Raw genomic sequence first — 112406 nt, forward strand, 5'->3', positions numbered from 1 at the left:
ACCATTATGAAAGCATGAAAGTCATAAACCTTTAAACACAAAATTATTATTAAATTAGTAAAATTAGTATCTGCAGTAAAGATTTTTTCATACACTGTATACATTGTACCACAGGCAAAGTTGCCTCCATCTTAATAGTTTTTTATTAATATTTTGTAATAATTTATTCTGTTTTGGGAGTGTTTTTTATGTATCTGTATTATACTGTTTACTTTTTGCATTTCACCCCCATGTCATACTGTGTATGGTTGTGTGTGTGTGACAAATAAAATTTGAATTTGAATTTTTACTCACTATTGGTGTCATTCATTGTCCCCCCCACCCCCAGTAATTACGGTTAGGATATATATATATATATATATATTTTTTTTTTTTTATTCCAATACATTCTTCTTTTGCAGAATTTAAATAACCTTTATCAGATTTGATGGTTTTGTTCCAGACTTTTCAAAAAAGTGTTCTGGTTTTCTTTCATGAATGTGGGGATTCAATTGTGTTAAAATGTACAAAACAGTGATGTCATGTTTTGTGACGAGGATCCAGGCAGAGAGACTTGATGAATTTAAGAATCTTATGATTTAATAAAGAAATTTGCAGACTTGCACAGAGATGGTAAAATTTTGATGACTGATAACAGAGAGGAAGACAACAGATGACAAGGACAGGGAGGAACAGGTGTTTAAATGCACCAAGGAGACAGTCATAGTGAACTCGGGACAACTGGAGACATTTAAGGATGCAGGGACTGAAAGAGACAGGGAAGAAGTCTCATCGTGACATGTAAAGTTTATCTTGCTTGGCTGGGCAGCTCTCTGGGTGCTCAGCACCCCCAAAGCTCTGATCCTAGAATCGCCCCTGCTTGAAACTAATTTTATCAACGGAAGATTCTTATTTTTGAAGGCTGTAAATATTAAACTTTGTGAGACAGTGAATACCAGCTGGTAACAGTAAAGTACAAATGTACTGTTCACCAGCCGTAGATAAACATCATTACTACTAACGATGGCAGTCGCTTCCAGAGCGTTAAGGATGGATCAGCTCCCCAACTGCTCCACGTTTCATCCTACTTTGACTTCAGGAACTTTATGCAGTACGTATCCCACACCTCCCCAGTGCACCAAAGAAAGAAAGAAAGAGGGCAAACACGTGATTGATCTCTCCTTAAACATAGGACGACACATCATCTCATGGTTTTTTTTTTTGTTGTTGTTTTTTATTCTTACTAAAGAGATGTAGCAAAGGTGCTATCAGTGTTGTACTGCAAGTATTCACCAAAATGTAACTTCATTGGCAGCTGTCATGTAGTGGAGAGCCAACATTGTGATTTTAAAACGCTGCATAAACAAGATAAGGATCGCGTTTACAGTTAGCCGCATGCTATCAGCCGCCAACTGGTTGTTTGTGTCACGGCTGCACAGCAGTCGTGTGGTGAATTGAGTAAAGGATCCAAGATGCAGGCACTGACTGGGGTGCGAGTGAATATTTATTTGCAGAGGTGATAAGGGGACAAAAACAGGAGGAGCAGAGCGGGGAGTAAACCAACCTAAACTGGGGAAAACTAAAGAACTCAACTTAAACCAAACACGCACAGGGGGAGGAACAAAATACACAATGAAAGATGGCGGAGAGACGCAGACTAAACACCAGGTTACACAGAATGATGCAGACGGACACGGAGTTAAACAGACGACGCGACAGAGAGCACAGGAAAACACAGGGCTTAAATACACGGGGAGTAATCAGGGAATGGGCCACAGGAGGGAGACACAGCTGGGAGCAATAAGGCTAACGAGACAGGGGAGAGGTAAAACTGAACACACTGACATGAGACATGAACTTTCAGAATAAAACAGGAAACTAACAGACACAGAGAATCAGACAGGACACTGAACATGACAGGCAGACTCATGAGCAGACACAATAACACCATGGACAGACAGAGGGAACACAGAGAAGTGGGAGCAGGCAGGCAAAGAACAGAAACCTAACAAATGGCAAAATCACAACAGAATACACACTCGGAATGAACAAAAGCATAAGGAAACACAAAACACTGAGTCCTCAGACTCAGGACCATGACAGTACCCCCCCCCTCAAGGGCTGGCACCCGACAGCCCAACAGAAACACAAAAACGGACCAAAACCAAAAAAAAACCCCACGAACCAAAAAACAGAAAACGACCTGACCAGGGCGGGCGGTGGGGGTCCAGGACGGAGGGACACAGTCCGAAAAGGCCCAGACGGACAAGGTCAGGGGGCCGACCCGGAGGCCAAAACAGTTCAGTTCCGGGGGCCGACCGTGTGAAAGGCAGCGGCAGTGGGGCAGGTCCGGAGGCCGGCCACGTGGCGGCGTTCAGGAGGGCGTTCAGGAGGGCGTCCACGGTGGCGGAGATGCCCAACAAGCGGCTGGCAGATGACCGACGATGTGGAGGTGGTAGTAGGGGACCTGAAGGCTGCGTGGCCCCTGCAGCCCCAGGCGAAGCGGAGGCTGGACCAGACGAGGCGGAGGCGGAGGCGGAGGCTGGACCAGACGAAGCTGATGAGGACGCTGAAGCAGAAGCTGGACCAGGCGAGGATGATGAGGATGCTGGAGCCGGACCAGGCGATGCTGATGAGGATGCTGGAGCCGGACCAGGCGACGCTGATGAGTATGCTGGAGCCGGACCAGGCGACGAGGATGAAGACACGGAGGCTGGACCAGACGAGGATGAAGACACGGAGGCTGGACCAGACGAGGATGAAGACGCGGAGGCTGGACCAGACGAGGATGATGATGCAGAGGCTGGACCAGACGAGGATGCAGAGGCTGGACCAGACGAGGATGCAGAGGCTGGACCAGACGAGGATGCAGAGGCTGGACCAGACGAGGATGAAGACGCGGAGGCTGGACCAGACGAGGATGAAGCAGTGGCTGGACCAGACGAGGATGCAGAGGCTGGACCAGACGAGGATGAAGACACGGAGGCTGGACCAGACGAGGATGATGAAGCAGTGGCTGGACCAGACGAGGATGATGAAGCAGTGGCTGGACCAGACGAGGATGCAGAGGCTGGACCAGACGAGGATGCAGAGGCTGGACCAGACGAGGATGCAGAGGCTGGACCAGACGAGGATGAAGACACGGAGGCTGGACCAGACGAGGATGAAGACAAAGCAGATGCTGAAACCGGACCAGGCGAGGCCGAAGACTCTGAGGCCGCAGCAGGCGAGGGTGATGAGACTGCAGCTGGTGATGAGACTGCAGCTGATGGCTGGACGGGCTCCTCGGGCCCCCCAGCAAAAACAGTCTCAGACCCAGTGGGCACTGGAGCCCCTGGCACACACAGAACAGAACCAGCAGGCACACGGGCCTCTGGCAGGAACGCAACAGAACCAGCAGGCACACGGGCCTCTGGCAGAGACAGAACAGAACCAGCAGGCACACGGGCCTCTGGCAAACACATGGCAGACTGCAGCTGCACAGAGCATTGAGTCTGCTCAGGCAGCGACGGCTGGTAACATTTTAACAACAAAAGTATATTTACTTATATTTACCCCCCCCCCCCCCCCAAAAAAAAAAAAAAGAAGAATGGTTTGTTCCAGCTCTCCAGCACCCTTGCTGCCAGAGCGATGGTGGCTGAGACGCAGCGGAGCGGAGGTGTAAGTGCCTGGCTTAAAACAAGACATATTAACTGCATTTAACCTTCAGTTACTTTTTATATAGTTAGGTAGGCGTCAGGCCATGTTTCTTTTTAACTGAAAAACATTACACCAGGTAACCTGCAGTGTTGAAAACTTTTCCGACAATATTTGCTACCCTACAATCTATGGAACGCCAGGACTGCCATAATGAATTAATTAAATACACCATTAAATAATTAATTAAATGTGTCAATAATTAATTAAAATTGGAATTAATTAATTAAATAAATAGTTATGATATATGTAATTAATTAATTATTGACACATTTAATTAATTATTTATGTATTTCACGTTTTAATTAATTATTGACACATTTAATTAATTAATTATTGACATATTTAATTAATTATTTATGTATTTCACATTTTAATTAATTATTGACACATTTAATTAATTATTGACACATTTAATTAATTATTTAATGATTTATTTATTTATTTCATTTTGGCAGTCCTGACGCCTGGCTCTCATCATGAAATTATTTTATCTGTCAGCCTCACCCATCAAACTCAGGGGGCGGGGTTAACGCTGATCGAGTCAAAACCATTGCTTTGGCCTGGTGGCCATTGTTTCTAGCACACAACAACCGGCATGTGGAAGCTAACAGAACTGAGCTTTGAAAAACCCTGTTTGTGTGTTACCAAATACCGTTTTAATATTTTTTTAGCCGAGAATGTAGTGGTTTAATCTTCATGTGTCTGGTCGGTTTGTCAAGATACAGCCTCTTTGCAAAAGTGTTTCGATGATTTCGGAGATGTCTGCCCAGTCTCACGGCAAAGCGTGGGATAGACCCGCTCGCCTCGCAAGCAATCCCACCGACAAAGCGCAGGCCCCGGTACACAGCTGTAGTAACCCCCGCTGACTTCTTTTACTGAGGTTATATTTATCGGTGTTTTATTTCCTGATGTTCTTATGTGTCCTACGTGTTTCAGTCGCCAATTCTGAATTATAACTAACATTAAAAACATGTTTAAGGAGGAGAGAGAGCAAATAAATCTGTTTAACATCTGATCTTTGGGTTTTTGTTCAGTAATCAGCGTGACCTGTGTATAAACACATAAAAGAGATAACGTTGGTGTTTCCGTCATGTAGTAACTGCTGGCTTTAACTGTACAAAGGTTGTTCGACACTATGAAACACATACAGACTTCATGATGTTCGGCTAATATTTTTATTGTGAATATTAATCATGCTGACCTCGCTCTGTACACCACACAGCGAGGTCAGCATATCCACGATATCCTCAGCTCCATGAGTTAACACAAAGTTTCCCAGCTGACTATCTAACTGCCAACTATTCCAGAGACGTGAAAATATACAGCATAAAGAAAAGTGTAAGAGACTCAGCAGCAGATTAGAATAACAGTTATACATTTAATAAATCACCAAATGAATCCAAGAAACGAGCAAACCTGTTCCGACAATTTGAATTTGTATTCCCTCAGCTGCAGACTCGCTGCTGTTTAAATGTTTGAAAAGGAAGATTAGATATAAACAAACGTCAAACATAGACTCAGTCTGCCTTCACATTTGATATGAGGCCAGCACGTATAGTGGCCTCAGCAGGCTATTACTGAAATACACATGCTATATCATAAACTATGATATAAATAGGGAGGTCCTATTAACATGTTTAGTTTTAAAGGACACCTTCCTGCCTTTAGTCTCATTCATGAGCAGTATTCGTTTTCTTCTAACATCCAGAAGTCTGCACAATGTGTTTCATAGTTTGTAACAAGCCTTTGACAGGTAAACATAACATGACCGAAAAAGCAAAAAAAAAGCAAAACAAAAGAGAGAGAGTGTTGACATAAGAAGAGAAAATTCTCTCAATTATGGAGACAGACAAATGGTTCATTTATGTTTGATGTGTGTTTATTCCTCCCTAAATATCGTCGGTGAAGTTTGCCATGCACGTCAGATTTTCCTGCGCATTTTTATACCTCTGCCAACAGAGAGAGAAAAAAAATCACATTCTAACAGACAGCTGGTGCTTAGAATACAGTTGAATAACTATTAAAAAACAGATGATATTTAGATGATAGTTCAGTCTAACACATGTGCCAGTGAACCATTAAACGTCTGTGAAACTATGCAGTTATGAAACGTAACTTTAACCTCAGCCAAACCGATTTGCTCAGTTGTAAATAAAACAGCGAAGTAAACGTGACCCGACAGACAGAACCTGAGTGAATGAAGTCCAGCGTTTAACCACTGAGAGCTAAAACTCAGCTGAAGTTTGAAAGCTGTGTGCTGGTGATTGGACATCAGCCGCTGATAAAGCTGGCTCGCCTATAAAGTGCTCTGTAAGGAAACAAGCTCCAGCAGCTCTGCGCTCGGGGAAAACACTATATTTACTTATCTTGTGCAGAAAAATGCGCTGACATTGCGTTATATCGAGCACCGGCTGCCCGGTTAAACTGTGACTATCACCAGGTAACGTAGGCGTGTTTCTTGAATTAGCAGCAGGTGTTAAACAGCTGACAGATGAGGAGGAGGATGCATGCAGGTAAACTGAGGGTCTGCTGAGCTGATCGCTGGTTTCGTGAGAAAAATGTCAGCTCGTTCTTTATGTTACAGAAGCACAGAGACACAAGACCAGGCGGAAAGAGACGATCGTTCGGTGAAAATGAGAATCTGCGAATGCAACATGTGGAACACGGAGAGTGGAATATGTAAACAAACCGGTTAATGTACCCCCTCGGTGCACTCTGCATGCTAACTGTTAGCAGAGCTAGTGAAATCTCTGAAAACATCTGAGCACTTTTGCAAGCATGTTCTATGTTGACAACCTGACCAGACATACGGCGCGACATTCGTGGCTAAAACACTGTTAAAAGTGTAGCTGGTGACAGAAAAACGGGGTATTTTAAAAATACATAAATAATTAATTAAATGTGTCAATAATTAATTAATTACATGTGTCATAACTATTTATTTAATTAATTAATTCCAATTTTAATTAATTATTGACACATTTAATTAATTATTTAATGGTGTATTTAATTAATTCATTATGGCAGTCCTGGCGTTCCATAACAATCCGTCCTACTCTGTAGTAAAATCAGCGACATTTGACCGTCCTATTGCTCCCATTGAAATATATACAGCCTATTTAAAATCTAAAACTTTAAATTGTCCGTAGCCTACTGTTGTTACCACTGTCCTGTTGGAAATGGATACTAACTAGCTGACTGACTGAATGCCCATTAACCTGATAACTCCTATTGTGTGTGTGTGTGTGTGTGTGTGTGTGTGTGTGTGTGTGTGTGTGTACACAGAGACAGCCAGGTTCATAATGGATATAAGGAAGTTTTTGGTTTTTTTTTAAGAAAAGGAGCCACATTCAGGTAAAAGTGTAAAATCAAATGATCCATCAATCAAGAATAATGTTGGATCAGTGTTTCAATGTTTATATCTTTTATTAGATGTTCATGTGGTTTGGTTATTTGCCTTTTGGTTTAAAGTACACTGAGAGAGGACTTTTTGTTAGTGATCTTAATAGAATTTTTTTCATATTAATGTAATTTTTCATCTAATTGAATCTACTTGTGTATGATTGTCAGTCCAAAGAGGGGAGGTGTAAAGGTCCCGTTTTGTTTATTGATCTAAGCCTGAACAGCTACGCGTAGTGTCCAGTAGAGCAGCGGTCCCCAACCCCCGGGCCTCGGACCGGTACCGGTCCGTGAGTCGTTTGGTACCGGGCCGCGAGAGTTGAGGCTCAGGTGTGAAATGTATGGTTTTCAAGGTTTTTATCGGTTTTCAGCGTTATTTTGTTATCGTTTTTATCGTTAACTCGGTTTTCCTTGGTCTTTTCATGTGTGTTATGAATAAATCTTCTTTTTTTCGGTACCGGTACTCGTTTTATTTTGTTGTATTTATCCGCGACACCTTAAAGGCCGGTCCATGAAAATATTGTCGGGCATAAACCGGTCCGTGGCGCAATAAAGGTTGGGGGCCACTGCAGTAGAGGGCTCTGTTGCTTAGTTAGCGGCAAGCTGCACTTCCAGCTCAGACCGGTTTTGTGACGCACATGTCCCAGTAGGCAGCTCTCAATGAAGCGCAAAGCAGCGTGATACCGGACTCTAGCGAAATTAACAATTTGCAGCCCTTGGAATGCGGAGCGAGGTACATGTTTTAAGTTGTATTTGTTTGCTTAATTGATATTTTGTTGTATTTTCTGCTTTATTTGAGTTCATATTTGTAATAAGCGTCTAAGAAAATGTATTTTGTGTTTCTGTTTAGTTTTCACGGTGCATTGGCGCACCTCAGCACTGTTAGATTCTGAATGAATCTCAAAGTAAAAATTACTGCACCCGTCGAGGCTCTCTCTATTTCTTCCTTGGTCCGAGGGACTGCTACAGGAGGAGAAAGTACAAGGTCAGGAAGATCCAGGTAAGAAAACAGACAGGGAACAGTGACAGGCAAAACAGAAACTGTTAAACTGACAAAGAGAAAAAACTGATTTCACACAATCTGGAAGTTGTGTCCTCCCTATATTAAAGCTGCTACACAGAATCTGCAAAACAAACTGGGTTGAAACATTTTTGACCCTCTTTAACAACATTCCAACAAAACATTATCATTGATTGCGGAGATTAAAATTAATGATATATTTTTATGTGGTTCAGCCACAACTCTACTGAAACCTCAGCCAGTAATAGGTCGGCCAACTTTTGGACCGTCCAGTTGTCTGTATGACTGCCGCTGTACGTACATCACATTTGCACACTATCAGAAAGTGCCAAATGGTGCCCTGGTGGAGTGAGGAGCTGTAAAGAGAAGCAGATGCTCTGTTTATATTCTAAAAATGTTTTAAGCTTGTTTCAAAGATTCTGTACTGCAGCTTTAAATGTTTTTCAAAAGCACACAGACACTTATCAGTGTTTCTCAAACTTTTTACAGTGTGTACCACCTGATAAAAATGTCAAGCTCTCCTAAGTAGCCGGGTGTGTTCTGAGCCCTCTGCTATACACTCTCTTCACCCATGACTGTATTTCCTCCTGCGCGTCCAATCTCATTGTTAAGTTTGCAGATGACACTACAGTGCTCGGACTTATATCCAACAATGATGAGACAAACTATAGGACAGAGGTGCAACAACTAGAGTCATGGTGCCACGACAATAACTTGGTCTTAAACACCAAAAAGACCAAGGAGATCATTGTAGATTTCCGGAAGAGGGGTCATAACAACCATCTGCCTCTCTTCATTGGCAGTGAGGCGGTGGAGAGGGTGAGCAGTTTTAAATTCTTGGGGGTAACTGTGACCGAGGACCTGTCCTGGGGCAACCATATCACCTCAGTTGTACGGAAGGCCCAACAGCGCCTCTACTACCTGAGGAGACTGCGGAGCGCACACATTCCCAGATCTCTGATGTTGAACTTCTACAACTGTGCCATCAGCAGCGTTCTGACATATGGATTTCTAGTGTGGTTCCCCAGCTGCACCAAGGCCGATCAGCAAGCACTCCAGCGGGTGGTGAAAGAAGCTGGCAGAATTATTGGAACAAGTCTGCCAGAGATCAGTAATATCTTCCCCACTCGCTGTCTGAGGAGGGTGCACAGTATCCTGCGGGACCAACATCACCCTGCGCGCCACCTTTTCCATCTGCTGCCCTCAGGGAGAAGGTACAGGTCTATACAGGCCAGAACATCCAGACTGGCCAACAGCCTGTATCCACAGGCTGTGAGGCTCCTGAACTCTCTGCCCCCCTCTCACGGACAATAACCATATCCAACTTCTTAATAGCAATGAACTGGTCTGCATTGGTGCATCATATCTTTATTCTCTTCCCCCCCTCTTTCTTAAATAGATAACTATCATATCTGATATCATATCTCACAGTACAATAATATTGAATGGGTTGCATTGTTGTATTTTGTCATGTTCTCAGGTCTTTGTCTGAATTTCTACGAACATTATTGCTAAGGATTGTCTTATTGCATTGGAGTCACACTGGGTTAAATATGTACACTTGGGTTTTAAGGGGTATTTATTATTTTCTTCTTTTTTTTGGTTGTATGGAAGCCCCAAACGCAATTTCATTGTTCTTGACAATGACAATAAATAAATAAATACTAAGTACCATTATGAAAGCATGAAAGTCATAAACCTTTAAACACAAAATTATTATTAAATTAGTAAAATTAGTATCTGCAGTAAAGATTTTTTCATACACTGTATACATTGTACCACAGGCAAAGTTGCCTCCATCTTAATAGTTTTTTATTAATATTTTGTAATAATTTATTCTGTTTTGGGAGTGTTTTTTATGTATCTGTATTATACTGTTTACTTTTTGCATTTCACCCCCATGTCATACTGTGTATGGTTGTGTGTGTGTGACAAATAAAATTTGAATTTGAATTTTTACTCACTATTGGTGTCATTCATTGTCCCCCCCACCCCCAGTAATTACGGTTAGGATATATATATATATATATATATATTTTTTTTTTATTCCAATACATTCTTCTTTTGCAGAATTTAAATAACCTTTATCAGATTTGATGGTTTTGTTCCAGACTTTTCAAAAAAGTGTTCTGGTTATCTTTCATGAATGTGGGGATTCAATTGTGTTAAAATGTACAAAACAGTGATGTCATGTTTTGTGACGAGGATCCAGGCAGAGAGACTTGATGAATTTAAGAATCTTATGATTTAATAAAGAAATTTGCAGACTTGCACAGAGATGGTAAAATTTTGATGACTGATAACAGAGAGGAAGACAACAGATGACAAGGACAGGGAGGAACAGGTGTTTAAATGCACCAAGGAGACAGTCATAGTGAACTCGGGACAACTGGAGACATTTAAGGATGCAGGGACTGAAAGAGACAGGGAAGAAGTCTCATCGTGACATGTAAAGTTTATCTTGCTTGGCTGGGCAGCTCTCTGGGTGCTCAGCACCCCCAAAGCTCTGATCCTAGAATCGCCCCTGCTTGAAACTAATTTTATCAACGGAAGATTCTTATTTTTGAAGGCTGTAAATATTAAACTTTGTGAGACAGTGAATACCAGCTGGTAACAGTAAAGTACAAATGTACTGTTCACCAGCCGTAGATAAACATCATTACTACTAACGATGGCAGTCGCTTCCAGAGCGTTAAGGATGGATCAGCTCCCCAACTGCTCCACGTTTCATCCTACTTTGACTTCAGGAACTTTATGCAGTACGTATCCCACACCTCCCCAGTGCACCAAAGAAAGAAAGAAAGAGGGCAAACACGTGATTGATCTCTCCTTAAACATAGGACGACACATCATCTCATGGTTTTTTTTTTTGTTGTTGTTTTTTATTCTTACTAAAGAGATGTAGCAAAGGTGCTATCAGTGTTGTACTGCAAGTATTCACCAAAATGTAACTTCATTGGCAGCTGTCATGTAGTGGAGAGCCAACATTGTGATTTTAAAACGCTGCATAAACAAGATAAGGATCGCGTTTACAGTTAGCCGCATGCTATCAGCCGCCAACTGGTTGTTTGTGTCACGGCTGCACAGCAGTCGTGTGGTGAATTGAGTAAAGGATCCAAGATGCAGGCACTGACTGGGGTGCGAGTGAATATTTATTTGCAGAGGTGATAAGGGGACAAAAACAGGAGGAGCAGAGCGGGGAGTAAACCAACCTAAACTGGGGAAAACTAAAGAACTCAACTTAAACCAAACACGCACAGGGGGAGGAACAAAATACACAATGAAAGATGGCGGAGAGACGCAGACTAAACACCAGGTTACACAGAATGATGCAGACGGACACGGAGTTAAACAGACGACGCGACAGAGAGCACAGGAAAACACAGGGCTTAAATACACGGGGAGTAATCAGGGAATGGGCCACAGGAGGGAGACACAGCTGGGAGCAATAAGGCTAACGAGACAGGGGAGAGGTAAAACTGAACACACTGACATGAGACATGAACTTTCAGAATAAAACAGGAAACTAACAGACACAGAGAATCAGACAGGACACTGAACATGACAGGCAGACTCATGAGCAGACACAATAACACCATGGACAGACAGAGGGAACACAGAGAAGTGGGAGCAGGCAGGCAAAGAACAGAAACCTAACAAATGGCAAAATCACAACAGAATACACACTCGGAATGAACAAAAGCATAAGGAAACACAAAACACTGAGTCCTCAGACTCAGGACCATGACAGTACCCCCCCCCTCAAGGGCTGGCACCCGACAGCCCAACAGAAACACAAAAACGGACCAAAACCAAAAAAAAACCCCACGAACCAAAAAACAGAAAACGACCTGACCAGGGCGGGCGGTGGGGGTCCAGGACGGAGGGACACAGTCCGAAAAGGCCCAGACGGACAAGGTCAGGGGGCCGACCCGGAGGCCAAAACAGTTCAGTTCCGGGGGCCGACCGTGTGAAAGGCAGCGGCAGTGGGGCAGGTCCGGAGGCCGGCCACGTGGCGGCGTTCAGGAGGGCGTTCAGGAGGGCGTCCACGGTGGCGGAGATGCCCAACAAGCGGCTGGCAGATGACCGACGATGTGGAGGTGGTAGTAGGGGACCTGAAGGCTGCGTGGCCCCTGCAGCCCCAGGCGAAGCGGAGGCTGGACCAGACGAGGCGGAGGCGGAGGCGGAGGCTGGACCAGACGAAGCTGATGAGGACGCTGAAGCAGAAGCTGGACCAGGCGAGGATGATGAGGATGCTGGAGCCGGACCAGGCGATGCTGATGAGGATGCTGGAGCCGGACCAGGCGATGCTGATGAGTATGCTGGAGCCGGACCAGGCGACGCTGATGAGTATGCTGGAGCCGGACCAGGCGACGAGGATGAAGACACGGAGGCTGGACCAGACGAGGATGAAGACACGGAGGCTGGACCAGACGAGGATGAAGACGCGGAGGCTGGACCAGACGAGGATGATGATGCAGAGGCTGGACCAGACGAGGATGCAGAGGCTGGACCAGACGAGGATGCAGAGGCTGGACCAGACGAGGATGCAGAGGCTGGACCAGACGAGGATGAAGACGCGGAGGCTGGACCAGACGAGGATGAAGCAGTGGCTGGACCAGACGAGGATGCAGAGGCTGGACCAGACGAGGATGAAGACACGGAGGCTGGACCAGACGAGGATGATGAAGCAGTGGCTGGACCAGACGAGGATGATGAAGCAGTGGCTGGACCAGACGAGGATGCAGAGGCTGGACCAGACGAGGATGCAGAGGCTGGACCAGACGAGGATGAAGACACGGAGGCTGGACCAGACGAGGATGAAGACAAAGCAGATGCTGAAACCGGACCAGGCGAGGCCGAAGACTCTGAGGCCGCAGCAGGCGAGGGTGATGAGACTGCAGCTGGTGATGAGACTGCAGCTGATGGCTGGACGGGCTCCTCGGGCCCCCCAGCAAAAACAGTCTCAGACCCAGTGGGCACTGGAGCCCCTGGCACACACAGAACAGAACCAGCAGGCACACGGGCCTCTGGCAGGAACGCAACAGAACCAGCAGGCACACGGGCCTCTGGCAGAGACAGAACAGAACCAGCAGGCACACGGGCCTCTGGCAAACACATGGCAGACTGCAGCTGCACAGAGCATTGAGTCTGCTCAGGCAGCGACGGCTGGTAACATTTTAACAACAAAAGTATATTTACTTATATTTACCCCCCCCCCCCCCCCAAAAAAAAAAAAAAAGAAGAATGGTTTGTTCCAGCTCTCCAGCACCCTTGCTGCCAGAGCGATGGTGGCTGAGACGCAGCGGAGCGGAGGTGTAAGTGCCTGGCTTAAAACAAGACATATTAACTGCATTTAACCTTCAGTTACTTTTTATATAGTTAGGTAGGCGTCAGGCCATGTTTCTTTTTAACTGAAAAACATTACACCAGGTAACCTGCAGTGTTGAAAACTTTTCCGACAATATTTGCTACCCTACAATCTATGGAACGCCAGGACTGCCATAATGAATTAATTAAATACACCATTAAATAATTAATTAAATGTGTCAATAATTAATTAAAATTGGAATTAATTAATTAAATAAATAGTTATGATATATGTAATTAATTAATTATTGACACATTTAATTAATTATTTATGTATTTCACGTTTTAATTAATTATTGACACATTTAATTAATTAATTATTGACATATTTAATTAATTATTTATGTATTTCACATTTTAATTAATTATTGACACATTTAATTAATTATTGACACATTTAATTAATTATTTAATGATTTATTTATTTATTTCATTTTGGCAGTCCTGACGCCTGGCTCTCATCATGAAATTATTTTATCTGTCAGCCTCACCCATCAAACTCAGGGGGCGGGGTTAACGCTGATCGAGTCAAAACCATTGCTTTGGCCTGGTGGCCATTGTTTCTAGCACACAACAACCGGCATGTGGAAGCTAACAGAACTGAGCTTTGAAAAACCCTGTTTGTGTGTTACCAAATACCGTTTTAATATTTTTTTAGCCGAGAATGTAGTGGTTTAATCTTCATGTGTCTGGTCGGTTTGTCAAGATACAGCCTCTTTGCAAAAGTGTTTCGATGATTTCGGAGATGTCTGCCCAGTCTCACGGCAAAGCGTGGGATAGACCCGCTCGCCTCGCAAGCAATCCCACCGACAAAGCGCAGGCCCCGGTACACAGCTGTAGTAACCCCCGCTGACTTCTTTTACTGAGGTTATATTTATCGGTGTTTTATTTCCTGATGTTCTTATGTGTCCTACGTGTTTCAGTCGCCAATTCTGAATTATAACTAACATTAAAAACATGTTTAAGGAGGAGAGAGAGCAAATAAATCTGTTTAACATCTGATCTTTGGGTTTTTGTTCAGTAATCAGCGTGACCTGTGTATAAACACATAAAAGAGATAACGTTGGTGTTTCCGTCATGTAGTAACTGCTGGCTTTAACTGTACAAAGGTTGTTCGACACTATGAAACACATACAGACTTCATGATGTTCGGCTAATATTTTTATTGTGAATATTAATCATGCTGACCTCGCTCTGTACACCACACAGCGAGGTCAGCATATCCACGATATCCTCAGCTCCATGAGTTAACACAAAGTTTCCCAGCTGACTATCTAACTGCCAACTATTCCAGAGACGTGAAAATATACAGCATAAAGAAAAGTGTAAGAGACTCAGCAGCAGATTAGAATAACAGTTATACATTTAATAAATCACCAAATGAATCCAAGAAACGAGCAAACCTGTTCCGACAATTTGAATTTGTATTCCCTCAGCTGCAGACTCGCTGCTGTTTAAATGTTTGAAAAGGAAGATTAGATATAAACAAACGTCAAACATAGACTCAGTCTGCCTTCACATTTGATATGAGGCCAGCACGTATAGTGGCCTCAGCAGGCTATTACTGAAATACACATGCTATATCATAAACTATGATATAAATAGGGAGGTCCTATTAACATGTTTAGTTTTAAAGGACACCTTCCTGCCTTTAGTCTCATTCATGAGCAGTATTCGTTTTCTTCTAACATCCAGAAGTCTGCACAATGTGTTTCATAGTTTGTAACAAGCCTTTGACAGGTAAACATAACATGACCGAAAAAGCAAAAAAAAAGCAAAACAAAAGAGAGAGAGTGTTGACATAAGAAGAGAAAATTCTCTCAATTATGGAGACAGACAAATGGTTCATTTATGTTTGATGTGTGTTTATTCCTCCCTAAATATCGTCGGTGAAGTTTGCCATGCACGTCAGATTTTCCTGCGCATTTTTATACCTCTGCCAACAGAGAGAGAAAAAAAATCACATTCTAACAGACAGCTGGTGCTTAGAATACAGTTGAATAACTATTAAAAAACAGATGATATTTAGATGATAGTTCAGTCTAACACATGTGCCAGTGAACCATTAAACGTCTGTGAAACTATGCAGTTATGAAACGTAACTTTAACCTCAGCCAAACCGATTTGCTCAGTTGTAAATAAAACAGCGAAGTAAACGTGACCCGACAGACAGAACCTGAGTGAATGAAGTCCAGCGTTTAACCACTGAGAGCTAAAACTCAGCTGAAGTTTGAAAGCTGTGTGCTGGTGATTGGACATCAGCCGCTGATAAAGCTGGCTCGCCTATAAAGTGCTCTGTAAGGAAACAAGCTCCAGCAGCTCTGCGCTCGGGGAAAACACTATATTTACTTATCTTGTGCAGAAAAATGCGCTGACATTGCGTTATATCGAGCACCGGCTGCCCGGTTAAACTGTGACTATCACCAGGTAACGTAGGCGTGTTTCTTGAATTAGCAGCAGGTGTTAAACAGCTGACAGATGAGGAGGAGGATGCATGCAGGTAAACTGAGGGTCTGCTGAGCTGATCGCTGGTTTCGTGAGAAAAATGTCAGCTCGTTCTTTATGTTACAGAAGCACAGAGACACAAGACCAGGCGGAAAGAGACGATCGTTCGGTGAAAATGAGAATCTGCGAATGCAACATGTGGAACACGGAGAGTGGAATATGTAAACAAACCGGTTAATGTACCCCCTCGGTGCACTCTGCATGCTAACTGTTAGCAGAGCTAGTGAAATCTCTGAAAACATCTGAGCACTTTTGCAAGCATGTTCTATGTTGACAACCTGACCAGACATACGGCGCGACATTCGTGGCTAAAACACTGTTAAAAGTGTAGCTGGTGACAGAAAAACGGGGTATTTTAAAAATACATAAATAATTAATTAAATGTGTCAATAATTAATTAATTACATGTGTCATAACTATTTATTTAATTAATTAATTCCAATTTTAATTAATTATTGACACATTTAATTAATTATTTAATGGTGTATTTAATTAATTCATTATGGCAGTCCTGGCGTTCCATAACAATCCGTCCTACTCTGTAGTAAAATCAGCGACATTTGACCGTCCTATTGCTCCCATTGAAATATATACAGCCTATTTAAAATCTAAAACTTTAAATTGTCCGTAGCCTACTGTTGTTACCACTGTCCTGTTGGAAATGGATACTAACTAGCTGACTGACTGAATGCCCATTAACCTGATAACTCCTATTGTGTGTGTGTGTGTGTGTGTGTGTGTGTGTGTGTGTGTGTGTGTGTACACAGAGACAGCCAGGTTCATAATGGATATAAGGAAGTTTTTGTTTTTTTTTTAAGAAAAGGAGCCACATTCAGGTAAAAGTGTAAAATCAAATGATCCATCAATCAAGAATAATGTTGGATCAGTGTTTCAATGTTTATATCTTTTATTAGATGTTCATGTGGTTTGGTTATTTGCCTTTTGGTTTAAAGTACACTGAGAGAGGACTTTTTGTTAGTGATCTTAATAGAATTTTTTTCATATTAATGTAATTTTTCATCTAATTGAATCTACTTGTGTATGATTGTCAGTCCAAAGAGGGGAGGTGTAAAGGTCCCGTTTTGTTTATTGATCTAAGCCTGAACAGCTACGCGTAGTGTCCAGTAGAGCAGCGGTCCCCAACCCCCGGGCCTCGGACCGGTACCGGTCCGTGAGTCGTTTGGTACCGGGCCGCGAGAGTTGAGGCTCAGGTGTGAAATGTATGGTTTTCAAGGTTTTTATCGGTTTTCAGCGTTATTTTGTTATCGTTTTTATCGTTAACTCGGTTTTCCTTGGTCTTTTCATGTGTGTTATGAATAAATCTTCTTTTTTTCGGTACCGGTACTCGTTTTATTTTGTTGTATTTATCCGCGACACCTTAAAGGCCGGTCCATGAAAATATTGTCGGGCATAAACCGGTCCGTGGCGCAATAAAGGTTGGGGGCCACTGCAGTAGAGGGCTCTGTTGCTTAGTTAGCGGCAAGCTGCACTTCCAGCTCAGACCGGTTTTGTGACGCACATGTCCCAGTAGGCAGCTCTCAATGAAGCGCAAAGCAGCGTGATACCGGACTCTAGCGAAATTAACAATTTGCAGCCCTTGGAATGCGGAGCGAGGTACATGTTTTAAGTTGTATTTGTTTGCTTAATTGATATTTTGTTGTATTTTCTGCTTTATTTGAGTTCATATTTGTAATAAGCGTCTAAGAAAATGTATTTTGTGTTTCTGTTTAGTTTTCACGGTGCATTGGCGCACCTCAGCACTGTTAGATTCTGAATGAATCTCAAAGTAAAAATTACTGCACCCGTCGAGGCTCTCTCTATTTCTTCCTTGGTCCGAGGGACTGCTACAGGAGGAGAAAGTACAAGGTCAGGAAGATCCAGGTAAGAAAACAGACAGGGAACAGTGACAGGCAAAACAGAAACTGTTAAACTGACAAAGAGAAAAAACTGATTTCACACAATCTGGAAGTTGTGTCCTCCCTATATTAAAGCTGCTACACAGAATCTGCAAAACAAACTGGGTTGAAACATTTTTGACCCTCTTTAACAACATTCCAACAAAACATTATCATTGATTGCGGAGATTAAAATTAATGATATATTTTTATGTGGTTCAGCCACAACTCTACTGAAACCTCAGCCAGTAATAGGTCGGCCAACTTTTGGGCCGTCCAGTTGTCTGTATGACTGCCGCTGTACGTACATCACATTTGCACACTATCAGAAAGTGCCAAATGGTGCCCTGGTGGAGTGAGGAGCTGTAAAGAGAAGCAGATGCTCTGTTTATATTCTAAAAATGTTTTAAGCTTGTTTCAAAGATTCTGTACTGCAGCTTTAAATGTTTTTCAAAAGCACACAGACACTTATCAGTGTTTCTCAAACTTTTTACAGTGTGTACCACCTGATAAAAATGTCAAGCTCTCCTAAGTAGCCGGGTGTGTTCTGAGCCCTCTGCTATACACTCTCTTCACCCATGACTGTATTTCCTCCTGCGCGTCCAATCTCATTGTTAAGTTTGCAGATGACACTACAGTGCTCGGACTTATATCCAACAATGATGAGACAAACTATAGGACAGAGGTGCAACAACTAGAGTCATGGTGCCACGACAATAACTTGGTCTTAAACACCAAAAAGACCAAGGAGATCATTGTAGATTTCCGGAAGAGGGGTCATAACAACCATCTGCCTCTCTTCATTGGCAGTGAGGCGGTGGAGAGGGTGAGCAGTTTTAAATTCTTGGGGGTAACTGTGACCGAGGACCTGTCCTGGGGCAACCATATCACCTCAGTTGTACGGAAGGCCCAACAGCGCCTCTACTACCTGAGGAGACTGCGGAGCGCACACATTCCCAGATCTCTGATGTTGAACTTCTACAACTGTGCCATCAGCAGCGTTCTGACATATGGATTTCTAGTGTGGTTCCCCAGCTGCACCAAGGCCGATCAGCAAGCACTCCAGCGGGTGGTGAAAGAAGCTGGCAGAATTATTGGAACAAGTCTGCCAGAGATCAGTAATATCTTCCCCACTCGCTGTCTGAGGAGGGTGCACAGTATCCTGCGGGACCAACATCACCCTGCGCGCCACCTTTTCCATCTGCTGCCCTCAGGGAGAAGGTACAGGTCTATACAGGCCAGAACATCCAGACTGGCCAACAGCCTGTATCCACAGGCTGTGAGGCTCCTGAACTCTCTGCCCCCCTCTCACGGACAATAACCATATCCAACTTCTTAATAGCAATGAACTGGTCTGCATTGGTGCATCATATCTTTATTCTCTTCCCCCCCTCTTTCTTAAATAGATAACTATCATATCTGATATCATATCTCACAGTACAATAATATTGAATGGGTTGCATTGTTGTATTTTGTCATGTTCTCAGGTCTTTGTCTGAATTTCTACGAACATTATTGCTAAGGATTGTCTTATTGCATTGGAGTCACACTGGGTTAAATATGTACACTTGGGTTTTAAGGGGTATTTATTATTTTCTTCTTTTTTTTGGTTGTATGGAAGCCCCAAACGCAATTTCATTGTTCTTGACAATGACAATAAATAAATAAATACTAAGTACCATTATGAAAGCATGAAAGTCATAAACCTTTAAACACAAAATTATTATTAAATTAGTAAAATTAGTATCTGCAGTAAAGATTTTTTCATACACTGTATACATTGTACCACAGGCAAAGTTGCCTCCATCTTAATAGTTTTTTATTAATATTTTGTAATAATTTATTCTGTTTTGGGAGTGTTTTTTATGTATCTGTATTATACTGTTTACTTTTTGCATTTCACCCCCATGTCATACTGTGTATGGTTGTGTGTGTGTGACAAATAAAATTTGAATTTGAATTTTTACTCACTATTGGTGTCATTCATTGTCCCCCCCACCCCCAGTAATTACGGTTAGGATATATATATATATATATATATATTTTTTTTTTATTCCAATACATTCTTCTTTTGCAGAATTTAAATAACCTTTATCAGATTTGATGGTTTTGTTCCAGACTTTTCAAAAAAGTGTTCTGGTTTTCTTTCATGAATGTGGGGATTCAATTGTGTTAAAATGTACAAAACAGTGATGTCATGTTTTGTGACGAGGATCCAGGCAGAGAGACTTGATGAATTTAAGAATCTTATGATTTAATAAAGAAATTTGCAGACTTGCACAGAGATGGTAAAATTTTGATGACTGATAACAGAGAGGAAGACAACAGATGACAAGGACAGGGAGGAACAGGTGTTTAAATGCACCAAGGAGACAGTCATAGTGAACTCGGGACAACTGGAGACATTTAAGGATGCAGGGACTGAAAGAGACAGGGAAGAAGTCTCATCGTGACATGTAAAGTTTATCTTGCTTGGCTGGGCAGCTCTCTGGGTGCTCAGCACCCCCAAAGCTCTGATCCTAGAATCGCCCCTGCTTGAAACTAATTTTATCAACGGAAGATTCTTATTTTTGAAGGCTGTAAATATTAAACTTTGTGAGACAGTGAATACCAGCTGGTAACAGTAAAGTACAAATGTACTGTTCACCAGCCGTAGATAAACATCATTACTACTAACGATGGCAGTCGCTTCCAGAGCGTTAAGGATGGATCAGCTCCCCAACTGCTCCACGTTTCATCCTACTTTGACTTCAGGAACTTTATGCAGTACGTATCCCACACCTCCCCAGTGCACCAAAGAAAGAAAGAAAGAGGGCAAACACGTGATTGATCTCTCCTTAAACATAGGACGACACATCATCTCATGGTTTTTTTTTTGTTGTTGTTTTTTATTCTTACTAAAGAGATGTAGCAAAGGTGCTATCAGTGTTGTACTGCAAGTATTCACCAAAATGTAACTTCATTGGCAGCTGTCATGTAGTGGAGAGCCAACATTGTGATTTTAAAACGCTGCATAAACAAGATAAGGATCGCGTTTACAGTTAGCCGCATGCTATCAGCCGCCAACTGGTTGTTTGTGTCACGGCTGCACAGCAGTCGTGTGGTGAATTGAGTAAAGGATCCAAGATGCAGGCACTGACTGGGGTGCGAGTGAATATTTATTTGCAGAGGTGATAAGGGGACAAAAACAGGAGGAGCAGAGCGGGGAGTAAACCAACCTAAACTGGGGAAAACTAAAGAACTCAACTTAAACCAAACACGCACAGGGGGAGGAACAAAATACACAATGAAAGATGGCGGAGAGACGCAGACTAAACACCAGGTTACACAGAATGATGCAGACGGACACGGAGTTAAACAGACGACGCGACAGAGAGCACAGGAAAACACAGGGCTTAAATACACGGGGAGTAATCAGGGAATGGGCCACAGGAGGGAGACACAGCTGGGAGCAATAAGGCTAACGAGACAGGGGAGAGGTAAAACTGAACACACTGACATGAGACATGAACTTTCAGAATAAAACAGGAAACTAACAGACACAGAGAATCAGACAGGACACTGAACATGACAGGCAGACTCATGAGCAGACACAATAACACCATGGACAGACAGAGGGAACACAGAGAAGTGGGAGCAGGCAGGCAAAGAACAGAAACCTAACAAATGGCAAAATCACAACAGAATACACACTCGGAATGAACAAAAGCATAAGGAAACACAAAACACTGAGTCCTCAGACTCAGGACCATGACAGTACCCCCCCCCCCTCAAGGGCTGGCACCCGACAGCCCAACAGAAACACAAAAACGGACCAAAACCAAAAAAAAACCCCACGAACCAAAAAACAGAAAACGACCTGACCAGGGCGGGCGGTGGGGGTCCAGGACGGAGGGACACAGTCCGAAAAGGCCCAGACGGACAAGGTCAGGGGGCCGACCCGGAGGCCAAAACAGTTCAGTTCCGGGGGCCGACCGTGTGAAAGGCAGCGGCAGTGGGGCAGGTCCGGAGGCCGGCCACGTGGCGGCGTTCAGGAGGGCGTTCAGGAGGGCGTCCACGGTGGCGGAGATGCCCAACAAGCGGCTGGCAGATGACCGACGATGTGGAGGTGGTAGTAGGGGACCTGAAGGCTGCGTGGCCCCTGCAGCCCCAGGCGAAGCGGAGGCTGGACCAGACGAGGCGGAGGCGGAGGCTGGACCAGACGAAGCTGATGAGGACGCTGAAGCAGAAGCTGGACCAGGCGAGGATGATGAGGATGCTGGAGCCGGACCAGGCGATGCTGATGAGGATGCTGGAGCCGGACCAGGCGATGCTGATGAGTATGCTGGAGCCGGACCAGGCGACGCTGATGAGTATGCTGGAGCCGGACCAGGCGATGCTGATGAGGATGCTGGAGCCGGACCAGGCGATGCTGATGAGTATGCTGGAGCCGGACCAGGCGACGCTGATGAGTATGCTGGAGCCGGACCAGGCGACGAGGATGAAGACACGGAGGCTGGACCAGACGAGGATGAAGACACGGAGGCTGGACCAGACGAGGATGAAGACGCGGAGGCTGGACCAGACGAGGATGATGATGCAGAGGCTGGACCAGACGAGGATGCAGAGGCTGGACCAGACGAGGATGCAGAGGCTGGACCAGACGAGGATGAAGACGCGGAGGCTGGACCAGACGAGGATGAAGCAGTGGCTGGACCAGACGAGGATGCAGAGGCTGGACCAGACGAGGATGAAGACACGGAGGCTGGACCAGACGAGGATGATGAAGCAGTGGCTGGACCAGACGAGGATGCAGAGGCTGGACCAGACGAGGATGCAGAGGCTGGACCAGACGAGGATGAAGACACGGAGGCTGGACCAGACGAGGATGAAGACACGGAGGCTGGACCAGACGAGGATGAAGACAAAGCAGATGCTGAAACCGGACCAGGCGAGGCCGAAGACTCTGAGGCCGCAGCAGGCGAGGGTGATGAGACTGCAGCTGGTGATGAGACTGCAGCTGATGGCTGGACGGGCTCCTCGGGCCCCCCAGCAAAAACAGTCTCAGACCCAGTGGGCACTGGAGCCCCTGGCACACACAGAACAGAACCAGCAGGCACACGGGCCTCTGGCAGAGACAGAACAGAACCAGCAGGCACACGGGCCTCTGGCAGAGACAGAACAGAACCAGCAGGCACACGGGCCTCTGGCAAACACATGGCAGACTGCAGCTGCACAGAGCATTGAGTCTGCTCAGACAGCGACGGCTGGTAACATTTTAACAACAAAAGTATATTTACTTATATTTACCCCCCCCCCCCCCCAAAAAAAAAAAAAGAAGAATGGTTTGTTCCAGCTCTCCAGCACCCTTGCTGCCAGAGCGATGGTGGCTGAGACGCAGCGGAGCGGAGGTGTAAGTGCCTGGCTTAAAACAAGACATATTAACTGCATTTAACCTTCAGTTACTTTTTATATAGTTAGGTAGGCGTCAGGCCATGTTTCTTTTTAACTGAAAAACATTACACCAGGTAACCTGCAGTGTTGAAAACTTTTCCGACAATATTTGCTACCCTACAATCTATGGAACGCCAGGACTGCCATAATGAATTAATTAAATACACCATTAAATAATTAATTAAATGTGTCAATAATTAATTAAAATTGGAATTAATTAATTAAATAAATAGTTATGATATATGTAATTAATTAATTATTGACACATTTAATTAATTATTTATGTATTTCACGTTTTAATTAATTATTGACACATTTAATTAATTAATTATTGACATATTTAATTAATTATTTATGTATTTCACATTTTAATTAATTATTGACACATTTAATTAATTATTGACACATTTAATTAATTATTTAATGATATATTTATTTATTTCATTTTGGCAGTCTTGGCGCCTGGCTCTCATCATGAAATTATTTTATCTGTCAGCCTCACCCATCAAACTCAGGGGGCGGGGTTAACGCTGATCGAGTCAAAACCATTGCTTTGGCCTGGTGGCCATTGTTTCTAGCACACAACAACCGGCATGTGGAAGCTAACAGAACTGAGCTTTGAAAAACCCTGTTTGTGTGTTACCAAATACCGTTTTAATATTTTTTTAGCCGAGAATGTAGTGGTTTAATCTTCATGTGTCTGGTCGGTTTGTCAAGATACAGCCTCTTTGCAAAAGTGTTTCGATGATTTCGGAGATGTCTGCCCAGTCTCACGGCAAAGCGTGGGATAGACCCGCTCGCCTCGCAAGCAATCCCACCGACAAAGCGCAGGCCCCGGTACACAGCTGTAGTAACCCCCGCTGACTTCTTTTACTGAGGTTATATTTATCGGTGTTTTATTTCCTGATGTTCTTATGTGTCCTACGTGTTTCAGTCGCCAATTCTGAATTATAACTAACATTAAAAACATGTTTAAGGAGGAGAGAGAGCAAATAAATCTGTTTAACATCTGATCTTTGGGTTTTTGTTCAGTAATCAGCGTGACCTGTGTATAAACACATAAAAGAGATAACGTTGGTGTTTCCGTCATGTAGTAACTGCTGGCTTTAACTGTACAAAGGTTGTTCGACACTATGAAACACATACAGACTTCATGATGTTCGGCTAATATTTTTATTGTGAATATTAATCATGCTGACCTCGCTCTGTACACCACACAGCGAGGTCAGCATATCCACGATATCCTCAGCTCCATGAGTTAACACAAAGTTTCCCAGCTGACTATCTAACTGCCAACTATTCCAGAGACGTGAAAATATACAGCATAAAGAAAAGTGTAAGAGACTCAGCAGCAGATTAGAATAACAGTTATACATTTAATAAATCACCAAATGAATCCAAGAAACGAGCAAACCTGTTCCGACAATTTGAATTTGTATTCCCTCAGCTGCAGACTCGCTGCTGTTTAAATGTTTGAAAAGGAAGATTAGATATAAACAAACGTCAAACATAGACTCAGTCTGCCTTCACATTTGATATGAGGCCAGCACGTATAGTGGCCTCAGCAGGCTATTACTGAAATACACATGCTATATCATAAACTATGATATAAATAGGGAGGTCCTATTAACATGTTTAGTTTTAAAGGACACCTTCCTGCCTTTAGTCTCATTCATGAGCAGTATTCGTTTTCTTCTAACATCCAGAAGTCTGCACAATGTGTTTCATAGTTTGTAACAAGCCTTTGACAGGTAAACATAACATGACCGAAAAAGCAAAAAAAAAGCAAAACAAAAGAGAGAGAGTGTTGACATAAGAAGAGAAAATTCTCTCAATTATGGAGACAGACAAATGGTTCATTTATGTTTGATGTGTGTTTATTCCTCCCTAAATATCGTCGGTGAAGTTTGCCATGCACGTCAGATTTTCCTGCGCATTTTTATACCTCTGCCAACAGAGAGAGAAAAAAAATCACATTCTAACAGACAGCTGGTGCTTAGAATACAGTTGAATAACTATTAAAAAACAGATGATATTTAGATGATAGTTCAGTCTAACACATGTGCCAGTGAACCATTAAACGTCTGTGAAACTATGCAGTTATGAAACGTAACTTTAACCTCAGCCAAACCGATTTGCTCAGTTGTAAATAAAACAGCGAAGTAAACGTGACCCGACAGACAGAACCTGAGTGAATGAAGTCCAGCGTTTAACCACTGAGAGCTAAAACTCAGCTGAAGTTTGAAAGCTGTGTGCTGGTGATTGGACATCAGCCGCTGATAAAGCTGGCTCGCCTATAAAGTGCTCTGTAAGGAAACAAGCTCCAGCAGCTCTGCGCTCGGGGAAAACACTATATTTACTTATCTTGTGCAGAAAAATGCGCTGACATTGCGTTATATCGAGCACCGGCTGCCCGGTTAAACTGTGACTATCACCAGGTAACGTAGGCGTGTTTCTTGAATTAGCAGCAGGTGTTAAACAGCTGACAGATGAGGAGGAGGATGCATGCAGGTAAACTGAGGGTCTGCTGAGCTGATCGCTGGTTTCGTGAGAAAAATGTCAGCTCGTTCTTTATGTTACAGAAGCACAGAGACACAAGACCAGGCGGAAAGAGACGATCGTTCGGTGAAAATGAGAATCTGCGAATGCAACATGTGGAACACGGAGAGTGGAATATGTAAACAAACCGGTTAATGTACCCCCTCGGTGCACTCTGCATGCTAACTGTTAGCAGAGCTAGTGAAATCTCTGAAAACATCTGAGCACTTTTGCAAGCATGTTCTATGTTGACAACCTGACCAGACATACGGCGCGACATTCGTGGCTAAAACACTGTTAAAAGTGTAGCTGGTGACAGAAAAACGGGGTATTTTAAAAATACATAAATAATTAATTAAATGTGTCAATAATTAATTAATTACATGTGTCATAACTATTTATTTAATTAATTAATTCCAATTTTAATTAATTATTGACACATTTAATTAATTATTTAATGGTGTATTTAATTAATTCATTATGGCAGTCCTGGCGTTCCATAACAATCCGTCCTACTCTGTAGTAAAATCAGCGACATTTGACCGTCCTATTGCTCCCATTGAAATATATACAGCCTATTTAAAATCTAAAACTTTAAATTGTCCGTAGCCTACTGTTGTTACCACTGTCCTGTTGGAAATGGATACTAACTAGCTGACTGACTGAATGCCCATTAACCTGATAACTCCTATTGTGTGTGTGTGTGTGTGTGTGTGTGTGTGTGTGTGTGTGTGTGTGTGTGTGTGTACACAGAGACAGCCAGGTTCATAATGGATATAAGGAAGTTTTTGTTTTTTTTTTAAGAAAAGGAGCCACATTCAGGTAAAAGTGTAAAATCAAATGATCCATCAATCAAGAATAATGTTGGATCAGTGTTTCAATGTTTATATCTTTTATTAGATGTTCATGTGGTTTGGTTATTTGCCTTTTGGTTTAAAGTACACTGAGAGAGGACTTTTTGTTAGTGATCTTAATAGAATTTTTTTCATATTAATGTAATTTTTCATCTAATTGAATCTACTTGTGTATGATTGTCAGTCCAAAGAGGGGAGGTGTAAAGGTCCCGTTTTGTTTATTGATCTAAGCCTGAACAGCTACGCGTAGTGTCCAGTAGAGCAGCGGTCCCCAACCCCCGGGCCTCGGACCGGTACCGGTCCGTGAGTCGTTTGGTACCGGGCCGCGAGAGTTGAGGCTCAGGTGTGAAATGTATGGTTTTCAAGGTTTTTATCGGTTTTCAGCGTTATTTTGTTATCGTTTTTATCGTTAACTCGGTTTTCCTTGGTCTTTTCATGTGTGTTATGAATAAATCTTCTTTTTTTCGGTACCGGTACTCGTTTTATTTTGTTGTATTTATCCGCGACACCTTAAAGGCCGGTCCATGAAAATATTGTCGGGCATAAACCGGTCCGTGGCGCAATAAAGGTTGGGGGCCACTGCAGTAGAGGGCTCTGTTGCTTAGTTAGCGGCAAGCTGCACTTCCAGCTCAGACCGGTTTTGTGACGCACATGTCCCAGTAGGCAGCTCTCAATGAAGCGCAAAGCAGCGTGATACCGGACTCTAGCGAAATTAACAATTTGCAGCCCTTGGAATGCGGAGCGAGGTACATGTTTTAAGTTGTATTTGTTTGCTTAATTGATATTTTGTTGTATTTTCTGCTTTATTTGAGTTCATATTTGTAATAAGCGTCTAAGAAAATGTATTTTGTGTTTCTGTTTAGTTTTCACGGTGCATTGGCGCACCTCAGCACTGTTAGATTCTGAATGAATCTCAAAGTAAAAATTACTGCACCCGTCGAGGCTCTCTCTATTTCTTCCTTGGTCCGAGGGACTGCTACAGGAGGAGAAAGTACAAGGTCAGGAAGATCCAGGTAAGAAAACAGACAGGGAACAGTGACAGGCAAAACAGAAACTGTTAAACTGACAAAGAGAAAAAACTGATTTCACACAATCTGGAAGTTGTGTCCTCCCTATATTAAAGCTGCTACACAGAATCTGCAAAACAAACTGGGTTGAAACATTTTTGACCCTCTTTAACAACATTCCAACAAAACATTATCATTGATTGCGGAGATTAAAATTAATGATATATTTTTATGTGGTTCAGCCACAACTCTACTGAAACCTCAGCCAGTAATAGGTCGGCCAACTTTTGGACCGTCCAGTTGTCTGTATGACTGCCGCTGTACGTACATCACATTTGCACACTATCAGAAAGTGCCAAATGGTGCCCTGGTGGAGTGAGGAGCTGTAAAGAGAAGCAGATGCTCTGTTTATATTCTAAAAATGTTTTAAGCTTGTTTCAAAGATTCTGTACTGCAGCTTTAAATGTTTTTCAAAAGCACACAGACACTTATCAGTGTTTCTCAAACTTTTTACAGTGTGTACCACCTGATAAAAATGTCAAGCTCTCCTAAGTAGCCGGGTGTGTTCTGAGCCCTCTGCTATACACTCTCTTCACCCATGACTGTATTTCCTCCTGCGCGTCCAATCTCATTGTTAAGTTTGCAGATGACACTACAGTGCTCGGACTTATATCCAACAATGATGAGACAAACTATAGGACAGAGGTGCAACAACTAGAGTCATGGTGCCACGACAATAACTTGGTCTTAAACACCAAAAAGACCAAGGAGATCATTGTAGATTTCCGGAAGAGGGGTCATAACAACCATCTGCCTCTCTTCATTGGCAGTGAGGCGGTGGAGAGGGTGAGCAGTTTTAAATTCTTGGGGGTAACTGTGACCGAGGACCTGTCCTGGGGCAACCATATCACCTCAGTTGTACGGAAGGCCCAACAGCGCCTCTACTACCTGAGGAGACTGCGGAGCGCACACATTCCCAGATCTCTGATGTTGAACTTCTACAACTGTGCCATCAGCAGCGTTCTGACATATGGATTTCTAGTGTGGTTCCCCAGCTGCACCAAGGCCGATCAGCAAGCACTCCAGCGGGTGGTGAAAGAAGCTGGCAGAATTATTGGAACAAGTCTGCCAGAGATCAGTAATATCTTCCCCACTCGCTGTCTGAGGAGGGTGCACAGTATCCTGCGGGACCAACATCACCCTGCGCGCCACCTTTTCCATCTGCTGCCCTCAGGGAGAAGGTACAGGTCTATACAGGCCAGAACATCCAGACTGGCCAACAGCCTGTATCCACAGGCTGTGAGGCTCCTGAACTCTCTGCCCCCCTCTCACGGACAATAACCATATCCAACTTCTTAATAGCAATGAACTGGTCTGCATTGGTGCATCATATCTTTATTCTCTTCCCCCCCTCTTTCTTAAATAGATAACTATCATATCTGATATCATATCTCACAGTACAATAATATTGAATGGGTTGCATTGTTGTATTTTGTCATGTTCTCAGGTCTTTGTCTGAATTTCTACGAACATTATTGCTAAGGATTGTCTTATTGCATTGGAGTCACACTGGGTTAAATATGTACACTTGGGTTTTAAGGGGTATTTATTATTTTCTTCTTTTTTTTGGTTGTATGGAAGCCCCAAACGCAATTTCATTGTTCTTGACAATGACAATAAATAAATAAATACTAAGTACCATTATGAAAGCATGAAAGTCATAAACCTTTAAACACAAAATTATTATTAAATTAGTAAAATTAGTATCTGCAGTAAAGATTTTTTCATACACTGTATACATTGTACCACAGGCAAAGTTGCCTCCATCTTAATAGTTTTTTATTAATATTTTGTAATAATTTATTCTGTTTTGGGAGTGTTTTTTATGTATCTGTATTATACTGTTTACTTTTTGCATTTCACCCCCATGTCATACTGTGTATGGTTGTGTGTGTGTGACAAATAAAATTTGAATTTGAATTTTTACTCACTATTGGTGTCATTCATTGTCCCCCCCACCCCCAGTAATTACGGTTAGGATATATATATATATATATATATTTTTTTTTTTTATTCCAATACATTCTTCTTTTGCAGAATTTAAATAACCTTTATCAGATTTGATGGTTTTGTTCCAGACTTTTCAAAAAAGTGTTCTGGTTTTCTTTCATGAATGTGGGGATTCAATTGTGTTAAAATGTACAAAACAGTGATGTCATGTTTTGTGACGAGGATCCAGGCAGAGAGACTTGATGAATTTAAGAATCTTATGATTTAATAAAGAAATTTGCAGACTTGCACAGAGATGGTAAAATTTTGATGACTGATAACAGAGAGGAAGACAACAGATGACAAGGACAGGGAGGAACAGGTGTTTAAATGCACCAAGGAGACAGTCATAGTGAACTCGGGACAACTGGAGACATTTAAGGATGCAGGGACTGAAAGAGACAGGGAAGAAGTCTCATCGTGACATGTAAAGTTTATCTTGCTTGGCTGGGCAGCTCTCTGGGTGCTCAGCACCCCCAAAGCTCTGATCCTAGAATCGCCCCTGCTTGAAACTAATTTTATCAACGGAAGATTCTTATTTTTGAAGGCTGTAAATATTAAACTTTGTGAGACAGTGAATACCAGCTGGTAACAGTAAAGTACAAATGTACTGTTCACCAGCCGTAGATAAACATCATTACTACTAACGATGGCAGTCGCTTCCAGAGCGTTAAGGATGGATCAGCTCCCCAACTGCTCCACGTTTCATCCTACTTTGACTTCAGGAACTTTATGCAGTACGTATCCCACACCTCCCCAGTGCACCAAAGAAAGAAAGAAAGAGGGCAAACACGTGATTGATCTCTCCTTAAACATAGGACGACACATCATCTCATGGTTTTTTTTTTTGTTGTTGTTTTTTATTCTTACTAAAGAGATGTAGCAAAGGTGCTATCAGTGTTGTACTGCAAGTATTCACCAAAATGTAACTTCATTGGCAGCTGTCATGTAGTGGAGAGCCAACATTGTGATTTTAAAACGCTGCATAAACAAGATAAGGATCGCGTTTACAGTTAGCCGCATGCTATCAGCCGCCAACTGGTTGTTTGTGTCACGGCTGCACAGCAGTCGTGTGGTGAATTGAGTAAAGGATCCAAGATGCAGGCACTGACTGGGGTGCGAGTGAATATTTATTTGCAGAGGTGATAAGGGGACAAAAACAGGAGGAGCAGAGCGGGGAGTAAACCAACCTAAACTGGGGAAAACTAAAGAACTCAACTTAAACCAAACACGCACAGGGGGAGGAACAAAATACACAATGAAAGATGGCGGAGAGACGCAGACTAAACACCAGGTTACACAGAATGATGCAGACGGACACGGAGTTAAACAGACGACGCGACAGAGAGCACAGGAAAACACAGGGCTTAAATACACGGGGAGTAATCAGGGAATGGGCCACAGGAGGGAGACACAGCTGGGAGCAATAAGGCTAACGAGACAGGGGAGAGGTAAAACTGAACACACTGACATGAGACATGAACTTTCAGAATAAAACAGGAAACTAACAGACACAGAGAATCAGACAGGACACTGAACATGACAGGCAGACTCATGAGCAGACACAATAACACCATGGACAGACAGAGGGAACACAGAGAAGTGGGAGCAGGCAGGCAAAGAACAGAAACCTAACAAATGGCAAAATCACAACAGAATACACACTCGGAATGAACAAAAGCATAAGGAAACACAAAACACTGAGTCCTCAGACTCAGGACCATGACAGTACCCCCCCCCTCAAGGGCTGGCACCCGACAGCCCAACAGAAACACAAAAACGGACCAAAACCAAAAAAAAACCCCACGAACCAAAAAACAGAAAACGACCTGACCAGGGCGGGCGGTGGGGGTCCAGGACGGAGGGACACAGTCCGAAAAGGCCCAGACGGACAAGGTCAGGGGGCCGACCCGGAGGCCAAAACAGTTCAGTTCCGGGGGCCGACCGTGTGAAAGGCAGCGGCAGTGGGGCAGGTCCGGAGGCCGGCCACGTGGCGGCGTTCAGGAGGGCGTTCAGGAGGGCGTCCACGGTGGCGGAGATGCCCAACAAGCGGCTGGCAGATGACCGACGATGTGGAGGTGGTAGTAGGGGACCTGAAGGCTGCGTGGCCCCTGCAGCCCCAGGCGAAGCGGAGGCTGGACCAGACGAGGCGGAGGCGGAGGCGGAGGCTGGACCAGACGAAGCTGATGAGGACGCTGAAGCAGAAGCTGGACCAGGCGAGGATGATGAGGATGCTGGAGCCGGACCAGGCGATGCTGATGAGGATGCTGGAGCCGGACCAGGCGATGCTGATGAGTATGCTGGAGCCGGACCAGGCGACGCTGATGAGTATGCTGGAGCCGGACCAGGCGACGAGGATGAAGACACGGAGGCTGGACCAGACGAGGATGAAGACACGGAGGCTGGACCAGACGAGGATGAAGACGCGGAGGCTGGACCAGACGAGGATGATGATGCAGAGGCTGGACCAGACGAGGATGCAGAGGCTGGACCAGACGAGGATGCAGAGGCTGGACCAGACGAGGATGCAGAGGCTGGACCAGACGAGGATGAAGACGCGGAGGCTGGACCAGACGAGGATGAAGCAGTGGCTGGACCAGACGAGGATGCAGAGGCTGGACCAGACGAGGATGAAGACACGGAGGCTGGACCAGACGAGGATGATGAAGCAGTGGCTGGACCAGACGAGGATGATGAAGCAGTGGCTGGACCAGACGAGGATGCAGAGGCTGGACCAGACGAGGATGCAGAGGCTGGACCAGACGAGGATGCAGAGGCTGGACCAGACGAGGATGAAGACACGGAGGCTGGACCAGACGAGGATGAAGACAAAGCAGATGCTGAAACCGGACCAGGCGAGGCCGAAGACTCTGAGGCCGCAGCAGGCGAGGGTGATGAGACTGCAGCTGGTGATGAGACTGCAGCTGATGGCTGGACGGGCTCCTCGGGCCCCCCAGCAAAAACAGTCTCAGACCCAGTGGGCACTGGAGCCCCTGGCACACACAGAACAGAACCAGCAGGCACACGGGCCTCTGGCAGGAACGCAACAGAACCAGCAGGCACACGGGCCTCTGGCAGAGACAGAACAGAACCAGCAGGCACACGGGCCTCTGGCAAACACATGGCAGACTGCAGCTGCACAGAGCATTGAGTCTGCTCAGGCAGCGACGGCTGGTAACATTTTAACAACAAAAGTATATTTACTTATATTTACCCCCCCCCCCCCCCCCCCAAAAAAAAAAAAAAGAAGAATGGTTTGTTCCAGCTCTCCAGCACCCTTGCTGCCAGAGCGATGGTGGCTGAGACGCAGCGGAGCGGAGGTGTAAGTGCCTGGCTTAAAACAAGACATATTAACTGCATTTAACCTTCAGTTACTTTTTATATAGTTAGGTAGGCGTCAGGCCATGTTTCTTTTTAACTGAAAAACATTACACCAGGTAACCTGCAGTGTTGAAAACTTTTCCGACAATATTTGCTACCCTACAATCTATGGAACGCCAGGACTGCCATAATGAATTAATTAAATACACCATTAAATAATTAATTAAATGTGTCAATAATTAATTAAAATTGGAATTAATTAATTAAATAAATAGTTATGATATATGTAATTAATTAATTATTGACACATTTAATTAATTATTTATGTATTTCACGTTTTAATTAATTATTGACACATTTAATTAATTAATTATTGACATATTTAATTAATTATTTATGTATTTCACATTTTAATTAATTATTGACACATTTAATTAATTATTGACACATTTAATTAATTATTTAATGATTTATTTATTTATTTCATTTTGGCAGTCCTGACGACTGGCTCTCATCATGAAATTATTTTATCTGTCAGCCTCACCCATCAAACTCAGGGGGCGGGGTTAACGCTGATCGAGTCAAAACCATTGCTTTGGCCTGGTGGCCATTGTTTCTAGCACACAACAACCGGCATGTGGAAGCTAACAGAACTGAGCTTTGAAAAACCCTGTTTGTGTGTTACCAAATACCGTTTTAATATTTTTTTAGCCGAGAATGTAGTGGTTTAATCTTCATGTGTCTGGTCGGTTTGTCAAGATACAGCCTCTTTGCAAAAGTGTTTCGATGATTTCGGAGATGTCTGCCCAGTCTCACGGCAAAGCGTGGGATAGACCCGCTCGCCTCGCAAGCAATCCCACCGACAAAGCGCAGGCCCCGGTACACAGCTGTAGTAACCCCCGCTGACTTCTTTTACTGAGGTTATATTTATCGGTGTTTTATTTCCTGATGTTCTTATGTGTCCTACGTGTTTCAGTCGCCAATTCTGAATTATAACTAACATTAAAAACATGTTTAAGGAGGAGAGAGAGCAAATAAATCTGTTTAACATCTGATCTTTGGGTTTTTGTTCAGTAATCAGCGTGACCTGTGTATAAACACATAAAAGAGATAACGTTGGTGTTTCCGTCATGTAGTAACTGCTGGCTTTAACTGTACAAAGGTTGTTCGACACTATGAAACACATACAGACTTCATGATGTTCGGCTAATATTTTTATTGTGAATATTAATCATGCTGACCTCGCTCTGTACACCACACAGCGAGGTCAGCATATCCACGATATCCTCAGCTCCATGAGTTAACACAAAGTTTCCCAGCTGACTATCTAACTGCCAACTATTCCAGAGACGTGAAAATATACAGCATAAAGAAAAGTGTAAGAGACTCAGCAGCAGATTAGAATAACAGTTATACATTTAATAAATCACCAAATGAATCCAAGAAACGAGCAAACCTGTTCCGACAATTTGAATTTGTATTCCCTCAGCTGCAGACTCGCTGCTGTTTAAATGTTTGAAAAGGAAGATTAGATATAAACAAACGTCAAACATAGACTCAGTCTGCCTTCACATTTGATATGAGGCCAGCACGTATAGTGGCCTCAGCAGGCTATTACTGAAATACACATGCTATATCATAAACTATGATATAAATAGGGAGGTCCTATTAACATGTTTAGTTTTAAAGGACACCTTCCTGCCTTTAGTCTCATTCATGAGCAGTATTCGTTTTCTTCTAACATCCAGAAGTCTGCACAATGTGTTTCATAGTTTGTAACAAGCCTTTGACAGGTAAACATAACATGACCGAAAAAGCAAAAAAAAAGCAAAACAAAAGAGAGAGAGTGTTGACATAAGAAGAGAAAATTCTCTCAATTATGGAGACAGACAAATGGTTCATTTATGTTTGATGTGTGTTTATTCCTCCCTAAATATCGTCGGTGAAGTTTGCCATGCACGTCAGATTTTCCTGCGCATTTTTATACCTCTGCCAACAGAGAGAGAAAAAAAATCACATTCTAACAGACAGCTGGTGCTTAGAATACAGTTGAATAACTATTAAAAAACAGATGATATTTAGATGATAGTTCAGTCTAACACATGTGCCAGTGAACCATTAAACGTCTGTGAAACTATGCAGTTATGAAACGTAACTTTAACCTCAGCCAAACCGATTTGCTCAGTTGTAAATAAAACAGCGAAGTAAACGTGACCCGACAGACAGAACCTGAGTGAATGAAGTCCAGCGTTTAACCACTGAGAGCTAAAACTCAGCTGAAGTTTGAAAGCTGTGTGCTGGTGATTGGACATCAGCCGCTGATAAAGCTGGCTCGCCTATAAAGTGCTCTGTAAGGAAACAAGCTCCAGCAGCTCTGCGCTCGGGGAAAACACTATATTTACTTATCTTGTGCAGAAAAATGCGCTGACATTGCGTTATATCGAGCACCGGCTGCCCGGTTAAACTGTGACTATCACCAGGTAACGTAGGCGTGTTTCTTGAATTAGCAGCAGGTGTTAAACAGCTGACAGATGAGGAGGAGGATGCATGCAGGTAAACTGAGGGTCTGCTGAGCTGATCGCTGGTTTCGTGAGAAAAATGTCAGCTCGTTCTTTATGTTACAGAAGCACAGAGACACAAGACCAGGCGGAAAGAGACGATCGTTCGGTGAAAATGAGAATCTGCGAATGCAACATGTGGAACACGGAGAGTGGAATATGTAAACAAACCGGTTAATGTACCCCCTCGGTGCACTCTGCATGCTAACTGTTAGCAGAGCTAGTGAAATCTCTGAAAACATCTGAGCACTTTTGCAAGCATGTTCTATGTTGACAACCTGACCAGACATACGGCGCGACATTCGTGGCTAAAACACTGTTAAAAGTGTAGCTGGTGACAGAAAAACGGGGTATTTTAAAAATACATAAATAATTAATTAAATGTGTCAATAATTAATTAATTACATGTGTCATAACTATTTATTTAATTAATTAATTCCAATTTTAATTAATTATTGACACATTTAATTAATTATTTAATGGTGTATTTAATTAATTCATTATGGCAGTCCTGGCGTTCCATAACAATCCGTCCTACTCTGTAGTAAAATCAGCGACATTTGACCGTCCTATTGCTCCCATTGAAATATATACAGCCTATTTAAAATCTAAAACTTTAAATTGTCCGTAGCCTACTGTTGTTACCACTGTCCTGTTGGAAATGGATACTAACTAGCTGACTGACTGAATGCCCATTAACCTGATAACTCCTATTGTGTGTGTGTGTGTGTGTGTGTGTGTGTGTGTGTGTGTGTGTGTGTACACAGAGACAGCCAGGTTCATAATGGATATAAGGAAGTTTTTGGTTTTTTTTTAAGAAAAGGAGCCACATTCAGGTAAAAGTGTAAAATCAAATGATCCATCAATCAAGAATAATGTTGGATCAGTGTTTCAATGTTTATATCTTTTATTAGATGTTCATGTGGTTTGGTTATTTGCCTTTTGGTTTAAAGTACACTGAGAGAGGACTTTTTGTTAGTGATCTTAATAGAATTTTTTTCATATTAATGTAATTTTTCATCTAATTGAATCTACTTGTGTATGATTGTCAGTCCAAAGAGGGGAGGTGTAAAGGTCCCGTTTTGTTTATTGATCTAAGCCTGAACAGCTACGCGTAGTGTCCAGTAGAGCAGCGGTCCCCAACCCCCGGGCCTCGGACCGGTACCGGTCCGTGAGTCGTTTGGTACCGGGCCGCGAGAGTTGAGGCTCAGGTGTGAAATGTATGGTTTTCAAGGTTTTTATCGGTTTTCAGCGTTATTTTGTTATCGTTTTTATCGTTAACTCGGTTTTCCTTGGTCTTTTCATGTGTGTTATGAATAAATCTTCTTTTTTTCGGTACCGGTACTCGTTTTATTTTGTTGTATTTATCCGCGACACCTTAAAGGCCGGTCCGTGAAAATATTGTCGGGCATAAACCGGTCCGTGGCGCAATAAAGGTTGGGGGCCACTGCAGTAGAGGGCTCTGTTGCTTAGTTAGCGGCAAGCTGCACTTCCAGCTCAGACCGGTTTTGTGACGCACATGTCCCAGTAGGCAGCTCTCAATGAAGCGCAAAGCAGCGTGATACCGGACTCTAGCGAAATTAACAATTTGCAGCCCTTGGAATGCGGAGCGAGGTACATGTTTTAAGTTGTATTTGTTTGCTTAATTGATATTTTGTTGTATTTTCTGCTTTATTTGAGTTCATATTTGTAATAAGCGTCTAAGAAAATGTATTTTGTGTTTCTGTTTAGTTTTCACGGTGCATTGGCGCACCTCAGCACTGTTAGATTCTGAATGAATCTCAAAGTAAAAATTACTGCACCCGTCGAGGCTCTCTCTATTTCTTCCTTGGTCCGAGGGACTGCTACAGGAGGAGAAAGTACAAGGTCAGGAAGATCCAGGTAAGAAAACAGACAGGGAACAGTGACAGGCAAAACAGAAACTGTTAAACTGACAAAGAGAAAAAACTGATTTCACACAATCTGGAAGTTGTGTCCTCCCTATATTAAAGCTGCTACACAGAATCTGCAAAACAAACTGGGTTGAAACATTTTTGACCCTCTTTAACAACATTCCAACAAAACATTATCATTGATTGCGGAGATTAAAATTAATGATATATTTTTATGTGGTTCAGCCACAACTCTACTGAAACCTCAGCCAGTAATAGGTCGGCCAACTTTTGGACCGTCCAGTTGTCTGTATGACTGCCGCTGTACGTACATCACATTTGCACACTATCAGAAAGTGCCAAATGGTGCCCTGGTGGAGTGAGGAGCTGTAAAGAGAAGCAGATGCTCTGTTTATATTCTAAAAATGTTTTAAGCTTGTTTCAAAGATTCTGTACTGCAGCTTTAAATGTTTTTCAAAAGCACACAGACACTTATCAGTGTTTCTCAAACTTTTTACAGTGTGTACCACCTGATAAAAATGTCAAGCTCTCCTAAGTAGCCGGGTGTGTTCTGAGCCCTCTGCTATACACTCTCTTCACCCATGACTGTATTTCCTCCTGCGCGTCCAATCTCATTGTTAAGTTTGCAGATGACACTACAGTGCTCGGACTTATATCCAACAATGATGAGACAAACTATAGAACAGAGGTGCAACAACTAGAGTCATGGTGCCACGACAATAACTTGGTCTTAAACACCAAAAAGACCAAGGAGATCATTGTAGATTTCCGGAAGAGGGGTCATAACAACCATCTGCCTCTCTTCATTGGCAGTGAGGCGGTGGAGAGGGTGAGCAGTTTTAAATTCTTGGGGGTAACTGTGACCGAGGACCTGTCCTGGGGCAACCATATCACCTCAGTTGTACGGAAGGCCCAACAGCGCCTCTACTACCTGAGGAGACTGCGGAGCGCACACATTCCCAGATCTCTGATGTTGAACTTCTACAACTGTGCCATCAGCAGCGTTCTGACATATGGATTTCTAGTGTGGTTCCCCAGCTGCACCAAGGCCGATCAGCAAGCACTCCAGCGGGTGGTGAAAGAAGCTGGCAGAATTATTGGAACAAGTCTGCCAGAGATCAGTAATATCTTCCCCACTCGCTGTCTGAGGAGGGTGCACAGTATCCTGCGGGACCAACATCACCCTGCGCGCCACCTTTTCCATCTGCTGCCCTCAGGGAGAAGGTACAGGTCTATACAGGCCAGAACATCCAGACTGGCCAACAGCCTGTATCCACAGGCTGTGAGGCTCCTGAACTCTCTGCCCCCCTCTCACGGACAATAACCATATCCAACTTCTTAATAGCAATGAACTGGTCTGCATTGGTGCATCATATCTTTATTCTCTTCCCCCCCTCTTTCTTAAATAGATAACTATCATATCTGATATCATATCTCACAGTACAATAATATTGAATGGGTTGCATTGTTGTATTTTGTCATGTTCTCAGGTCTTTGTCTGAATTTCTACGAACATTATTGCTAAGGATTGTCTTATTGCATTGGAGTCACACTGGGTTAAATATGTACACTTGGGTTTTAAGGGGTATTTATTATTTTCTTCTTTTTTTTGGTTGTATGGAAGCCCCAAACGCAATTTCATTGTTCTTGACAATGACAATAAATAAATAAATACTAAGTACCATTATGAAAGCATGAAAGTCATAAACCTTTAAACACAAAATTATTATTAAATTAGTAAAATTAGTATCTGCAGTAAAGATTTTTTCATACACTGTATACATTGTACCACAGGCAAAGTTGCCTCCATCTTAATAGTTTTTTATTAATATTTTGTAATAATTTATTCTGTTTTGGGAGTGTTTTTTATGTATCTGTATTATACTGTTTACTTTTTGCATTTCACCCCCATGTCATACTGTGTATGGTTGTGTGTGTGTGACAAATAAAATTTGAATTTGAATTTTTACTCACTATTGGTGTCATTCATTGTCCCCCCCACCCCCAGTAATTACGGTTAGGATATATATATATATATATATATATATTTTTTTTTTTTATTCCAATACATTCTTCTTTTGCAGAATTTAAATAACCTTTATCAGATTTGATGGTTTTGTTCCAGACTTTTCAAAAAAGTGTTCTGGTTATCTTTCATGAATGTGGGGATTCAATTGTGTTAAAATGTACAAAACAGTGATGTCATGTTTTGTGACGAGGATCCAGGCAGAGAGACTTGATGAATTTAAGAATCTTATGATTTAATAAAGAAATTTGCAGACTTGCACAGAGATGGTAAAATTTTGATGACTGATAACAGAGAGGAAGACAACAGATGACAAGGACAGGGAGGAACAGGTGTTTAAATGCACCAAGGAGACAGTCATAGTGAACTCGGGACAACTGGAGACATTTAAGGATGCAGGGACTGAAAGAGACAGGGAAGAAGTCTCATCGTGACATGTAAAGTTTATCTTGCTTGGCTGGGCAGCTCTCTGGGTGCTCAGCACCCCCAAAGCTCTGATCCTAGAATCGCCCCTGCTTGAAACTAATTTTATCAACGGAAGATTCTTATTTTTGAAGGCTGTAAATATTAAACTTTGTGAGACAGTGAATACCAGCTGGTAACAGTAAAGTACAAATGTACTGTTCACCAGCCGTAGATAAACATCATTACTACTAACGATGGCAGTCGCTTCCAGAGCGTTAAGGATGGATCAGCTCCCCAACTGCTCCACGTTTCATCCTACTTTGACTTCAGGAACTTTATGCAGTACGTATCCCACACCTCCCCAGTGCACCAAAGAAAGAAAGAAAGAGGGCAAACACGTGATTGATCTCTCCTTAAACATAGGACGACACATCATCTCATGGTTTTTTTTTTTGTTGTTGTTTTTTATTCTTACTAAAGAGATGTAGCAAAGGTGCTATCAGTGTTGTACTGCAAGTATTCACCAAAATGTAACTTCATTGGCAGCTGTCATGTAGTGGAGAGCCAACATTGTGATTTTAAAACGCTGCATAAACAAGATAAGGATCGCGTTTACAGTTAGCCGCATGCTATCAGCCGCCAACTGGTTGTTTGTGTCACGGCTGCACAGCAGTCGTGTGGTGAATTGAGTAAAGGATCCAAGATGCAGGCACTGACTGGGGTGCGAGTGAATATTTATTTGCAGAGGTGATAAGGGGACAAAAACAGGAGGAGCAGAGCGGGGAGTAAACCAACCTAAACTGGGGAAAACTAAAGAACTCAACTTAAACCAAACACGCACAGGGGGAGGAACAAAATACACAATGAAAGATGGCGGAGAGACGCAGACTAAACACCAGGTTACACAGAATGATGCAGACGGACACGGAGTTAAACAGACGACGCGACAGAGAGCACAGGAAAACACAGGGCTTAAATACACGGGGAGTAATCAGGGAATGGGCCACAGGAGGGAGACACAGCTGGGAGCAATAAGGCTAACGAGACAGGGGAGAGGTAAAACTGAACACACTGACATGAGACATGAACTTTCAGAATAAAACAGGAAACTAACAGACACAGAGAATCAGACAGGACACTGAACATGACAGGCAGACTCATGAGCAGACACAATAACACCATGGACAGACAGAGGGAACACAGAGAAGTGGGAGCAGGCAGGCAAAGAACAGAAACCTAACAAATGGCAAAATCACAACAGAATACACACTCGGAATGAACAAAAGCATAAGGAAACACAAAACACTGAGTCCTCAGACTCAGGACCATGACAGTACCCCCCCCCTCAAGGGCTGGCACCCGACAGCCCAACAGAAACACAAAAACGGACCAAAACCAAAAAAAACCCCCACGAACCAAAAAACAGAAAACGACCTGACCAGGGCGGGCGGTGGGGGTCCAGGACGGAGGGACACAGTCCGAAAAGGCCCAGACGGACAAGGTCAGGGGGCCGACCCGGAGGCCAAAACAGTTCAGTTCCGGGGGCCGACCGTGTGAAAGGCAGCGGCAGTGGGGCAGGTCCGGAGGCCGGCCACGTGGAAGGTAGTGGCGGCGTTCAGGAGGGCGTCCACGGTGGCGGAGATGCCCAACAAGCGGCTGGCAGATGACCGACGATGTGGAGGTGGTAGTAGGGGACCTGAAGGCTGCGTGGCCCCTGCAGCCCCAGGCGAAGCGGAGGCTGGACCAGACGAGGCGGAGGCGGAGGCGGAGGCTGGACCAGACGAAGCTGATGAGGACGCTGAAGCAGAAGCTGGACCAGGCGAGGATGATGAGGATGCTGGAGCCGGACCAGGCGATGCTGATGAGGATGCTGGAGCCGGACCAGGCGATGCTGATGAGTATGCTGGAGCCGGACCAGGCGACGCTGATGAGTATGCTGGAGCCGGACCAGGCGACGAGGATGAAGACACGGAGGCTGGACCAGACGAGGATGAAGACACGGAGGCTGGACCAGACGAGGATGAAGACGCGGAGGCTGGACCAGACGAGGATGATGATGCAGAGGCTGGACCAGACGAGGATGCAGAGGCTGGACCAGACGAGGATGCAGAGGCTGGACCAGACGAGGATGCAGAGGCTGGACCAGACGAGGATGAAGACGCGGAGGCTGGACCAGACGAGGATGAAGCAGTGGCTGGACCAGACGAGGATGCAGAGGCTGGACCAGACGAGGATGAAGACACGGAGGCTGGACCAGACGAGGATGATGAAGCAGTGGCTGGACCAGACGAGGATGATGAAGCAGTGGCTGGACCAGACGAGGATGATGATGCAGAGGCTGGACCAGACGAGGATGCAGAGGCTGGACCAGACGAGGATGCAGAGGCTGGACCAGACGAGGATGCAGAGGCTGGACCAGACGAGGATGCAGAGGCTGGACCAGACGAGGATGAAGACGCGGAGGCTGGACCAGACGAGGATGAAGCAGTGGCTGGACCAGACGAGGATGCAGAGGCTGGACCAGACGAGGATGAAGACACGGAGGCTGGACCAGACGAGGATGATGAAGCAGTGGCTGGACCAGACGAGGATGATGAAGCAGTGGCTGGACCAGACGAGGATGCAGAGGCTGGACCAGACGAGGATGCAGAGGCTGGACCAGACGAGGATGAAGACACGGAGGCTGGACCAGACGAGGATGAAGACACGGAGGCTGGACCAGACGAGGATGAAGACAAAGCAGATGCTGAAACCGGACCAGGCGAGGCCGAAGACTCTGAGGCCGCAGCAGGCGAGGGTGATGAGACTGCAGCTGGTGATGAGACTGCAGCTGGTGATGAGACTGCAGCTGATGGCTGGACGGGCTCCTCGGGCCCCCCAGCAAAAACAGTCTCAGACCCAGTGGGCACTGGAGCCCCTGGCACACACAGAACAGAACCAGCAGGCACACGGGCCTCTGGCAGGAACGCAACAGAACCAGCAGGCACACGGGCCTCTGGCAGAGACAGAACAGAACCAGCAGGTGCGGAGACCTCTGGCAGGGACAGAACAGAACCAGCAGGCACACGGGCCTCTGGCAAACACATGGCAGACTGCAGCTGCACAGAGCATTGAGTCTGCTCAGGCAGCGACGGCTGGGTGCGGTCCTCAGCTGGCTTCTTGACCGCCAGGGGTCCAGAGTCTGCTGGGGGCTGAGACCCAGCCTCTGGGGAGGCCCTGGGGCGAGTAACAGTCTCTAAATTAGCCAGTTTCTGAGAAACTAGAGTGGTTTTAATGCGTTTGTCTCTCCGCTCAAAATGGGTGCTAGGAACGGGGTTCAAAATGGGTGGCACAGACACAGCGTCCAGTATGGAGGGAGCGGGTGACCGGGCTAATGGAATAGATGCAGGCTGGGCTAATGAACTGGCTAAAGGCTGATGTACAGGTTGAAGTGAGACTGGAGTTGGTGGTGGAGTGGATGAAACACAGTCAGTTACTTGTGAGAGGTTAGTTACCACGAAGGTAGGTAAACACCGTGTACTGTCTTTACCCTCCCCATGAACAGCCCCAGAAAACACAGTCCCAGAAGCACCAGCGTCCTTAAAACTCACCACAGCTGGTTGCACAGGAGTCCCTGAATCCGGCTGTGGGGTGAAGCGCCGGTGGCGCGAATGTTTCCTCCCCACCGCTGACGGCTCCGACAGGCAGGGAAAATCCTCTGGGGGGTCGGGCCGTGAAACCTCCGGTGGGTGAATCTGAGACGGATGCTTTGTGGCGGTCATAGTCCATTGTTGCTGGGCAGAATCCGCTACTTCCCGAGCTTGCACCGCTTCCCGGGCTTTATGCAGCTCAGCGATTAAGTCTGTAAATCCCCGGACCTGGTGGAGATAAGGATTTCCGGCCAGGATAGCCTCAACGGCATTTATCCCCACAACCTTCGCTCGTGCATTGGAGGTGTGGGTTACCCAGTCCACCAGGCGTAGGGCACGTGTGAGGTCGCTCTCCCCGGCCAAGACCGCTGGATCCATCTTGTGGTCGCGTCGTACTGTCACGGCTGCACAGCAGTCGTGTGGTGAATTGAGTAAAGGATCCAAGATGCAGGCACTGACTAGGGTGCGAGTGAATATTTATTTGCAGAGGTGATAAGGGGACAAAAACAGGAGGAGCAGAGCGGGGAGTAAACCAACCTAAACTGGGGAAAACTAAAGAACTCAACTTAAACCAAACACGCACAGGGGGAGGAACAAAATACACAATGAAAGATGGCGGAGAGACGCAGACTAAACACCAGGTTACACAGAATGATGCAGACGGACACGGCGTTAAACAGACGACGTGACAGAGAGCACAGGAAAACACAGGGCTTAAATACACGGGGAGTAATCAGGGAATGGGCCACAGGAGGGAGACACAGCTGGGAGCAATAAGGCTAACGAGACAGGGGAGAGGTAAAACTGAACACACTGACATGAGACATGAACTTTCAGAATAAAACAGGAAACTAACAGACACAGAGAATCAGACAGGACACTGAACATGACAGGCAGACTCATGAGCAGACACAATAACACCATGGACAGACAGAGGGAACACAGAGAAGTGGGAGCAGGCAGGCAAAGAACAGAAACCTAACAAATGGCAAAATCACAACAGAATACACACTCGGAATGAACAAAAGCATAACGAAACACAAAACACTGAGTCCTCAGACTCAGGACCATGACAGTTTGGATTCTGGTGGCATGCCATTTAATCTCAACTTTTCAAATGAATCCACTAAAACTTATCCAAGTACTAAAAACTATATTAAATTCTTGTAAATAAAAGGACAAGAATTATCAGCTACATAAATATGTAATACATTTCTGATTAATAACACTCTTTTCTAATTCTGTCTTGTTCCCAGTTTGGCTCAAGCTGGCAACAAACAAATGAGAGTTCACACACAGCTTAATTCCATTGTCCAGTTAAATTAAATGTATTGTATTGTATAAAGCACACTGTATTGCATATACAGTGTGCTTTATACAACCTTTAAAATCCATAGTCGGTCACCGTTTTTCCCAATCATCCTGCAAGACAGCCTGTGGGACACGAAGTGGTGGTTTTTGATATGGGTGACATGGGCTGTTACCAAGGGTGGTGTTCTGGGAATATATCCTACCTCACAAACCATCCTACCCGTTGTTTCTGTGCATATGCTGTGCGTAACACAAACCCCTAATTTACAGGGGGTTAGGGGTTGATTAGTCAGAAGTCGCGTCAAATTATAATAGGGGTAGAAACGATGTGCCAAAGTAGGTCGGTTTCTCAGAACAGCGGCATCATGGGCATCGGCAAAAGAAGTTTCTTGCACCCATGCTGCCCTGACATCATGCCAGCGCATTTTGGGGATTGCATAGGCACCGATCACCGATCGGACAAACGTCATAAATTCTGACAAAATGAATTGCTTTGGACTGCACTATCATTGGTAGAAGATAGGGGGATAGAAAATGTGCCAGTGAGCGTTAGGTGATCCAACTTTCCAATTGCCGTGCTGAAAGACTATTTCAAACAAAATCCAACAGCTTTATGACACTGAAGCAAGCAAATTTAGATGCAATCCAGACAGCCCTGCTAATATGGAGGAACAACTCCAGGAGCAAACAAGACTGGGCGCCACTGAGCAGCCACTTCCCTGATGACCTACAAAAGCTGCTGATGAAAACAAGCGAGGAGGAGCAGTGAGCATATAGGGTGGGCAGTCACATTCTGTTTTACTAGAATTTTACTAGTAAGCAAAGGCATATAGATGACTTTGTCCTGAAAAGAGGCTTATGCACCTCTCAAATGGCTCTAATGGCCGGTATTGTATACAATATTTACATAACATTATGTCAAAGATAACAGCAAGCCTCACTCCAGAGCATGTCCACTGTAAACCTGAATTCATGAACTAAATCATCTGTAAACTTTGGAAATGTGTTATTTTGAACTGAAAAATAAAATGTTTTGGATTTAATCTAAAGATTTATTTGAACTTAAGGACAGAAGCCATTTTTAATTTCCTATTTGCACATCGTTTTTTGTTTAAATACTAGTAGCACTTTAATTTGTTTTACCTAACATTTGTATTCTTTTAATTTTTTATTCTTTCAGTTCTAAATGGTAAATGGTAAATGGCCTGTATTTATATAGCGCTTTACTAGTCCCTAAGGACCCCAAAGCGCTTTACATATCCAGTCATCCACCCATTCACGCACACATTCATACACAGTTCTATTGATTAATGTTTAAAATATATTTGTCTATCATTAAATTCTTATGTTTTATCATTCATTTAATTTGCTGTGGGATGAGACAATAAGGTAGCATCACGATTGGGCACACTTGAGCAGGTGAGGTGGAGCCTAGAACAGGAAGTTTGTCTACAGGAAGTGGCAGATGAGAGTTAGTGAGATAATTATTGACTAATCAAAGAGTTAATGACCTGAAAGTAGCACAACTTGAGATGTCACATGATTCAAATCAGCCAGGCCTTTATTTTGAATGGACCCACCACAAGCCCAAGCTTTGTCTTAAATGCAGTGTTTTTGTCTTAAATGCAGTGTTTTTCTTCAAATAAATAAACACAATTATAGATATGGCTTTTACACTATTAACTAACCAATATTGTGTTTGGCTTTATTTACAGAAAAAAAGTATTTATTTTACTCCATTTGGTATTGTAATCGATTAATGGCAATTTCCTAAATAACTAATTTCTTACAAACATCAGGACAAGTTTTAAGCTTTTAACACTTTAATTCATCTATTTTCTTGAATTTGGTGCTGCACCACTGCTTTACATAGCAATGCTGTTGCAGGGAGAAAAATAACTGGAAGAAGCATTCTTATATCTTTAACAGTCTAACAAAAGTTTGCCTAACAGGGGGAGAAACAGAGGATACAGTATTGGACCGTAGCCTAAATCCAGGATAAAGAGGTTCAGTAATTGTAATTTTGAGGGTGTGGAGGTGGATGAGATTGTCTGAGATTCTGTAGAAGGACACAGTGCCAGCAAGACAGTCCACATACACTGCTACTCTGTTAGAAACAGAGGAGGAGGAGATGCTGCATGTTTTTTGCTTACTGTGCCACACAGAGTAACCACTGTCAGAGCACCTCAGACTCCAAGATTGATCATTTGATCCAAACCCACAGTCTGTTATGTGTCCTTTCCTTCTGATTCCTCTGTAACTCACTGATATTTCAATGTCTCCTCTCCACTCGACCTCCCAGTAACAGCGACCAGTCAGAGGATTTGTGCAGAGCAGCTGAGGACAGTCATCAAATCTGTCTGGATGATCAGGATATGACTGAATCTTCTTCACATGTGTCACCTTCCTGTTGTTGTCAGTCAGTTTGAGGTTTTTATTTACTGTGTTTTTGTCGATTGTGAGTGGACAGGAATCTGATGGAGAGAACAAACACAATCCAGCTGCAGTTATTGATCCATCATCTGTTCATTGATTGACACTTTGATGACGACTCCTGACATCAGAGGTGTGGATGAGTGATGTGACAGTTTGAAGATGGTTGAATGTGTGCTGCTTTGTTTTCATGAATCACATTAAAAACACACTTACACTTCCTCAGCCCTGGTGTCAACCATTGTTCTCCAGCAGGCTCCACCCTGAAAGGAGGAGAGGGTCAGACCAGCACTGTCTCTTTCAGCATGCACACAAGGCTCATACACATAGTTTATTATTCTCTAATAGTAATAGTAAATGAGGAATAGAAATAAATGCTTTCATCATGGCCAGAGTGCATAAAAAAATAACCACCTAAGGGCCAGATTAACTAATGTGTTGCTTCAGTCCAAACACAGCAAAGTACTGTCAGGATTTGCAAGATTGCATGTAACATGTGGGAACTGATATTTTTGCACTAACCGCCTTGCATATAAACTTCTGGAAGTTCCTTTCTAAAGCTGCAAAATATGGATGAAAAAACTACTTAGATCAACTGTGCAAACAGGTGTACTAATGTTTGCGTCATGCTGTTTGCACCAATATTTATTTGACATGGCAGCAATTATTGCTTGCACACGTAAAAGTGTGTTCTAGAAAAGAGAGATGTTTGTCCACTTGTGTCAGTTTATTTGAAATACCAGAAAAAGCTCTTTTAAAACATACATATTACACGGCGACCTAATTCTAAACTCGCTCACTGAACTCAGAGATGACTTGGGACCTCTGATTAAAAACTTTCAACTCTTTCATTCTTGGTATCAGGTTTTCTGTGGGAGAAATTTCATAGCATGAACAGTGAGGTTCAAAGTGAAACGGCTGAAGAAAAGAGAGGATGATAACAGTAATGACTTTGGACCCTGTTCTAAAAATAATAAGGCCCTTATTAGTCATCATGCAAATTCAGCTGCTAGCACTTTGTCAACATGTGAGATATTAATCACACACACAAACTTACAAAGAGGTCTGCAATCTGTAAATCTTTTTTTTTTTCATATTTCATCTTTTTTTTAAAGATCCAGCATGGAAAAATGGTGGTACGGTAAACACACAGTGTAGAGTTAAACTTTTGTCAATCGGGGATTCACACAGGCAATCGCATCCACACCTACAGCAGATTTAGAAAGCCTGACAACATGACAGTATTTCTTCCTCCTTTAGACACTGTATGTGATTTCAACAGGCATCTCCATACCTGATATCCATTCTCAGCTGTTTCAGCTGCTTCTCTCCTGCCTCTCCTGGATGGTTATAGCTCAAGTCCAGCTCTCTCAGTTGGGAGTTGGAGCGCAAAGCTGAGGCCAGAGAAGTGCAACCATGCTCTGTGATTAGACAGCCTGACAGCCTACAGACACACAAAACAACATGACAGTGATTGCCCCATGTTATTGTCCAAGTCTTCACTGTGGTTCACATTGTTGTGTGTTGTGTACACATTTAATAATGTACAGATATAGATATATCATCTTTACCCAAGATGCAGCACCTTCCTGTTAAAAGTTCTCCACAATCTCACAATATTGTGACAAAAATAATCTTATATTGCATGCTGTTGTCATACCTCCAGGAAGTAGGTCCAATCTACAGACTATGGTGTGTGTGTGTGTGTGTGTGTGTGTGTGTATGTATGTATATATATATATATATATATATATATATATATATATATATATATATATTTGGACAATGACATAATTAAAAACTATTACAGATATATAATGGACATGGACATAATGTATAGACTCTCAGCTTTCATTTCAGGGTATCCACATTCAAACTGGATGAAGGGTTTACAGTGGGGCAAAAAAGTATTTAGTCAGCCACCGATTGTGCAAGTTCCCCCACTTAAAATGATGACAGAGGTCAGTAATTTGCACCAGAGGTACACTTCAACTGTGAGAGACAGAATGTGAAAAAAAAATCCATGAATTCACATGGTAGGATTTGTAAAGAATTTATTTGTAAATTAGGGTGGAAAATAAGTATTTGGTCACCTCAAACAAGGAAAATCTCTGGCTCTCACAGACCTGTAACGTCTTCTGTAAGAAGCTTTTCTGTCCCCCACTCGTTACCTGTATGAATGGCACCTGTTTGAACTCATCATCTGTATAAAAGACACCTGTCCACAGCCTCAAACAGTCAGACTCCAAACTCCGCCATGGCCAAGACCAAAGAGCTTTCGAAGGACACCAGGAAAAGTATTGCAGACCTGCACCAGACTGGGAAGAGTGAATCTACAATAGGCAAGCAGCTTGGTGTGAAAAAATCAACTGTGGGAGCAATCATCAGAAAATGGAAGACATACAAGACCACTGATAATCTCCCTCGATCTGGGGCTCCACGCAAGATCTCATCCCGTGGGGTCAAAATGATCATGAGAACGGTGAGCAAAGATCCCAGAACCACACGGGGGTACCTGGTGAATGACCTGCAGAGAGCTGGGACCAAAGTAACAAAGGTCACCATCAGTAACACACTACAACGGCAGGGAATCAAATCCCGCAGTGCCAGACGTGTTCCGCTGCTGAAGCCAGTGCATGTCCAGGCCCGTCTGAAGTTTGCCAGAGAGCACATGGATGATACAGCAGAGGATTGGGAGAATGTCATGTGGTCAGATGAAACCAAAGTAGAACTTCTTGGTATAAACTCAACTCGTCGTGTTTGGAGGAAGAAGAATACTGAGTTGCATCCCAAGAACACCATACCTACTGTGAAGCATGGGGGTGGAAACATCATGCTATGGGGCTGTTTTTCTGCCAAGGGGACAGGACGACTGATCCGTTTTTAGGACAGAATGAATGGGGCCATGTATCGTTAGATTTTGAGCCAAAACCACCTTCCATCAGTGAGAACTTTGAAGATGAAACGAGGCTGGGTCTTCCAACATGACAATGATCCAAAACACACCGCCTGGGCAACAAAGGAGTGGCTCCGTAAGAAGCATTTGAAAGTCCTGGAGTGGCCTAGCCAGTCTCCAGACCTCAACCCCATAGAAAATCTGTGGCGGGAGTTGAAAGTCCGTGTTGCTCGGCGACAGCCCCAAAACATCACTGCTCTCGAGAAGATCTGCATGGAGGAATGGGCCAAAATACCAGCTACTGTGTGTGCAAACCTGGTAAAGACCTATAGTAAATGTTTGACCTCTGTTATTGCCAACAAAGGTTATGTTACAAAGTATTGAGTTGTATTTTTGTTATTGACCAAATACTTTTTCTCCACCCTGATTTACGAATAAATTCTTTACAAATCCTACCATGTGGATTCATGGATTTTTTTTTCACATTCTGTCTCTCACAGTTGAAGTGTACCTCTGGTGCAAATTACTGACCTCTGTCATCATTTTAGGTGGGGGAACTTGCACAATCGGTGGCTGACTAAATACTTTTTTGCCCCACTGTATGAGTTTCAGCATCCTTAACATGTCCCAACATGTTTTTAAAGGGAGCAAAAGTAATTGGACAATTGACTCAAAAGCTATGTCATGGGCAGATGTGGGCAATTTCTTCAATACATCATAATCAGTTAAGGAGATAAAAGGCCTGGAGTTGTTTTGAGGTGTGGTACTTTCATCTGGAATAGTTTAATGTAAACAGAAAAAACATATCCAAGAATTTGCTACAATACTAGGACTAGTGAACTCTACAGTTTCGTTCATCCTGAGAAAGAAAGAAAGAAAGAAAGAAAGAAAGAAAGAAAGCACTGGAAGCCACTCATAACCCTTAAAAATAGAAAGGCTACATTGGACTTTGCTAAAAAACACAAAAGAAATCCAGTAAAATCTGTAAAAATCCGTAAAATCATTCTTTGGACAGAGGAAACTAAGATAAACCTCTACCAGAATGATGGCACGAAGAAAGTATAGAGAAGGTGTGGAACACCTCATGATCCAATCATACAACATCATAAAACATGGCAGAGGCAGTGTGGTGGCTTGGGTGTGCATGGCTGCCAGTGGAACTGGGACACTAGTGTTTATTGATGATGTGACACAGGACAGAAGCAGTAGAATGAATTCTTAGGTGTACAGAGTCGTACTGCCTGCTCACATCCAGCTAAATGCAGTCAAATCGATTGGGTGGTGTTTCATAATACAGATGGACAATTACCCAAAACATACAGCCAAAGCAAAGAAATCTAATGTTCTTGAATGGCCAAGTAGGTCACCATGAGTTCAAGACTTTGGCATTTTCCTGCCAGCAAATGGGTTTCAACCAAGCATTAGAAATTAAGATTTTATTTTCAATTATTTCATTTGTCCAATTACTTTTGAGCCCCTGAAATGAGAAGATTGTGTTAAAAAATCATTTAGTTCCTCATCTTTTTTATGCAATATTTTTGTTCAAACCACTGAATTAAAGCTGAACGTCTCCTCTTAAACTGCATATGATTTGTTTCATTTAAAATTGATTGTGGTAATGTCTGGTGTCTGTGGAGGGAACTGAAACTTTGAGTTGCCAAGTAGCAGCCAAGAAACTTCTAAGATTTAGAGAGTTTTTCTAAAGAGGACTGGAACAAAACCCCTCCTGAGATGTGTGCAAACCGAGTGACTAAACTACAAGAAACATCTTTCCACTGCTTTGCCAACAAGGGTTTCTCCAAATACTAAGTCATGTTTTGCTTTTGGATCGAATACTTATCTCACTCAATTTATAACTCTTATGTAATGTGTTTTTTTCTGGATTTTTGGTTGATATTCTGTGTTCATTCATTTAATCAAATGACAATAAAATTATAAACTATTAGTTTTTCTGTAAGTGAACAAACGTACAAATTCAACACATAATTAATTCCCCTCAATGTATATCAGTTACCCCTAACCCTTGTTTTCACTATGCAGTTTTATGTAACAGCGTCTCACAGGTCTCTCTAAAACATGTATATTTGAATGTGCAACCAAAAGAGGAATTGGACAGAATTTTTAAACTGCCAGAACGGGATAACTGGAAATTCTTGGTGGTAAAGCTGCCCTGTCTTGTTGTTTAAGAATGACAGAAGGTTTAGATAAGCAGAAATATTTATAGACAGATAATTTCAGAAAATAGCTCTTGTTTGAAACAATCTGCTGAATTCTTACCTGAGAATGTGGAGATTACACTGCAGACTCTTCAATCCAGAAGATAGTAGCATCACTCCTGAATCCTTCAGATCGTTGTTATTCAGGTCCAGCTCAATTAAATTAGAGGACTCCAGGCTAACTGAGGATAGAGCGTCACAGCTTCTCTCTGAGAGGTTACAGCCACTCAGTCTGAAAAGATAGTAATGTAAATTTTGTACATTTTTATTCATTTATAAAGATGGCAATGCATTTAAAAATTAGGGGTGCAACGATACACAAAATTCACGGTTCGGTTCGGTTCGATACTTTGGTGTCACGGTTCGATATTTTTTCGATACAAAACAATGTTCATGCCTTTTTAATTTGTCATTTATTAAAATTATAAATATATATTTTAACTCAAAAGTACAGTTTTTAAATTTAACCCTAACCCTTGTGCGTGTTTTTTATTTTGACAGCGAATGCGCACCTGCGGACCACTTATGTGCAGCCCTGGTTATTTAGCTCATCATATTGCAGCCACAGAAATTCTTTTGTCCATGAAACCATAAAGCTGCACTTTCTTTTTGCCTTATAGTCTGATTTGTCATAACTTCTCCGTTTTGTGGTAAGCTTTTTTTTGGCTGTCACTTCTTCACCCTGACCTGTCTTATTTGGCTCAGCAGAACTGAAATGCTTTTACACATGCACTCACATAAGCTCAGCGATTCTCTGCGCGATCAACCTCTCACATGTTTAAGCTTGCTGCGGGAGATTTCACTTGTCATGTTTGCATAGTAAGCTAACGATTAATAAGACGATGTCAGAGGAATTGGTGCACAAATTATCATCACTCACAGATCAGTGCTGTCGCTCTCTATACACAGTTCGCACGATTGCAAAGTGAAAGCAAAAAAACAAGCGCAAATTCAAACGCGACTTCAATATGTCACATATTGACAGTGGCTCACCGATGCCAATGACATAATTACCCAGCTACATTTCCGAAAGAATGCAAAAGCATTGACATATATTTTTCCTTCCTACAATAGCCCGACGGGCAGGGCAGAGATAGATTTTGGTAGCCCGACTGAAAAAATCGCTAGCTCCGGGACGTCGGGCTAGCGATATTGCAAGCCCTGTATCTGATTGAGGAATCACTCATCTTTGGAAAAGAGAGTTTATTACAGAGAAATGTCTCTTTCCAAAATAAAAGCTATACTATCCGCTTCTTCTGGGCTATATTCTCAGCAGCATAAGGAGAATCATGTGCTAACAGCTGTCTAAATGACTCGGCTAAAGTTAGTAGCATGCTTGCTTTTTTTTGTCTGCTTCCACTTGTCTTTGCACTAGGATGATGTCGGCGTAAATGTGCAGTCATATTCGTTGTGTTCCCGCTAGTGCTTTCAGGTTAATCTCGTTGAAATGACCTTAACACCACAACACGGCAAATCTCCGTTAACGAGCTACCGCCGATCACTCCGTGCATGGGGCTAGACGGCCAACACGTTAACGAGCTAACTGCGCTAACACACTAGTTCACACCAATGTAATTGAGCATTGCATGGCACATTCAACATACTGTTTTACTTTAGTCCATGACTCGCTTACCTTCAGGGTCATACGTCACATGAAAACCAAAATAATTCCAAACGCCAGATCTGAATGACGTTCAATTTGCCTGTTGTAAGGAGAGCTTAACTTCTGTCTCGCTAGCTTGCCCTGCGCTCTTCCTTCTGACTATGCTGTCTGTGTTGAGCGCTCAGTGGATCTGCGCTCGACAGTGCAGCCTAGGCGGAGTAGTCGAACACAGATTCACTGAGCGCTCAACACAGACAGCATCGGCAGAAGGAAAATTGATAAAATAAATTACAGTTGTATTGTTCGATACATATGCGTACCGAACCGAAAGCACTGTATCGAACGGTTCAATATCGATACGAATATCGTTGCACCCCTATTAAAAATATATATATAACTTACAGAGCTTTATTGGAAGCTTTGACCACTGGCATCAGTCTCAGAAGAGCCTCCTCTGAAGCAGCGTATTTCTTCAGGTCAAACTCATCCAGATCTTCTTCTGATGAAAGTAAGGTGAAGACCAGAGCTGACCAGTGAGCAGGAGACAGTTTATCTGTGGAGAGACTTCCTGAACTCAGAGCCTGTTGGATCTCCTTCACTAGAGAACGATCATTCAGTTCATTCAGACAGTGAAACAGGTTTATGCTTTTCTCTACAGACAGATTCTCATTGAGCTTCTTCTTGATGTACTGAACTCTTTCCTCATTGGTCTGTGGACTTCTTGTCTGTGTCAGCAGGCCTTTCAGGCGACTCTGATTGGTCTGCAGTGATAGACCCAGGAGGAAGCGAAGGAACAAGTCCAGGTGTCCATTTGGACTCTGTAAGGACTTGTTCACAGCAGTATTGTAGAAGTCTGCCCCAGTTTGTTGTTCTTCCAGCAGATTGACATGAAGAGCAGCCAAAAACTCCTGAACACTTAGATGGACAAAGCAGAACACCCTGTCCTGGTACAGTCCTCTCTCCTCTCTAAAGATCTGTGTGAGCACTCCTGAGTACACTGAGGCTGCTCTGATATCGATGCCACACTCTGTCAGGTCTGATTCATAGAAGATCAGATTTCCTTTCTGCAGATGATCAAAAGCCAGTTTTCCCAGAGACTCAATCATCTTCCTGCTCTCTGGACTCCAGTGTGGATCTGTCTCAACTCCTCCATCATACTTGACCTTCTTCACTTTGACCTGAATCACCAGGAAGTGGATGTACATCTCAGTCAGAGTCTTAGGCAACTCTCGCCTCTTTCTGGTTTCTAGCATATTCTCCAGAACTGTAGCAGTGATCCAGCAGAAGATTGGGATGTGGCACATGATGTGGAGGCTTCGTGATGTCTTGATGTGGAAGATGATGCTCCTGGACCGCTTCTCATTAGTGAATCTCTTCTTGAAGTATTCCTCCTTCTGTGGGTCAGTGAACCCTCTGATTTCTGTCACCATGTCAACACAGTCCGAAGGGATCTGATTGGCTGCTGCAGGTCGTGTAGTTATCCAGAGTTGAGCAGAGGGAAGCAGGTTGCCCTTGATGAGGTTTGTTAGTAGCAAAACCACAGAAGTGGACTCTCTGGGGTCAGTCAGGATTTCTGTATTGTGGAAGTCCAGAGGAAGTCGACACTCATCCAGACCATCAAAGATGAACACAACCTGGAAGTCTTCAAAGCTGCAGATTCCTGCTTCTTTGGTTTCAGTAAAGAAGAGATGAATAAGTTCCACCAAGCTGAACTTTTTCTCCTTCAGCACATTCAGCTCTCTGAAAGGGAATGGAAATATGAACTGGATGTCCTGGTTGGTTTTGTCTTCAGCCCAGTCCAGAGTGAACTTCTGTGTTAACAAAGTTTTCCCAAAGCCAGCCCCTCCCATAGTTAGTACTTTTCTGACTGGTTGTTCTTTTCCAGGTGGGCCTTTAAAGATGTCTTCTAATCTTATTGTTGTTTCTGGTCTGTATGATTTTCTTGATGCTGTTTCAATTTGTCTGACCTCATGTTCTTGATTGACCTCTGCAGTCCCTCCCTTTGTGATGAAGAGCTCTGTGTAGATCTGATTCAGAAGGGTTGGATTTCCGGCTTTAGCAATTCCCTCAAACACACACTGGAACTTCTTCTTCAGGTTAGATTTAAGTTTATTCTGACACGTGATGGGGAATCCTAAAAGAATAGAGAAACAACATTTTGTGTATTCAAACACACGCTGGAACTTGTTCTTTAGAGTAGATTTACATTTAAGATCACACTTGTCAAGTGCTGCTAAAAGAAACACACAAATATGTATGATTTTTGGACTGTTGTGGTTGTTTTATTCAATTTCGGATGAGCTTTTTTTGTTGTCCATCCATCTATTTTGTGCCACCTATCTAGGTCCAAACCATGGGGGCAGTCTAAGTGGAGATGCTCATCCCACCATCACCTCAAGTTCTTTTGTGGAGACACCAAGGCTTTCCCAGCCGAACCCTGATGATGGTGCATGCATATACATGATCTACACGTCTGTAGATTCTACAATGTAAACTTTGCAAGTGGCCAGTACCATTTCCAGCGTGTATATAGACTGTGCAAATGCAAAAGTTTCCACTTCTCCAAAAATACGTAGAAGTTAACAACAGTAATAAATAGGGATGGGTACCGGTATCCGGTGCCATGATGGCACCGGTTCTGACATAAACGGTAGTAACCAGACCGTAAAGCAGCGCACATTTCGGTGCTTTAATTCGGTGCTTTTTTTTCCTGAGCTGTGATACACTTTAGATTCTAGCCAATCATTTTACGTTTCCGAGGATAGTAGGCGGGTCCAGGTACGTACGTTCTTTTAGAGCAGAGCTACAGATTAAAAATGCCCAAGGAGGACCGGTCAAAAGTCTGGCTGTACTTCACAGCAAAATATGCAAACTCAGCAGCCTGCAACAAGTGCTTTAAGATGATACTGTGATGCTGTCAAAGGAGGTAACTCCTCAAATCTGATGAAACACCTGGCGACGCATAGCGTTTTTTTTAAAAGCCGAGAAATGCTCCGTATTTGATAGCTTGCTGCGAGACCTCACTCTGTGCACATCTAACTGGTGGGTTGCCAGTTATCGGACCCGGAGCAACATCCCCCAAAAACCCGAAGAATAGAGTCCTGGCCCCTAGCCCTGCCAGTGTAGCAGAAATGATGACAGATGATGATGATGATGATGGCAGCAGCAGCCGTTCTTCTCTGCGTGAGTAGCTTAATGTTGTTCGTGTGTAATTTACGTTGAGTAGGCTAACCACGTTATTACATTAATGCATGTAAGGTGAACTAGCAAACATCATCATAGCTACATGCGGCTGTCTTCTTGTTTGATGGCAGATACTCCCTTCACCCTGGCCAAAAAGGCTAAAATGACCAAAGAAAAAGTGGAAAACAGTTAAACATGAGAGGTTTTTGGACAAAGTTTGTGTTTTTTCCATTGTTTAAGCACTGCTTCCAGCCAAGAGTGATACCATACATGCCCCATAGCTCTAACATTGTTATCTTTTTACAAAAAAACAGCTGAACATGAGAGGTTTTTGGACAAAGTTGGAGTTCTCCATTCTTTAAGCACCGGTTTGAGTACCGTTAAAGCACCGGCACCGTTTCAAAAGTACCGGTTTGGCACCGGTATCGGATAAAACCTAAACGATACCCATCCCTAGTAATAAATGGACCAATCACAGTAGTTGCAGGCTGCATCAGCACAAGTTGTAGGTACATTTTTAGGGAGATGCATATCAAGTTATGGCTTAAGTTATTGTGTAGGGTTTCGGAAAGGTTTGCAGTTGTAATGTACCTACAACATAAATTTAAGATAGAGACATGATTTCCACTTAATGTCAATATAAATTTTGATTCTATAGCACATTTAAAAGAAAAAAAAGGCTTTTTTAAAGCAAAGCCAATGAGGGAGGATGCCAGTTTCCATTACTTGTATCCACAGTTCTATTCTTTTAGCCTCTTGGCTTGCCTACAACTGTCCTGGACCTGGGTGTCTTCCAGATGGTGAACACTGTTCTGTTCCTCATAGATAAAGTCTGATAACCACAACAGTCCAATAAGAGAACACAATTCAAGTTCAGATTGGACAGGCCATTCCTCCCAGCTACAGCCCTGCGGGTCTCTGTCATTGTCTACATGAACAGTAAAATCCAAGGGAAGTACAATGAAGTCCCCAGCTGGAGTAGGTTTTAGCACCATAAAAAGGCATTTCAGGACAATCCCTCATAAGGAAACATCATTTTCATTCATCGGGGGAAATATCAGTGAACCGGGACCTAAAAGCCAAAGAGGGCAACTCAAGAATGGATTAGAGTCAGATCACTTTCCAGGGGAAATTTCTGGAAATGGTTAAACATAAATGGACACACACACACACACACACACACACACACACACACACAACAGACAAAGGTTAGTGCTCTAACAAATAACGCAATAATATATTAATAACAAAATATTTGATCTCACCTAAATGAACAGATGGCCCAGAGGACAAACCTAGCTGTCGGGAAACTGTAGGATCAATGGTTCGAAGGTGACTGATCATTATCCTGCAGGCTTTTTCTCCCTTTTTCTTCACGATGTCAATGAAGTCGCGTGCCTTGTCTGCTCTACTTTGGTTTATTTCCTGTATCCTTTCTTTCTCCAACTCATTCAAGACATTGTCTGTTACAAGGGCTTCAAGCAGCTGTGTGAGATTTTCTGCTGTCACCCTCTCCACAAACTGTGTTCGCATTCTGGCAAGCTCCTTCTCTGTGGAAAGAAATATAATAAACTGAAATGAAGAATTTGTTTTTGTTTTGTTTAAATAGTAGATTTGTTTTTGAAATAACAAGTTTAGTAACTCAGTCAGCTCAGCCAACATAGATTTAACAGTTAACTCTCTATGAGTAGCCTCTGCAAACCTCCAGTGTAGTGAAGTCTGCTTATATGTATCATTATTTTAACAGATAAACTTGTTCAGTGTTACAGGAGTTTATCAAAGTGAACCTTGCAGCAGGCCAGTCTAACCTTGATAGTACCAGTTTTTAAGTAATATAGTCAGTCCATAGCTAAATAAAGGATTTATATTATAAGTGTATCCCACTTCTTTTTGGCAAATGGTAAATAGACAGTTCTTATACAGTGTTTTTCTACTTTACCCAAGCACTCAAAGTGCTTTACACAACTATAGAAAGCAGAAAACTAACAAGTAACTTTAGAAAAAGGCATGAAAATAATGATATGACACCACACGCACATAATGATTTGTGCTGGAGTCCTTGCATTTAATTTTCATATGGATGAGACCCAAAAACTTCACATTATTTTACATTTAAAATATATTTAATGTAATATTTAATGTGTTACACAGGTAGGTCTTTCTTTTGCTGTTCATGTACTTCTGGCTCTTATCTATGAATTATTACTGTCAATAAATTCCAGTCAACTTGCCAGTAACTGCAGATAAAAAAAATCAGCCTGCACAGCAGAAAACGGGGTATTTATTCATGATGCACCTAAGTACTTATGTTAAAGTGAACTGTCCCTATTAAATAAAAGGTAAATAAACATAAATTAGAGTTCACTGAAATTTAATACACAGTTACTCGTTTTATAGAAAAAGAATTTAACTGCTAACAAACACGGGCAGGGATAGCTCAGTAGGTAGAGTGGCGGCCCCATGATCGGAAGGTTGGGGTTTTTTTAATCCACTCAATAGCTACCCTAGGTACCCCTGAGCAAGGTACGGTCCCTACACAGTGCTTCTCGGTGCCCTATGGCTGCTTCAACTAGCATGTAGTTATTTTTAAAAAAGTTGCCTTATTTAACTGTGCCAACTTAAACTCTCTCATGTATGTATGTTTATGTATTTTGGTGAATAAACCATAAACAATGTCTGTACACGAAATACAGAGTGCTCTATTATTCTACGAAGACTTTTTTGTTTCATGTTTATTTGTCTTACTTACATCTTGTCAAATAGCCTTCTGGCTCCTACCTGCTGAGCAAGCTGCTTGGTTTGGCGAATCCATCAGCACACTCCTCTACGGTCTGCTGCAGCTTTGCTCTAGAACTGAACACCACAGGAGATTTTCAGATTGTAGAGCTATTTAAGCTGCTTTGGGATTCTACTTCTATCGCACTCTATTCTTATTCATTCACTTTTATTTATATAACACAAATCCCAACAACAGATGCCTCAAGGTGCTTTATATTGTAAGGTAGACCCTACAATAATACATACAGAGAAAAACCCAGCAAACATATGAAAAAGTTTTCCACATTTAAAAAAAATCAAAAAAACGAATTGTCCTATCAGGTCTTTCCCCTCAGATCCTGTCTTAGATCACATTGTTCATCCTGTTTGCCCAGTTTTCTTTGTGAACTTTGAGCAGGTGTCTCTCTCCTTTTTAATTGAAATAGTTCAGCATGTGTGCTGATCTGTTAAGGTGACAGCTTCCTACCCTGTCTCCTCAAGGATGTTTTTAATAGGTCTACTCTTGAGCCATGTATCACTGGTCTAATTAATGCCTTTCTGATGTCTGGCTCTGTCCCAGTTGCCTTCAAACATGTTGTAACACAGCGTGTTTGTAGATCTGCAGACCTTAGCACTCTTCTGTCACATCTTCAATTGTATTATTAAATTTATTGCAAACACAGTCTTATTTATTTTTGAGTCTTTTTCTTTCTAGAGCACAGGACAACTTCCTTGCACCAAGGAGCCAATTAAGACCGTGCACCATAAAGCCTTCCAACATGACAATGACCCAGGGGATAACCCCTAAGAAACGCAGATGTGGCTAAAGAAGAAGTAAATTAAGGTCCAGGACCTCAGAATAGAAAATCTGTGAAGAGCTGAAGCTTCAAGATGCCAGTCAGCAGGGAAGAAACCTGAAGGATTTAGAGAGTTTCTGTAAAAAGGAGTGGGACTAAATCCTTCTTGAGATGTGTGAAACCTGGTGACCAAATATATGAAACATCGCTGTGGCGGGGGCTTGGTCTTTGGCCTGCTGCAGAGGAGGGGTGATACAGCGAGCTCACAGGGCGGCGCAGAGGTGGGAAGGAACAGGTGTGCGGAAATGACTTGATGAGGAGAGACTTTTCTTATGTCTTGCAGTGAGAAGAAGCGGTAGAGTGACAACAGGAGTGACGGAGGGGCAGGAGCCAGAAACTGCAGGGACAGTCCTGATTGTAAATAAAGCACTGTTGAACTGACACACGCAGAAGTGTCCATCTGTGGGTCGTGTGTCACAATCCTACTGCTGTGCTTCATTCACTCAGTGACATGCAAATCAAACCAAATCATGTTGCAGGAACCCTCACTCACCCGTATGAGCCACGCTGTCAGCTTTTTGCCTCCTACACTCATAAAAATTAGTCATTGGATGAACTCAATTTGATTGATGGCAGGTTTTCCACGTAATACGTTTATTTTGGTTCAACCAAATCTACATATATCATGACAATTTAATTCAATTTAGTCAGTAGAACACAATGTTTTAAATACATTTAAAAGGAAAAAAAATACATTAACAAGATGTGAAAGGATATATCAGGATACCAGAGTTGCTGCCATGAGAGAGACTGATCGTTAAAGCCAGGCACAGCCAGCAGTTGGTTGCAGTTACTAATGTGTACTAGGTAAATAAAAACCATGTTTCATTTGCAGACTTCATCCTTCCTGATGTGTGTGGTGTCAGGTCGGATCCTCTCTGTATCACACCTCTCATCATGCATCTTGTTTTCATTTCATTAAGCTGAATTAAGTTTTTAGTTTCCATTTGGTTCCAGCCTTAGAGGAAACGAAACTAATGACACCAGCACAGAGAGGCTGTGTGCTGAAGAGCCCTAAAGCCAAACTGGCCCTTCGCCAGGTGTGTTTAACTTCCACAAAGCATCACAGTGTGAAAATACTTTGTTATATGTAGTATTTATAAGTATTTTTCTCAGCCGCTGACACGTAAACAATCAGCATAGTGTAATATGAAATAACCTAGATTTAAACTTAATGTACTCACATTGATTTTAAACTTGTCTCAGTAAGAGAAGTGATCCAAAAGTTCCAGTCAAAGGAGATTGCAAAGAAAAGCGTCTGGACTTCTTTAAGTTACTTGAAGACGTTTCACCTCTCATCCGAGAAGCTTCTTCAGTTCTAAGGTCAAATGGTGGAGAGTCCCAGATATAAACCTAGTGGGAGTTTCCCCCCACAGAGGGACAAAAGGACTCCCTGATGATCCTCTTATCGCCTGAGCCAAGGTGTGAAACTGGGTGTGGGTCCCAATCAGCCAGAGTTTCTGGTGTGTTCATTGTGAAACCTGGCCCCACCTTATCATGCGAATTCCTGAGGTCAGATGGCCCAGGATGTGAGTGGGCGTTAAGGCGTCTGGGGAGTTTCACACCTTGGCTCAGGCGATTAGAGGATCATCAGGGGGTCCTTTTGTCCCTCTGTGGGGGGAAACTCCCACTAGGTTTATATCTGGGACTCTCCACCATTTGACCTAAGAACTGAAGAAGCTTCTCGGATGAGAGGTGAAACGTCTTCAAGTAACTTAAAGAAGTCCAGACGCTTTTCTTTGCAAGCTCCTTTGACTACGATGACCTGGATGACTGAGAACCTTCACAGACAAAAGTTCCAGTCGAACAACTTACAAACATTACAGACTTTAGCATTGTTAAAGTACCATTGTGCCTATGTCTTATTGCTACATGCATTAAATAATTAAAGTGTGAAATAAAAAAATAAAATAAAAGCTTACAGTTTATTTAAACACAGGAGAAGACGATGACTCTGCACTCCTCACTGGGAAAGACTGGAACATGTGAGCTCTTCCCTTGAATGAGAGACTCCTCCTCTGAAGGAAGGACGGGTAAGAGGGTGGAACCAGTGTTGCCAACTTAGCGACTTTTCAGACCCCCTTAGCGACTTTTTTTCTAAAAAGCGACTAGCGACAAATCTGGCGACTTTTTCCGGTATTATTGGAGACTTATTTATGACGACTTTTTGACGTGAAAACGCGTATCGCTCTTACGCTCAACAAGCAGCGGTGCTGCCTTGGGCACCTCGCCCGTGCCAAAGCGCTCACAGGTGGAGGATAGTCCTCCCCCAGCTGCTATCAGGGCAGAAGACGTTCACACCTGTGAGTTCAAACGGCAAATGAATCGCGCATGGGCGAAGCCGCTGCTCCCGCACTGACTATAACCAGTCAGTTCTTTTACTGTTATGCTGTTTTGTGGATCACAAGGTTTAAAACTACTTATAAACACACACTCTCACACACAAAGTAACTCCACCAGAGTGCCAGTTTCGGGTCACTTTTGCCGGTCCAGGCCCGGATAAAGGAGCAGGGTTGGAATTGTGACATTAAAAAACAATAATTTCTAAAATAAATTTAATTTGTAGTTCTAAATAAATTCTAACTGCATTTAGGACGTTTTTTACTCACTTTATGTCTCTTTCACGATGTTATTTCTCTCTCCAACAACGTAGGTTACAATTACAGTAGCATGACCAATTATGCAAATTAGGCGATGACGTTATTTGGCGACTTCTAGCGACTTTTCGGACAGCCAATAGTGATTTTCCTTACTGAGGAGTTGGCAACACTGGGTGGAACATTTCCACAGTAAGACCAGACAAGACCGTGTCTTGTTACGGACATTTAGGTTACAGGTAAGAGTGCACAGAGAAGCCACACAATTTTACACCAAAGAAGTCAAAAAATATATAAATATTAAACATCGTTAACCACAGTGACTACCAGCTGGTGGCGGTAAAGTACAGAAGTTCACCAGGTAAAGTTCACCAACAGCCGTTAAACGCTGTAGAAGAAGAAACAGCGTCACTACTGCTAACAATGGCAGCCGCTTTCACGGAGTTACGGATGGATCAATTGCCCACAGACCCGCTGCTGCACATTTTATCCTACTTGGACTTCAGGGACTTGATGCAGTACGTATCCCACACCTCCACGGTGTAGCCAGGAGAGGAAGAAGAAAACACGCCATTGATTTCTTCTTACACAAGCTGCAGGAGGAAACGCAGGCTAGAGGCTAACCGCTAATAACAACGACAGCAGCTCGTTAGGCGAGCCCCTTTATTTTAATTTTTGTTCTTGTAATTCTGAGTAAAGAGTTGTGACAAAAGGTGCTGTCAGTGTTTTACTGCAAGTATTCATGAAAATGTAACTTTAATGGCAGCTGTCACGTAGCGCAGAGCCAACACAGAGACTTTAAAACGCCCCATATACGAGATATGATCGCGTTTACAGTTAGCCGCATGCTAACTGCTGCTAACTATTTGTTTACGTCCCCTACTGCGCATGTCTGTTAGCCTCAACCCTTTTCATGTTAATCTACTGAAACTTATTATCAAAGTACTAAAAAGCGCATTAAATCCATGTAATAAAAGTACACAGGCATCCGATTCTTTCAGTGAAATCACACAAATATGTTCTGATTATTATAGCAGAAGGGTTATTACAGTTAAAGTACACTGGTTTCCTGCAGCAAAGGTACATAAATATGTCGTAAAACTTTTCTAGTTGATAAAAAAGTTAAATATGTTGTTCAGGTTTAAATAAAATTGTTGTTTTAAATAAACATAAATTTTAAATAAAGTTGAGTAGTTTTCAGGATGTGTCATTATATCTGTTTGCTCTCGTGTAAACCACGAGATGTGTTTGAGATAAAACTCCTCTCTCTGTGTTTGACTCCTCCCCCTCTCCCTCCTCCTCAGCTGCAGCTTTGTCAGCAGGCGCCTGAACGAGCTCTCTAAGCACAATCCTCTTTGGAAGTCTCAGTGCTGCAAACACTGGCTGCTGACAGAGTGAGTTCACCCCGACATGTTTTACACCTCGCCGCAGCCTCGCCACACTCTGACTTTTCTCCTCTCTCTGTCTCTCTCTCTGTATGTATGCTCGCTTAGTGACGACCGACTGCAGAGCGGTGTGTCCTGGTTCTGCCTCTTCAAGCAGTACTACACTGATCTGGGCCGGTACATCCAGTATTACGCAGTGCTGAAGAGGGCGTGGGAGCAGCTCAAGAGCTTCCTGCAGCAGAGGTGTCCACGAATGATCGCATCACTCAAAGGTGTCACACAACAGTTCAACAGCTGGATGCACCACAGCTCGCACAGATATCACATAGTTCAAACTGGAAATAGCCAGGCTTTTTGTTTGAAAGGCAACACCAAAATTCTAGACTTTTAAAAACAGGTTTGAAAATTAAATAAAAATGTCGTTCTTCATTAACAAAAAGATTCTTTCCGAGTTTGGCTTTCTTTGTGCTCACTGCATCAACAAAGCCTGAAGTTCACTGCACGTCACCACAGTGGATTTTACACGAAACAATCAATATGTGATTAAAATCCAGACTTTCAGGTTTGTTTCAAAGGGTTTAACTAAAGTACAGAATTAGCTGTTTAGGAATTACAGCTATTTTAAACACGCCCCCTGTTTTCAGAGGCTTAAGTAAAGTCAACAGACAGTTGAGTAATAAACAATTTTATGGCTCGCTTCACTTGCTATTAGGGCTGCCACAAACGATTATTTTGATAGTCGACTAGTCACCGATTATTTTTGCGATTAGTCGACTAATCAGATCATGCATCCATTGGACGTAAAACCTACAGCTTATTGCACCAGCAGCATCTGCTCTTATATAACTATCATTAGCTTACAGCTTTAAGTGTTTCAGGTCTGTGCTAACTAAAAATAAAGACAAGATGATAGTTTATTAAATTTTAATGAAATTTGCAGATTGTTTCGGTGAAGTTTAATAAACTCCTTGCTATCTAAAATATAACAGGACACCGGAGTATATTCTCGAGCATCTCACACTTCTGATAATCAGCTGTCTGCTTGACGTTTATTCAGCTGTGTAAAAACTATAACTTTAATCTCAGCCAAACGATTTACTCAGGAACAAATAAAACACTAAAAAAAAGCCTCTAATAGTCGACGTAATCGTGATTAGTCGACTAATCATGGCAGCCCTACTCGTTATTTTATGACAGATGAAGCAGATGGCTTCAGGCTTGCCTTCACTGCTCTGCCATTTTTAGTGTAACGAGGAGAAATCTGCATGTTTCTGCCAAATTTTCTTTGTTCTTGAGCTAAAAGAATCAAGTTCTTTTGTTTCTGCTTCAGTAAAACAAAGTTCTGCTGTAAAGTGTTTCTTGATGTTTGAAAGTTGTTGGGTTGCTCTCTGCTCATGTTTCTCAGTCATTCACACATCTCGTCACCTTCTTTCTATAAAACTTGATAATCAGTAATTGCATGTAAAGTCTGAGCTCTCCTGAAGATAAACTACAAGAAAACCTTTTTTGTTTATATCTGTCAGCCCATTAGCATCGCCTTTAAAGGTGATGTTTCCTGTTTCTGTCTTCAGAGGGCACCACCGAGGTGGAGCTGAATGACATCGAGGCACAGATCGGCTGCAAGCTCCCAGACGACTACCGCTGTTCCTACCGCATCCACAACGGTCAGAAGCTGGTCATCCCAGGGTCAGTGTCAGCCTGAGAACACAGACTGTAGCCACGCCCCCTTCTTCCTGTCTCACCTTCCTCTCCACCTGTCTCTCTGTCCTCAGGCTGATGGGCAGCATGTCTCTGTCCAACCACTACCGCTCGGAGGTGCTGCTGGATGTGGAGACGGCGGCCGGCGGCTTCCAGCAGAGGAAGGGGATGAGGCGCTGCCTGCCGCTCACCTTCTGCTTCCACACAGGCCTCAGTCAGTATATGGCGCTGGAGCCTGCTGAGGGGCGCCAGATGTTTGAGAGCTTCTACCCCTGCCCGGTCAGCACATTTACTGTCTGCTTATTCTTTCAAAGTAAATGCTCTGTAGCATTCAGTGGACATATTTGGAACTGTTTCTTCTTTCTGTGTTTCAGGATCAGACGGCTCAGGATCCTTCAGCCATCGACATGTTCATCACAGGTCAGCGCCAGTCTTTATCTGCAACTGTGTTAGAAATGTTATATTCAGAAAATGTTATTTAACATTTTAAAGTATGAATTGTGGTTTTAGGTCAGGAAGTTCTTCGACTTGCAGATGACTCCTGTTTTCATTTTCCTGTCACTGGTGACTTTTTAGGCAGACCATGTGTATAATTTCTGGTCTAAGCGCTCTTACTTTTCCTAAAATCAAAAAACACTTAGAGGTAAGAGTCCAGATTCTTTCAGCTTCAGTAGAATTGCTGTGATCAGGGTGTCGTTCTCCAAAGTTCGTGAAACGGAAGATTTACAAGAATTAGTGAATTGCAAGTTTGACATGGTAATCAAAGCTGACATCAATGCCATCTAGTGGCTCAATATTAAAACTACACCACATACTTAAATTATTAAAATCTTAATTAAACATCGCTTAGAACCAACTGTGTCTTCAAATCAAAATTCAGACTGATGCCTTAATTTTGCTTCAGCAGGAAATCTACATTTGTGTACATCAAATTATGATGTACACAAATGCTCTTTTTAACCCTACGCTGTAACCTTCTACACCTTTAGTCATTGTGGGCTGCGTCAACGCGACGTGTTGTCCCATTTCTTGGTGCACGTCAGGTTATGTGGAAGTTTATGACGTTGGGTTAAGAGGGGTTTTCAATTAAGCCGTACGAGACCAAACTGAAACATAATTTAGGTATAAACCCGTAAAACAGCCTCCAGTTTAATCTCATATTATTTTAAACCACAAACAGAACAGAAACAGGAAGCCTTTATGATCATTCTGAGCACTGCTGTTTCAAGTTTTATTGTCATGTACAGATAAACAGTGTAGCCACATTTACCCATAACGAAATACTTTGGCTCGTGTTCGTCAGCTTTACATGAGCATATAGAAGTATGCAGTTAAATTAAGAAGAAAATAACAGAAAATAGCAGTAATAATAACGATAAAGAGAAAACAAATACTAAATATTTAGAGAATTTAAGACAAGTTGTTATTTACAGTTTGTGAAAAACTTGTGCAATGAGTATTTAAGTGATATTTAAGTTTGAAGAGGAACTGTTAAAAGGCTTTTAGGATTAATGCTGAATCGGTTTTAGGAAGAAAAAATCATTTCATTTACTTTTTGTCTTTTTAAACCTCTATGTTGAAGTATCCTGTAAGCTTTCCAGTAGAACATTTCTGTACGTTCAGTCAGTTAACTGTATTTGACTGGGGTGTAATGTATTTGAGTGCAATTGTATTATCACATAGTTCTTCACAGGAGTTCAGATGAACATTGTTAAGTGTCTCACCGTGCACTCTCCTCTCAGTTTTAACAGCGACAGCTCGTCTCTCTGTTTGATCTGTTTGTTTTTGCTGCCCTGCTGTCGAACTCTAAAGCTGGATGTCACAAGATTTTCTGCAACTTGTCTTCTCGTTCAGTCTGATGTCATTAAACATTTCCAGGTCCAAAAGTCCGTCAAACAAAAAGGTCCAATTCTCTCAGGTGTTAAAATAAACTTTTTCTACCTGTAATCACAATTACGTGAAAAATTTTGAATTCTGCTTTGTAGAAGTGCAGAGAAAGGTCATGTTCAAATATTTCTTACATCCAGTCTTCATGGTCAACTCAGCGTGTAATGTTAATATATAGAAGGTCGTGTAAAGATTTAAAATGTCATGTTTGACCTCTGACTCAGTATTTTTTTTAACAAATTAATACATCTTCTATATCCACATAAATAAAAAATAATCAATCAATATGTCAGGTGGGTTAAAACGGATTTAAACAGAGCAAATAACAAACCCTGAACCCTAACCCTGCTCTTGTTTTTACTGCAGTCCAAACTTCTTAAAGTAGGCGGACGTTTGTTCGATGCAGTTTTGTTTTTTTAAATAACCCATTTTTCTTTAGTTAAATTCGTTAACAAAAACTCTGCTTCGGGTCTTGGAGCCACACAGCAAACGGAAAACCAAAATTGCCCTGAAATTCACATCATTAAAGGAAACACTATGCCTGAGGTCTTAATTATACTCCGTTGCGGACACGGACAGCTGGAGATCCGGCGGCCAAGAAGTCATTCCTGTTATGCTTCTTTGAAGTCCGCTGCCTGGGGCGTGGCATAGTTGTAATGTAAATTCTCCACAGATGATACTGCGCGGTCGCAAAAGTCAGGCAGACGGACCTCCTCCCTCACTCACTGTCTGAAGATGGATGCAATGAGAAGGAAATGAAGGCAAAAGGTCAACCAACTTGACAGACTCACTGCAGGTTTCTTGGTGGTTTAAGGTTCTCAGGCTGATAGTTCAAGAGATCTATGAGCTGAACAAACTGTCAGACGGCAATTATAGACATTGAAAGTTTCAAGGTGGAAAAAAGAGCAGATAAAGATGCAGGTGAATTTGAGTGTTTCTGACTGCTTTCTTGGTGATGTCACCTACGCTCAGGGTGGAGCCCATAAAGAAAGAAACAACAGGTCTAGCAGTGAATCTGAGTAATCTCACAGAGTTAAGACAACATTTGAATTCCCTACATTCAGTTCAGCATCCAGTGTGCTGGAACACATCACAGCTGTCATCATGTGAGAGGCGGGTCTATCACTGGGCTTACTCGTCTTTGCCGTGGTTTAGCTAAACCCAGGTACTGTCCACGTATCCAGCTGTGAAATGTGATTTGATAGATTCAGGTTTGCAGGAACATTTGACTCAAGTCGTCCACTCTTCATTCATTTGTATAAAGTTGAGGTATAAGCTACTTTAGACCGAACCGAAAGTCCTAAACACGAGACCGTTTCAGCAGCTGCTTGATTTATTTCTCTCCTCCAGTTGGATAAATCACCCAGACAGATTATAAGTTTGTGTCAGTTTGTTCTCTGTGATTCTTTAACTTTGTGTGAAAGCTGCAGAAACCCTGAGCATGAAAACGTGGGAAACTGTGAGTGTTTGTGTGTGCAGGCTCATGTTTCTTGGAGTGGTTCACGACCTACGTGCACAACGTCGTCACGGGAGAGTATCCAATCATCAGAGACCAGATCTTCAGGTAACAACGAGTCGCGCACACGTTAATGAGTGTTTTGTGTGTTTGAGCCTCTGTGAAGCTCAAAGCTGATTTTGCTCTGCAGGTATGTGCACGACAAAAGCTGCGTGGCAACCACCGGCGACATCACCGTCTCCGTTTCTACCTCCTTCCTGCCAGAGCTTTCGTCCGTCCATCCTCCACACTTCTTCTTCACCTACCGCATCAGGTAACTTCCTCTCTGCTCGCCATGTCTCTCACCGCCTCTTTTCAGCGTTTTAATGACCCGGCATGTGTTTTCAGAATAGAAATGTCCAGCAGCGCCTCGCCTGAAGCTGCCTGTCAGCTCGACAGCCGCTACTGGAAAATCACCACCTCTGATGGCAACGTGGAGGAAGTCCAGGGTCCCGGCGTGGTCGGTACGCTGCCCGCATCACACCTGGGCTGCTCCACTGTGATTGGCTGAGACCAGCTGCTGAATGTGTGTGTTTGTGTGTGTATCTGTGCAGGGGAGTTCCCGGTCATGACGCCTGGAAAAGTACACGAGTACGCCAGCTGCACGACCTTCTCCACCTCGTCAGAGTACATGGAGGGTCACTACACCTTCCACAGACTTGGTAACTACCTCCACCTGTAACAGAAACGCCTCCCAGATGTTTTGCTGCTGTTCTCATATTTGTTTCTTTCATAGCCAGTAAAGAGGAAGTTTTCCACGTGGCCATACCTCGTTTTCACATGGTCTGCCCCCCCTTCAGAGAGCCTGTGGTCCGAACGGTAAGAGGTTCTGCAACGCTCTGAAAATCAAAAGACACTTTCAGGGGATTTTAGACTGATGTCAAAACTGAAACGTAATTATTTGTTGGTTTTCAACATCTGGCATTGATGCACATGGCTGGTTAACTGGAGACAAATGAACTACAAAGACAGGATTACTGCAAAGGGAAGTGGCTGAGAAGGTACTGCAGGAAGACAAAATGAAAAGTCAAACTTCCAGGTTTATGCAGCACAGCTTTACTCTAATGAGCTGAGGGCAGTAAACATAAATATAAGAGGATGAGGAGAACACCAAGATGATATCAAGGACAAGAGCAACTTTAAGGTCAAGAAATTGTTTGTTTAATGCTTTAAGATATTCTTAAATCTTCCACTGTGACAATTTGTTTGTGCTTAATTGGAGATTATTTCAGGTAAAAGGTGCAGCAAATGTAAACTGTCAGGAATCAAACACAAGGAGAAGGATGACTTGATTATGGTTTCTACACATGCATGTACAGAGATAAGAAGTAACGTACCTGAGCAGAGCTGTGTATATTAAAAGAATCAGTAGGAAGCTCTGTACGTATACAGTGATGTACATGATTTCCACAGTGCTGGCTTCAGGTGTGGGTCAGGTGTATTCATAAAGAACCGATAATCCAATAAAATGAACAAATAAATAAATCAAGTTACCAGAATTACTAGTTTCCTTACCTGGAGGGGGAAACAAGATTCCTAAATAACTTTGAATCTTGGAAACATTAATGAAGCCTCAATACTTGGCTGTTGTGATCGCTTCAGTTTCAGGTCCCAGAACAATTTTGATCTTCGGAGATCTGATAAAGTCCCCTGTACTCTGGAGGTTTGTTGCATCTTGCATCTCTCACTCTCTGCAGTCTGAGTTTAAAAATGTAAAAGCTGCAGGCTGAGCTGCTGGTGATGGAAAATCATTAGCTACACTGAGAGAGTCTGACTGTCCAGATTTTAGTTTGTTTGATTTTAGCTGCTGAGAGCAGCCCTGCTGCAGACAGCGGACATCAGGAGCTGACTTCAGGGCCAGTTTGAAGTGTTTCCGTCACACAGCTTCACCGGGGTTGGCTGGCTCGCCTTTTTTCAAAGAACTCAAGCCTAAAATTAATTTAAAGAGTTTACTAATTACACTGTTTACTACTTACAGTCGCTATCTTGCACAACTCACTGAGCTCAGCATACTGTTCACTGCTGAGGGGATGCCCTCTAGTGGCTTTTTAGTGAAACATGACTTCAGCGTAACATCTGTGTCAGTGTAAGTGACACTGTTAGGCTTTCTAAATATCTTGGTATGGTGTGATACCAGTATGGTGTCCAAGCGCACCATAAAGTACCTGCAGAGACCACCAAAATTAAACGCATAATGGCTGAAAAATGACCCAAAAATTCTCTGCAAACAGGTAAAAAACTGGTACAGACGTGCAGATCAGCCACCAACACCGTGTCTTGCTTCTGTATTGGAGGGTTAAAGTAGGCGTCGCCTCCTTTAATGATCTCATTGATCAGCTTCAGACTGTCCAACCTTCAGCACTTGCTGCTCACGCTCTCTGTTGTCTCTTCTGTTTTGTTCCGGACGACATCTGATCCAAGCAGCAGAAGGCGTTGGCTAGCTACACGCCTCGCTTCGACGACCACGACGACGACGGCGAGTACTGCGACGGAGACGGCGACGACTTCGACGACCTTAGGGGAATCAACATGGCTGCCTTGGAGGGAGCATGGTGTCCTCGACACATCTGACCTCTGACCTCCCAACATCATAACATGCTGATGTCAGTTAATTGGGTCGATGAACATTAAAAGCTTCCGTATGGCCTTTGACTCGCAGCAGGGGATTATGGGACTGGTTGTACCAGTGAACCCACCAAGCAGAGCCATACAGGGACCGAGTCGCACCAACTTCCAGCTGCCAGTGAAACAAAATCAAAATGTGAAAGTGCAGTTTTATAGAAATGGTCTTTTTCTGTTGGGTGTTTAAGCTTTTGTCAGGACACTGTTTGATAAGTGAGGATGAGACGGGCTGGACGCCACTGGCGTTGGCCTTTTAAAGGAGCACCGTGGTGATCTGTGGCTCCCAAACAAACACAGCAGGGAACAAACTGACGCCGGTGGCTTCAGGTTCCAGTTTAGAATGAGGAAAATGCCGATTTGTGTCGACTACAAGACTTAAATCTGGAGGTTTTTTGTGAAATGGAAAAAATGTGGGTCTGTTACTTTTGTCCATAAGATTTTAGTTCTCAGAGGGATAATGCTTCTCCTTCTTTAAATGAGAAAAGCCGTGGTTTTTTTTGGGGGGGGGTTTCCACGGCAGGAACTTAAGCCTAACTACTGATAGATTTTGTTTTTTTATGGCTTCCTAGCAAAATTTAATGAAAGAGATTCTTTTCCAAAAAATATGGAGACTTCACAGTATCTGCAGGTGAAAAGATGTTATGCTGCCGTCTTAAAGTGTAATCTGAGAGACGCTGCAAGCAAATTTCAGTATGTGTGTGGTCATTTAATCCTAGCATGCAGTCATTTGGTGTAGAAAACACCAACCAGCCCAATGTGGCCTCATCGAAAGGATTTTTTTCATCCAACAAATCCATTCAACACCTACAAAGGTAGACAAGGAAAATCTGAAAACCTGAAATCAAATATTCCGAATTTTTCCTGTGTTAGTAAACAGCAGGTATATCGTTGGATTAGCGATGAGCAACCACTCAAATGTCTCACATGTCTGAAGCCTAAACTTTTAGGAATTATTTAAGGCTTTCATATGAGACACTTTTTTAATTTGAGAGAGGCGATTCAACATTAGCCCTCCCCCTAGTGGATAAACTGAGCAGTGCAGCTGTTATGTGTGTTATTAAAAAGGAAAGATCTCCACAGCCAAAGGTTTTATTGCATATTTTTATGGTTTCTGCTCCTTAAATCTGGTGCTTATCCTTTGTCATGTGCCAGCAAATCACACCTTCAGCCAGTATTAAAACCCGAGAGAGACACAATAAAGAAAGTAAATTAATACAATAATAAATACTTGCAGCTATAGATTGATATGTTACCTTTAAGATGAGTTGTAGTCATACGGCTTTAAGTTGGTGCAGTGAAAAAGAAAATCTGGGTTTATTGTGCTTTTTCCCCAAAAAAAAAAAAATTATTTCAAAATAATGTGTACACGCAAGGGCAGGCAGAGTGTGATAAGAGAAGAGGACTTGGGTTTCTTTTATCTGGGGGTTAAAGTGTTGTATGCTTCACGCTGCTTTCTTAGACTTGAGTTGGTATCTTAAAGCAGGTCTCCTTCCTTTCTGTCCGGTGGAGGCGGGACAGTCAGCGGGTTTGTTTTTGTATGTTTGGATTAAATAAATCTCTTATACTGATTCGCTTTACTTTTACACGCTCGCTTGAAGGTGATTTTCTCACACACTGTAAAAAGATTAACTCCAGAGCTTTAGTGAGACTTCACCAGCCTTTTAAAGATTGAGTTTATTTCAGATACCTGCCCTTTTCACAGCTTTTATAAAACAAATTGTTTCTGCTCCCTTAAAGTTGATTTTATTCTGATTGGCCAGTTCCTGGAAGCTCTTACACTTTTCCAGAGGAGCTTCACATGTACCACAGGCTGTCTTAGCCGCCAGTTTTTCCAATTGGCTGCACCTTACAAACAGGTTTGATCAGCAGGTAGGCGGGGTTTCTGTGTGCCTCATGTGATTTGCTCTCTGTGATGCCATCCAGATCCAAAAGTAGAAAAAAAAAAAAGTGTTTTTGCACATACACTGACCTCTGTCAGGTAGCTCCTCTCTTCTCTAGACATTTTAGGATGAATGATAAAATCATTCTTGTACTATAGTGGTAAATGCTGCTGACTAATGTTGCATTTCCTTTGGCTACTTCACAATAACCATCCACTTTGTTTGTCAGCTTAATACTATTAATGTAAAACTGAAGCAGCACTAAGTGCTCAGTAAGTTAATGCAGTCACTACAGACAACAGCATGACTTTGAACCTTGTCTATGTTAACGGTAAGCTTATTTCCCGTTTACACATCCCCATGGAAACCAAGAAAACACAAAGCAGCAGGCCACGAGCGGTTCCTAGACCTAAACAAATAGTTTTTAATGGTGATCCATACATGAGTATTAAAAAAAAATCAATTGCAGTGTCAAGACCAGTGACGCGTAAGACTCTAATTTGGGTTTCCGATGTGAATGTGTCACATCATTACTAAACCTTTCAATTCTGACCTTTTAAAAGCTGAAAATATTAGTTTTGAGTTCAGTTGTGTCCAAAAGTTTTGGCAGTGATGAGTTTAAACACGTTTGCCGTCTTCCCAGTGTAGTTTGGCAGCTAAATGGACACAAGTCAGATGAGAAATCGTGTTCAGAGACACAAACTGCTGTGAGATCACAGTGACCTCAAACATGCATTTAAATTAAAATCTTTAAGACCGCTGCATTAAACTGTGAATGAAACCGTGAATAATAAAGTTTAAACCAGCGGTTACATTCAGCTGAGCGTAATTAAACAAACTCAGTCTGTTAAAGAGTTGGATCCAGATGCTGATGATGTGAGCAGTCTCCACAAACGCCATCAAATTCATTTTCAAGCTGTGATTTGAAGCTCTTTTTACAGTCGAGCTTCAAACACCCGAATCTCCAAATTTAAGACACGAAGCTTCATTAAAGCAGACGAATCGTAAAAAAAAAAAGAAGCTTATTCGGACTCGGTGAAACAGATATTTGTTCTCTGCAGGTTAAAAATGTTCAGCGGAGTATCGCGTGCTTCTGTAGCTCCTCCTCCTTTTCAGTCTTCGTCATCTTCGTCCTGATCGTCGTCTTCCTCCGCCGCCGCCACCATCCCCAGACTTCTGCGTTTCTTTTCCCCTCTTGTCTCCTTCCTGTCCTCTCCCTCCTCCTCCTCCTCGTTGTCCTCCTCCTCCACTGCCCCTCCATCACCGCCATCCCCCTCCTCCTCGCGGGCGTTGCAGCGGCTGCAGTGTCTCCCGAAGCCTCCCAGGAAGTGCGACCTGAAGCAGCAGAAGGGGCAGGCGTAGCGGCCGGGCCGGTGGGCGGAGCTGATGTGCCGCTGCAGCCGGCTCGGCAAGAAGAAGCTGCGCTTGCAGTCCTTGCAGCTGTACGGCCGCTTGACGTCGTGGCAACGCACCACGTGACTGATGGCGAAACCTGCGGCGACACAGATGACAATAAAAACAAATCTATAGTTTTTGATGTTGGATTATTTTTAGTTATCTGTTTGCTTGTTTGGTTTGAAAAACAATTAGATAAAGATTTTTATTTTTTTAGTTTTGCTTGCTTAAAAAAATACAACCAAAAAAAAAACAACCAAAAAGATACAATTACCAAGTATAAGCTGATTAAAATTCTTTTGTTGTTGCTGTTGTTATAAAATATAATAATTCGCATAAAATAAGTCAAAAAAGTCATATCTAATCTTTTTTAAAGTCCAAAAGAATACTACAGAAGTCAGCTTAAAGAGTAATTAAAATGTAAAGATTGTGTTTACATTTTCTGGCGTTTTATGTCTGCTTTCCTTCATTTCTGGGATTTTAACTCACATTTACAAATTTAAAGCAACAGCCCGATGTGGTATCTGTGCCATGCATACAAGCTTTAAGACGTAAATGTCACATTAAAAGGTCATTTTTGTAGTTACGGTAGTCTCTTCTAAATATATTTTAAAATGTTACCACCAGGGGGCAGTGTATCACCACAAAGTTTTATTGTCCCAGTTTGGTGCAGTCCTCCAGGTAACAGTCTGTTAAACGGCTACAAAACACAGAACGCTAAGTAGTACAGAAGTGTTACATTACACATACATGTAATAACTGCTTTCTGCCCCCTGCTGGTCATTACAAAGAATAGCAGGTGCAGGGATTCGTACCTGGGACCTCGAGTTCATTATCTTTTATCTGCATCAGTTTGATTTGAGCTGCGTGCGTGGGCGGGTACCTTTGAGTTTGGTCTTCCAGCCGCACATCAGGCACACAAAGCGGTTGGAGATGAAGCGCACCACTTTGGCCGTGGCCTCCATCTCCTCCTTCAGCAGCTCACCGCTCAGCCCGGCCACCGCTGCCTCCTCCTCTTCCACCCCCCCGCCACTCTGCATCTGGTTGGCTGTGGCAAGGTCACGTCTGATGGCCTGGTTGGCGTACGCTTTGGGAATGTTGTGCTTGCGCACCACGTGGCTGACACCCACAGCTTTCAGCTTGTTCTTCCAACCACAGATTAGGCAGCGGTACCTGGCGCCATCAAACAGTAGCACGCTTTTGTCATCATACTCGCATTTAACCGACTCCACCCCCTCTCCTTCCTCCTCTTCTTCACCCTCACTGCTCCTCTTTCTTTTCAGGACGTCCCTGCATCCTTCCTCCTCTTCCTCAGTCTTGATGCTCTTTATTTTAGATTCATCTTTCCCTCCTTCTCCTTCCTCCTCATTGCTCTTCTTTCTTTTGGCGTCACCTTTCCCTTCTTCTTCTTCTTCTTCCTCTTCCTCAGTCTTAATAGTTTGCTTTCTTTTGGTGGCATCTTTCATTTCTTCGTCCTCCTCGTCACCCTTCTCGCTCCCGTTGTCGCCTCCCTTGTCCCTTTCATCCATGCAGTGTTTGGTGATGATGTGCTTGTAGAGCTTGGTGAAGTCTCTGCTGGTGTAGAAGCAGTAGGAGCAGTGGAAGAGCCGGGCGCCGCTCTGGTACATCAGGATGTTCCCGAGGCGTCCCATCACCACACCGTCAAGGCAGGAGGGGTGGGATGCCGCAATGTGGGAGAGCTGATGGGCGTGGCTCTTGGAGAAATGGCCACAGTGGGGGCACTGGAGGTGAGCCGCGACACCCCCGCCTACTTCACCACGAGTCTGTATGATAACCGACATCCCTGCAAAGATAGTACAGAGCAGGTCAGGACCAGGTGAGCTCAGAAAACTGCCACTAAGATCAAGATAAAAAATTCTTAAAGCTAAATGTAGAGTGCGTTCTGGTGGACAAACTATGCAACACCAACAGTCATAACATGGTTGAACGGTGTTTCTCTTGTCTCTTCTATATTTTTGTTTTCATTTCTTTATTGCTTGTTATAAATAGATTGGGAAATAGCAAAATATCTGTCGGGCTCGATTTATCCAATTTCGAAATATTTGCTCAAAAAGTATATTTTATGTCTGCTTCAACCAGGAATACAAAACTTCAAAAACAGCCAATGTTAGACCTTTACCGAAACCAAATTGTGCACGTTACATGTAAAAATATATGCTGTGTGCTCTGCTGTCACACAAGCAGCAGAAATGTGTGGGTTTTTTACTATAGTCCGGTTTAAAAATAGCAGCTCTAAATATATATAAAAAATTAATAAACAGATTCCATTAAAATAATCTAACACTTCAGGAAATCACAACCAGGTACTTTGGACGTCTCTTTACTTCCATCCCTCCACAGCCTGTAAACTTATCTTCATCAAATACATTCAACCTTTAAACGGATTCTTTTAATATTTAATCTTTTTCCCCATTAACAGTGATACAATTTCAACACTTAAGCACATTTAGGAGTGAGATTTGTCTCCAGAGTAAGTCACCTTATCCTGGTTCATCCCGGTTTATCCTGGGACTGGGATAACGGTAACCCTGCTCCTGCACGCTGTTCACATCAATGGGATAGAAGAGCGCAGCTAACAGGCTTGCCTGCACTAAAAACTACATATTTTAACCAGTTTTTCCACCCACCTGACTCCACCGCCGGCTGTGTTAGTTTGTAACAAAGTTCCTGAACCTGAAATAACAATAAAACCACTCAGGAGAAACATTTGAACCGGATTAAATCTCCATCTTTTAGGCTAACCGCCGGCCTGCTCAGCAGATTCTCTGCTACCGCCCTTTTCCGTGTTTACCTCCAGCACAGCCAATCAACTCACTTCAGCCGTCCGCCACTGACCAATCACAAAATTCCCTTAACCAGGCTCTCGTCTAGCATTCAATTGTCGCGAGATCTCTGGGGTGTTTTATAATTGTCGGACATTCCTTCGTTTATAGAGGAAAAAAACATAAAATCTTCCGGCTCTGGTGAGACAAACTAGCCTACACTTTCAAGTGAACTAGATATAAATGAATAAAGATAATAGAAGAAACTGATACATAAAGTTTATTGAATATTATTTATAATCAGGCTGAAGCGTGTGCTCCTTAGTCTGTGATTAATAAGGCTGATCCTGTCTCCAGAAACCCACCACCTGCTGAGGAAGCAGAGCACTACATCTCTGTCATCCACTGCTTCGTCATCGCTCATAAAGGTATTCTTATTCTTTATTCTTCTTTACTCCCTTTCAGTTGTATTTTATTTTTCTTTGCTTGTTTTGTTTTGCTTGTTTTTTCTCTTCTCTTTTTTTAGGGGTGGGGGTGGGGAAACGTTACTGTTTACCCTCAACTTTCTCAAGATGTTTGTCCTAGATGAGCATCAATCTAGCTAAGTGTAAACAGCAGTAAATACTAATTATTGAATGTTGTTGTGCAGCACGCAGGACCGACAGCGCACAATGTGCTTGAAAGTAGCAGCTAAGAAAGGTGTAGTTTATGTCTATGAACAGTGAACACCTGTGTGCATCAGCGCACTTGTATTCAAAAGGTTTCTCCGTGTAACGGTCTGCTAGAGGGTGTAGAGAGCCATAGCCCCGTCTCCAAGGACATGAAGCAGGCATGGAGGAGATCCAGGCTCCAGACATCCAGAGGCCCCAGAGTGCAAGAGCCCAAGGTGGACCACCGGAGGGGCATCCGTGCCACCCTCCTGGGAAGAGCTGAGTAGAGCCCCAGACGAGGGGTCACCCAGTAGCCACGGAGCAGAAGCCAGAGGGGGCTGCAGTGGCGTGCCTGCCGGCTCTGCTGGCAGCCAGCTGTGCCAGAGTGAACCGAGCCGCAGGCCCAGAGGCCCGAGGGACCCCTTTGCCCCGGAAGAGGCCTGACCGAGCAACAGGTGCCAGGCCCCGCTAAGTAGCCACCAGGAGTGAGCTGGTACATACCTGAGCGCCCAGCTCCGGACACCAAGAACCACCAACGCACCGACCCTTGAGGTCATCAGTCACCGGCAGGGAGTGTGGTGAGGGGAGATAGGCCTCCACACTTTGGAGGGCCTTGGAGTTCCCAGAGAGGTGGAGTCTAAGACCCGACCTGACATATAGACACAGACAAACAGGCACACATTGACACAATCATACATTCCCACCCTCATGCACACATATACAAATACTCAGCACGCACCCAACGTAAGGATAGACATAAATGGACATACACACAATCACACTCCCCAAACATACTCTATACCCCGGGTCCAGGTATCCACGCCCCCAGAGGGGGAAACGGCATCTAGACCCAGGAGATGTTACCCTTTCCCCCGGGGTGGAGGCAAGCAGACCGCCCCAGGCTCCGCAGCAGCAGGGAGGCCCCGCATCCCAGGTCCCAATCGGATGGCCAACACCTTCTCCCAGCCCCCCCGCCCCGATGGCCAGCAGAGAACGGGGGTGTGTGAAGACCCCAAACCTCACTCATGTGTAGTGTTGCTGCATGTTGTTCTACAATGCATTTAAAACACGGGAGAGATTTAAAATTGAGAGGTGGGGTTGAAAGAATAATTATATGTTTTAAAATATAAGCAGCAATACATTGCAAATATATATATATATATATATAACACGTTAAACAATAAATTAAAACAAGGCAGATGACGCCAGACCGGGCTTTTATTTTGAAGTGAGTGGATCAAAGCTTTATCAAAGCAGAAATACTCATCTTAATGGGGAGGTTGAAGGTCACCTGTTGAGTGAGTGAGAGGGAGGAGTAATGGGAGAGTAATTTCAGGTTGAGTGAGGATTGGTTTGAGAGGAGGGAGAGAGGAGGAGAGAAGGCTTTTATTGTGGTAGAACGAGGGAGGGTAGACAGAGGGAGAGAGGGAGGTATCTGAGTTTGAACTTGTGTTTTCCTTTAGTCTTTATCATCTCAGATTCACAAACGCAGACACACACATACACACAAATATACTGGGTGTCATATTGAGGGACGCTGGGCGAGTGAGGACAACATGCTCTGCTTAAAAGGTAAGAGAGAGAGAGAAAGAGAGAGAGAGAGAGAGAGAGAGAGAGAGAGAGGGCATGAAGTTATGAAATGTGGGTCATTTTTTTCTGTATCTGTCAACATTAACACACACACACACACACCGTTATCTTCATAACCTTTTTGCAGTGTGAGTGAGAAAGAGAGAATGTGTGTGTGTGTGTGTGTGTGTGTGTGTGTGTGTGTGTGTGTGTGTGTGTGTGTGTGTGTGTGTGTGTTGGAGCACTGAAGAAGGTTGAGCATGCTTTATTTTGAGCACAGAGAGAGAGAGAGAGAGAGAGAGATTAATGGAGGGAGTGAAGAGTTGACTAGATGCACTGTTTTCATGATTACAGCTGCAGGAGTCCTTTGTGCAACTGTTACTATGGTTACTGCTCCTAATAGCACCGCTAGTATTTCAACTACTACAAGTACTTCTGATACTGCAAGTACTGATGATGCTGTTTCATCCAAGTTTTGGGTCAGAGACGTGTGCAGTCTTGAGTCTGGCACGTGTGTGTGTGTGTAAGTCTTTAATGACTGTCGGCCTGTCGGGGCAGGCTGAAGCATCGCATTGAGCCTCCATAACACAGCTGTCCTTCTCCTGCAGCTTCAGACGTGGCTGTGGAGCTTTCCTTAATGAAATCCTGCAAGCTGCACTTCCTCAAGCAAACAAAAACAAAAAGAGCACACATAAAATTTGCTAGAATGTTTATCGACTCATGATGTTTCAGTTTTAGCTACAAAACAAATTAGCAGTTAATGTTTAAATGTTTCACCCATGATCTTATTGTCCCTCTTTTTAAGATTGTTTGCTTTCATCTGTGGCCTCATTCTGTATCATTATAAGCTACATTTGCATATTAGAGCTCAATTTCGTTTGTATTTGTACTCATGATGCATCTTGAAGCAAGTCTTGCAGTATTTAGTATTCGTATTAGATCGTATTTACATGTTTTGCAAGCTCAATATATTAATCATACCTGTGTGAAGTGGTTAAAAAATAGTAAGAGTTAGAAGCACAAAATATAACAACTGAATGCGCCAGGACAAGATCGCATCAGTTATTTTTGTCCCATCATCCGTCAGAGTAAACACTTTCACCCTCGGGAGAAATTCCCCTGTCAAGTACCTGACATTCACTTCAAAAACACAACTGAGCTGCCAGGACACAGACGATGGATGACGTAGGAAAAAAGCTAGGGGAGAGGAACTGAAGATTGATGGGACCCTTCTCACTTTCTCTTCTTCTCTTTTTTTTGTTGGCCAGGTGAATCCCTGAGTCAATCAAGCGTTTGATCAGGGAGACCTCCAGGCAGAAAACGAATGAATATTATCATTGCTTTTATATGAAGCACGGATACCTTTAAAAATTGGTTAAAAACTCTTGTTTTTGTTTTAGAACTGATTTCATAATTAAACAATAAACATTTTTAACTTTCTTTCTGTCTGTGGTCCTCACCTCCCTGTGACTCATACACCTCAAAGGAACACCTCACAGTTTTACCAACAAAATACCATCAGCCTCCCAAACTGACTGAAAACAGAGACATTCATTATTCTGCTTTTCTTTGTGAATATTTCTTCATTATGTTTATGTTTTGTTTTGTCACTTTGGACACTTCTCCACCTCCACCAGCTGGAACCTGGGATGGATCCAACCTCTGAATGTACCAGCACAAATCAAGGCCTTTCAGACCAGGGGACATCTTCCAGTCTTCTCTTGTTCAAGTTCGGTGAATCCACATGAACCATAGCCTCAGTTTTCTATTCTTAGCTGACATCAGTGGCACTCGGTGTGGTCTTCTGCTGCTGTAACCAATCTGCTTAAATGTTTGATGCGCTTTGCATTCAGCGATGCTCTTCTGCATATGTAGTTGTGATAAGTGGTTTTGAGTTGCTGTTGCCTTCCTATCAGCTCAAAGCTGTCTCTCCAATCTTCTGTGAACCGCTGCTCACAGGATATTTTCAACTTTTCAGACCATTCTCTGTAAATTCTAAAAACCATGGCATGTTCAAAGGCGCTTAGATCACCTTTCATCACCAATGTGGTGCTCGGCTTAAAATTCAGCAGGTCGTCTTAAACATGCCTAAAGGCAATGAATTGCTGCCATGTGACTTGCTGAATAGATTTTTGTGTTAATAAACAGATGAACAGCAGCCAGTAGTGCATTTATGCTATGTGTGAATCTAAAATTCCAGTCAAGCACTGACTATCAGCGTTTGAATTTTCCCTTTATGGTAATATAAAGTTTGGTTTGTTTCTTTTCTTGGGTAATCTAAGATATTGTTCAAGTGGTTTTAACACAGGTCCTTCTTCAGGACTTCCTGGTTGAAGGTTTGTGTGCACAAATGAGGCAGTGTGGTTTATGAGAACACTATAAACCACACTGGTTTGTGGTTCCCCTTAATGTGCTGCAACTGCTGACTGTCCCCTTTCTTCTTAACATTTTATTTAGCAGGATCCAGTTCTGGTAGTGGATACCTGACTGAGGCATTTATTTACTTTCAGTATGGAGGTAATGGAATACAGATCATGTTGCATGTAGCTGAGGGTCGTGTTGGAGGGTCAGCTACATGCAACAGCAAAACCAAGCCGAGGTGCAATAACACACAATGAAAAAGCAAGATGACAAAATAAAATCTAGTAGAGATTTGGTGCACATGACACTAATGGCAGTCTCTATAGTTCAAGCTCCACATCATTATGTCCATTCTGCGTATTTGCATGCTGAATCAAGATAAGAAGTGTTGGTTCTGAAGTACATTAATTGGTCAATGAATCCAAAGAGGATTTGCTGCTGTCAATGCCGTCATTTTGTGGCTGTAATAAACGTTATCTGGCTCAGCGAGTTTCTATAACTGCTAACTGTAGCTATAGAAGTAGGATTTGGTGCATTTGTTGCAGTTGACAGGTGTGTATTAACCCACATCGTGTGGTGTGCAGGTGAAGTTTAACTAAGCTGTGAAGGATGTTAACCTTCTGTTTAAGATCTAAATTTAGAGATACCCAGTTTAACACAGTAACGCATTACTGAGCAACATGTGTTGTGAGTGTGGTGATAAATACCTGTCCCACACCGGCCATCTGCAGACCTGGATAATCCCTGTTAGTAGATTAGAGTTAGAGAGAGGAGAGGAAAGAAAGCAGCACTATGTCAACACCTCTGAAGAAAAATCACATTTACTGTTGGACTGTAATCATTTCTGGATTCACATCGGCCGTGGGAGACTTTTTGGTTTGTGGTTTGGAGGTCTGAGGTTTTTATTGTGAAGGAATAAGAAGAAGTTGGACAGAGCTCCTAAAGGTTTTAACTGCGTTCATTCCAGGGTCACACGAAGGTTTTCTTTTTTTTTTTTACTGTGAAATGTTGGGATTGTTTGTTGTAAGAAATGGACATTTGCACATGTGGACATGAGGATCCGGAGATCTTACTTATAAACTTATAACTTATAAACGACTGAGCACATTTTGGACTTTGTTTTAGGGCATTTTTTTTAAATTATTATTTTTTATCAACCTTTTGTAATAATACAAATTTGCATAGTTGTTCTGAACCCAAATGTGCTATTTGTGAAGATATAGCATTTTAAGACTTTTATTGTGAAATGCTCAAGGCTCGTTTTGTGAATAACTGGAAAATATGTGCGTCCAATGACATTCATTTTTCTCTTCAACTAAAAAAGGCAAAAATTATTTTTAATGCTTATTTTGCAGAATCAAACTCTTTTATAAGGCAGGGCTAACTAAATTTGGAGGAATTAGGACCTTTTCTGGAATTATTGATCCTCTTTGGACATTTATTGTGAAGGACCTGGATGATACAAATCTCTTTATGAGTTTGAATAACAAGGGGTTGAAAACTGACTCCAAGAGAAGACTTACTGTGAAAAGATGATAATACTATTGTAGTTTAGTCGTGGTGAGTCACCTGTAATCTGTCAGCCCATCAAACTCCTAATCACAGCTCGAGAAACAATGATTTCATATGTGGAATGCCTGGGTGGGGAGGGGGCGGGGCCTGGTGTGACGTCGCATTGTTGGAATTCTGGTCCTGATGAAGAGCGAGATGAGCTTCTTCCACGCAAGATGATTTCCTTGCAACCAAAAACAGAGGGCAGCCTGCGCCGGCGCCTGCTCAGAGCTAAAATCTACCAGCACCATGATGCCATCTATGGGTTAAATGCAGGTGGCGTGGGACAGCTTGCATCAGCCTCAAGTGAAAAAAAGCCCCTCCCAGCTCACCTGCAGTATCAAGGAAACAGTCCCTGGTTCCGCCCGCAGCAACTCCCACCACGCTCCCATATCAACCCTTCTTTCACCCCAGAGGTTCGTGGGAAACTGTTCCTTACTCCAGAGGCCTGCGGTAAACCCCATCCACAGTCTCTGCCGCTTCAGCTGCAGCGCCCTAACTGCCCAGTTCTCACCCAGCGACGCAGAACTAGTTCCTGCCCCCCAACCCCAGAGCCCCGTCCCGGTTACACCATGCCTGTCCCCTTTCATCTTAGAACTACACCCCCATTCAAGGAGCCAGAGCCGCCACCACAATATCGCTACAGGCCCAGCAGGAAGTGCAAGACAAGCTTCTTGTGCTTTAGACGTCGCAAAGGGAGAATGTCTGGGAAGGAAGCAACCCAAACTACACCCCTTCTACACAAAGGTACTACCAAGAAATTTGGGTAATCAGAATACTGCTACTAGTACTTGGTATTACACTGCTAGAAAGATACTATCCAAGCTGGGAATCCTGAAATGGTGCTTTTGGTTTTGAGTTGTGCAACTGGACCATTTTGGTCCTCAAAGATTTCAGATGATAGTCAAATAGACACATGTATTAGGGTTTATGTGGTACTCAATCATATCAGGCAGCATAACACACTCCGAATTACCTCCTTCTTTGAGACCGTTAATTAACCAACCAGGTCTGGGTTATCCCAGTTTGGTCCAGGGTATCCTATAGCTTAGTTCAGTTTTGTTCCCACAGATCCCAGTCAGCCTGAATTGACTTTTAAAAGTCCCAAATACACTGTGACACTGTGGCAAATTGGAACACTTACTTTTTTGATATTATAAATGGTACCATTTGTTATCCTGGATGATCTATTCGAGGTTGCATAATCAAAGGTTTTGCTTTTATTCAGCCCAGAATAGTGCTAAATTGTGGGACTTGAATGGTTACTACCACTCTAGCTCTTTCTAGTTTGGTCCCAAATAATCTCAGTTTTCGTGATGTTCCTGATGTTTGACCTCCTGAATATTCTCAACTACTCTTATTTGACCATTTCCGTTCTGTGAGTTATGCTTGTCTGGCTCTCTATGATCTTCAATCTGGCACAAAATTCAAATTTTATTTGAGCCTAAATCTAGTTGAAATGTACTTTTGTTTGATCTCACCTGGAAGGACTGCATTTCTATGCATGTAAAATGTCCTATAAATTGTGTTAAGCCCTGAATGCTGCTAGCTAGCCTTGCTTAGCTCACTTCGGTCTCCAAGATTCCAGCTTGAGGTCCTGAATTATCCCATTTATTATGGTCTGGCTTTATTTGGCCCTGAAAAGCTCGGTTTGATATTCTAAATGGTCCTAGCTAAGTTTTGTAACAAATAATAGTAACTCACCTAGTTTGGCGTTATAAAGCCCTGGATGTTCTCACCTGTCGTGTTTTGGTTTGATATAGTCTTAAATTGGAGTATCCAAAAAGTTGATTCTGGTAATCTGGACGTAGCGTTTTGTGGGAGAAATGTTTCGTCACTCATACAAGTGACTTCTTCAGTCTCAGCTGACTGCAGGTTTCCCCAATCTTATAAACAGTACATTTGCATAATGACTGAAACCAGCCCACTGAAGGAACAATGGGCTGGGAGGTCAGTTCCTTAATCATAATTATGCAAATTCTCATGACCATTGATCAACAACCACTGATCAATGGCCATGAGTACCATTCACAGAGAGTTGGGGAATGGCTGCAATCACAGCATTGTAAGATGGTGAAAGATGGACACTTAGGCCCCCTCCTCAATTCAGAGATGGTCTTTGATCAGTGGGTTTTGGTCAGTGGTTGTTGATCAATGGTCATGAGAATTTGCATAATTATGATTAAGGAATTGACCTCCCAGCCCATTGTTCCTTTAGTGGGCTGGTTTCAGTCATTATGCAAATGTTCTGTTTATAAGTTTGGGGAAACCTGCAGTCAGCTGAGACTGAAGAAGTCACTTGGATGAGGGACGAAACGTTTCTCCCACAAAACGCTACGTCCAGATGAACAGAATCAACTTTTTGGAGATTTACTTTCCTGGATGATTGAGCATGCATCAAGACGTGAAATTGGAGTAGTTACTTTGTTTTGGTTTATTTGGTTCTTTGATATTATGAATGTTTTTTAGCCACTAGTCTGGTCCCAAATTATCTAAGTTTGTCTGACATAACTCTTTGAGGTCCTGAATGTCTTCAGCTATTCTTGTTTATCCATTTCAATATAGAAAGATGGCTTTATCTGGCTCTCTTTGGTTCTAAATCTCGCACAAATTTTAATGTGTTTCTTCTCATCAGGGCAGACTAGGATCCACTTAAACTAAATTCAGTTTGCTCCTGGATGACTTGGGAAGAGATTTCTCACGGCAGATATTCATAATTAGTGGTATCAGTAAAATGAAAGTGTGATACAATAAAATCTTCCAGATTAGCTCGTCCCAGTTTGGTTCAGTCTTTGCCTCACAGTTTCTCCATTTTTAAATGAGAACATTAGAGCAGCAACTCAGTGCCTGCACGTCTCCTGTGGCAGAGTAAACACACTTTCACACACACTGTGTGACTGTCTGATCAATAATGCATCACAGCACCAGTCAGCTATTATTCTCTGATAATATGCAGAAGAAAATCACACCAGCTCTCCATATTCTTGGTTAATTATCTTCCCTGTGTGCATAATCTTCTTCATGTGTACGTGTGTGTGTGTGTGTGTGTGTGCAAGGATTAGCTGCCGCTCCACGCATTGGCCTAAAAGCTAATTCCACGAATAACAGATAATGAACAGGCTTTTTAGCTGCAACAGCTGCTACCTGTTAGCTTCCTAACATCTACCTTCAGTATCCCGCCCTCATGTTGCCTTTGTGGTGACGTCTCAGCGTTTATAATGTTAAAACAAAGAAAACTGAGCATCAATCAGTCAGTGGTACGTGACTCTGTCCTCATCCTTCCTCTTTCCTGACTGGACAGCTGACAGAGTTCAGAGTTTAACAGATTCCGACTATATATAAGACTATGACATAATGATAGTGTGTCCTACTTACTGTCTAATTAATGAAACTAATTAAAACAGTGAGAAGGTGAAGACAGACAGACAGGCTGTCAGCCATGAAGACGGTAATTAGCTGCTCCACTGGCCCACATAGTCGGCACAGTTACAGACTGGAACTGTCCCAGTTGGTGATGATGAAGGTGACTGTCAACTCTATCAGCCATGGCCAGTGTTACCACAAATACTTAGGGTTGCACACGTTTTTACTGTGGAGTTCTGCTGTTGGAATATGTGCAGAATATAGTCTTGCTGAAAAGCAAGATTTTCCCTAAAAAAAAAGAAAAAAGAAAAAAACAATTCCACAAAATTTGACAAAATGCCAACATTTTGTCACGAAAACTATGAAACTGACATTAGCCAGTGTCTAGGCCATAAGGAATGACAGTTAAAGAATGATGTTCTTGTTGAAATAAGCAATGCTTTACCTGAAAAAGACACCATCTTCATGGCAATATATGGTATGTAGCCCAAAACCTGTGGATATTTATTAAGGATTAATAAAACCTTCAGGAGTGTACAAGTTACCCCTGCTATGTCCACTAAACACATCTACTAAGACAAGTAGGCATTTTTAACAATATGTTACAAATTTTAAAAAACAAGTCTCCATGATGTCATGGTTCTCAGTCAGAAAAGTGTGGTGGGGCGATTCAAGGCTGGGAATGGCTTCTGCACTAAATGGTGGAGTTATTTTGGGGTCTGGTTCATAATCGAGGCCAGGAAGGAGTAATAGACTACAGATGGATTGATGCAGCAGTGATGCAGATGTTTTTACAGTCTATTGCGGTGACGAGAGAGCTGAGTATGAAAGCGAAGCTCTAGAGTTACTACATCTACCTTCCCATCCCCACCTATGGCTATGAACTGTGGTCAGTGACCAAAGGAATGGGATCACAGATATAAGCAAGGAAATTATTTCCTTCTCAGGCTGTCTGGGCTTTCTGCTAGAAATAGGATGAGGAGCTTGGTCATCCCAGAGAGATTTAGTGTCTCTTGTAAAGCTAGCTCAGAATACCGTGCCGTCACTCCAGAAGACCTGGATGGCAGGCTGGTTAGAAGGAGATCTGGGCTTTTCTACATAGACTGTTGCCCCACATTCAGAAAAGCACCACAAGACGGATGGATGGATTGATGGATGGATGGATGGATGAATAAGAAAATTGTATTCTGCTGTATTTATATCATTCTTTTGAAAGGTTATTGTTAAAAATATATACAGATCTGACTGTAAAAACATGAAATATGCACCACCTGCATCTATTCAAATACTGGATGCGGTTATCTCTTTGTGCATTAGCACCTGTTATACCCTGAAGGTTTTTTGGTGTTTTTGTTTTTTGGTTTTTTTTTGGCATTTTCCCTCATTTTATCCCTCAGATGCTGATGTCAAGGCTGATGTCCACACTTTGACAGCATGTCCTCACTCTCTTTGGACCTCACAAAGATAGAAACATGAGAACACAGAGAATAAAAGATGAACAGGGATACATCAGAGGCGCGGACACACTTTGAATTCTGTTTCTTCATCTCTCTTCATCTACAAAGCATCATGTTTCATGTGTCGTTGTGATAATGCGGTATTTGCGGGTAACCTTCATCACCTGGCGACACACATGAAGGACACACACGTGTACTGGCTTCCTGCCAACGGTGTGTGTGTGTGTGGAGAAAAGAAAAGAAGAAAGAGGGGGGAGCGAGTGACATAAAAAGAGAATAAGAGAGAGAGGAGTGGGAGGAGAGTAGCATTGCAGCGAGTCGAGCTGCATTACTGCTGCTGCTCGCCCGCTCTCTTTCTGTTTGCTGCAGCCTCAGGAGTGTGTGTGTCGGTGTGTGTGTCTAAACGAGTGTGTGGCGTCGTTATGGTTCTGATCGGAACGGCAATCAAATCTGTCCTCAGATATCTCAGTAAGACCAGAGGTGAGTGCCGCTGTATTGGCGAGGGATTGATTTACCTTTGAGCTGTACAGGTAGAGTCAGTTATAGCTCTCTAAAGATGACCTCATAGATACCACCCCCTGATTGGCTCTCAGGTGCATGTAAAAATCATGTCAAACGTAGTTTAGATCAGCAGTTTAATGAGCATTTGAAATGTGAGTTTATATTACCTGTAACTATAGTCTAAAACATTAGAGACCCTATTCAAGGTCTCCAGGACTGTCTTTAAATGCCTTGTAATAATCTTACTGACTTCAAGAACCCAATTTAGGGATCATTTAAAGACTTTTTTGGCATTTGTGTTCTCAAGGGGTCCTGGAATCCCCACAAGGACCCTTAGGATGTCTTCTCAAGGTTTTAACCCTTTAACCAGTAACCCCCAGAAACTCTTCAAGAACAATATAAGCTTATTTAAAGGCTTTTGTCAGGACTTGTGGACCCCTGGAATCTCCACATGGACTCTCGGAAAAGTTATTCAGAGCTTTATAACCTCGTAGTGACCTCTAGAATGCCCTCAAGAACAATTTAAATCTCTTTACAGACCTGTGTTATTTCTCAACGACAATTGGAAAAAATAATTAAGCAACCATAGTATCTTTTTGATGATCAGTGTGGACATTTATTATGTCCTCAACATACAAGAGCAGCTTGAATCACTGGAACATTTGCAATGACCCACTGAATCTGCCACAGACGTCTACTGCCTGGTCAAGGACCACTACCTACCAAGAACTTCTGGGACCCAATTAAGAACTACCAAGCTTCTTCAGGTTCATATCAAGGACCAGCAGAAGCACCTCAAGAATCAGGATGGTCTCTTTATCATTCTCCTTGGTGGTTCCTGTAATTCTCTTATGGCTTCATCAAGGGCCTCCTTCTAACATAAAAAACCTCCTCAAGAACCTGCCACAGGACTCCCTAAATCTTCTCAAACACCTGTGGTCCCTTCTTAAAAACTGTCACAACTTGTCAGACCTCCTTGAGGATTACTTGGACCCCGTAAAGACTGTTTAAGCCTTCCTAGAAGAATTGCATCTTCTTTTTCAGAGCCAGTGAAAACCCCGCAAGCCTTATATCGAATCTCTAATGTTTTAGAACTTCAAGCACCACTGATGCTTCTGGAAAACCCAAAATACCTTCTGACACTTCTGGAACTGTCTAAAGTATTTATCGGACCACTGCGTGTATTTTCATATTTCAGCCTCTGCATGCTTGTTCTAAAGAACCCACCAAAACACACAAAATCTCAAGGACCATATTTACATCTTAAATAATCTTTCATATTTCTCAAGGACTTTGGCATTCCTTCAAGTATCTCAGGAGCTTCCTGCATCGCCATTTCAGTCCCCGTAATGTTTGTTTCCATTGTTTGGTTTAAACCTCTAAAGCTGTGTTCAGAAGAAAAAATAAAATAACCTTTTCTTGATTAAAATGTAATGGTGTTTATTTACTTGTCTTTTGAATGACAACAAAAAATATGACAACAGAACATAAACAATCGGCCATCACTCATCAGTGATGACTTGGATCATGCGGTTAAAGAGAGATGTGATTGATTAATGGGAACAAATTATCTTTTCTCTCTTGTTTTTTGAATATTATTAGGATGAGATGAATGACTAAAACAAAACAAAAAACGCTGTCAGTGCAGAAAAACAAAATCATTCATAAGTTATTGTAAGAAATTCCTACTTTGTATTATAAGAGGTGTTTTTGGTCCTGACATACATTGCAGAATGCAGAAGGCTGAGACTCAAGCTCCACATCTGTCCATACATCTGTCCACTGAATACCACAGACAGTCAATCTGCAGCTCTTTCACAATAAAAGCCCTGTGATGTGGAGGTCACCTTGAATAGTGCTGAGTGCAGCAGCTCTCATCATCACTGCTCCTCTGAGTGTGAAAAGATTTGCTGAAACAAGATTAAAATCCAGAAAGTTGACTCATTCTCCCTCTCTCTCTCTCTCTGTCTTTGTTTGTGCTGCAGGGGACGGGGACAGTAAGTGGTCTGTTCACTACACTACCCAGAAGCCTCAGCAGGGTCTGCGCTTCATCCCTGGCAAAAGGCGATCAGGCAGTGCTGATGACCTGCGAGGTGAGAGTGGTACTTTAGTGTTTCATCAGTTAACCTTACAAAAATGTGAGATTAACTGGATCTGTGGGGAAACACATTTAGAGTAATGCTAAGAGACTTGAGAAAGTCTCTAGATGAAAATAAGTAGCCACACTTTAAATCCTTCCCTGATTTCTGGTCCTGTCACACTCTAATGGAACCATACTTTCCAAAAGGAACGCCATGTTATCTTCAATAAGACTTAAAAGTAGCTATTGAGACCATAAACCAATGAAAAAAAATGTTTACTGACATCAAGAATTACCAGCTCTGGTTACAGAGAGGGGGAGAGAACCTTCATTAACTCAAATATTTAGAGAGCCTGGATTAAATTAGGAAGAAGAAGTGAACAGACAGGGTGCAGCTTTGAACCTGAGTCCAGAACAGCAATCAGACTGTTTTGTGAACTGAGAAGTTCACTTAAAGAAGTCTGTGTATAAACTCGATCAATAATACCTGAGTCCCATGAGGAGAAACTGCAATGCGGCTGCGGTAGAAATGACTGAAAACACTAAAACCACTGCTCCACATTGTAGAAGCATCTCTGAAGTGGCTCTGCAATCCAAGTTAATTATAAGTCCTTTCAAGCCGCACAGAGCAGATGAGGAGGGCAGGAAGTCGGACATATGAATGACATGGAGCATCTGGTCAGGCTAAATGACGTCTGCTTCAGAAAACATTCACAGCGTGAGTTAATGGATTGTATCTGTATCCATTCTTGGATGTAGACCCAGGTGGAAAAGATTTTTGATCAATAAGTAGATTATAAGTATTTAAACAAATTGAAAATATTTAAGTTAAATTTTTACAGTAAATTAATGAATAAATAATAAATGTGTTTTTCCCTATTTGTTGTCTTCCTTATGTCATATTATATATTGTGTAAAATAATTAAAAAAGAAAATTGAAAATTATTTTGGGTCAAGTTCAAGAAGTGTGTGAACCCCCAGAGCCTCAGAAGTCTGTTACACACAAACCTCGAGTCCTAAGTGTGTGTGTGTCCTGTAGGATTAGCATTGGCTGACAGATGCCAGCAGACAGTGACCTTATGACCTGACTCACTCACAGAATTGCTGCTGAAAGAATACGTACTCTTCTCCACTCTTGATATTGTTCTTTATGGGCTGAAGGTGGAAAACTCACAGTCTTCCTCACTGCAGTGGCAGATCACTAACTGTTTATAACACTGTCATGTCGCTAAGGCTAACATTGTTTGGGTGTTTACACCAACAAGTCTGCCAGGAAAGACTGCAAAAGCAGCTGCCTGTTCAAAGAGATCCTCATCATTTGCTCTTTAAATGTTTATGTCTCTGAAATCTGCAGTATATTCTCAATCAGCCATCAGTCCTGATAAACAGCCTCCTGTCTGTTTTTATAGCTGCTGAGCAATAAAGGCCTTTTACACTGTGTTTGATTCCATAAATTTTCAATGAAGTACTTAAGCTTTATAAATGATCAGTTTCCTTCGCTTGAGGCCATAAATCCTGGTTCTTTGATGCTTATCAGAGAAGTAATTAAGCTTAGAGGTGACAGCAGCCTGTGAGCAGACTGCAGAGTGCTGCAGGGGTCTGCATGCAGCACGCTCTGCAGCTTCGCAGCAGCTGCAGTGCCACATGTCACTGTGAGAAAGCATAAATGACGAAGGCTGAGCTCTCCTGCTGATCTCAGCTGATCACTGCAGCAAAGCTCACACAGTCCACAATCATTCTCATGTACTCAACTCACTATTTTCTATCATCATGGTGTGTTTGTAGCATGTAATGGGCTGACTCAGCATGGCTGCAGCATCCCAAGTGGTTCTCAGCCCCACCCCCCCAGCCCCACCCTTCCTCCCTTCTCCAGCATCAACCAATCAGACGGAACCGCACGACGAGGGTGGAGGGACAAAAGCAGGAAGATGGTGAGAAACATGTGAAGATGTTTATACAGATGTAGTGATATATATTAATGGGGCTGAAGACAATGACACCAGCGCTACCAGTTCGGTGTCTCTTACTCATGGCCCGGGAACTCAATTATATCAGCCCAGCATGCTCACCATTACATCTGAAAGAATAAAAGAATAATTGTTATTGGTAATTTTTCAAGCTATTTTTATTGCCACACTGTAAAATACAAGACAACGGCTTCTTAAAGGACAAGAATCCCTTTGTTTCCCCATATATTTAAAGGAGCCTGGAGTTTTATATATGTTCATTGTTTATTTTTCAATCCAGTTTCCTGATTTAAAACTACAGACATTTGGTTTGGTGTGTTCTGGATCTTTTTCTGTTTGTGCAATCAGTGCAGAATCTTTGTGTTTTATTTCCATCTGCTGGTCAAACTGAAGCACTGACACATCTTCTGCCATCTATTTGTTATACTCAATGATTAACCTTTCCTTTAATTGTTTTTCTCATCCCTTGATCCTTCCCTCATGTTCTCAACCCTCCTCAGAGGTCCAGAGTCTTGGACTTTTTCTCTAAGTCTTGCTTTTCAGTTTGTTTCAAGTTTTCAGTTTGGAGAAGAAAGGTAAACATGGAATAAACATGTCTGTAGTACATTAGATTAGATAAAATTAAAGTAGGGCAGCATCTCAGTTACACCCAAACAGGCTTTTTACCCTAACAGTCGACAAAGTCTTAATTTGACCCTTCCAGGCTAGATTAGACCCCAACGCTGCTGGACTAGATTTAACTGTATCAAAACTCAATTTGTAGACCAAACTGTTAATTTCTGCCTCTTTTCTTTGTCAGTCCACAACATCCTCAGAGGAAGATGAGATGTTCATCTTGAACAACAGGCGACCCCTGACACCACTGGTCCTGAATCCCGTCCATCTCACCTCCTGTTGGGATGATGATGAGCAAACATATGAGCCAAAAGTCGAAATGGATGTGGAACCGCACCCTCGACTTCCAACGCCGGAGGAGAGGATGAGGCAGCAGGCCGAAGCAGTCGCAGCAGATATTGTTCCTATTAATGTAACAGGTACAGCTGGACTCAGATCCAGATTCTGTTTGTAAGGACTCTGAACTTACTATTGAAACTCATCTAAAACTTTAAATTTATTTCTGCCATATTGTCTACACTGAATTTCTACTTGCATCTGGTTTCAAAAATAGACTGAGACATAAACTCGAGATTTACCTTTAAATTTTTCTCAGGCTCAAATCAGTTTGGTCTTCATAGGGAGTTCTTCTAATTTAGAGCAGACCAGAAAGCTTTTGTCATCTTGATTCATGCCTTAAATCTTAAAATCTGGAGTCTGGATAGGACTCAGATTTGAAATATAAGTTAGAGTAATCTAATGAGACCCAAATCCAACTTGAAGTTCTTCTTAGGCTTGAGGCTTTACTTCAATTTAACTCACCCAAATCTTGGGACTTGGTAAATTACCTTTAGCCTTTTCAGAATTAACTCTGGACCAGGAGTTGAAATCGGAGGTACATTGCCTCCATTTTCATCTGGATTCTGCTCTCACAGAAACTTGATTAACTTTTGTTAAATAACTGTATAACTATCCACTATAGCTTTAGATCTTACTTGGAACTGAGATTTTTTCTTTCAACAGAAGCTTATCTTGAAGACCTTAAAGGGACATATGATTTTATCAGGACTCTAAGTAACTAACGGGAAACATCAGAGTTAGGATATGATGTGAGGTTTAAGTAAACTACAGCAGGACTCATAGGCTAAACTTGGATTCGGAGTAGCGACTTGGTTTCTCATGTCTTGACTGTTACCTTTTTGTATGTGTTCACACTTAAGGTGAGAGTTTTGATCGCCAAGCCAGTTTTCGAAGAACACTTTCCAATGCTGACTCACTAAACCGACGACCCCGGAAATTGAGCCGACGCAAGACAGTTACTGGGATACCAGATAATGCCCTCCCGAAGTCACCATCTATCTCTGACGTTCTTCCTGGTCAGTTCTCCACTGTGGGTCGACCTGCATCTGAATGTACCTCTCCTCATCAGCAGAGGAACATGGAGGTGGAGGAAAAGGGAGATCTAAGAAAAGAGGAGCAGCTGTCAACAAGGAGAATCCGAGCCCCTAAAGGAGAGGGAATGTCCAGCCTCATGGCCTCCCTTACCTCTTCCCCACATATTGGTTGCCATTCCGGCTCCTGCTGCTCACCATCCTTGGAGAGCCACACCCTCCCCCGTCCAGCAACCAACTCCTCCCTGAACTCCCAGGCCAGCTGTAACAGTGTATCCTGCAGGACTCTCAGCACCTCCTCATCTTGCTACCAGGTAAATTAATCAGAAGTTATTATTACACGAATAAAGTCAAAGCATAAATTGAAGGAGTTTCCAGATGACTGGCATGCTAATGTCAGCCAACATAGGCCAGAGGGAAGACAGTTCAGAACTTGTGGGGCGACCGTGGCTCAGGGGGTTGGGAAGCGTATCTGTAACCGGAAGGTCGCCGGTTCGATCCCCGGGCTCTCTGTCCTGGTCATTGTGTCCTTGGGCAAGACACTTTACCCTACCGCCTACTGGTGTTGGCCAGAGGGGCCGATGGCACGATATGGCAGCCTTGCTTCTGTCAGTCTGCCCCAGGGCAGCTGTGGCTACAACTGTAGCTGCTTCCACCAGTGTGTGAATGTGAGAGTGAATGAATAGTGGCATTGTAAAGCGCTTTGGGTGCCTTGAAAAGCGCTATATAAATCCAATCCATTATTATTAGACTCCAAACATGTCCCCAATGAACAGAATGTCCTACAGATGCTGAGAGTATGTCATGGGCTCAGAGCCTTTCATTTGTTGACCTTTCTAAATTTTTAAGTTACTGTTGCTCACTGTCGGCTGGGTAGAAGAGAAATATCAAAGCAATAGAAGAGCATCAGATACTTTGGATTTTCACACTAAATTTACTATACTGGCTTTTTGAGGAAACCAAGTTATGCTAAATTAGAAATGCCTGGAGCACATTTTAAATAATTTTTCTCTTTTTTATTCCTGTTTTCTTTTCCAGTCACAGGATCTACAGGGATTCCCCAGTGATCTTCACCCTCTGCTGCCCTTTGACCCCACTGCCAGAGTAATGCCACAGTCTCCTTCCTCCTCCTTTAATTCCGTTCCCTCCTCACCTATTATATCATCTGTCCCTGCAACCTCTAGTTGTGCCCTACAATCAGAGTGGGCTTCCCCCAGTGATAAGCCCAATAATGAGGCCCTTTCTTCCCCCGGCTCTCTTCCTTCTTCCCCTATCACTGATTCAGAGACTCAGTTTCATTACCCAGCAGAGGATGACCTGACAACCACAAAGCAGGACGCCCAGTGTTTCTCAGATGGTTGTTCCTTGACTGGAGAGAGATGGAGCTACAAAACCCTCTCTCCAACCTCCAGTGTCCACAGTGGAATTTCCCAGGAAATGAGATGTGTTTCTGATGAAGGTTGGAACTTCGATCCACTTCTCTCTTCTGGTCGGTCCTCCCCTTCTTGCACTGATAGCAGCTCCTTGCGTTCAGTGAAGATGTCCTCTCCCTCGCTAAACCGTGAGAAAAGGAAGTCAAGCACATCCTCCTGCTACTCTCGTTCTGTCACCCGCAGCATCTCCCTTCGCAAGTCCAAGCGTCCACCTCCTCCACCATTGCGTTCTGATTCATTGAGGCGACGGCCAGGTCGTAGCAAATCTTCGCGTTCTTCTTCTAGTCCCAAGGTGGAGCGCGGTCCCCGCCTGGAACGCACCATGCAGCACACACCTGCGTCATCTCCCCAGAACTTTCAGGATCCCTGGGTGCCCCGAAGTAGCACCAAAAGACGCCAAAGTGGGCTTAACTGTGGTACAGTTTCAACCTTTGAGCCTCTAAACCCAGACTGCCAGGCATCAACCTCTTCTGACTCTCCTCCTTCCAACCTCGAACCAACTCACCTCAGCCCTGGGTCTCCAGGTTCAGAGGAGGAAGGTCTGACTTTTACTCTCAATCACCAACCTCCAGCTTCCTCTTCTGTGCCTGGGCTTCAGCGACTTGCTTCGCCCTCCAGTGGGTACTCTAGTCAGTCTAACACTCCAACTCCTGGCACGCCAGTGTCTTCACCCCTCATCCCATCCTCCCCTCTCACAACAAGTCCTGGAGCTTTCTCCCTCCCCCCAACCTCACCTTTCTCCTCTTCCTGCTTTACCTCCTTCCCCCTCTCCCCTGTCGCATCCTCCCTGCCTAGGACAAGGTCTCGAGGTGAAGGCAGACCAAAGCCACCAGTGCCAGAGAGGAAGTCTTCACTTTTCTCATCCCTTTCATCCTCATTTTCTTCAACCTCTTCCCTCTCCTCCTGCACCTCCTCAGACTCCTCTGCCAAACATATTAATCTTCCTGCCCCACCACCTCGGCCTCCTCTTCTCGAGTCTTCTTTGCTTTCACTTTCCTGCTCTCCCATTCATGAAACTCTTCCTCCTCCCCCTCCTCCTCCACTGCAGTCCTGCTCACCTGCTCCTTGTTCTTTCACTAAACTTTCTCTTGTTCCTCTTCCTTCACCATCATCCCTTCCTCTGCCCCCTCCACCGCCTCCTCTCCCACCATTATCCCTTGCCAGGCCTTCTCCTCTACCTCCCTTCTCCCGGCCTCCTCCTCCCCCCTACTCCTACGCTGTCAGGCAGACTTCCCATCATGATCTGGTATTTACAGTGTCATCTTCCACCAACTTCCCTCCTCCCCCAACTTCTCCCCCTCCTCCCCCATGTTCAGAACTCCCAGACATGCCAATTGCTGACCTCCCTCCACCACCACCACCTCCCCCTCTCCCTCCTTTGTCTACTGTCCCCACACCTTTTGCCTCTGTCTTCTCCCGACCAAGCCCAGACGCGTTTCCACACAAATATGGCAAAGCACACCCCTGCCCTCTGGTAACTGCTCAAGCTCTGCAGGACGTCAAACTCCGCTCTATTAAGAACCAGGAAGTCCTGCCAGCCAATGGTACATCTACTGATGATGGCGCTTTGTTGTCTGTTGGTAACCATGGTAACCAGGATCTACCAATCAAAGAAGCTCAACACTACTTGGCTGACTTGACTAAAGGAAACCTTGTTTCCAACACCAGTGTTAACCTAGCGGAACAAGGATCAGAAAACGATATCTGTTATGTTGCAAACAATGACAATAATACAGCTAGTGCATCCTTGGATAATGCTAGCCTTCACAGCCCAGACAATGCTGAAATGAAACAACCTAAACATGAATCAGATGATGATTTCTTCAAACAAACAAAAACAGAGCTTTTGGCAGATGAATCAGATTTCAACAATCTTCAAAGCTCACAAAGCATTATTCATAACACTGCTAGCAAGAGAAGTCTTGGGCTTCAGCTGAGGAATGGTGGCACTCCTCAATGCAGACAGTCCAGTGAACAGAAAAAGAAAGATTCAGACATGTATGCTACACTAGCTAACAATGAAATCTCCAGTTCTGAGAGTCCATGGGTGAAAATGTCTTATGAAACTGACAATAACCATGTCAGCACAATAAGTCAACCTACGTCTTTCCAACGAAACATTATAGGAACAGTGCTAACAGATGCTAAGCTCAAAGAACTTGCAGAGATTCAAAGAGAATGCAGAAAAATGCTGTTAGAGAGCAAAGAGGAAGTCGAGCAAAATGACAAGAAAAAATCACAAATGCAGTCACTCTGTGCTGCTGATGGAGATTTGAAGAATGTTGATATTAAACACTGTAACAGGGACTTGAAGCCAAGTAGCCCAAGAAAGATCTGCTCTCCAGAGAAGCCAGTTCCACCAAAGAAGCCTGATCTTTGCATTCTGGGTCTCACAACATCCCCCAACGCCACACGAGAACTCAATGTGGTGAGGAGCAATGGACAAAGTACAGCATTTTCTCCAGGGTTCAACAGCCAGTCACAGTTTCCTGATGATTCTTTCTGCACACCTTTACACAAACATGTGATCCATAGTCCCCCTTCACCAAAGCACTTGGTGTCCACCAGTGATAACTCAGTGACACCTGTATACCCAATTAACACAACATCTGCCAATATCACCATGCACTCACCTGCCAGCTCCCCTCAACGGACAAAAACACCAATTTTGCACAAGAGACCAGATCTCTCACTGACCTCACCCAAAACAACCAAACCACTCTTTCCATCTAAAATTACAGGAGGGGCTTCCATGGGGACCTCTGGGACTGGAGGTGCTTCACAGAGTCTGTGCATCACAGCTAGCAGTAGCACCTTGAAAACCATAGGCACCGGGACCACAATGGCTCGAAACACTTTGAATGAAACCTTGGATACCTTAAAGACCAACTACTCCCTAGGAGCCATGGAAATGTATAGAACCTGCGCCTCCTCAAGGATCATGGGAATGGCTACCCGTAGCACATTAGGGAACTCAAAGGGCCAAGGAACTACTTCCACATGGACTGAGGGCACCCAAACTGAAGTAACACACCCCAGTTGTGGTGATATCAAAACAAAACTTTATCAAGATGATACATCATTTCAGAGGAGAATGATGAGGTCATCACTAGCTGAAGATGAAGAGGAAGATATTAAGGAAAGTTTGGAAGAGAGAAGGATTAACATGGCAAGGATGATGATGATGTCATCCACCACAAAGAAAAAAGACAAAGGAAGGAAAAAGAAGAAGAAAAGGCCAGGCAGGCAGCTGCTAATGATCTCAGCAAAAATGGAACCCTCCCCATCATCTTCATCATCATCCTCATCATCCTCATCATCCTCTTCATCCTCATCTGGAGATGAGAGAGATGTAAGAAAAGACAGGACAATCCAAATAAGCCAGAAGATGAAAGTTACTAAAGTTTGGGACCAAGACACAAGTGACTCTGAAAGCTCCTTCAGTTTGATTGGTCAGAGCAGGTACTCTCTCAGCAGCGTACTGTCCACTGACAGCCTGCGGGGTGAACTGTCACTACCAGATCTTCTCATACAAGAGCCAGGTGAAAAACAAGACGAGCCCGGAGCTCTGAGAGGAGGAGAAAAATCAAAGGAGGCTAGCAGTCCCCAGGATGGTAAGTTCTATCAAGACCACAGATCCTGCTTCTTAACCTATCCAATTCAGATTGTGGTGAGCCTATTATGCATTATAGCAGCTAATATTTATAGATCCCTGTTTATTGTTCACCAAATGCTCAAATATATAATTTATGGAGTCCTTGGTGAAACTAAGTAAGCATTTTCTGTATTAGCTGTCCCCAGTATCTGCCTTAGTAGTCATTCAGTAAATGTAGGCAGAGCTTTTGTTTGTGCAGGTGTGAAGCAAAGTGGGCCAAGTTTCCTGCCCAAACAAGCTGTGAGAGTAGACAAAAATATGCAGATAAGGTACAGCATGTGGTTCAGTCAGACTACAGCTCAATAGGAACTTACATACATAGGAACTTATATACCGCAGTATCATGTCTGTGAATGTCATCTTCGGAGCATACAGGTATCTTTAATAATTATTATTGGAAAATAAATAATAAATAAATAATTATTCTTGCTCTTGTATTCAGTCTGCCCCAGGGCAGCTGTGGCTACAACTGTAGCTTGCCTCCACCAGTGTGTGAATGTGAGAGTGAATGGATAATGGAATTGTACAGTGCTTTGAGGTTCTCGAAAAGCGCTATATAAATGCAATCCATTATTATTATTGTATTCTTCATCATTTCAATTTCAGTTCAACTGAACTGTTAAATGAACAATTGAAGTTCAGTTTTTTTTCACTCTCCTTTCCTTCCCAGCTGATGTGTTTGGCAGCATTTCAGCAGATCAGATGTTCATCTCTGGTTGTCCGCGAACCACAGAGGATCTATTCACCATCATTCACAGGTGGGAACACAAAATGTATACTATGCACTTGTTCTGTAAAATCCTTTAAACCACATCCTCACTTGTTGGTTTGAATTCTACCTCTTACTCTATGGAGCAGTGCTGTATGGGAAGGGACAGCATGAATGCCCTGGTAGTTGGGGTTTGTCTACAGGTAAAGCCTTTAATTAGTCACTAAGTGTGTAGTGTCATTATTATTCTCCTATTATACATAGAAACTAGTTCTTCCTTATTCCCTGTTGCCCCAAATAGGAATAAGTTGTAGCTGTCAAAGAATCCAGAGATTTAGTAGTAGTACGTATATAGTGTTTCTCTATTCTAACTGAGCACTCAAATCACTTTTATCCACAAGCCTCAGTGACCCATTCACAAACACATTCATTCAGTACTTTGTTCTATGCCTTCAAGCACACCCATTCACACTCAGATGGATGCATCAAAAGTTATTTGGCATTCAGTATCTTGCCCAAGGATACTTTGGCATGTAGACTGGAGGAGTCAGGGATCATTGGTATTCATGTATACACAATAATTACAGACCGAGAAAGTCAGTTTGGGAATGTAAGCCACTGACAGGAAAATACATCTTTCCTGCTGGGGAGGTAAGGAAACAAAGGTATGATAACATCAAGCAGTACGACACACAGTAGAGGGTACAAAACTATCTCCAGACATTGTCTGGTTCTCAAAGCCACAAGTAGGTTCAAACCTCCCGACAGATACCAAGATAATGTAGTCAAAAACATAATCACTGGTAAACTCGCAACCTGTTCTTCCTCAGACACTAAATGTAAGATATCTACTTCGTCTACTTGTTCTTTGATCCCCCAGCTAATTAGCTTCTCCTATACTTGAGAAACAAAAGTGCTTCAATCCAAGTTCCCTTCCATTCCTGTCATGTCATTGTTTATGTATATATTAAACATATTCTTAGGAACCTATGTCTTTGTTGTCTATTAGATTTTTTCAGATTTCTAGAAGTTGCCTCTTGATGTTAACTAGAAACTTTTAAAATAGAGCAACTCTCTTGTGGCCATGTAATTCAGTGCATGTAGCTTCTAAATATACAGTTACTATTGTTCACTGTTTTCTGTCACATTTCTGTCAGGTCCAAGAGGAAGATGCTTGGAAGAAGGGATCTAGAAGAAGACAAACATCGTGTCTCGAGCTCCTCCTCCTCCCCCTCCCCTCCGGTGACTCCCACTGACCAGCTAATGCGACCTGCAGCACTCAAGAGTCAAAGGTCAGCAAGAAGTGAGAGCTTTAAGGCTCTCCTGCTGAGGAAGGGCAGTCGACCTGATTCTTCATCTCGAATCTCAGCAGTTGAGCGACTTCGGAAAGTTGTTTCTCCCACTGCAGCAGCTGACCTTCATGGTGCACCACCACCTCACATATCCTCAGACCAAGTAAACTCCACAAGCTCCCTCCAAACTGGAGAAACACATGACATCACTGCCCACCTGACTCTTAATGTTCAGCAACCTCCCAGATCTCCATGTGCTCAGAGCTTCTCCATGATGTTGGAATGGAGGCAACAGGATCTGCCACATAATAACCTCTTCTTCTCATCTTCTTCCTCCTCTCCCTTCTTCTTCCTGTCATCCTCCTCCACGCGCCCTCGCTCCCTCACTCCTCCCTGCTCGGCTAGCCGCCGCTTTGCCGCCCGCTGCCGCCTTGTTGCAGCCCCCATGACTGCAATCTTTGAAGGGGAAGATGAGGAGGAAGATGAAGAGGATTTCAACGAGTCATCGGGAGCTGATGGAGAATCCAGTCTGACACTGGTTGAGACTGCTTGATGGACAAGAAAGCTTGCTGATGTAGCTGGGAGCAGATGGATGTTAGACACCACAGAAAAATTGGATGTGGTCATGAATGTGTGGCAAAGTCTCAGCTGACTCAGCTGAAACTCACCTGAAGCATTTAATTGAATGCACTAAAGCACACTTCCTAATTAACTACATCAGTCACCTTAAAAGGATGTGTACAATATTAATGGTTTCAAGAAAAGAAGCTTGTTGCGATGACATAAGAGTTTCACTCCAACAGTTTCTTCGCTTTTTATTTCCTTTTAAACCACACTAGTTATATGTTTTCCAACGTCAGTGACACTAAGTTTCTTTGACATTGATAAATTCACGTTCTTCTGTCTTCTGCACTTTATATTCGCCAAGTAACCCGTGTTTGTTCTACACATGAGAATTTTGTTTTCTTGAGATCACACTTTAAATATTCTGAAACAGTCAATTTCAGCAACTTCTAGAATATACACATCTGTGTTGAATTGGATATGCTCTGCCGGAGGTGATTCCTCATGTGGATCCAGGAATTGTGTAAAGGACTGACTTTTCACATCATATTCATATCACACACAAATCAAACTGAAATACATGGGAGCTACAATCTTGATGTTGTTAAGAAAATATCAACAACTAGATGAAGATCCATCTAGACCCACATCATGGACGTTGTGGAGGGGAGCCAGTATAATATTAAAAATTAGTTTACACAAAAAAAGTGATCCAAAAACAAATTAATTTATCACATTAAGAAAATGTTCCTGAATTTTGTATTTTGTACTCAAGAAATGTTTTTGTGGTTGCAGTTAATCATGAAGTTAAAAATCATGTAAATCAATTAGGTCAAAATATTGGGGAAAACAAAATCAATTAAGCATTGTTTTTTTTCTTCAATAGAAAAGTAATATCACAATGCTTTCAGCAAAATAAATGTTCGATACTGACGCTTAAATCAGCCGATTCAAACTATTTACTGGGGTTTATTATTATCACCTAAGTAACTGGGCTGGGCTAATGCGTCTCCAAATTTAAGCATTAGTGTAAATGTTGTAATGGCTTGTGTTTTGATGTTTGTTTCAGTATAATCGTTTAAAAGTCTGGTTTTCTACATTATGACCAGCTGCATTCACTGAGACTGTAACTAATAAGGAATAGAGATGGTCCTTTTCTGTAAATATCCCTAAATTCATTTTTCTCTCTTATCATGTTTTCTTGTTTGTATGACTTTTGCAGCTGAATCTTTGTTTCTATTTTGTTAGCATTTTCAGCCTCCAGCTTAATGAGTCATACAACACTCACATTCAGTTTTCACCCTCAAATCAGATTTGTTTATCTCATGGTAGGCATCTATGGAAGCTTGTTTCCATGACTGACAAAAACAAAATACAAACAAAATCTCAAAATTTTGGCTTAATTCCAAGTTCCAAAATTCCAAGTTCATTTTCTCAGAAGTTTGAGTTAGTCAGTGAAACTTTCAATCTTGAGATGATGACCTTAAATTTCGACTTATGGATTGAAAAAATCCTTGTTTTTTTCAGCAATGGATGCAAACTTCCATGGGTAGCAGCTAATACGACTGCAAACTATCAGAAGTAACTTTTTAGGGTGGAGACTTTGTATTTAGAAACATAATCTTATCTTCTCTCTGTGTGGACATAAGAGGTTGAGATTTACTATATTAACCATAAAATGAATGAATTTACTTGGGAAACTGAAATAAATGAGGAAAGCACTGTGAGAAAAGAAGTCTTAGGTTAAAGTGATGATCGGGATGAAATGGAGAACTGAATGTGTAGAAAAGCAGCAAAAAGGTAGAACTGAAAGAAATGGAAATGTATGTAAAAAGGTGAATGTAGAAATGGAAGCAATAAAGGACAAATTGATTTCTGAATCTGTGACTTGTTCTACCATTGTGTAAAGTGTTGTCAGCCCTGTTTTGTTTTTTTTGGGTTTTTTTTTTTTTTTGGGGGGGGGGGGGGGTTACCAAAGAAATTTCACACATTATGCCAAATAGCAAAACACTTAATTGTGTCTCTAATAAAACCTCTGTAACTTTGTGAGTATAGGAAAAGTGTCTGTTTTTCCCTTTCTATGATAGACATTTCTGTTTATTTATGACTAAACCTAGAAACAAATCAAAAAACTGGACAGTCTGGGCCATGATAGCTTTTTCCGTAATTTTACACATGTATTTCATATTAAATCCAGAGAGCTGTGTGGACAGATTCCTATTTTTGTCACAGCAGCTTTTTTTTCACCATGAAGAAAAACAGACACTGACAGAAAGGAGGTTTCACTGGTCTCGCCCGCTTAAGATCAAAGTGGGCTGCATTGTAAGATAAGTTTGACACCCCTGGTTTAAGGTGATTTTTTTTATCACATCTAAAGGGGATTAAAAGATGATTAAGAGTCCTGAAGAAGTTTAAATACTTCTCAGGTGTGTTTAGAGCTTGGTGAACATGTCCAAATATCTCTCAAAGTGGTATCAAATGTAGCTTTTTTGTGTTATAAGTGATTTGTTAGTGGTCTTGCTCCAGATGCCTGTAATGGAGTTTGTTAGAATGTTTTAAAATTTCTTGAAGAAGTCTCAGGATTTATTAACGAAGTCAGTTGAAGATTTCTGAGGGATTCTTGAGGTGTTCCCGATGTTTTTGGATCTGTGATCCTTGTTTGAAAGTTACTTAAAGGAGTTTGGGAGGTTATTTAAGGAAAAGTGTCAACAGGTTCCAAGATGTAGGACACATCTCAGGTTTTAAATAAGGTTTCAAGAGCCAAGGAGTGGTTTTAAGGAGTTATGAAAGAAGTTTTAGGTCTCTGCTTAAACCAAAACATTTTCATCCTAGGGCATCGAATGCTCCAGTTCTGTCAGATGATGTTTGATTCTTGCCATCATTGCCGCTGGCTGTGGGCTGTGGGAATATTGGTTTCTGAGAGATAATGGCACACCTTTAAAAAATGACAAGTCACATGAAGATTGGAGGGTTGGAGGTGTGGTTTGTCAGTAGAGCATAGTTCCCGTCCTTATAGGACCTTTATGCTTGCTTTGCTTTTTTTGTTCCCACTTTCTTTTTTACTTTCACTTGCTGGTAAAGTTTGGGGCTTAAGCCTAAACCTTACCAGATGGTGAAAGGAAGGAAAAGATGGTGACTTGGGGTAGGGCATTACTTAACATATGAAATACGACCCTTATTTGCTGTTTTTTAAATTGACAGTGTGGAGTCATTCACAATCTTAGTTTTTTTATGACCTATGAGTTACAGACCCGTCTCATTATTACTACAACCCAGTGCGTCACTTGGGTTCCCTGCACTTAAATTTGAGATAATGGAGGCTTTGACAAAAGGGCAAAATTTGATGCCCCAGATGGTGAGGACAGGCTGCCCTATGCTTTTCTTATGAATCTGAGCTGTTACCAATAGATCACCCACCCTGTCAGATTGTTGTAAATGAGATATGAGAAAGAACAGATAATTTGTTCGTCACAGTGCTAGAAGCTGTGTGTTTTTGCATGGACAAGGTCAGATGCAGCAGCTAGACAAATAAATATCTGTATTATCAGAATGATGCTGCAGCTTTTTTTGTCTTTCCTTGAGGAAAGACAAAAACAGAAAATGAAACGGTTATTACTATTATTACGTTTCTTGCCTCCCTACTTGAAGAAGAAAGACACGAGGCATTTTATTTATTTATTTATTTATTTATTTATTTATTTATTTATTCATTTATTTATTTATTTATTTATTTTTCATCTCCTGGCCCAAGAGCTGGTCGACAGAGCAATTGAGATGAGGGCATATGCTGGTCTGGGGCACGCTGCCCGATGCATGCAGGTTGGTATATAACTATAAAGGTGTAGTTAACTGAAAAACAAATAACTACGAAATAATGAATCACAGTCTGATAAAAATGCATTATTTTTGTTCGGTTCAGGACTTGGAGAGGGCTCGTCAGCACCACCAAAACCAGCTAGAAATTGCTCAAGAACTGCAAGACAGAGCAGCACAGGGCAGAGCCTCATCCAACTTGGGTAGGTTTGATGGAGGGTCATAGAGGGGTCACCTGGCTGGAGGTAATAGGTTTTTTAATTTGGCGTCTGAATCTGGGATTTTGTTGTGGGAAACTAAAATGGTATGCCTTTTTTAGCTTTGGTCATTTTAAATGGCAAATCTATCTTTTACTAACAGTAAAATCAAAGTATGGCAGGTTTGACACACTGTGGTACTCCAGAACCTGTTGACAGCTACTGTGTAACAAAATTAATAAAAAAGTAAACCGTTATTTACTTTAGGTCTTGAGTGGTTCACTCTCTGTGTGTCACGGTCGGGCGGATCACACACAGTAATTCGGCGTGCCCGTGTGGCGTGCTGGCTAGACCCAAGCGCGGCGAAGGCTAGCGGTGGGTTTGGAGCAGACACGCAGTTATTCTAGTAATGATCAGTGCACGAAGCGTGGCTTCGGAACTGTCGTTACAGACAGAGAGCGAGCGGAGCCGGGAAGAGAAAAAGGATTGAAAGGGATTGTCACTCACGGTTGCTGAATCAGGCGGAGACTGACGTCGGCAGAGTTTCGGAGCTCCTGACACGAAGAGACTGATGTCTGAGCGGCGAACAGGTGGGTGGCATCTCTCTTTTAACCCCGGCCCCGTGATCAGCTGATCACAGCCGATCACCGGCTGACAGGACCCCCCCCCCCCCCCCGAGGACCGGCACCCGACGGGCCAGGACGGCGGCGACGGAAATCCAAGATGAGGGAAGGATCCAAGATGAAGCGGGACGGCACCCAGGAGCGCTCATCAGGGCCGTAGCCAGCCCAGTCCACCAAATACTGGACCCCCCGGCCCCGGGGACGGGAGTCCAAGATCCGACGGACAGTGTAGACAGGACCCCCATCGACGATCCTGGGCGGGGGCGGGGCCCGGGAGGGGGGCGCCAGTGGGGAAGCGACGTGCCGCTTAAGCTGCGAGACGTGGAAAACCGGATGGACCTTCATGGCGGGCAGAAGCCGGAGATGGTAAGCCATGGGGTTGAGCCGGGCAGTGACTTCGTACGGGCCGACGAACCGGGGAGCGAGCTTCTTGGACTCACTGCGCAGCCGTAGGTGCTTTGTGGAGAGCCAGACGCGGTCCCCCGGCCGGAAGGGGTGACCCGGGCGGTGGCGGCGGTGATGCTGCCGGGTGTACAGAGCGTTGGCCCGGGAAATGGCAGCCTGCGCCTTGATCCAGGCCTGGCGACAGCGGCGGACCATCCGTTCAGCAGCCGGCACGTCGACCTCCGCTTCCTGATGGCTGAAGATAGGAGGTTGAAATCCATGACAGACCTCAAAGGGCGAGAGACCGGTGGCGGAAGAGATGTGAAGGTTATGAGACAACTCAGCCCACACCAGGTAACGAGGCCATAGCGACGGTTGGGCGGAGACGAAGCACCGTAAGAAGCGCCCCAACTGTTGATTGGTCCGTTCAACCTGCCCATTGGTCTGAGGGTGATAGCCGGACGAGAGGCTGGGAGACGCTCCAATCAGGCGGCAGAAGGCCTTCCAGAACCTGGCGGTGAACTGTGGCCCCCGATCGGAGACTATGTCCTTGGGGAATCCGTGAAGCCGGACGACATGGTCCAGGAGGAGCTCGGCCGTCCGTTTGGCGGAGGGGAGGCCGGCCAGGGCGACCAGGTGCACCGCCTTAGAAAACCGGTCCACAAAGGTGAGGATGGTGTCAAGACCGTCCACAGATGGGTAACAAAGTCAAGGCCGACATGGGACCAGGGACGTCTCGGCACCGGGAGAGGGTGAAGGTCGCCAGCGGGCGGCTGGGTGGAGGACTTGGCCCGAGCACAGGTGTCACAGGCGGAAACGAAGTCACGGACGTCCCGAGTCATGGAGGGCCACCAGAAGGCACGACGGAGGAGCTGGAGGGTTCTGTCGGGCCCTGGGTGACCAGAGAGCGGGTAGGAGTGAGCCCAGAGCAAGGCCTCCTGACGGCACCGGGATGGCACATAGAGCCTCCCAGCTGGGGTCTCCGGCGGAGGCGGTTCGGCGGTCAGGGCATCCCGGATAGAGTCCTCCAAGGGCCACCGAAGGGGGGCAGCGAAACAATGAGACGGTAGGATAGGTCCAGGGTCTGACGTGAAGTCGTCCTGGGCGAACTGCCTGGAGAGGGCGTCTGCCTTGGTGTTCTTGGAGCCAGGGCGGTAGGCGAGGTGGAAGTTGTACGGTTCGAAGAATAAGGCCCAACGGGCCTGCCTTGGGTTGAGCTGCTTGGCAGAACGAATATGGATCAGGTTCTGGTGATCAGTCCAGATCAGAAATGGTTCTTTCGCTCCCAGGAGCCAATGCCGCCATTCTTCCAAGGCCCACTTGATGGCCAGGAGTTCCCGGTCGCCGACACCATACCGTCGCTGCGTGTCAGAGAATTTCCTTGAAAAATAGCAGCACGGGTGAAGTTTTCCATCCGGGCCATGTTGAGAGAGGACGGCGCCAGCGCCAACATCGGAGGCATCCACCTCCACCACAAAATCTCCGGCAGGATCAGGGTGGAGCAGGACGGGAGCTGTAGCAAACCGACGGATAAGGTCTCGGAATGCCTGTTTCGCACCAGGGGGGAGGCAGAAGGGCCTGGGCAGGTTAGCTGGTTTAGTGAGGGATGTCAGTGGCACGACAATGGTGCTGAAATTGCGGATAAAGCGCCGATAAAAATTGGCAAAGCCCAGGAAGCTCTGTAGCTGCTTAAGGCTGGAGGGCTGAGGCCACTGGGTCACGGCTTGGAGCTTTTGCGGGTCCATGGTCAGGCCATTGGAGGAGATGGTGAAGCCCAGGAAGGTAGTGGACCGTTGATGGAAGGCACACTTTTCCAGTTTGTCACGGTCCGCTGTGACAGACCGTGTGGAGAGTGCGTGGAGGACTCAGGTGCAGACACGAGTGACACGGGAGTAAACTTTAAACAAAAGCGAGCCTTTTATTGTGGCTGGTAACGCAAGAGAAACAAACAAGAATAAGGGCAGCTCAAAAGCAATAACTAAACAGAAACCTAAACTGGGAATGAACTGAGGTAAGACTATGAATACAACAGACCGGGCATGGAAACATGGAGGGTGGGAACACAGACGACGCGACACAGACTGTACGAAACACAGAGACTAAATACACATGAGGGATGATCAGGGGAAGTGGATGCACACGGGGAACACAGGTGACACTGATAATCATAACAAGACACGGCAGGAGTGAACGTAACACTGATGGGAGATGGGCAAAGTAAAGCAGGAAGTACACAGAGGTTCAAACAGGAGGAGAGAGAGCACGGGGAGAACGCAGACATAACGGGCTGGGGAAAACATAGAATAAAGCACAAAGAGAGACGAGGGCTCATAAATACACAGAGGGGCACACAGGGGGTAAGAGTCATGAAGGGAAAACACATAAGGAACAACGTAACAGATCAACCCAGGAAGCATGGCCTAAATAAAGAACAAAATACAAAAATACATGAAAACTAAGAATACTGGGCCCACATGGCCCAGGACCATGACACCACCCCCCCCTAAAGGGCTGGCTCCCGACAGCCCAAACCCGAGAAACAAAACACAAGCGAAACAGAAAACACCCCACCCAGGGCGGGAGGCGGGGGACCAGGACGGAGGGAACAAAACGAACCAAAAACAAGGAGCACGAGAACAAAACTGAGTCCACAAATACACAAAAGAGTCCAGAACAGGAAGGCGAATGTCCAAAGAGGCCCGAAGGCCAACCCGAGAGGCGACAACACAAAAGTCCAGTCCAACCGTTCCGGAGGCCGGCCACGGGAAAGGTGGCCACGGTGACAGAACAGATCCGGAGGCCGGCCGCGCGGAAGGCAGCGGCGGCGGCGAAGGCGGAGCAGTTCAGGGGGCCGGCCGCGCGGAAGGCAGCGGCGGCGGCGGAGCAGTTCAGGGGGCCGGCCGCGCGGAAGGCAGCGGCGGCGGCGGAGCAGTTCAGGGGGCCGGCCGCGCGGAAGGCAGCGGCGGCTCTCCAGTGTCAGGCGTGCCGGCCATGGCCCGGTGGGCACAGGACCAGACGAAGCACAGGCCGAAGCCGCGGCAGACGAGGCTGAAGACTCGGAGGCCGGACCAGGCGAAGGCTCGGAGGCGGCTGCGGCTGACGAAGGCTCTGAGGCGGCTGCGGCTGACGAAGGCTCTGGAGCTGCGGCTGACGAAGGCTCTGGAGCTGCGGCTGACGAAGGCTCTGGAGCTGCGGCTGACGAAGGCTCTGGAGCTGCGGCTGACGAAGGCTCTGATGGAGCCGCAGCAGGCGAAGCACAGGCTGGAGCCGCAGCAGGCGAAGCACAGGCTGGAGCTGCAGCAGGCGAAGCACAGGCTGGGGCAGACGAAGACTCTGAGGCTGAAGCCGGACCAGGCGGAGCAGGAGCAGCTGATGTAGAGGCCGGACCGGGAGAGGATGACGGCTCTGAGGCTGCAGCTGACGAAGCACAGGCCGGAGCTGCAGCTGACGAAGCACAGGCTGGACCAGGCGTAGCAGAAGGTGGCTGGATGGGCTCCTCGGGCCCTCCAGCAGACGAGGCGTGAGGCCGGACGGGCTTCTCGGGCCCTCCAGCTGAGACAGACGGCTGAACGGGCCCCTCGGACCCTCCAGCTGACGTGGCATGAGGCTGGTGCGGTTCTCCAGAACCCCCAGCTGACGAGGAAGGTTGCTGAACGGGCCCCTCGGACCCTCCA

General features: G+C 43.5%; 3 protein-coding genes, 6 long non-coding RNA genes and 1 pseudogene across 15 annotated transcripts in view; 8 read left to right on the forward strand and 2 right to left on the reverse strand.

Moving 5' to 3' along the window:
- The window catches only part of LOC309700895, a 2711-nt gene extending 2436 nt beyond the window's left edge, over positions 1-275 (forward strand). The window contains exon 3 of the long non-coding RNA XR_014274792.1: positions 1-275. This exon is cut by the window's left edge and continues 867 nt beyond it. This is a non-coding gene — a long non-coding RNA (uncharacterized lncRNA).
- A 7057-nt stretch (positions 276-7332) lies between these two features.
- Positions 7333-10043, forward strand: LOC309700894. Its single transcript, XR_014274791.1, has 3 exons — positions 7333-7810; positions 7928-8077; positions 8902-10043. It is a non-coding gene; the product is annotated as an uncharacterized lncRNA (long non-coding RNA).
- Positions 10044-17109: 7066 nt separating this feature from the next.
- LOC309700892 lies at positions 17110-19820 on the forward strand. The gene is made up of 3 exons (XR_014274789.1): positions 17110-17587; positions 17705-17854; positions 18679-19820. It is a non-coding gene; the product is annotated as an uncharacterized lncRNA (long non-coding RNA).
- Positions 19821-26961: 7141 nt separating this feature from the next.
- On the forward strand, positions 26962-29672 carry LOC309700893. The gene is made up of 3 exons (XR_014274790.1): positions 26962-27439; positions 27557-27706; positions 28531-29672. It is a non-coding gene; the product is annotated as an uncharacterized lncRNA (long non-coding RNA).
- A 7124-nt stretch (positions 29673-36796) lies between these two features.
- LOC309700896 lies at positions 36797-39475 on the forward strand. Its single transcript, XR_014274793.1, has 3 exons — positions 36797-37242; positions 37360-37509; positions 38334-39475. It is a non-coding gene; the product is annotated as an uncharacterized lncRNA (long non-coding RNA).
- A 7221-nt stretch (positions 39476-46696) lies between these two features.
- On the reverse strand, positions 46697-63648 carry LOC309700863 (NLR family CARD domain-containing protein 3-like; annotated as a pseudogene). The gene is made up of 8 exons (XR_014280817.1): positions 62759-63648; positions 60001-60075; positions 58488-58772; positions 54442-56173; positions 52498-52668; positions 48619-48768; positions 47541-47587; positions 46697-47365 (listed from the first exon to the last, which is right to left on the reverse strand). The product of XR_014280817.1 is annotated as an NLR family CARD domain-containing protein 3-like (transcript).
- Positions 63649-63678: 30 nt separating this feature from the next.
- On the forward strand, positions 63679-74088 carry fbxo3 (F-box protein 3). 2 transcript variants are annotated; one of them, XM_082524768.1, is made up of 12 exons: positions 63679-63951; positions 64738-64827; positions 64927-65090; positions 66390-66504; positions 66591-66795; positions 66891-66936; positions 69883-69967; positions 70050-70172; positions 70247-70362; positions 70453-70560; positions 70635-70717; positions 72320-74088. In XM_082524768.1, the coding sequence occupies exons 1-12, from the start codon at positions 63857-63859 to the stop codon at positions 72467-72469; spliced, it is 1380 nt and encodes a 459-aa protein (XP_082380894.1). In that variant the 5' UTR covers positions 63679-63856; the 3' UTR covers positions 72470-74088. The 2 variants fall into 2 exon arrangements, with proteins under 2 accessions (XP_082380894.1, XP_082380895.1); XM_082524769.1 differs by having other exon boundaries at positions 72323-74088.
- A 712-nt stretch (positions 74089-74800) lies between these two features.
- On the reverse strand, positions 74801-78594 carry LOC309700877 (uncharacterized protein). 2 transcript variants are annotated; one of them, XM_082524773.1, is made up of 3 exons: positions 78444-78594; positions 76679-77599; positions 74801-75892 (listed from the first exon to the last, which is right to left on the reverse strand). In XM_082524773.1, exons 2-3 carry the CDS (start codon positions 77595-77597, stop codon positions 75513-75515), a joined length of 1299 nt encoding a protein of 432 aa, XP_082380899.1. In that variant the 5' UTR covers positions 77598-77599; positions 78444-78594; the 3' UTR covers positions 74801-75512. The 2 variants fall into 2 exon arrangements, with proteins under 2 accessions (XP_082380899.1, XP_082380900.1); XM_082524774.1 differs by lacking the exon at positions 78444-78594 and adding an exon at positions 78296-78437.
- Positions 78595-78709: 115 nt separating this feature from the next.
- LOC309700901 lies at positions 78710-80200 on the forward strand. Its single transcript, XR_014274799.1, has 3 exons — positions 78710-78779; positions 78936-79006; positions 79364-80200. It is a non-coding gene; the product is annotated as an uncharacterized lncRNA (long non-coding RNA).
- Positions 80201-80264: 64 nt separating this feature from the next.
- Positions 80265-105595, forward strand: nhsl1a (NHS-like 1a). 4 transcript variants are annotated; one of them, XM_082524676.1, is made up of 10 exons: positions 83910-85456; positions 92016-92123; positions 93896-94041; positions 94578-94652; positions 94877-95111; positions 95892-96376; positions 97101-101109; positions 101821-101908; positions 102009-102062; positions 103017-103103. In XM_082524676.1, the coding sequence occupies exons 1-9, from the start codon at positions 84775-84777 to the stop codon at positions 102031-102033; spliced, it is 5853 nt and encodes a 1950-aa protein (XP_082380802.1). In that variant the 5' UTR covers positions 83910-84774; the 3' UTR covers positions 102034-102062; positions 103017-103103. The 4 variants fall into 4 exon arrangements, with proteins under 4 accessions (XP_082380803.1, XP_082380802.1, XP_082380800.1 ...); XM_082524677.1 differs by lacking the exons at positions 83910-85456; positions 102009-102062 and adding an exon at positions 80265-80800 and having other exon boundaries at positions 103017-105595; XM_082524674.1 differs by lacking the exon at positions 102009-102062 and having other exon boundaries at positions 103017-105595.
- Positions 105596-112406: the final 6811 nt, after the last annotated feature.

This window comes from Aulonocara stuartgranti, assembly GCF_965226115.1.
Source record: "Aulonocara stuartgranti genome assembly, chromosome: 23".
NCBI classification, from domain to species: domain Eukaryota; kingdom Metazoa; phylum Chordata; class Actinopteri; order Cichliformes; family Cichlidae; genus Aulonocara; species Aulonocara stuartgranti.

Bases quoted from the DNA above. Each gene is read 5' to 3' on its own strand.
- nhsl1a (XM_082524674.1), top strand. From the start codon at position 84,775: ATGATTTCATATGTGGAATGCCTGGGTGGGGAGGGGGCGGGGCCTGGT. The intron at 94,653-94,876 runs GTAAACATGGAA...TTTCTTTGTCAG, and splicing joins TTTCAGTTTGGAGAAGAAAG to TCCACAACATCCTCAGAGGA. The intron at 101,110-101,820 runs GTAAGTTCTATC...TTTCCTTCCCAG, and splicing joins GGCTAGCAGTCCCCAGGATG to CTGATGTGTTTGGCAGCATT.
- fbxo3 (XM_082524768.1), top strand. From the start codon at position 63,857: ATGGCAGCCGCTTTCACGGAGTTACGGATGGATCAATTGCCCACAGAC. The intron at 69,968-70,049 runs GTAACAACGAGT...TTTGCTCTGCAG, and splicing joins ATCAGAGACCAGATCTTCAG to GTATGTGCACGACAAAAGCT. The intron at 70,561-70,634 runs GTAACTACCTCC...TTTCTTTCATAG, and splicing joins CTACACCTTCCACAGACTTG to CCAGTAAAGAGGAAGTTTTC.
- LOC309700877 (XM_082524773.1), bottom strand. From the start codon at position 77,597: ATGTCGGTTATCATACAGACTCGTGGTGAAGTAGGCGGGGGTGTCGCG. The intron at 75,893-76,678 runs GTACCCGCCCAC...GTGTCGCCGCAG, and splicing joins CTGGAAGACCAAACTCAAAG to GTTTCGCCATCAGTCACGTG.